Source organism: Sorex fumeus, unplaced genomic scaffold (genome assembly GCF_029834395.1).
Source record: "Sorex fumeus unplaced genomic scaffold, SorFum_2.1 ptg000063l, whole genome shotgun sequence".
NCBI classification, from domain to species: domain Eukaryota; kingdom Metazoa; phylum Chordata; class Mammalia; order Eulipotyphla; family Soricidae; genus Sorex; species Sorex fumeus.
In genome coordinates, this window is record NW_026606120.1 from 73,648,230 (window position 1) to 73,787,395 (window position 139,166).

Sequence of the window (139,166 nt, forward strand, 5' to 3'; positions counted from 1 at the left end):
AGATGCTTTTTATACCCAGTGAAATTCATCCTTTTGAGTGTGCCTTTCTGTGAATCCTGATACAGTTGTGCATCACACCAAGACACAGAGGGGCTCCATTACCTCCTCCAAATCTCTGGGCCCTCTGTCTACATGTCTGCCTCTCCCCCAACTCCAGAACTTTCTATATAGTCCCTCTCCTTCAAACGTCAGGAAAAGCTGTCTTCCACCACTGGCCTCTGAGTCTGGTTGTCTTTATCCAGCCCTTTTTTCTTTCCTTCCTACCTTCCTTCCCCCCTTCCTTCCTCCTCCTTCCTTCCTTCCTTCCTTCCTTCCTTCCTTCCTTCCTTCCTTCCTTCCTTCCTTCCTTCTTTCCTGGGCTTGCTCCTGATTCTGCCTTCAGGAGACACTCCCAGCAGTGTTCAAGAGACCATTTGGGGTAATAGGAGTAGGACCAGGTTGGTCATACACAAGGCAAGTACCCTCTCGGCTTGCTTCTTCCCCCCACCCCCCCTTACTTGCTTCTTATGGTTCTTGGGGCTATTCCTGCCTCTGCTCCAGAGTGAACCTTGTCAGTGCTCATAGGACCATGTGTAGGACCAGGGATTCGAACCGAGATCAACTGCATGCAGGGCAAGCGCCTTACCTCCTGTTCTATCTCTTTGGCTCCACACCAACCCATCTTTCAAGAGCCAACGTGAGGTTTCCAAAATATAAACCTGTTGGCTCTACACCCTCCCCCCTCTCCACTTAAGCCCAGTTAGACCCTGCAGGTTCTGGCCTCTGTCCATAGTTCCTGCCAGGCTGGACAGACAGGATGGATGGCTCTTCAACCTGGTTTATAGAACAAGGACCCGAGGGCTTGTCAATTCCATACATTCCTGAGTCTCAGCCCCAGAGACCGATATTCAGTTCCTAGAGGAGGGGTCTGGAAGGGTCCTGATCTTTGTTTCACACAAGCTTTAAAAGACTGGAAGGGGCTGGTCACTGCACACTGAGAAATTCGGCGGAGTCTGAAGCACTTGTCTTCCTCACTTCCCCACTCCTGCCCAGACTTAGCTGGGAAGCCTCCTTCTCCCTCCCATTCACCACTGGTCTCTCAGCAGACCTGCACCCTCCTGCAGAGGGCTTACCAACATCACCTGCCTCCACTCGGTCCCCTCCACTAATCCCAGCCTCCTCCCTGCCCCAAGCAACACTCTCAGCTCTATTGTCACTTCTATGGACAAGTCTCCCCAACTCCCTGGGTGTGAGTCATTCTCCTGGCATGCTGTCATCTGTCGCTTCTAATTATTTGTGTCATTCTTTGATTAACATCAGTCTCCCCAATGGGCGGCATGAGGCTAAGGGCGGGTCTGTTTTTGTTGTTCATAGTATCCGCAGGTACTAAGGATGAGGTTGGTATGAAATAAGTGCTGGAGAAATGTGGGTTGGAATGAACGAAGAAACGAATGAGTGAACTGTCTGCTCTGCTTTTGCAATCTGCTCTGTGGCCCCCGGGGTGGGGGTGGCCTTGCCCGTCTCTTCACCTCTTTGCTGGGGCTACTCCTGGTTTGGGGAAGAAAACTCAGTTTGGAGAGCGTAGAGGAAGGTGCCACTCCCCAATACTCCTGGAGAGTGATCTGATCTCTGACCTCTTATCACTCTACGGACTGTTTATTTACCCAACTGTCACGTTGGTATGGGCCTCCCAGGCCCTCTCCTCTGCTCACGTGTTTCCTAGCGCGGATGGAGAGAGGAAGCGCCGGTTCGAAGGGGAATACTCTGAGGTCCTCTCCCCCGCGCTCTAACCCTTTCTGTTTTCGGAGCAAGCGGGACCCGGACTTTGCTCAGCAGAGAGGTCGTACCCCGGCAGCCTCAGGGGGCCAGGGTGCGGCCGGGGTGGCCAGACCGAGGCTGGAGATCGAGGGGCAGTCGAGTCGCGGGACTGCCCTTTGGCTGGCTTCCCGTTTTCGAGAGTGCCCTTCGCCCCCGGGGGTGGGGCCCACGGACAGGCCCCTCAGCTCGGCCAATGAACGGACCCGGCCTGGGGAGGGGCAGGGGCTCGGGGGCGGGGCCACAGCCCCGGACGCCCCGCCCCCAGTCCGCTCGCTTCCAGCTCGCGTGGACTCGGGATCTTCGTTCTTCGAGGCTGTGCGGTGCAGGCGTGTTCCCCGCCTCTCCGCGGGCACCTGCTGCCAGGCTCGGACGGGCACAAACAGTCGCAGCCCTAGTGGAGTGTCAGGACTCCGGGCCCGCCTCCGGCGCGGCCTCCTCCCGGGCCCCGCCCAGGCCCCGCCCCCACCTGCCCAGGATAATTTTAGTTTCCTTGGGCCTGGAGCGGGGACGCACCGGGCTCACCCCCCCACCCCCCGGCTCCCCTTGCCTTCTGCGTCCAAAGTCGGGACTCCCTCCCACCCACCACCTGTAGAGAACCGGGAGTGGATCTGAAACCCAGCCCAGGTACCCGGGGCCCTTAGACAGAGCCCGACTTCGGAGCCGGTGTTCTGCGGCCCCCGCTGGGGTTTCTCCAGGTAAGGGGACCGAGATCGGTCCCAAACGACAACCTGCTCGCCCCCCCACGCGCGCCGGGGCCCAGGGCTGGGCCCGGCTTCGGGCCAGGAGCTGGCTGGCTGCCCAGGTGGGCGGACAGGAGACCGCCCGCCTCTCCCCTCCCCTTCCCCTCTCAGTGATGTCAGGCAGGGGCGGGGGCGGGAAGGAGGACAGGTAGTTAAGGGCTTGACGTCTCCTTCCCTAAACCGGTGACCCTAGGCAGGTGCACGGACTCCCAGGGTCCAGGTAAGGACCGAAACGGGCTCTTGGTCGGAGGGGCCTGGGCGCACCGGCTGCCCGGGTTCACCCCGGAGGAGCGGACCCCGCCGAGTCCCGGGCCCGACGCCCCTTGACTGTGCCCCGCGCCTCCCACCCGCCCTCCGCATCTCTGCCCTCCCGTCCCGCCAACCGCGCCGTGCCCCCCCAGGCCGAGCCCCTCCAGCTGATGGGGATGGGCCGGTCTCGGCTGTGGCCGCCGTTTCCCGCTGAAACTAGCCCCTCCCCGCGGCCCCACAAGGAGGAGCTAGGAGGGGTCCGAGGGCCGCCGCTCTGCCTCCTGATTTCAGCCCGACCCCGAACCGGCTTTTGGCTGGGTGGGGGGCACCCACCTCCAATTTGGAGGCGGGAGAACGAAGGGGCTTCTTGGCAGGGCTGTGTTTGGGGGGCGTGAGAAGGGGCGGGGAAGACCGGGAGCCCCTCCCGGCTTTGGCCAAATGGGATCTGGAGACTGCGTGCGTGCAGCGCGGGGTGGGGGGCTGCTGGCCAGGGAGGGGGGGGTGGGCTGCAGCGCGGGCTGGGGGGCTGGGGCGCGCGCGCGTGCGAGGCGGGGAGCCAGGGAAGGCGATTGGGGCCGCAGGCCGGGCGTGGAGGACGCACCTGTCCGCCGCTTGGCACCTCTCCCACCCCCCTGCCCCGCAGGAGTGCCCGCCCCCTCCCCCCTCCGCACGCCGGTCCTGGACTCTGCTCCCCCCGCTGCCCCAAGAGCCTCCCGGGCCGGGGCGGGGGGAGGTCCGCGAAGGCCAGAGGCCTGTAATGATTAACTTCGCAGACACTCGCGCATTCTTCCCAAATTAAACTTTAAAAGAGCTGACCCCCCTCTCCCACGGGGCGTTTGCTCGGCGCGAGGGCGGGGCGGGGCCTCGGGGTGCAGCCCTCCCCCGAGCGCCGGCCCGGCCCAGGGGTCCGCGCGCGCTCCCCCGGCCGATCCCTCGCGGACCCCGGCGGCGGCGCGGGGCGGAGGGAGCGGCCGCCGCGAGCGCCGGGAAGCCCCGACGGTGGCCGCGTTTCCCGGGCGCAGACGCCGCCCGCGCCTCCCCCGGGGCCGGCCAGGTGGGGCTGATCCAGGAAGTAAACACGGCGGCCGGGAAGGTGGGGCCGCGGGGCGCGCAGCCCGGCCTCGGCCCCGGCCCGGCTTGGTGCGGGGGCCCCGCCGCCCCCGGCCCGAACTTCTCTGGGGGCCCAGCGGGGAGGCTTTGAATCTCTTGGCTGGGGGCTGCCGGTGCCCACAGCGCGCGCCCACCCAGCTCCCCCGCACTCAGCTTTGGTCCCCCAAAGACACTGCCTTTCTGTGGCTTAGCATGTGAGCGCTCCCACCTCATCCAGTTCCTTCCCTGTCCCCTTCCTAACGCGGCCCTCAGTCTGCCCCCTTGCAGAAGGGCAGAGCCGGGTCCTGGGAGCCCCGGCGCACCCCGTGACTGGTCTCCCTGCAGGTGGTAGCCCTGTCCGGTCCCTGGAGCCAGGCCCCCCTCCCCTCCCTCATGCCTGGGCCAGGACTTGAATGTTACTGGGCCCACGTTTGAGGGTGTGCCATGGGGTGGGGTCTGCTACCCCGCTCTCTGGCTGGCCTGCCCCTCCCCCCAGGGCTCTTTGTCTTCTGCACCCTGAGCGGTGGGACCCGCCAGGCCAGACCCGCAGCAGCTTAAGGGGTTGAGGGGAGGTGGATGGGTCGCCGTGCTGCCGGGTTCCAGGCAGGCTGGGAAGTGTGGCCTGATTCTGTGGATAATCGAGGAGCGCCCCTGGGAACTGGCCTCCACTCTAGAGGGCTCGGTTGGGACCGGGCCTCTCCCCCGCTTCCTGGGTGAGGGGGCTCCTGGGCTGGTCCGGGGCCGGGTAGGGAGGAGGGATGATGTCAGAGGAGCCCCGGGGCCTGATCCTCCTTCTCCCCGGGCCTGTTTCCCGCCCTGCCTGCGCCAGCCAGCCATCGCAGTGGAGGGCGTGGAGTTGGGGGTGGGTCGAGGCCGGGTTGTTTGTGTTTCTCCTAAGCCAGGAAGTTGTGCAGATGAGTCAAGGTTGAATGGAGAGCCCTGGGCACCGCTGCCCTGCCCCGCCCTGATTTACCTGTCCCCCAATCCCTCATGCCCTCATTCAGGGGTCAGGAACCTTCTTCACCGCCAGGCTCCTGTGGGGGAGTGGAGGGTTGTGCCACTGCCCTCGCGGGCATCTTGACCCCATCTCTAGGTGCCCGTGCCACTTTGGGGGGACAGCCTTAGTTAGAAGCCGGCTAGACCTGGTCGGGTGGGACAGGTGCACTGTAAGGGGTGCCCTGAGACAATGTCTGGAGTGGCAGGATGGGAGGTGGGGGTGGGGAGAGCACACCGGTTGTGGGGGTGGCTCTTTCCCTTCCTCCCCCGCTTCCAGCCCATCCCCACCCCCTTGCCTGCCTCACTCAGCACTCACAGGCGTTGCCACAACAGGCGCGGGCGCCCGAGCTGGCAGCCTTGTGCTGGAAAAACCTGGGCCAAGCCCAGAGGAGCCCGTGCCCTGCCCCAAGCCTAGAGCTGGCCCCTAGCCCCGACTGACGGCTGGAGCCCCAGACACTCGAGGGGTCAGAGAGATTGTTGCCGCCACTCGCTCCGGGCTGGAGGACACCCTTCATTCCTCCCCTGGACAAGTTGGGGTGAAAGGAAGAGCACTGGACTCAGAGTCCACTCCCTTGTATGCTGGGGTGTGGTCCAGAGGCTTCCTTCTCAGCACTCAGGATCTCCCTGCTGCTCTCAGGGGCCCTAAGGAAACTCGGGGTGGGGGATGTTAAAATCTGGAGCTACTTTCACAGCAAAGTGAAATCAGGGGGCCTGGCCCCAGACGGGCCGGGGGCGGCTTCCTCAACCCCTCTTCTCCCTCAGATGTCATGGAGCTGGAGCTGTCGCCCCCACATCTCAGCAGCTCCCCAGAAGACCTGTGCCTGTCCCCTGGCACTCCTCCTGGGACCCCCCCACTTCCCGCCACCCCTCTGCCTGGGGAGGTGAGGCGGTCCCAGCCTCTGCCCATTCCGACCAGGTACCGTGGGGTGCCGGGGCTGAGCGGGGCGGAGGCATCAGTGTGGGTCAGACATGGCTGAAAATCAGACTCCCCTCCCGGCCCCAGGAAACTTCGAGAGGAGGAGCTGCGAGCCACATCTCTACCCTCCATCCCCAACCCCTTCCCGGAGCTCTGCAGCCCCCCTTCACAGACCCCCATTCTCGGGGGTTCCTCCAGCTCGAGGGGGCTTCTCCCCAGAGACACCGGCCGCCATGTAAGTCATCCCGGAGGAGGGGCTGTTTCGGCAGTGATGGGGGTGCCTGGCGATGGGCGGGCTTGATCCTTCTGCCGCGGAGCTGGGGGATGGGGGGAAGGGAAGCCCCCATCTCTTTGCCTCGTTGGGTCGTCAGCGTTTCTGGGGGTGCAGGTGGTGAAGGTGTACAGTGAAGATGGCGCCAGCCGGTCGGTGGAGGTGGCAGCGGGCGCCACGGCTCGCTACGTGTGTGAGATGCTGGTGCAGCGCGCCCACGCCCTCAGCGACGAGAACTGGGGGCTGGTGGAATGCCACCCCTACCTAGCCCTGGGTGAGCCTTGTCGGGGGCACGAGGCTGGCGGTTCCTTCTGGAGGCCCCTGTGACCTCTCCTGACCCTGGCTCTCTACCCTGGACCGTAGAGCGGGGGCTGGAGGACCACGAGTCCGTGGCGGAAGTGCAGGCTGCCTGGCCCATCGGCGGAGACAGTCGCTTCGTCTTCCGGAAGAACTTCGCCAAGTACGAACTGTTCAAGAGCAACGCAGTGAGTGTGTGCGAGGGGGCTGCAGCCTCGACACCCCGATCCCCACCCGGGGGCCCTCAGTCCCTCACCCCATCTTCTTCTTCTCCTAGCACTCCCTGTTCCCAGAGAAGATGGTCTCCAGCTGTCTTGATGCACACACAGACATGTCCCATGAGGACCTCATCCAGGTGAGGGGACCCCCGCCCCATCTTTCATGCCATTTTCACGATTTCCTAGAATCCCCAGTGCCTCCCCGCTGCGCGGTGGAAGGAGCCCGGGGCAGTCCTGGTGACTGCACAAGTTCTGCCCGAGCAGCAGTTTCTTCATCTACCCTCAAATGGGGACATGATGTACATATGGAACGCCTCCAGTTGTCAGGGTGGTGGTGGTGGTGCCTGCATGTGCGCATGCGTGCGTGTGTGTGGGTATTGCGTGTGTGCGTGCCTTTGTATGCATGTGTGTGTGTGCGTGCAGCCTCGCGTGTGTGTGTGTGTGTGCCTGTGTATGCATGTGCCTGTGTGTGTGCGAGTGTGCCTGCAGTCTAGTGTGTGTGCGTGCCTGCGTATACATGTGGCTGTGTATGCATGTGCCTGTGTGCATGCAGCCTTGTGTGTGTGTGCGTGCCTGTGTATGCGTGTATGCGTGTGCCTATGTGCGTGCAGGTGTGCATGCAGCCTGGTGTGTGTGCGTGCCTGCATATACGTGTGGCTGTGTATGCGTGTGCCTGTGTGCGTGCCTGCGTCTCTGTGCCTGCACATACGTGCATCTCTGTGCATGCGTGTGGGGGTGCGTGCAGTCTTATGTGTGTTGCGTGCCTGCCCGCCTTGGTCCTTACCCTCTCCCTGCTCTCTCCTGGCCCAGAACTTCCTGAATGCAGGCAGCTTCCCGGAGATCCAAGGCTTCCTGCAGCTGCGGGGGTCGGGACGCAAACTTTGGAAACGCTTCTTCTGCTTCCTGCGCCGATCAGGCCTCTATTACTCCACCAAGGGCACCTCCAAGGTGAGGTGATGAGGGTCACGGCCCCTTGGACACCCACCTTGCTGGTCCCAGTGCAGAGCAGTGGGGGGAGGCGGTGAGTCCTGGTTCAGCTTCTGTTTGTTGCGACCCAGGGCACCTGGCTGCCCTCTTTGGGCCTGAAACCTCCCCATTTGACTCTGAGGGTCAGTGAGGGGGTGCCGGGTCTGCCTGACCAAGTCCCGCTCCCTCGTGCCCAGGACCCAAGACACCTGCAGTATCTCGCTGACGTGAATGAGTCCAACGTGTATGTGGTGACGCAGGGCCGCAAGCTCTACGGGCTGCCTACTGACTTCGGCTTCTGCATCAAGGTGAAACTTGGGCCTGGCGCTTGACCCCGGAGCCCCTCTGAGACCTCGCACCCCCCTTGGGACCGGAGACAGCTGGTCCTGAGGGCTGTGTGGGACCAGCCGTGCCCTGCCCTCTCCCTGCAGCCCAACAAGCTTCGAAATGGTGTCAAGGGGCTTCACGTCTTCTGCAGCGAGGATGAGGCAAGCCGCACCTGCTGGCTGGCGGCCTTCCGCCTCTTCAAGGTAAGGCCCTGGCCAGGGACAGGTGTGCTGCATGATGGAAGGTTCTAGAAGTCTCTGGAATGCGAGAGTTTTCCTTAGCCTGGCTCTCCTAGGTCCTGAGGACTCTGGTGGGGGGTGGGCTCAGGTCTCGGGGTTCGGGGTCATAGTTCTGCTTGCCTGACCTCAGACCCTCTTTCCCTCCCGGCCCCCCAGTACGGGGTCCAGCTGTATAAGAACTATCAGCAGGCCCAGTCTCGACACCTGCGTCCGTCCTCTGTGGGTTCCCCACCCTTGGTAAGTGGTTCCTGGGCTGCGGCCGGAGTGGTCAGACAGCCAGGAGGGTGCCCTGGGTTTCATTCCCAGCACCCCCTGTGATGCCCTGAGCCAGGAGTAAGCCCGCACCCTGCTGGGTGTGGGCTGTGAATTGGGGAGGGGGGGCCTGGGGTGCTTGGGTCTGCCTCTGACCTGCGCTTCCTTTTCTGACTCCTACAGAGAAGTGTCTCTGATAACACCCTGGTGGCCATGGACTTTTCTGGGCGCGCTGGGCGTGTTATTGAGAACCCCAGGGAAGCACTGAGCGCAGCTGTGGAGGAGGCGCAGGCCTGGAGGGTGAGGGGCCCACGCCCGTGGGGGGTCTGTCGGGAAGCCTCTCCTGGGGGCTTCTGAGAGGAGGAGGAGGAGGAGGGCAGGGCGGGTAGTGCGGGCAGTGCGGATGTCCCCCGCTGCAGGCAGTCTCTCAGCTCCTCGTAGCCCTGCCCTGACCTCTGTGCCCCTCTGGGTCTGCAGAAAAAGACCAACCACCGCCTCAGCCTTCCCACCCCGTGTTCTGGCAGCAGCCTCAGTGCAGGTGCGGAGGTGCTGGGGAGGGGGTGCCTTTGGGGAAGGCGCCCGGGAAGTGGGCTTCTCTGGGCTGTGGGGGAGGTGGGGGTCCCCTCCCTGGCCTTACAGCCCCTCTCTACCCCCGCAGCCATCCACCGGACCCAGCCCTGGTTCCACGGGCGCATCTCGCGGGAGGAGAGCCAGCGGCTCATTGGGCAACAGGGCCTGGTGGATGGGTAAGGGGCCGGGCTGGGCGGTGGCCTCTGGGTCAGGGTGGCACCCACGTGCCTGTCCTCAGGTGACATCGCCCTGTCTCCTGGCAGCCTGTTCCTGGTGCGCGAGAGCCAGCGGAACCCCCAGGGCTTTGTCCTCTCTCTGTGTCACCTGCAGAAAGTCAAACATTATCTTATCCTGCCGGTGAGTGATCCCTCCCCTCCTCCCTCCCGCCCCGCTGTGGCCTCCCAGCTCCCCCGCTGCACTCTGGGGATTGGGAAGGCTTCTTCCTCCCAGCCCTGGGGCCTCGGTGCCCCCCTAAATGGCCTCCCCCATGGCCCTGCCGCAGAGTGAGGAGGAGGGCCGCCTGTCCTTCAGCATGGACGAAGGCCAGACCCGCTTCACTGACCTGCTGCAGCTCGTGGAGTTCCACCAGCTGAACCGCGGCATCCTGCCCTGCGTCCTGCGGCACTGCTGCACCCGCGTGGCACTCTGACGCTGGCCGCCGCCCTGGCCGCCTCCTCCACACAGGCTCCCGGGCAGTGATCTGGGGCAGGGCATTAGGGGACACAGGGGGGCACTCCAGGGGTCTGACGCCCACACTTTGTACAGACAGGGCCAGTTTGCTGTGTTTTATACTAGTGATAATAAAGACTATTTTTTGATACACCTTGGAGTCCTGTGTAGCCAGACTGGGCTAGCTGGAGGAAAGCGGGGAGCAAGAGAGGGACCCTAGACCCTGAGGGATGTGCCAGACAGACCAGGCCTTGTGGCAGCATTTTTATCTTTTTTGGGGGTCACTTTGCCCGGAGTCACGTCTGGCGACACTTGGCAGACCAGGCCAGAAGGTTCCATGCTTGGACCTAGTGGAGCTAGGGACAATGCTCAGGGGACCCCGGGGCGACACTCGGCGTGGGGGGTGTGTGTGTGTGCAGTGTTGGGGATCAAACATGCGTCCTTACACTCACCAGCCTTGCCCTGAACTCCTGGGCTGTCTTCCTGGGTCCCAGGCTGATGCTTCTATTTTCCTTCTTTTTAACTTAAAAAATACTGTTTTTTTACTCATAGTCCGATTTACAATACTGCTAATGATGGTTGCCCATGCATATAATTCCAACACTGCAACCCTCACCTGTGTACCCACTTCCCTCCCCCAAGGACCCAACATCCTTCCCTCTCTCTCAACCCCCATCCCCCAACAACTCTGTTGTGTGGATCTGTTCTCTTGCTGTGTTGCCTCTGGCTTTCTGTTGCTGCCTTTTGTGTGTCTTTGAGTCCCACAGCTGAGAGATCATTCTGTATCCATCACTCTCCCGACTGACTCCACTCAGCGTGATACCCTCTAGTTCCATCTACATAGTGGCAAGTGGTATGAGTTTGTTCTTTATTAGGCAGCATAGTATTCCACTGTGTATATATCCCACAACTTCTTGATCCATTTATCCATAGTTGGGCATTCGGGTTGTTTCCATATCTTGGCTCTTGTATCAAGTGCTGCAATGCACACAGGTGTGCGTGGATTCTTTCAATCAAACAAATGCTTTTGTTTTGGGGATAGATCAGGTTGATGTGTGTTGTTTTTCCTTTAGCCACACCTGGTGATGCTCAGGGGTGACTCCTGGCTCTGTACTCAGGAATCACTCCTGGTGGGCTCTGGTGACCAATTGGGGTGCAAAGGATCGAACTCAGGTCAGCCACATGCAAGGCAAGCACCCCACCTGCTGTTCTATCGCTCTACCCCCAAGGCTGATATTTCTTAGAGGTTTGGAGTCCTTGAGTCCCCAGCGAGTCTGGTCCTTTGGGTCCCAGAATGTTTGTAACATGAGAGGGTGCAAAGAGGCTGGCCTCTCCTCAAACCTGTGTAGTTCCCAATGTCCTGGGAGAATGCAGAGTCAGGTATCTGTTTTGTGTCTCACCCCAGGCTCAGGGTGAGCTCATTGGGGACCACTGAATGGTGGGTATCACCTTGGCCCAGACACATGCTTCAGGAGCTGCTGGAAGTACTAGCGGCCCACACTGTCTACCCTTTCCCAAAACCCAGGTTAGCTTCCTGTCCTTACACCCCTGCAATTGGAAGCCAGCTTAGTGGCCCCTCCAGCAACACCACTGGGAGTCCCATCCTGCCCCCTGAGCTATCTGGGCAAGGTACAAATATGCCCCCTCCCCCAGGCAGCCTCCCAAACCCAGGGTTGAACCTCTCCCCCCCCCACCCCCCAACCCCCTGCTGGGTTGGCTTTTTTTTTTTTTTTTTTGCAAACAAGTTGGAGTATTCTAGCACCCTCTTGAGGGAGAACTTTATCATTAGGGAACGGATGGGCCCCCCTGCTGCTTATCTCCAGATCACAGAGACACCACCCCCCTCCGTGGATACTCAACTGGTCATTGTGGCTGCCCAGCAAATCAATTCTGAATTCGATCCCTGTGATCCAATGGTGCGTTTATTGAAAATATAGAGGCTAGAGGGACATGACCAATGGTGACAGGCCACCAGAGGGCAGCTCAGGGGACCCTTGGGCCAGAGAAGCCAGTTTCTTCTGTACAAAAACCCGAAGGAAAAGAGGGGCAACTGAGGTTCAAGAAATTTAGACGTGGCTCCATTTGCTTCAAAGCCAAATTAGCTAACTACAAACAACTGTCCAAGCAATTGAGGGAAATTTGAACTCTGGTGATGTATTTGAGGTTATTAGGGAGTTATGGTGAACTTTTTTTTTTTCTTTTTGGGTCACACCCAGCGATGCTCAGGGGTTACTCCTGGCTCATGCACTCAGGAATTGCTCCTGGCGGTGCTCAGGGGACCATATGGGGTGCTGGGAATCGAACCTGTGTTGGCCGTGTTGGCTGTGTGCAAGGCCCTACCCGCTGTGCTATCGCTCCAGCCCCTATGGTGAACTTTTTAAGGCATGATAATGGTGGTTATGTTTTAGCTTTTGGTCTTTACTGGGCTAGAGATAAGGAGGGGGTCAGCCAGTAGCACTTGCGCCTTGCACTTGGGAACCCTGGGTTTCATCCTGGGCACCACAGAGAAAAGAAGTCTTTAGCTTTAGGGGATTCTTCTGGAAAGTGAAAACACTCATTTGAAAGAATGTTTCATCCTGTATTTACACAACTTGGTTCATAGTAGCCAAAATATGGAATTAAATGAAATCCCCATTACTGGTGGCTGGGGATGAGTAGAAGGGGAAGACGCTATGTAGGGTCAGGGTGATAGCACAGCGGATAGGCACACACACAACCTGGGTTCAATCCCTGGCACCCCATATGGTTCCCTGAGCTGGCCAGGAGTGATCCCTCAGTGCAGAGCTAGGAATAAACCCTGAGCCCTGCCGGGTGTGATCTGAAAAGCTGTGAAATAGATATTCAAATATATAAATGTATGTATCTTCTTTTTAAAAAGTAGGATTCATGCCGATTGGGACAAAATGGACAAAATTGAGGTGATTATGTTAAATGAAAATAAGTATGGGAGGGAACGACAGCTACGAGGTGGTTATGCTGAGAGGTGGAATGTAAATAACCAAAGTAAACGCACCAGCAAAATCCAACACGATAATCCCTTAACGCTGTGAAAACTCTGGCAGCTCCCAGGGGGAAGTGGGGGTGGTGGTGGGAGGAACACAGTGTCTGTTTGGCAGGAAGATGGCATCAGAACTTTGGTGATGGGCATGTTGAGTCTGTTTTCGTGGGGCTGGGGGAGGGTTGGGTCATACCCAGCCGGGCTCAGGGGCTATTCTTGGCTCTGCGTTCAGGGGTCACTCGTAGCATGCCCATATGAAGTATGGGGGAATTGAAATGGGGTTGGATACACGAAAAGCAAATGTCTTAACCCCTGTTCTATCTCTCTGCCCACCATGGTGAGTATTACATAAATATAAATTCTATAGTAGTGTCAGCCAGTGATTAGGAAAAAAATTATTCTGGTGAATTTATGGATGAAGAGATGAGATGACTGTATTAATTTAAAAATAATCATGGGGGGGGGGCCAGAGTGATAGCACAGCGGGTAGGGCATTTGCCTTGCACGCGGCCGACCTGGGTTCAATCCCTGGCATCCCATATGGTCCCCCAAGCACCGCCAGGAGTAATTCCTGAGTGCAGAGCCAGGAATAACCCCTGAGCATCGCTGGGTGTGATCCAAAAAGAAAAGAAAATTAAAAAAATAATCATGGGACTGGAAAGATAGTATACTGGATAACAATAATATAAAGTGACTGTGATTAAAGCTGGGTGAGTGGTATGTGGGGAATCATATTATTTTTTTACTTGTGCAGATGCTTTTTTTTCCTTTTTGGGTCACACCTGGTGATGTATAGGGGTTACTCCTGGCTTATGTACTCAGGAATTACTCCTGGCAGTGCTTGGAGGACCATATGGGATACTGGGATTTGAACCCGGGTCGGCCACGTGCAAGGCAAACGCTCTACCCGCTGTGCTATCCCCCCAGCCCCTGTGCATATGCTTAAGACACTATAATAACTTTTATGAAAAACTCTCCCCAGATATTTTAAAAATTATTATTTTATTATGGTACTATGATTTACAAAGTTTACAAAGTTGTTCAAAATATCCTAAGAGAGGGGTTTTGTTTAGGGGAGGGCATCACACCTGGTGGTGCTCAGGGCTTACTTCCAGCTCAGCACTCGGAGATCATTCCTCGAGGGGCTCAGGGGACTGCATGCGGTACTGGGGACCAAACCAGGGTCGACTGCATACAAGGCAAGTGCTTTTCCACTGTGCTCTGGCCCTAGACCCCTATACTAGAATGTTATGCATGTAATGTTCCAACACTGATCCTACCACCAGTGTCAATTTCCCTCCACCCGTGTCTCCGGGTTCCTTCTCACGTCCCTCTCCAAATCTTTTTTGTTTGCTTTATGGAGGGCCACACCCAGCAGTGCTCAGGGCTTACTCTTGGCTCTGCTCTCATGGATCACTCTTGGTGGGGCTGGGGAAACCTATGGGGTGCTGGGGGTTGAACCCGGGTTGGCCACTTGTAAGGCTATTGCCTGACCTGACCCTTCTGCTGTCCCCAGCCTCTCCCCTCCCCAGGGGTACAGGCAGCTGCTTCCCTTTGTAGGTGAGGATATGGGTAGTTCCTTGAGAAGTGCCCCAAACCACAGTGGAGACCCAGTGCCACTTGCCAACAAACCAGGATGAGTTTGAGGGATAATGGCAGGGGCAAATTCTGGGTTAGAGTCTTATTTGTTTCTTTCTTTTGTTTTTGGCCACACAGGATGATGCTTAGGGCTTATTCCTGGCTCAGGAATCACTCCTGGTGGTGCTCGGGGGACCAAATGGGATTCTAGGGATCAAACTGGGGTTGGCTGTGTACAAGCCAATGCCCTACCCACTGGAGTATTTTTCCGGTCCCTCAGTCATCAGTCTGAAAGAGATACTATTCTTATTTCACAGGGGAAACTGAAGCTCAGAGAGTGACCCCCGAGGTCCTAGATGGTGGTGAAGGATAGAATCAAGTCAGCCTGTCTCCCCTAGCCCCTCCCTTCTCAGTGCTGGCCAGTCTGAGGGGCCCCGAGGGATAGGGAGGCACCCGGCAGGACCTTGAGCTGGGCGCTGGGGGCAGCAGCTGGAGACTCGACTTATTGGGGTCGAGGCAGTGCTGAGGGTGGGGGGCTGATCAGAGAGGGACAGCAGGGGGCAGGGAGAGGGGACAGGCCCTGTGGACTGCGGGAGAGAGGAGGGACCGCGGCTGCTGTCTTTGCCGTTTCCAGAGATTTGGTTTGATCATCCACATTAGACATGCTTATTACATAACAGCTCCGAACCCAGAAAAAGACTGGGTTCTGAAACATTCCTCATCATCTCCAGGCTGCGGAGGAGCCAGGGATGGAGAGAGGGGGGCAGGGCGCATTCCCGGCTAAAGTAGCACACCTGAGACCCTTGCAGCAGGCTGGCTCCGGAGCAGGACAGGGGCCTGGGCGGGGTGCGGGGTGCGGGGTGCAGGATTCGGCTTCTTGCCTGCAAAGCACACAGGGTAGGGAGGGCTGGGGCAGCTTTCTGGAAGCTGGAGACAAGTGAGCCTAATTATCAGGGAGCCCATCCCCCTGCGTGTGTGTTTGGGGCAGGGGAATGGAAATAGACAGTGTACTGACCAGTTCAGTCCAGGTCCTCTCTGCGCCCCAGAAATCCTGCACCATGAAAGCCTAACAGCCTCCAGGATCAAGGATCTAGGGCACAACATGAGTCAGTGACCCTGCCTGACCTCTGTCCCCATGCCAGGCACCCAGATCAGGGAGGAGGGCAGGTGATGAAGAGAGAGATATCAGCCCTGTGAAGGAGCCTTACTTATCCCTAGTGTTTGCACAAGCAGTGTATGTGTGTGTGTGTGACACCTGTCTGTGCTCTGGGCTTAATCCTGGTTCTGTGCTCAGGGATCACCCCTGGCAGGGCCCAGGGGACCATATTAAGAGTGCTGGGCATCAAACCTAGGTTGGCCACATGCAAGGTAAGCGCTCTACTTCCTATACTATCTCTTGGGCTGGGGAGAGGGTTTAAAAAAGAACAAAACACAGAACCCTTTTATTGTTGTTATGATGACCAGAGGTCACTCATGCCTGGACACGTGGTAGTAGTGCTTGCTGGGTCACACAGTCTGTTGTGAGCTCACCTTTGTGTGTATCTGTGTGTGTGTGTGCGCGCGCACGTGTAAGATACACTTTGCTATGGTCCCAGGAATCCTGAACTGCAGTGATCACTCCTGCTCAGGGATCCAACTGGCGATCTCATGGAAGGTGGACGCTATTAGTCATTGAAGCTGGGGAAGGGCTTCTTTTTTTTTTTTTTTTTCCAGCCTTTTGGGTTACACCCAGGAAGGCTCAGGGGTTACTCCTGGCTCTGCACTCAGGGGACCTATGGGATGCCAGGGATCAAACCGGAGTAGGCCACGTTCAAGGCAAACGCCCTACTGGCTGTACTATTGCTCCCGCCTGGGGAAAGGGCTTCTTGACTGGGCAGATGCCTGTTTAGCTGGGACAGCGTGGTAAGGGGTTGGTTCTTTCTTGGACTGAATTAATCTGACAGTGGTCTGGGGTCGCTGAGGGAGAGTGGCAGCCCAAAGCCACTACTTTGAGACAACGGCGTGGGATCTGGGGAGTGGAGCTGGTTCCTGTGACACTGGAGTTAGCAGAAAGCTGTAGGCAGGGCCCAGTGGGGCACCGGCAGCCCCCAGAGTGGACCTGGTAGCAATGCGCGTTGCCCATCAGAGGCTGCCCCAACTTCCCACAGGCTTCCAGACGTGGCCCGCCGGTCATCGAAGGCCCGCTTCTCCCCAGCAAGTCACCCAGTCCTATTCATGGGAGGGAGGCGGCGCTGGGGTGCGCCGCCGGGCAGCGGGCTGAGGAGGACGTGCCCTAAAAGGCGTGTGGGATGGCCGCAGGATGCAGACAATGCGGGCCCCCACAGCACGCGCGGAATGCGGCGGGCATCGCCGGGTCGCTGCGCAAACGAGCCTGCGGCACGTGCGGACTCCGGGTTCGATGCAGACCCGTTCGCTCCACCAGGGGGCGCGCTCAGCGCAGCCGAGGGGCCCCGGGCGCGCCGCTCGCCTGGGGCCACCGCAACGAGTCCTCCGCCGCCGCGTGACGAGCAGAGAGGTCGCTTGTTCTTTGCTGCGGGCCGGAGGGCGGGGTTTTGCAGGGCAGAGCGTCGTGGCCCTGTGCGGGGTCCGCCCTCCCTCCCCCTACCCCCCAGCCTGCCGTCGGCGTCCGGCCCGGCTCAGCCACGCAGCGGCAGTGACACCCAGCGGCCGCGGAGGGAAGTGCAGGCGCCGGGAGCGCGGCGCGGAGGTTCCCCGCGGGAGGTTTCGGGCGGGCACCCCCGGCCGAGTGGGCAGCGCCGCTCACGCTGCCCCGCGGGGCACTTCCCCTTCCCCTCCCCCGCCTTCCTCCCGGGGAGATCCTGCAGCGCTGCAGTGTCCGGAAGGGCGGGGCGGCGCGTTGGGCCGTGACCCCCCGCAGTTTCACTTCTGGCCCCTGCCAGTGTGATGGGACAGTCCCCGCGCCGCGTCGCTGCTGCGGGAGGCCGGGGTGGGGGGACACGCGGGCGCGCCGGGGCCCGGCGCTCGGGAGGGCTTTTCATTCTCGGGGTGTCACGCGACCCACGCCTTCCTCCCCTTTCCACCCCCCCTTCCCCCCTCCCCCCGTCACCCCCCAATTCCACTGCACATCTCGTCTCTCCCGGGGTCGCAGCGGTGTGGGCGGCGGGAGGCGCGAGCTGTGAAGCCGCAGGCAGGGGCTGACGCTGCTGGGCGCCGAGCTGTTTCTCAGAAGTGCAGCTGCCCCACCCCTCACACCCCCTAGCTCCCACCTCACTCCCCACCGCACCCCTGTCCTGCTGCCCCCCAGCTCAGCCTGCAGCTTCCCTCTCCCAAGCACCCCCAATCCGGGAGGCTGGTGTCTGGGTTGGCCTGGAATGAAGGTACTTCTGGGGAGCCTCAGGCTGCAGAGGGGGAGAATCCCAGGCCAGGAGCACTCGGGAAGGGCGCAGGAAGGAGGGTCCAGAACCTTCTTTTCTGCTCCTTTCTAAAGTTAGAAGAAAAGGGGCTGGAGCAATAGCACAGCAGGTAGGGCGTTTAGCCTTGCATGCGGGTTTGCAGCATCCCATATGGTCCCCTGAGCACCGCCAGGGATAATTCCTGAGTATAGAACCAGGAGTAACCCCTGTGCATCGCCAGGTGTGACCCCCAAAAAGCAAAAATAAATAAATAAAGTTAGAAGAAAGGCCAAAGCCCTGGAAAGAGCTTTGGAGATGGTGTGTGTGTGTGTGTGTGGGGGGGGGGGTGGAGAACAAGGTGGGCAAGATCCAGAGATGGAGAATTGTTGGGGGTCCCCCTACAGGGCTGGGATTGGCACCAAGGAACCCGCCAGCTGGAATCGGACCTGGTGGTACTTGATTACAAACCAGACTTGGGCTGGATTCAGGACTCTCTCTCTCTCACGCACACACGAACACGTGTGCACTTAAGGGTCTATGGTCTAGGGAGGGAAATTGGGGTCTGGGAGAGGGGTGGGAAGGGATTCCAGTGGGGGTGGATGGGTGGGGCTGGTGGAATCTAGCCTGCCTGAGGAAGCCGGCAGCAGCCCCCACCCTGCCACCCCCACTTCCCATGAGCCGCAGCCGCCCCCAAGGCTGTGGCTAATTTGACTAGTCTGCTCTTCTGAGGGGGCCCCTGTGGTCCAGGGGGAGCAAGGTGATGGGAAAAGTGTTCTGGGGCTCCTTCCTCCTCAGTCCTGGGGGAGGAGCACCCCCTTCTTTCCACTGCGTGCACTCTCCTGGGCTCTGCTGGTGTTATTCTGGGGGGACCGTCTGTGCTGGGGGGGGGGGGGGGGAAGGGAGGCAGCTGCCTCCTTCTCAGGTCAAGACAGAGTTAAAAAACAAAACCACAGCAAATTCACACCCCGTGTCCTTCAGGGACTTTCCATGACACTTTCCTGCCCCCCTTCCCCCCAAGCCAGGGAGCACCTCCCCAGGGGCCCCCACCGCCCCAGGTGCGGGTCTTCTGGCTTTCATGCAAACAGCAGCGAGAATGCACAGGCCCTGGTGCCAGGCCAGCCCCAGCTGGCGGGACTAGGAGGTGGAGGAACGTCCTTCCTGCTGGCCCCTGGGTGCCCCCTGGGTGGCGGTTGTCCGCAGGTGGGGGTTGGGTCTCCAGGGCCTGTAAATGTCCCGGATGTGCCAAGGGGTGGATGTGGGGGGGAAGAGGGGTGCCTGTGTGTGCGCAGGCAGGACTCCCATCAGTTCCCGAGGATTCTGAAAGGGAAGACTTCCTTGGGAAGGTCACTCAGCCCCAGCCCTGGCCGCACTTGGCGGAGGCTGAGCCGGGCTCCACAGGCCCTGGGGTGTGTGCTGCAAGGTTGGCATGCAAAGGCCCAGTGCAGGCCCCTGCTTACTCTCTCTTTTTGCTGTGCCAGGGGGTTTTATTTATTTTTGCAGGAGGGGGGGAGGTGATGGCTGTGGCAGGGGTGCTGTCTCTCTGGCTCCTCCTTGGCAGATCTAAACTTGAGAGTTTCTTCCCCTAACCCGAGAAGGATCCAGCCTGGGCCGGACCCCCTCTCAAGAGTCCTTCCAGATTTCGTGAGAACAGGAACTCAAGACCAGGCCGGGAGAAAGCTTCGGCACAAGGAGCTGGAGTCACTTTCCTGGGTGTATCCCCTCCCCCACACCGGGAATGCAGCTGAGGGACCACAATCCCTTGAGATTGTGAATGTGGGTGCTGCTGAACCCCCGGAGATGAAAAGGTCAGACTTGGCTTATTTGCGAGGAGGATGTCTCAGAGCTGGGAGGCCGTTATTCTCCACGAGTTGATCCTATGTCTGTCCCCTCCTGTCCTTGCCTAGGGAAACATGGGGTAGGCATGTACATGTGTGTGCATGCGTGGGAGTGGGGGATGGGACCAGCAGTATCATACCCGGGGCAGATCCAGCAAGGCCCCCGGCGAGATGCTTCCTCTGGGGCATCCTGCCGTTCCTTTTGGCACTTGGACTTTAAGATCTAGCCAGAGAAGCTAAATTAAGAAAACATTCCTAGAGGCAGAACTCACCCTTCCATTTCCTGACAGCAAGTCCAAGTGATGGGCACGCACAGTGGCTAATTTTAAACACACCAGGGTCCTTTTCTCTCTCTTTTTTTAATTGTTCAGTGTAAACATCAAACATGATAAAGAAAAAACCTTACAAAAAAGTATCAGTGGGTGGTTTGGGAAATGAGCAAGCAGGCTCTGGTTCTGGGGCACAGGGTTCTGTGGGCAGCCAAGTCTCCCCAGTTTAGGGGAGTCACGTGCTTACTTCCCAGGGCTGGGCATTGGGCAAAACTCTCCAGAGGCCTGAGAGGGCTGGTCAGTGCTGGGCAGTCGGGGTGCTTCTGAGAAACCGGGCCGGGAGGGAGAGGGGAAGCACCTACTGTGTGAAAATGACACTCCTGGTGGGAAGGCCGCCCTGCACCCCAAACCACGTCCCTTCCCCGCCACCAGCGCCGTGCAGACCAGGGTCATCCACAGACCACACGGGTGCTGGCTTGGGCGACCAGAAATTAAAAATAAGTGCTGTTTTTTCCAGTAGCCCAAACGATCCCTCCTCAAAGCTCAACGACGGAACCCAGACCTGCGAGAAGCCACAGTCTGGGGGAACGGCTGTCTGCTTCTCAAACGCCCTGTGCGCCTCCTTGCAGCCCACAGCTGCGGGTTTCCGCGAACCCACACGGGCTGCAGGCCCACCCTGGAGGGCCCTGTCTGCTCAACCTGGACACATCCTTGCTGAAATGAGTCACTGGCAAGGGGATAGACGGCTGCCCTGCTTTCCTACAGTGCGGACAAGCTGGGTCCCAGCCTGCCAACACAGAAGCGAAGTTGCTCTGATCTTCAGACTAACAAAAGCAGCACCGCCCCCCACCCCCAGCCCCCTCATGTGTCCTGGACTTGGGACAAGGGGCGAGGGTGTATCAGTGGCGAGATGGATGGGGAGGGTCACTCCGGGAAATCCAGCAATTGAGGAATCAAGGGTAGAATGTTTGAAGAGGGTGGGGGTGGGGGGTGGTCAAGCTCTCCTACTCGGCCTAGGTGAGCCCCCAGCGGCCTTCTGCTTCTGCAGCAAAGTGGCGGGAAGGACACTTGGTGTTGGACAGCACCTGCCGTCAGGGCCAGGGGAGGACGCCTCAGGCCTGGGGGGCTCTAGAGCTGTTCCCCAAGTCCTTAAACTGAGACACAATATGCTGAGTGGAAAATGTGCAACTGTTCAACATAATTCTCAACAACCCTCCCCCCTGCCCCGCCCCATATTTTAAAAGTAACATTACCCCCCGCCCCCCAGACAAAATTACATACAACCTCACGACATCCTTGGAAAGTACATATTGTTCTGGCCTTAAAATATTTAGAGATCAAGACATTGATATTTCAGTTTCAAACCCTGACGGACTTCACTCTGACGGGAACAGCCCGTGGCTGTCCGATCAGCTTCCGGGAAACTTGTTTCCAGCTCCTTCACAGTGTGGGGGTCTCTGAGGCTCTCTGAGGGCAGGAATGGGGACGGGGGGCAGTGCCAGGAAGGATGTTGGCGGTAGCTGAAAGCGAAGGCCAACGGCTTGGAAGGCCGTGCTTGCCGGGATGCTACGTGCCATGCAGAATCCGTCTGTTCCTCAGTCTCAGTTAACGGGGTCCTTGCCCCCGAGGACCTGGGTCTGGTCCTTGGTTCAGGCCCACACAGCCCCCTGTGCAGGTGCTCCCAGGTGATTCTGCTTTTCTGAGCTCAGCCCACAGAATTACACTTTCTGCCTGAGCTTGAAAATAGCTCCTGATTCTCTCCGAGAAGTGATGTCACGGGATCTCTTCTGTTGCCTGTTGCTGTTTTCCAGGACAAATGTTCATTCCCCACCCCCCGCCCCCCACCAATCCCTCTTCACCTCCACTTTCTTTTTCCTTCTTGAGCTAATGGGTCCTAAACTCCAGGTGTCTGAGAGAATGTGGAGGTCTCCAAGGACTAGAAGCTTGGGAGTCCCAGACACCCCAAATCTCTAGGAGCAACCCTCTTGGTGGGGTACACTTTAAGACCACACCCTCCTAAGCCTCCTGTCAGGGTCTCACGGCCTGCCCTGATAGTTAGAGTCACTGCATTTTCCCTGAGAACATTCTAAATGGCTCATATAGAAAGGGCCGGGGAGTTGGGGAGAGAAAGAGCGTTGCTGGGGCTGAGACTGTGTGCAGAGCCGGGCTGATTCCCCACAAATGGTTCCCTGAGCATCACTGGGTACAGCACTGGAGGCTCCAGCACTGTCAGCGTGGCCTGAGGTCCCCCAGCGCTTTGGGGCCCCAGCAGCATTGTATCCTCAAGTCTTAGAACAGGACCAATGTCCCAGTTAGCTGGTGAGACCCCCAGATCTCCTGAGCATCGCTTGGGAGCATCCGCTAAAGAGTAACGTAGAGGCCACTGGAAAATTTTTATGTTGAGGTAAGATTTGCTAATAGGGTTTCAACTGAGCCAAATTTTGTTACAAAAAATTGAAAAATTTTATTATGTTATTCATGGGTCACACCCAGTCATGATGGGGGGTTGGTCCTGGCAGTGCTCAAGGGCTGGGGATCAAAGCAGGGGTTGCTACTCGCAAAGTAGACCAGCCATCTCCCCCGCTCCAATTTTTTGTGCTTTTAAGCATTTCTCTTTGCAAAAGAAATCTGAGGTCATTTTCCATCTGGGCCACTGAGTCTGGGCCCAGCAGAATGCTCAGTGCTGCATTTAAAAGGTGAGAAATCTTGTCACCGACAAAGTCAGAAGCTGAGTCAGGAACAGCTCAGAATAATGAATAACGAAGCATAAAATTAGCTGGCAGATCCGTGTCAAGGCAACTATCATTTTTGGAGAGAAAGTTAAGGCATCTAAAGATGGGTGGGTTATTCATTCTCTCACCCCAGTTCCCTCCGCCCCCGTTATGCAGTCACCCCCATTATTTAACCCCTGCCCCCGTCCCCCTTCACCTCCACTATGGGGAGGGGGGCGGAATATACACACCCCCATCTGATTCTCTGCCAGCAGAAACCTCTCCACTTCAAACAGCCAGGGGACATTTGCAGAGCCGACCTCATCCCAGTGATGTCGTGAGACTCCCAGGATTGTTCTAGGTGCTTGCCCAGCCCTGGTTGGTGACCTCCGAGTGGTGACAGGAAGTCTGTCTTGTAAGAGGGGATTTGAGTGGGGAAGCCGCTGTGCTGCTGAGGTGGCCAGAGCCTCCCTAGGGGGTCAGATGGGGCTCGGGGAGCCCCCACCCCTTCTCTATAGCAGCTCACTCAGTTTCTCCTTCACCTTCTGCCCTTACACTCAACACGGGGGTGGCCAGGGGCGTTTCTTCTTCCAAGGGGTGCCCCTAGGAGAAAGCAATGACCTGGGCCGAGGCGAGGACTGCAGACCACCTGGTTCAGCTGAAACGCTTAAGGACATGGGGTTCACACCCGCGTTTTCGCTCTGCTCCAGGTGAGCGTCAATCCAGACTAAGAACGCGATGAGGTAAGTGGGCTCCGAGCCGCCCCTCCACTTAGGAAACTGGACTCTGATGTTCTGAAATAAAATTTCAGAAGATGAGGCATTGCCTGGTGATTTCACTGGGCCTGGGACACACGGGGATCAAGCCTCCGGGACATCAGTAGTTGAGGACTGGGCTTATTCTCATAAGGGGTGAGACTTGATCTTTTGGACAAAGACTCCTTGGCTGGGAAAGCCAGCTCTGCGGGCTTGCCCTCCTACTCAGCTATCCCCTGAGGAGTGGATGGCACATGTGACCATTCAAGAACAGAATGTGCTGGTGGAGTGCGGGGGGATGGCACAGTGGGTAGGGCACTGGCCTGGCATATGGTCAACCTGGGTTCGATCCCTGGCACTGCAAATGGTCCCCTGAATCCTACCAGGGGTGATCCCTGAGCACAGATCCAGGAGTAAGTCCTGCGCACTGCTGGGTGTGGCCCCTCCCTGGCCTCCTCCTCCCCGCAAAAACAAAAAACAAAGAATCAAATGGGCTGATGGAGAACACTGCTGGGGCCCATCCCGGAGGGAATGGACCTAGGATTCTGAAAACAGTGATGCATAGCCAACGACAGGTTGACCTACCACTGTTCTTTCAGCTGAAACCTCAAACATGTTGGGACGGTTGCCATGGAATTTCACAAACTTTTGTTTCCTGAGACAGATGCCTTGTCACCAAGGAGGAAAGGCCATGTGTGCAGTCTGAGGCGGAACAGTTTCAATACTGGCAGCCCAGGAATGAGCTGGGTTGAGCTGAATGCACAGGCCCTTTTGAAGTTTCAAGGCAGATACACACGACACTCATCTACTTGGAATTTGGGGTCCTTGACTCCAGGAGAAGTGTTCATAAAGCTGAGTCTCAATTTGCAGAGAGGTTCCATGAAGTGATCCCCAGAAGCAGCATTGATGTTTTACCTAACATACGTTTTTAAAAAAAAAGAAAAAAGAAAAGAAGAAGAAGAAAAAGGCTTTGGCAAGTGGGTGCAGGTGCCAGTTTGTGTACACTTTAGGGTGAGATCAAAATACCTTCCTGTTTCTTGTTCCTCCCCACCATCCTCTTCACATTCACAACTCAGTGGTTAAAGGAAAATCTTACCCACCCTGCCCTTTTCACACCAAAGAAAGGTGAAACATTCATCTACACCCTCTCATGCTGGGTCCACGTGGACTCAGGGGTCCACAGCGGAGCTGTGGTGGCTGTCTTAGTGGACAGCTGGAAGGGACCTGACGAAAGGGCTCCAAGCACCGCTTGGGTCATGGCTGAGCAAGGTCTGAAGAGCGCCGTGGTTTTCCCCAAGTCACAGAGCAAAGCAGAGGTGAAGAGGAAATCAGCAGGCAGAGTCTGTGGCCCGTGTCGAGGTGCAGCGACCACAGTGCTGGCCCCATGCGGGGAGATATCCCCTCAGCTGTGTACGCCAGGTCGAGGGGACCTCCGGAAATCCTGGCGCAATAAGGCAGATCCATTTCAAAGTGGGGAGACCCAACTGGCCTGAGGGGTACTCCTTACCCCATCATGAAACTTACCTAACACTTAAGAGTGTCCAGTCCTAATTCTGTGAGGAGGGAGGAGGCTCAGCCTTACCTACAGATTTATAAACCTTTTGTTTTTGGGCCATCCTGGGCAGTGCTCAGGGCTTTCTCCTGGCTCTGAGCTTGAGGGATCACTTTTGGTGGGGCTCGAAGGAACCACATTGGGATGCTGGGGGTGGAATCAATGCCCCTCCCCCATCCCACTGCACTAGCTCTTGGGCGCCTCAGTCACACTTTTTATGTTCTTTGGTATTTGGAGGTTCAACACATCACTGGTGAGTCTGTTGGGGTCTGTGAGGGAAGAGTCCTTGAAGGGGACCAAGAGCAGGGTGGGCTGCACTGGTGTTGCTCATCACTTTGCTCTGGTCAGAGCCTGGCAGCAGAAGAGGACATCACTGGCCCTGGCAGACAATATTCTGGATTTCAGTTCCTAAAACCTTCGACCTTCTGCTGTGGGCTTTCTCCTAGGGAAGAGGGGTTGAACTCAAAGCAGCTTTCAAAGCAGTTTTGATGGAGCCAGGGGTGGGGGAGCCCTGGACTCCTGCCTCGGGGCTGTAAGGCTCTTGTGCTGACTCAGAGTGGGTTTGCTGGAGATGGAGAGCAAGGGATGGAGGCAGAAGGAACATCTGGTGACTTGGCTTTTCCCCTTTTTGCTTGTGTGACGAGAAATGGATCTGACGTGGGCATCTTCTCTCCAGTTATCTGAAAGTGGTGACTGTTTTTCTGGTGTTTACCCGTGTCGAATGCAGGGAGGGAAGTCTGTCCCATGAGTTCAGCTCTCCTCTCTGGACCTGGACCAAAAGCTGGGTGTTTGGTTGGGCTTCCGTATCTCAGAGAAACTCTCACGCAGAGCTGAACCCCAAACTCCCAGGAATGCCTGTTTCTATTGCAGCATGAGACACTGTTTCTATTGCAGCAGAGACTTCAGTGGCATCTAAATCTCATGAACGGAAGTCCCTCAGAGGCTGGGAACAAAGACATCACATGGCAATAACATGGTGTGTTGGCAAACAGAGACTGTGAGAACCTGACCCTGAGGGTGCTGTGGACTGACAGTGTGGAAATAGGGGTTTGGATGGAGCTTTTGTTTGGTGGTGCTTTTTTCACTGGGCTTCTTGGGTTTCTCACAAGCGGGCATGGAGGAGGGGGATCCGAGGTCCATTCACTTCATTGCGGCTCGGTGCTCCCCTCTGGTGATGTGAGAGGAGAACTCGTAGCGATCATGGCTCCGGTAGCCACAGATATTACACTCAAAGGGGTCACGGAAGCCGTGGCAGCCCATGTGGATGGTGAACATGACGCAATCCAGGAAGAGGACGCGGCAGTGGTCACAGCGGTACACATCCAGCACCTCGCCCTCTTTGTTGATCACTCTGATGGGGTCTCTGGGGCAGACGGGTGGGGGCTTGAGGAGTTCATAGGAGCGGGGGGCCTCCTTCAGCAGGGCCATGCCGTTGCGCGCCCTGGCTGGGACCATGGGGCTGTGCTGGTAGAGGGGGTGCGGGCGCTCTTCGTGGTTGCTGTCGGTGTCCGTGGAGTCGTGGCCACTGTGGTTGGGGGAGGGGCCTCGCTCGGAAGTCAGGCTCTTCTCTGTCAGGTGGATGTTCTTCTTCTCCAGCTCCTGGGGGGTGCCATTAGGCATCTCGGCCTGGGTGAGGGCCAGCGGGTACATGCTGCTGATAACGGGCACCATCTCAGGGGTGGCGGCAGGAGGGGTTTGGACGAGGGGGCGCAGGGCTTCGGCCCCCAGGTAGCTGATGGCGCTGTTGATGGCCTGGTCCATCATTCGTGTCTGGATGAGGTCACTCTCCTTCTCGTATGCGTAGCTGGAGTTGTAGTCAAAGCAGGGGCGCTTCTCACCTGCAACGACAGGGGAAGAGTCACAAAGGGACGGCACAAAGATGGAGGGTCCTGGAAGGGGGAGGAAGGAGCCTGGACAGGTGCCTGCACCCCCTCCACCCCGTACCTGTGCAGAAAATGCAAAGGCAAGTGAGCAGGCAAGACGGAGCAGGTGCCACGAGAGCCAGGGCACAGTGAGGGCAGTGCCCTGTTCCTGCGCTCCGGTGGCGAGACTGGGATGGGGGTGACAAGGAAGCCACGCTCTGCTCTCCGTCAACCCCTGCACCACGGCCAATCGCCAAACTCTTCCTTTCCTTGTTACCTTCTGCTCATAACACCACAGAGCTGGTGGAAAGTGGGGAGCACAGCCCCTGGTCTCAGCTGTTTTTTTCAATCCCTCTAGTAGGAAAAAACAGCTCCCACTCCACCCCCAACTCCAACTCCCGAGACACACCAGTCACCAGATCAACGGAGATTAAGTTCTAAAGTGACAAGTGGAGAATGTTCTAGAAAGGTTTCTTGATGAAAGATCATGATCTTTGATTCTTTCTTTCTTTCTTTCTTTCTTTCTTTCTTTCTTTCAGGTTTGCACACCTGGCAGTGCCCAGGGCTTACTCCTGGCTCTTTTCTCAGGGATCACTCCTGGCAGGGTCTAGGGGATCATATGGGGTGTGGGGGTAGATGAAGCCCAGGTCCACAGCATGCCAGATACAGTGAGCTACCCATTGTACTATTGCTCTAGTCCCAACCCAATAAATGTGTTTTTAAAAGAAATTTTGTACCACTGACACAAATGGAAATTCAGAATCACTTGCCACAGAGAAGGTACTAGGAAAAGATAATGAAACAAAGTGAGACATTAAGTTTGGTCAGATAGTACGGTGAGTATCTGGAGGACAAAGATTCTGTTTTCTGTGAAAAAATATTGTCAGTGCCAGGGAGGTAGCATAAAGAGGTAGAATGCATGCCTCACATACATGAGACCCTGTGTTCGATCCCCAGCACCCCATGGTCCCTGGAGCACTGCCTAGTGTGGCTCAGGTAACCTCTGAACACGACTGGTCCCAAATTCCTGCCCATCAGGTACTGGCTCGGGACAGATGGTGAGGCCCCCTGCCCAAAATAAAGGGTGTGAGAGATGACTGGTGTCAAATCCTAAAACCTTCTCCTTGGTATTTGGGAAACTGCAAATTTTTCTTTTTCTTTTTCTGGGGGGTTTGGACCATACTCAGTGATGCTCAGGGGTTATTCCTAGCTCTCTACTCAGGGATCACTCCTGGAGGTGCTCAGGAGACCATATGGGATGCTGGGGATTGAGCCTGAATCAGTCGTGTGCAGGCAAGTGCCCTACCTGCTGTACTATTATTCTGTCCCAGGAAATGAATTTTCTTTCTGTGTGGATCCAAGTTTCCAAATGACCCCTGGGCCTCCTGGCACTCTGCATCCCACATTTTGGAGATAGTAAAAGAGAAACCCTGATAGAATTGACTGATGGTCCTAAGAAGGCCCCGGAACAGGGCTGGGATTTGAAGCGTCAGTGTGAATACCCTTGATTAAGAGAGGCTTGAGGTGAAAATGGCGTTTTCTTTGCTGGTTTTGGGGGTAGTGTTGGGGTGCTACTCTCAGCACACTGCTGGGGATGGCTCCTGGTGATGGTCCTAAGGGTCCAAGGGGCTGAACCTAGGCCTCCCGCACACAGAGCATGTGCTCCGGTCCTTGGAATCCTTTCCCCAGGGCCCACAAAATGTTATTTTCAGAACATCGACCTTAAGGGAGGTGGGATGAGATCAGGAAGAAGTTAGAGCCGTAAAGATCAGCTTGAAGGTTGCTCTAATCAGATGGACCAACCCTGCAACCACCGTCCCAAATACCCAGGGGAAATCTAGGCCAACAACGCAGGTTCTATATCCCAACGTAACAAACCTCTGAGCCCTCGTGCCTGGAAGGGGGACAGTGTGGAGGCCTGTGGCCCACAGACACTCCCCTGAAGGGACGCAGACTCCCCCAGTGTTGATCTTTCCAGGGTGACCTGCTCTACTCAACCCCTCCAATCACAGAGACCCCAGGATACTATGTTGTTAGTTAGTTTTGGGGCCACACCTCGTGGTGCTCAGGGCTTAACTCCTGCTTCTGCACTCAGGGATCCTAGTGGGCCTGGGGCACAGATAGGATGCTGGGGATCAAACCTGGGTTGGCCGTGTGCAAGGTAAGAACCCCACCCCCTTGTACTAGCCCCATCCTATCACTCCAATTCCCAATTCTTTTTTTTTTGTTGTTGTTGTTGGTTTGTTTTTGGGGGGCTATACCCAGCAGTGCTAAGGGATTACTTCTGGCAGTGCTGGGAGGACCATCTGGGTCAGCCACTGGCAAAGGAGACACCCTACCCCAGCTGTATCATCACTCCAACCCCCCCACCCCCCACCAATTCTTTCCCTCTCTTCATCCAGAAAGTGTCTGGGGTGGGGCAGACCTATCCCAGACTCTGCTTTGATCCTCTCACCCTCACCCCCGTCTGCTTTCCTTGCTACAAGTTCAGTGGGTGGGGTGCCCCTGTTGTGGGGAGCTCAGGTTCCCAAGAGGGAAACAGGCAGAGCAAAGGAGGCCCTGGATGGGAGGGAGTGTGAGGCTGAGCCCTGCGGTCCCCAGACCACTGTCCAGAGGAATGCAGGGCTTCATGGCCGCCAGCAGACCCCCTGAGCCCCAGTTACGGTAACCCAAAGTGGTGCAGATATTATCAGTCACCTGTAGACACGATGACTCAGTGCGTATGAAACTCAGAAGGGCTGAGCACCAGTCATCGAAAAGCCAACAGCTCACGTTTCTCCAGGGCCCCACTCAGAAGAGGGGTTCGGCAAACCACAAGTGCGTAACTGCTCCCGGGGCGGCACGGGCCTGAGTCGGGCTTCGAGTCAGAACCGGCCCACAGGGCTGCAGCGGGGCCATCCCTGCCTGGATCTGCTCAGAGGGAGGCTGAGGGGGCTGGGAGCTGAGCCGCAGCACAGCCCAAGCTGCTACCGTTGGCCCGTGTCTATGTCTCTCTTGGTGCCTGCCAGGTGTGACGAAATCACAGCCAAGAGCTCAGGGGGGTCAGGCCTGACGGTGGACGTGAACCTCTGCTTTCAGGTCAAAAGAAAAGACCCGCCACCTTAGCCTGGCATTTCTTGTCTTTCTACTTCTCAGTCCTTACCACCGGGCCTGCCGCAGTATACTAAGAATAATTACACTTAAAATTAATCTTTTTTTTTTTTTTTTTTTTTTGGCGTTTTGGGGCCATATCCGGTGGTGCTCAGAGTTTATTCCTGGCTCTATGCTCAGGGATCATTCCCGGCAGTGCTCAGGGGGCTTTAGGTGGTAGTGGGGATCTAATGCTGCGTGGAGACTCTCCAGTTCTCCCCTCTGACCCCCGCCCCACAGTTACTGAGCCCCTGTGATCGGCCTGGTGCTATCCCATTACATTAACTTATCTCCTTACGTTAACTAAGATGAACTGTCATCTCTTGGTGAGATGAAACTCGCAAGGACAAGCAAACTGATGAACTTGCGTGGGACATGGGACACCCGCTTAGAGAGGAGGACAGGATGCAATCCCAGGGCCCCTCCAGCTCAGCATAGGTTTGACTACGAGTTGCAGTTCTCTGGCTGCTACTTCATCTGTGGTTGCACAATCCTACCTCTAGCCGGGCTTCAGAGGCTCTGCTGGGATGGATCTCAGACACAGAGAAAAGCAACGGTGCTTTGTTCTATTATATATTCAATAAAGAGCCATATACTAGACTTTTTTTTGGGGGGTGGGGGGCCTGGGCTACACCCAGTGGTGCCCAGGGCTCACTCCTTGCTCTGTGCTCAGGGATCCCTCTTGGTGGGGGATGGAACTGAGCGTCTGGGCACGTGCAAGGCGAGCACTTTGCCTGCTGTGCCATCTCTCCGATGATGCTGTAGAGTTCTTACAATGTCTAGAGTGTGTGTAGCACACAAAGGTGCTTCAGTAAGTGTCAGGCTGATTACGAGTCCACGCTTCACAGTGCTGTGAATATGACAGATTTATAATCCAGTAGGAGAAGCTGCACTGACACAATCTCACTCCACACCAGGTGGTGGAACCAAGTACAGAGACGCCAAGGCAGTGCAGAGAACAAAATGTGATCGCCTCTTCAAGAGGCCCCGCGTGGCACAGGGCGGGCATCTGTTCTTTTCTCTCCAGTCTCCTTGGAATGGGGTGGAGGTGGCAATGGCGGGGAACAGCGTTGGCGATGTCACAAAAAAGCCTCACACTTGCCTCGTGTGCAGAGAGAGCACTGAGCAGCGAGCACTCAGGAGGGAAGTGTGCCTGGCAAGCATGGAGGGAGCCCTGACACAGAAGGGGGTACGCCTTGTGGCTGCACAGAAGGGTCAGTGGGGTAAATGAGACTCTGTAAGAGGTAAGTAGGCATGGGGAAAGGCTCAGGGTGCCTGGAGGAGGCGGAGATGGATTTTATTCCTGGGGGAGAGAAGCGCCCAATTCTAACACGGACGGACATCCTGAGGGGTGAGAGGAATGATTCAGCTTTGCTGAATCCAGTCTCTTCTCCGCGTGGCAAAGAATCTGCTGCTTCCTAGAATTTCCCATGTGTGGGAAGGCTCACTTTTACTGCAAGCACATATGAATAAAAATTATAAAGGCGAGTAAGTAGGTCAACAGAAGGCCAGCGATGGCTTTGCTGGGACCTTCATCCATCCCAATGCAGAGAGGGACCCGCCCTCCTCCCAGTGTGGGGGTACCCTGGAGACACACCGGGTGCCAATGGCCCTGCAGGAGGAAAGAAGCTCCTTGCTGCAGAAAACAGGCCCCAAACGAACTCAGCCACCTCCCCCAACCCCCCCACCCTTCCGGGGCTCTTCTGCCACCTGTTGTCAATCAATCACTAGGTTCCACCCAGCCCAAAGCCCCCGGATGTGCTCAGAGGTGGGGGGAGGCCTCAGGGCGGGCCAAAATTTGCTCCCTGCCAGCCCTGGGCCTCCCCGCCCCCCACCAGCTCTCCCTGATGAAGCTGCTTCCTGATCTCCCCTCTCTGGGTCTCCAGGGCTTGGGGAGGTGGAGGCTGGAGGCCAGTGCTGGGGAATGAGAGGCAGAAAGCGCCTTTTTCCTTTTAGGATCAGGGTCTGACTGAAGCTTCCTGTGCGCTGTTCTCCAAAGTGATTTCTCCTTAGTTACCACACATGGAGAACTGAGGGGTGTGTGCTGAAGTGTTAAAACCTTACTAACATGTTTAACTCGGAGGCACATAATCTGTTTCTCATGTTCTTCTCAACATGAAAAGTTCCTTTAATAAGGTACAGAGAAAAAAATTTTTCTTAAGTAAGGAGATGCTATGGTAACCAGTTTGGTCTGAATAACACATCTGTTTTTGGAGAAAGAATGAAAATCAGAAAAAGAAATATGCAGAATGTAGTCATGTTCCTCCTCCCTCCAGGAGCGAAATCTGGCCTCTATTTTGAGCCAAGTATTTGGAGACGGTCTAGTTAGAAGCAGAGTCGAACAAGATTGTAACAGGAGCTAAAGGTGAGTCTTGAAAAGGCGTAGAAGCTCAAAGTGAGGTCTTTTTTGGGGGGAAAGATAGGAGAATTATTCTGCCAGGAATGGAGTGATAATACGGGGGTTCAGGTGCTTGCTTCCCTTGCACCCAGCTACCTAGTTCAATTCCTGTTATCCCATCTGGTCCCCCGAGCCCCAACAGGAGTGATCCCTGAGCACAGAGCCAGGAGTAAGTCCTGAGCACAGCTGATGGAACAAAACAGAAGAAACATTTTGATGATGTAACAATGCTGATTTTTTTTTCTTTTAGCTCTTCGGATCACACCTGGTGATGCTCGGGGGTTACTCCTGGCTCTCCACTCAGGAATTATTCCTGGTGGTGCTTGGGGGACCATATGGGATACTGGGGCTCAAACCTGGGTCAATCGTGTGCAATGCAAACGCCCATCCCACGGTGCTATTGCTCCAGTCCCAACAATCCTGATTTCTAATTTATTTGCCATCTTGCAGAAAGTGGCACCACATTTCTTAGAGAAACAGGGAAAGCTGCACTTTTCTCCTCCTTGGGCCATTGAGATTTCCCTCTGACTCTTTACCAGAGGCATGCTTTTTTGTTTATAAAGTGTTTAGGTTTCATCCAAGCCCTCCCGCCTCTCAAGTCATTTCCCAGGGGTGAGCTGAGTTGTCCCTTGCGAATCGAATCATCTTGGAGCCTGGCGGGAAAGGAGGCGGAGGCTCCAGCTGCCTCCCCTTCACCTTCCAGAGGTCAGGAAAGCCCAAGCTGGGCCTGGTGCTGCCAACTGTCAACAAGGATGAAAGGAGATGACTCACTGCTCCTTCACACATTACCCACTGCCATTTGCCTGGCAGTGAAAACGGTTCAGAAAATAGTGTGTTGGTGAGGAAACACAGGAAAGAGAGAGAGAGAGAGAGAGAGAGAGAGAGAGAGAGAGAGAGAGAGAGAGAAGATGATTAAGAGGAAAAACCATTAGCCCCCAGGTTTATACAGACACCTGCTGTTTCCCGATTCCAGAGCCCGTACAGTATCAAATGTCCCCTGTCACTGTACCTGCTGTCAGTGGCTCTGCCACAGAGGGTGGCAAACGGCTCCAGCAGGTGCCCTGATTTCAAAGCCAGGGGCTCTAACCTGACGGCTTGGGCTAGCAGCCAACGTTTGCAGAGGAGACCAGCGCTCAGGCACCAGCCTGTGGAATATTCCGGCTGCTTGGGTCATGGGGAAGCGCAAGAGCCCCTGGCCAACGAGGGCCTGGGACAAGTGGAAGCATCTTGAGTAAAATATGTTTGTTTTGCTTTGGGGGCCACACTTGGCGTGCTCAGGACTTACTTCTGGCTCTGTGCTCAGGAATTACTCCTGGCGGGCTTGGGGGACCATATGGAATGCGCGGGACTGAATCTGGGGTGGCTGCATGCAAAGCAAATGCCTTACACTATGTACTATTGCTCCTCCCCCCCCCTTTTTTTAAAAAAAAAATCAAATCACAGTGAGATACACAGTTACAAAGTTGTTCATGATGGGGTTTAGTCAAATAATATTCCAACACCTGTCTCTTCTTCTCTCTCTCTTCTCTCTCTCTCTCTCTCTCTCTCTCTCCTCTGTCTCTCTTTCCTTTTGGGCATTATGATTTGCAATACAGATACTGAAAGGTTATATAATGTGTATCCCTTTGCCTGCTTTCGGCACGCAGTTCTTGTCCAGAGTGATCATTCCTAACTATGACTGTCATGCTGGTCCCTGCTCTATTGTAACTGCCCTTGGTGCCCCGCCATCTCTGCCACACACACTTGTGGCAAGCTTCCAGCCACTGACCGGTCCTTCTGGCTCCTGTTTTTCCTGGACGTGGATATTGCCCCTTTGAGCAAACTATGGGAGTGTGAGATCCATGTGGCTGTCTTTGCACACCTCAGGCCCGAGGCATCTCCCTGAAATACACCAGAGGACTCCCAGCACCACCCAGCCTGGCTGAGAAGTGAGCGTGCTCGATGCAATGCCTCGGGGCTCAGGACCGCCACCTTCCCCTGGGTCGCCTCGTCAACCTGAGGGGCCTTCCCCATCACCTCATCACCTCTCCAGACTCCTCATTTCACTGATGAATAAACAGATACTAGAAAGGTTGTGTGCTTTGTCTAAACACAGTTAAGAAATGACTGTGTCTGAATTGGAACCCGGGTCTTCTTTGGGTCTCGAACTCAGGATTCTTCCTACTGCATTAAACCACAACAGGCTCAGAAAAATTTCCCCCCACGGTTTCGGGGCCTTGCGGTCCTGAAGTGGCTCCCTCTGCTGCAATGAAGAGTCACCCCGGCTGCTGGGTTTCCTGAGGCCAGCACAGAGAAGGGGATGCTGGTGGGGGTGGGGGCGGGCAGAGGGTGAGGCATGCCACCGACCCTGACCCAGCCACATCTCTGAGCCTGCAACCTGTTCAGCCTTTGCTGCTCCATCACACCTTGACTGCAGTCCCAAAGCCAAAGGACAATGTCGGCACTGGGTGTTCTGTTTGTTTGTTTGTTTGTTTGTTTGTTTTTATCAGGGGCTATGCCTGTCAGTGTTTGGGGACCTTTTGTGGTGGCAGGACTCTAAGAAGTGTTGTGTTGACTGGCTACAAGCTTAAACCTTTGAACTATCCTTCCGGCCTCAGTTTGGGGTTTTAAACTCCTGAAATTACCAAAGCAGACATTTCTTATATTGAGTAGGATCTCAGTTAAGAACAGTTGTTAAGAACCTGGTGCTTTCTCTCATATTTCAGTTTTTTCAGACCAAAACGCGCCGAGCAAAAGTAAATCAGTCTTCTTTCTCCCTTTCTTTTCCCCCTGCTCATCTCTGGAATGAAAACGTCCCCCGAGCTGAAGAGAGAATTCAGGGGGCTAGAGCACATGCTTTGAACGCTGGGGGCCTGGGTTTTATCCCCAGTGCTGCATGGGGATGCATGGTTCCCTGGACTATACGAGGAGTGGTCATTGAGCACTGAGCTGAGAGCAACCCGTGAGCACCACCAGGTGTGGCCACAAAACAAAGTCCCCTTTCCCATTAAACTATATTCACAGCACAAAACTACAATCCAAGATTGTGTAGTTCGGACAGAACCTCTTCACATAAGCAAGACTCAGAAGATTTTATATATACATTATATATAACATATGTGTGTGTGTATGTGTGTATACTCACACACACACCTTTTTTTCCCCTTGCTTTTCGGGTCACATCCAGCAATGCTCAGGGATTACTCCTGGCTCTGAACTCAGGAATTACTCCTGGTGGTGCTGGGGGGACCATATGGGATACTGGGAATCGAACCTGGGTCGGCCTCGTGCGAGGCAAACTCCCTACCCACTGTACTATCGCTCTGGCCCCCCACACACAACTTTTCAAGTTAATATTTTGAAGTCACAACTGGTTCACTGAGCTAAACTCCAAATGGAAATTATGAGATGTGTGCTCCTGAAAAAAGGGTGGGGAGAGAGCTTCTTCAAGCTGAGAGGCACCAGTTTTATGCAAAGTAATTTTTTCTTTCTTTTCTTTCATTTTTTTTTTTGGCAGTGCCAGGGATGGAACCCAGGGCTCCCATGTACTCTAGTCTCTCTGAGCCATCTCCCCAGTGTGAAACAAATTTTATTTATTCATTTATGTTGGGCTTGGGGTCATAACCGGCAGTGCTCAGGACTTACTCCTAGCTCTGTGCTTAGGGATCACTCTTAGTGGAGATCGTGGATTCACACAGGGTGCCAGAGATTAAACCTGGGTCAGCCATGTGCAAGCCAAGTGCCTTAGCTGTTGTGCTACCTGTCTGACCCATGAAATAATTTGATCTTAAAATTATTAAAGGGATACACAAAAATGTTTAGCTAATCAAAATATAGTAAGTATAAGCACCAAGTTAGGTAATTTTGAGGTAAAGGCATCCTCTTAAAACTCTATCTCTATAGTTCACATAAAATGCCTGCCTGTAAAAAAAGTTAGAGCAGAATAAAATGTATTAAGATTTAAATAAAAAGAAAAACAGAATAAAATGTATTCAGATTTAAATAAAAAGAAAAACAGGCTGGCAGCTCCATGAAAGCTATTGCAAAGAATAAACATAAAAGGAGAGAAAAAAATCAATGGCGGCAAGAAGGTTTTCTGGGGAAAAGACTGACAGTTTTCTAAAATATTACTGGTGGTGAAGGAGGTCTATTTTCATGTGGGAACTATTTTTGTTCAATATCACCGACTTTCAATTTAGAGCAAAACTGATAGAGACAATTCAGTTGCCGACTTCACAAATACAAATCTATTTTAAATATCCTGGTCACGTTTCTATAAACATCTGGGAGAGTTCAGCAAAATTTCTCTGCCATTCGGCAGCCCTAACACTTTAATGGACATCACTATTTCTGAGCCATCTTGTTCTGCTGTATTTTTGACAACGTGAAAACCAATGGCATAAAAATTAATTCCTCTCCAAGACAGATGATTAAATCAAACCTTGTTATTTGAGTCATTTTTCCCAAGCACTTTCTTTTGAAGTCAGATTATCAATCAAATTCAGAAAAAAAAATGGTAACACATTTGCGATCATGAAAAAAAGTCTGAGCATGCGAACGGAACCAACTTGTAAAATATAATTACCAAAGATCACAAAAATGCTATCTCGAACATCTTAGTGGTGCGAATTGCATAAGTTCTGCCATGCAACATATGTCATATTTCGAATAAAGAGGAAGAAACAGCACATCTAACACCAACTCCACTTGGGAAAATGGAAACCGAATATTCCCCTCTTCCATACTTAAGACATATTATATTCTATTTGCTCTGGTTACCAAAGTGAATCACAAGAAACAAAAGCGTACAGTGGAAAAGCCTTATTTTAACAGAGGTTAACCCAGCAGGGCGTGTGCAGTAAAGCCTCCTAGGTTATCTCCTTCAAATAATCTGCTAACAGCAGCAGGAAAAAGGGCTTGTATTCTTACCAATGAATTTTTGAGGCATTGAGCTTTTTCGCTTGGCCACATTGCTTGCTAATCTGTCCAGGACGAGAGCTCTTTCACTTCCCATCTCTGCTTTGATGTGTCTTGCCTCCGCACTTGCTGGTTTGGAAAATGGCAAAAAAGAGAGGAGGGAAAAGAACACGTTGGTAAATGGGAGAAGAGCAAACTGGTTGGAAGAAGAGCAGGATGCCGTTACTTGGCCGGCCGTTACCTGTTAGCGCTGCTGGGATTCCTGCCCTGGGTACCTGCTGTGGTCAGTGGAACCCGTACCAGGGCGCATTCAAATCTCACAGTCTTAGGCGGAGATGGGAAAGCCCGACCCATCCCCAACTAGAGCCTTCATTAGCAAGAGGAAGTATAAAATAAAACAGCCTGGACGTGGTTGGTTGCAAAAAAGATAGAGAGATGGAGATATTCTAACCCCCGCCAGCCTTCTTTCTTATTCTGAGTAACTTGTGTGACACCTGGAGCCTGCTATCACTCTTCTTAACAACTTTGAAAAAAAAAATTAAAAAAAGGCTGGTGCCCCAGATTTACTGTGTGCTTATGTTAATAGCACTTTTGAAAATAGACACTCTTACCCGGATAGCAAGAAATCAACTCTGTGATTTGTGTATTGAAATTCTGAGTTTTTTCCCCCCCCTTTCTGTCTTTTTTTCCTCCCTCTTCTTCCAATAAGTTCCTTTCTGTTTCTCTCTTCTACATGCTATTTCTCTGGGCTCTGCACGATCTGTTTCATATGCTGTTCACATTTAAAAATTCTCTCAGTTCAAATTTCCCTGAGCAACATTTCTGTCTTGAAATTAAAGAGCAATTTGCGTAATGCCTCTTCTAATGAAAAATGTGAATAAAAGCTGTTCAGGAATGTGGTCTATTTGTCAGTTCAGGAAGAGACTTTCCAGTGGCTTGGACTGGTGGCCCTCAGAGCTGCCTGGACGCTGGGATCATTGAGGAGCAGGTAAAGACCCCCTATGCTGGTGCCACCCCTCACCGCCCACCCGCACCCTCACCACTGGGTCAGATGAATTAAATGAGGATCTCTGGAAAAGGCCTCTGGGCCACAATTTTCTTTCAGAGGCATCACTCCTGGTTTGCTTGGTCTGACAGTCACCAGGGTTATACCCAGTGGTATTGGGAGGGGTCGGGGTGATGGAGGAGGGGTCTGCAGTGGTAGGCATGTCCAAGAGCAGTATTATTGGGGGGGCGGGCACATCCAGCAGCACTCACGGCTTACTCCTGGCTCTGCCCTGAGGAATCACTCCTGGTGGGACTTAAGGGACCATGCAGAGGGCCAGGGATAGAACCTGGATGGCCACGTGCCAAGGCAAGTACTCTGCCCACTGGACGATTGCTTCAGAATCATGTTTTTAAAGCTCTCTTGATGATTTTAAAATGCAGTCAGAGGGGTGAGGAGTGGCTGGAGATCATGCTTTGCCTGGGGTTTGAGCCCCAGTACCAGGAGAGACCCCAGAGCACCAAGCACAAGGCAGCCCTTGAGCACTGCAGGGTGTGGCCTAAAAACCAAAACTAAAAGAGGATCAAACAAGACGCAGACTGGGGGCCCAGAGCGAAAGTACAACGGGGAGGGCATTTGCCTTGCACGTAGCCAACCCGGGTTTAAAATCCTTGAAATCCCAGAGGGCCTCCAAGTACCACCAGATGTGATTCCTAAGTGCAGAACCCTGAGTAATGCCTGAACATTGCCAGGTGTGACCCTAAAAGCCAAAAAATAACTGCAGTCTGAAAGCTGAGGAGAAAGCGTATGTGTGACCCTGAGATTGAACGTTGGAACGACAGAGCCCACCTTCCCCAGCAAAGCCTGGTTCCCCCAGGTGCTGCCTCCCAGCACTGCTCCCACACACAAAAAAAAGTGGGCTGTAGTGAGAAGCACTAGAAAAACCCAGAAATAATGCCAACATCTAATCAACTAAAAAAATAAGGTGGATGAAATATGGTATAACTCACCTTGGGCCGGCAGGCAGTACCCAGTAAGTGTTCAGGCCAGCACTCAATACCTCTATTGTAAACCACAATACCCAAAAGGAGAGAGAGAGAGCAAAAGGGAATGTCCTGCCACAGAAGTGGGGTGAGGGGGGGGATGGGGTGGTGGTGGTGGGAGGGCTACTGGGATCATTGGTGGTGGAGAATGAGCACTGGTGGAGGGATGGGTACTCAATCATTGTATGACTGAAACATAAGCACGAAAATCTATAAGTCTGAGACTGTACCTCATGGTGATTCATTTAAAAATAAAAAAAATAATAATAAGAGTTCAGGCCAGAGTTCAGAGGGGACATGCGCTCGCCCAGTCCTCGAGCACCTGCTGCTCCCCTAAGTGAGGCATCAGCAAACTTTTCCTATGAAAGGGCTGACTGCAAAAACTTCAAACCTCTACGGGACACACAGAGTTTCTGCTGCATAGCCAGAGTTTCTGCTACATAGCCAACGGCCCCCACCCCTTAAAACACATAAACCACAGGCCAGAGAGACAGAACAGCAAGGATGGCAGCTGCCTGGCAGGCGGTTGACCCGATTTCCAGTCCCTGGCACCCCATCTGGTCCCCTGAGCACCACCAGGAGTGATCCCAGAGCACAAAGCCAGGAGCAACCTCGGAGCACTGCTGAACATGGCCCCCAAACAAAACAAGACAACCAAGTAAACTCCCCTGTTCATAAATAGGGTACTGTCTGTATTCAGCAACCCCCTCCACGACCCCCGGTCCTTGCTTCCTGCTGCCCTATGCAAGCATGGTGCTGAAACTACAAATATTTCCTTTCTGTTTTATCAACAGCATTTCAGGAGGAACAAACTCAAGTGAAGGACACATGCACTTCTAATGTCTCTGAAGAAGCAGAAACCAATATGAAATAACAAAAGACGTAGGTAGCTAAACAAATTTGTAAAAGAAGATGCCAAGTATGACAGCTACAACTACTTGAATTAAGACTTACTGTAAATCTACAGTAGTTGGGAGTAAAATATTAGTGTAAAGATATCACCGTCACAGAGTTGAGGTTCAATAATTATACCATCAATGGACATTATTTTAAAAATAGGCACCAAATATATTTAATAAGTTTCATATTTCAAAAGTGAAACTTGTTTTCCAGTAAATTATTCTGGAATAACACTAAAAAAAAAATAGAAGGCAAAAATCAGTAAGTTTTCAGAGTGAAAACTAAGGGTGTCTGTGACTTGATTCCCTGGTCTCTGGACATTCTGGGAGCAGGACAGGACAGCAGCTCGGTCAGGAGTGGCCAGTCTCTGCCAGGGGCCCTGCGAGTTGCATCGGAACAGGAGGGCCCAGAGTATAAAACACTTTCCACTGAATTATTGGCAGTTTCTTCAAGACTCCATGCCAGTTCTTACATAATAAATAATTCTGCTCAGGGCTTAAAAAAATTCAGGAATAAGATGACAACTGACTCCTCAAATAATTAACAACAGAAAGGCAAAGAGGATGATACTACTGACCAATATATTTCAAAACTCTGTGAACTTCTTGTCAAAAAATGTTTTTCCACCCTAACGAGATCAGACCCGGCCTCCAGTGGAAGCTGTTGGCACCAGGACTTGTGTTCCCAAGAAGAGGAGAGGTCAGGGGTCAGGAGGGGCCAGGGAAGGAGATGGGCAGCTTTGGGGCCGGCAGTCCAGCACCATGACCGGGACTGCCAGACACTTGTAAGGGACAGTCTCTTTGGTGACAGGGCACTGCTGCCAGCTGAATGTGTCCAGCTCCCCTGCGGGCCAGGTCTCCGGGCCCTCACAGGAAACTATCACAGAGATGATTTCCTCTCACACAAACCACTACCAGATGCGGCACAGAACCGGAGCCTCGGGAGCAGAGAAAAACAAGGGACTGGGATTTGCAAGAAGTTCCCGAGCCCGTGAGAGAGGGTCTGTCCCTGGGGGGCCTCAGACAGGCAGCTGGGTTTGGGTGTGACAAGCAAATTCATTTTGCTCCCAGCAATTTGGAGAGTGTGCAAATATCGCCTCCCTGTCATCGTGAGTGACAGCGCAAAAAACAGGGATGCTTCACTTTATCCCAACAGTACCACTAAGCCATGATTTTTCTTTTTCTTTTTTTGGCCAGGAGTGGGAGGGCAGTGGGGGTGGTTTGGGCCACACCTGGTGGTGGTAGTTCATAGGTTCTGGGCTCAGGGATCATTCCTGAAGTTCTCAAGGGACCATACAGAGTGTTATGGATTGAACCCAACACTCAGCTGTATGCAAAGCAAGCTCCTGACCCACTGTGCTCTGGCCTGTGTGCTCTGGTTCACTGTGCTCTGGCCTCTCTGCTTGGGGCTTTGGGCCCCAAGTGCCACTATTCTCGAATTTTCCAGCACATACTCCTCTGTGTGGTGTCCAACAGACCTCAAGGCCTGTCCATACCCTCACAGGACCCAGCCCCCATGTGGTGCTGCCCATCTACCTTAACCACCTGTCACTCCTCTCTCACCATCTCCATTTCGCCAAAGCAAGGGCTCATGGCTGACAAGCTAGCAGATCCTCAAAATCCTTTATCTAGAAGCAGGCCAATGTGGCGATCTGTTCACCAAAAGGGTATCCTTAGAGCATGTCCCCAAGTGGCACCCTTCCGAGAAAATGTCACTTCTTGTTTTGTTTTGGGGTCCAGCTTATTCCTGGGTCAGCGTGCAGGGATCGCTCCTAGTAGGGCTTCAGGGACCATATGGGTGCCAGGGATTGAACCTGGGTTGGCCATGTGCAAGGCAAGCACCCTATCTGCTGTGCTATTTCTCTGGCCCCAATATCACCTTACATCCTTACTCATCACGCTGATCTTGGATGTCATTTCTAGGCAACTCATTTTTTTTCTTTTCCTTTTTTTTTTTTTTTTTTTTTTTGCTTTTTGGGTCACACCTGGCAATGCACAGGGGTTACTACTGGCTCTGCACTCAAGAATTAACCCTGGCGGTGCTCAGGGGACCATATAGGATGCTGGGAATCGAACCTGTGTTGGCCGCATGCAATTGCTCCAGCCCTGAGGCAACTCTTACTGTGTAAATCATCTTACTGTGTAAATCAGTGACAAAAATGAACGCATTTGCTCTTTTTGGCTTTTTGGGTCACATCCGGCAATGCACAGGGGTTACTCCAGGCTCTGCATTCAGGAATGACTCCTGGCGGTGCATAGGGGACCATATGGGATCCCAGGTTGGCTGTGTGCAAGCCAAATGCCCTACCTGCTGTACTATGGCTCCAGCCCCTGAACCGTGTTTTCAATACCTGACCTTTATAAGGATACAAACTCCGAAATTTATGATAGACAGATCATTTGAAGTAAAGCTGGGAAATCTGCCCGTTTTTCACAACTCAAGTTAAATCAAAAGAAATTCTCTGAAACAAATCTGGAGGTGGGAGGTGTATGTGGGGGGTCCCATCCGCTGTACCCCCCCTCTGGATCATTCATGCAAACGACCAGCTTGAAGACACCAGCCCTCGCAGATGAAACGTCAAGTTCATCCTTCGTGAGGGACCATGCATTCTCGTGGGCGAGGGAGGCTCACGTTTCAGTGGCACTGGCTGTGCTCTCACTTCCTGCCCCAAATGCTCATCTCCCTACTGTTAATCGCCCCGACACAATTCCAAGGCCTGAGTACCTTTCATGACGCAGTCTATCACTGTTGTTACAATGTTTTTCTGGATGACAAGGGGGTGAGTTGGGGGTCCTAAGGTTGTACACTAAAAAGGGGGAGGGCATAAGGAAGACTATGGTCCCTGCTTCAAGTTTCAACCCAACTATTTACACAGTCTAGACTTGTTATCTTACTGCATCATGTCTCTGAAATTGAAGTGGAGGGAAACCAGTTTGGCAAGATAGGAAGGGAGCGAGATAATGGGCTTCGGTGACGAAACAGGAAATCCTTTCCTGGGTGGTGTTTGGCAGTTTCGTGATGCAAGGGTGGGTGTGGACGATCCGTGGCTGGAGCCCTTCACACGGAACCAGGTCCCCCGTCACGTCATTTGCCTTCCACATAACAGGCATACTAGTTTTTGTTAGCAAATGATGTTAGACATGTTAAAAAAAAAATAAGGGCTGGCGAGATAGGACAGTGGGTTAGCCACTTGGGTGACTCAGGTCCAATCCTGGGGCCCCACTTATGGTTCCCTGAGCTTTACCAGAATGACCCCTGAATGCAGAGCTAGGAGTAGGCCCTGGGCACCACCAGGTGTGGCCTGAAACCGAAGAGAAGAAAAAGGAAAAAGAAATAACAAAGCTAACATAAGGTTATGATTACAGAAACTTCCATCTCTGCCCAAGAATTAAGAGTTTGTCTGGTGTTTGATTCACTGTCTCCAGGATACAGTTTCCATCTCAAGGCGTTTGGCAGATTCAACCACGTGATTTGCTGTGCTTTGGTTTTTGTTCAAAATCCTTCATTAGGTTAAAGTGTTAAGGAGCTCAATGAAGAGGCATTACTTCCTGTGTGTGTAGCAGCTAATGAAGAGTGGAACAAAAGGGGTGTTAGCTGTGCAGTAAGAATTGTCTCACGAGATTGCTATCAAAAATGGCAGACTCTACCAAAAAACGTTACATGAACATGTTGTCGTTGGGGGCAGGAGTGACAGTAGAGGGGTTAAGTTTCTTGCCTTGCATGTGGCCAACCTTAGTTAAATCCCCACACCATATATGGTGAGCACTGTCAGGAGTGATCCCTGAGCACAGAGCAAGGAGTAAGCCCCCAGCACCACCAGGTGTGGCTCCAAAACAAAACAAAGCAAACATAAAATAAATTGAAAGTTATTGCCTTTTAAGGAAAATAGAATAAATACTACCTGATAATAGCATTGCTTCAAAATTATTTCTTTGTTTAGGGTTTTGGGGTTACACCTGACTGTGCTCAGGGATCACTCCTAGTGATGCTGGGAGGATCATATGAGGTACAAGGGGTCAAATGGGGTTAGTCACATGCAAGGAAAGCACCTTTACCCTTGTCCTATCTCTTAGGCTATAATGTTCTCCCTCCCTCCCTCCCTTCCTTTTTTTGGTTCTCAGGGATCAGTCCTAGTGGTACTTGGGGGGCCATATGTAGTGCTGGGGACAGAATCCAGATAGGCTGTGTGCAAGGCAAGCACCTTACCTGCTATACTATTTCTTTGACCTATGGTTTTTGTTGTTGTTGTTTTTTAACAGGCTCCACTCAGAGGAGCTTGAAGGGTCTAGATCTGTTCCTAAGAGGCGAGGCACAGTAGTATATCTTAATGGTTTGTGCCTGGGCTGGTGGGACTTGGGGGCCATGCACTGGGGGGGGGGCTCTGAATCCAGGGGTCCACACACACGAGGCTGTGCTCTACCACTTGAGCCATTTCTCATTTCCAAGAAAGTACTGACCTTTTTTTTCAGTGTTAGGATGGAATTCAGGGCCTCACACATGCAAGGTCAGTGCCCTAGAGCCACATTCCTGACTTGACAGTATTGAATTTTGGAGGTGGAGGTGTGGGGGCACAGCTGACAATACTCAGGGGTTACTCCTGGTTCTGCATTCAGGAATTACTCCTGGTGGTGCTTGGGGAACCCTATGAGATGCCAGGAATTGAACGAAGGTTGCAGAATGCCATGCAAGTGCCCTACCTACTGTACTATCTCTCTGACCTTAACAGCAATAATTTTCAAACAAGAAAAATCAGCTGAGAAAAAAAATTCACAAAAATACTTAAAACTTTTTCTCTGACCTGCTACTTGGTAAAAATATAACTTTATTCTGTAGCTTGCATGTGTGTATTAGCTTCACGGAAACAATGAAAATGAAGACAAAAGGTTTCTGAATCCAATATTCATAAATAAATATAATTATTCAATTACTTTTAAAGTCATGTTATTGCTAGAACTCACTGTCATACAAAAATATGTGCCGCTCCAACTATTCATAATTTGTGTGAAATGAGGCTAAATGAATGTCTATACCAGCTGTTAGTATCTTTCTGGAATAAAGATCAAGCTAATGAGAAAATGAAATTCATGTTCGCCTATGTTTATTCTAATTTCATATATATTCCATTGAGATGGCAGAAGCAGAATCTCCTTTTGTGTGTATGTGTGTTTGTGTGTGTGTGTGTGTGTGTTTTGGTCACACCTGGCAATGCTCTGCATTCAGTAATCACTACTGGCGGTGCTTGGGGACCATGCTGGATGCCAGGGATCAAACCCGAGTCAGCAGCATGCAAGGCAAAAGCCTTAACTGCTGTACTATCACTCTTGATGATCTCCCTCATAAACCCAGTATAGAAATGTAGACAGAACTAGCAACATCACCAGCGTCTCTATTAGACCTGGGTATTCCAGAAATAGGCGAGTGGGCAATGAGCTCCTCAGGGAAGGAGCTTCCTTTCACTTATCTCAACCAAGTACTCCAACACAGCCTGGGACACAAAGAATACAACGAAGAATAAAAGAAAATGATCATGGGGCTCGAGCAAAAGTACAGAGAGAGTAAAGGGTTTGCCTTGCAAGCAGCCAGCTGAAGTTCAATCCCTGGCACCCCATATGGTTCCCCCAAGCCCAACCAGGAGTGATCCCTGAGTGCAGAGGCAGGAGTAAGCCCTGGGCACCACCAGGTGTGGCCCCCCAAAAAATAGAGAAGGAAAGAAGGAAGGAGAAAGGAAGAAAGAAAGGAAGGAAAGAAGGAAGGAAGGAAGGAAGGAAGGAAGGAAGGAAGGAAGGAAGGAAGGAAGGAAGAAGGAAAACAGGCAGGAAAAAGGAAGGAAGGAAGGGAAGGAGGGAGGGAGGAACGGAATGATAGATCAGAAGTGATCAGAAAATGGCTGTTATTGTCCAATGTAACACTGGTTGGAGACAGGCCTCCAGCCCTCTTGGATCATGCTGGCTTCCAGTAAGTCCTACTTCTAGATGGGGCTGATTTGTAGGACAGTTTGGTGCTCACTCTAGGGAAGCTTCTATGGATAAGAATGAGGGGGTGAGTGATAGCACAGTGGGGAGGGGACTTGCCTTGCACACAGCCAACCTGCGGTTCAATTCCCAGTAACCCATATGATCCCTGAACACCACCGGGAGTGATTCCTGAATGCAGCGCTAGGAGTAACCCCTGAGTACTGCCGGGTGTGGCCCAAAAACCAAAGAAGACTTGATAAATAAGGGTTCCATCCATAGCTGCAGTGAGGGTCATCACTTAGAAAGCTGGTGACCAAGGGTCAAGGTATATACCAGGGGCTGGGGGGTAGGAGGACAGCTCCATGGCAGAGTCTGCCTTGTGGGCATGAGTTCCATACGGATACCACAACCAAGGGAGTGTTGAAACTACAACAGAGGGAAGGTGGGAAGAAGACATTGGGGATCCAGTACTGGATAGCTTAGAAGTCAGCACCCTGTCCAGATTGGGCCCTGATTTTATTTTAAATTATTTTTTTTATTTTTGGCTTTGGGGTCACACCCAGCAGTGCTAAGGGTTTACTTCCGGCATCACTCCTGATGAGACTCAAGAGACCATATATGGGGTGCTGGGGCTAGAACCTGGGGTGGCTGTGTGCCAGGCAAGAGCTTTATACTCTATACTATCGCTCAGGCCTCAAGTTTCAGTGATTTTTTTTTTTCATTTTGGGTCACACTCGGCGATGCACAGGGGTTACTCTTGGCTCATGCACTCAGGAATTACTCCTCGCGGTACTCGGGAGACCATATGGGATGCTGGGAATCGAACCCAGGTCGGCCTCATGCAAGGCAAATGCCCTCCCTGCTGTACTATCGCTCTAGCCCCTCCAGTGATTTTTAAGGAAGAAATCCCTGAGTGTATGGTTTGTCTCACTCTCCACACCTCTTAACGTGTGGAAGGAAGAGTCGGAGCTCCCTTGAGCCCTTCTGGTGTTCAAAGATCTGGTTCCTCTCAGGGATTTCTCCCAAGAAGAGGTTTATCTGTTGTGTGAAACGCAGAGCTGACCTGAGGCGACCTGGGTAACCTCAAGTGTGTCACTGGCGATGTCACAACCCCCAGTGTAGAGAGAGAACATCTCTCTTTAGAAATAGGGGGGAAATCCAACTCCTTGATGAAACCCTCAATGCCTTCAGGATAGAAAGCGGAAGCAGGGCGAACTAACAGAGTTCAGTTGGCTGGGTCCCGGCATCATGAAACAGGCTTTATCTGAAACCAGGTTTCCTCTCACTCACAACAGGCAGGTTCAGTTCAACTCCGCAAGATTTCCACTCCGCTCTTCCTGAGTCTCGCATGGCCTCTGTCCTATGGCTGGGACCTTTCTATGGCTGGGAAATACTCAAAGGCGGTGACTGCCGACTGAGACCAAACCCAGGAGGATGTGTCCCAGAACCCAGGGTCAAATGCCAGGCACCCCATGGTGCAGAGTCAGGCAGATGGTCCAGGGGTTGAGACAGAGGACAGCTGCAGAGATATGACACCAAATACTCAAGCTACTGAGCCTGAAAACAGAAAAGGGCCTAAAGCCACTGCTGAATTATGGACAGGCATTTCATGCATCTGGACACTGTGACGAGGTACTCCTTAAAACACTCGGTGGAAGAGGAACCGCCAAGCATGTGCACCCCAGTAGGCATCTGAGTAGACAGCCATAGGAATGGGGGGCCTCCTGCAAAGAAGATTCTGCTACCGTGAGTTGTCAGTGTGGTGGACAAGGTCTTGACAATTTTGACTACAGAACATTCATTCATTCATTCTCACTCACTCATTAATTCCCTTACCTGCTTATTCCCACTCAGGAGTGCGCCTGGCTAGAGCCTATCTTGACAGCTCAAAGTACAAGCACAGGCAGGACAGGCCTTCCTTCCTGGGGCACCTTCCACCCAACCCTGACCAGAACTGATCTTTTACCTAAGTATAAGTGAATGATGCTGAATGAACTGATATCACACAGGGGGCTGTTGATGTATTCATGACTCTGCCTCCACTTGGTGCTTCTCTACCACATGCCACGTCAGTTCAGTAGTAAATCATGTTGGCTCTGCTTTTTGAAGCGACAGACCACTTCTCAATACATCTCCTGCTACTGAGACACTATTTCTCTTCCTGAAGTTATTTTGCCATGGCATTCTCACCAGACTCCTCCAATCCTACCCCAAATATGATGTATTCAAGGCCGGAGTGATATAGAGCAGGTAGGGGGTTTGCCTTGCATGTGGCTGAACTAGGTGTGATTCCCAGCATCCTATATGGTCCCCAGAGTCCTGCCAAAAGTGATCCCTGATGGGGCTGGAGCAATAGCACAGCGAGTAGGGCATTTGCCTTGCACGTGGCAGACCTGGGTTCTATCCCTGGCATCCCTTATGGTTCCCCAAGCACTGCCAGGAGTAATTCCTGAGTGCAGAGCCAGGAGTAACCCCTGAGCATCGCCAGGTGTGACCCAAAAAGGAAAAAAAAAAAGTGATCCTTGAGTACAGAGCCAGGAGTAAGTCCTGAACACAGCCAGGTTGGTCCGTGCCCCCAAAACTATATGATCTATTCTCCACAGCAAGTACAGTGATTGTTTGCAAGTGAGCTGGCCAATCAGGTCACTTCTTTGTTCAAAACCCTCTGAACAGTTTTAGTTTTACTCAAAGTAAAAGCCAATCTTTACAATGCCCTCTGAGTCTGATAAGATCTGACTTCCCATACTCTGACTGGCCTCCTTCTCATTTCTCACTGTTACAGACACACACTACTTTAGGCTTCTTCAAATGCAAGCCTCAGGGCCTTTGCACCTTCTAGTCCTGGGCAGGTTCTGTTTTCCTGCCATTAAGTCAGTTAAAATGTCACTTAGAGGCTTTCCCTGCAGGACTCACCCATAGTTCCTGATTTGCTTTTCTATATCTTTTTCCCCCCTTCTCTTTCCTTCTCATTTTTTCCTTCCCTTTTTTGGGCCACTCCTGGCAATTCATGAGACCGTTTGGTTCTGGGGCCCGAATCTTGGGTTCCAACATGGAAAGTATGTGCTTCAATTCCTTGATCTCTCTTCTTAGCTGCTTGATTTTCTTAATAGAAAAATACTTCTAAAACACTGAATAAGTAACTTTGTATGTGGTCTGTCTTTCCCATTAAAAGAGAAACTATGGATGCCAGAGCCAAAGTACAGTGGGTGGGATGCTTGCCTTGCACACGGCTGACCTGGGCTCAATCCTGCCAGGAGTAATCCCTGAGCACAGAGCTGGGTGTGGCCCTCCAACAAAAACACACAAATAAAAGATAAACCACCCCATGCAGGCAGGCCTTCCTGTCTCATTGGTCACTATGGAGCTCTGCAGAAGCAGTGTATGCCATGTGTGTGTGCATGTGTGCACATGTGTCTGTGTGGGTATGGATGGGCGGGGTGCGGGGTGCAGGAGGAACTCACCCGTCTCCCCCAGGTCGTTCTGGAGGAGCGTCCGGCAGCGCTCCTTGTGCTCCTCAAGGGAACTCCTCTGCTTGTAACTCCTTCCGCAAAACTCACACTTATAGGGTTTCTCCACTGAAAGGACAAGAGGGGGCACTCAGGGACCTGCGGCGGGGACTGCAAAAATGGTGTCATGGGGCTCCTTGGCCATCATCCACTAGGAGGGGCGAGAGAAACCCGACGCTGCTACTTCTGTACCCATAAACTTTTAAGTTGAATACGCTGAAATCAGGGTGCAGTCCATGATGGACCACCATCTGGGCTGTTTGTCGAAGCACAGCCCTCCTCCCCCCATCCCTTTCCCTATGAAGGAATTCGGATGGAATGATTATTGTTCAGATCCTAGGCTTTTTCTTTAGGAAAAGAGATCAGCAGTTTTTCATCTTGGAGGAGGTTCGCGTGGTTAAGAACAACATGGGAGAGATGCCTGGTTCTGTGCCCTCCATCTGGCTGAAGGGAAGGAAGCCTGCTGTCTGTAGGAGGCGGCCACTCAGCACCACGTGGCCTCTGAGGGCAGCGGCACGGATGGGTAGATTTAGCTTCCCCTCACCAAGCAGAGATAGCCAAGTCTGGGCTGTATCGGGAAACAACAATGAGCCAAGTGAGAACAGCCTGAATAATAGAAGAGAATCCACTGCAAAATGACTTTCTCTCGGGCCAGAGAGAGGGCTCATGGGGACTGAGCTCAGGCTTCGCAAGCAGGAGGCCGGGGTTTGATCCCTAGCACCCCATGATCCCCCAGGTCTGCTGGGAGTGACTCCCCTCAGCCTCAAGTCTGAGTAGCATTTGAGCACGGCTGGGTGTGGCCCCCAAACCTAAATAAATAAACAAGTGCAGGTCCACTACAGTTAAAAATATTGAGTCTGGAATCTGTCTTTAAAAGGGTCTGGAGTGATAGAGGTAAAGTGTTTGCCTTGCTGACATGGCCCAGCTGACCAGGGTTCAATCCCCAGCATCCCATGTAGTCCCATATAATTGCCCAAACACCAAACACCACCAGGAGTAATTCATGAGTGCAGAGTCAGGAGTAAAATCAACCAACCAACCAACCAACCAACCAAACCAAAGACTATTGTTGTTAGTCTGGGGGGAAAAAAAAAACCAACAAAACAACCAAAAAGAACAATTCTAATTTTGGAGAATAAATTCAGTCTTCTTTTGTTTTTAGGTCACACTTGCTGGGGGGAGGGTTGGGTGGGGAGCCATGAGGTACCAGGGACTGAACCTGGGTCAGCTGCATGCATGGCAAAGGCTTCAAATTCAGTCTTTATTCATGACTTTGAACAATGATCTATAAAAGAAATCCTCTTGAGGCAGGGAGATAACTCAAGGGACTCCAGTAGCAGCTTCGCATGCCAAGGACCCAGGAACCATAGCTGACAGCCATGTCTCCATCCCACCCCACTTCTGCCACAGCTGGGTGTGGACAATCCTCCTGCCTCCCCCCACCAAAAAAAAAGAGAAACCCTTCTGCTATCTGCTGGTGGGTTTGAATGCAGCTGACCTAATTATTTTAAGGCTTGATGACTGGGGTCTGTTTTAGACTCAGGGTTGAGTTTTAGGCAAGACAGCAGCTATGGATTGACATCAAAACAACCTTTCATTTTTTTTAAATTCAAATTTTGTTAGATGACATCAACAAGAGGTCCCAAATCTGGGGCTGCAGCAATGGCAAAGCAGGTAGGGCATTTGCCTTGCACACGGCTGACCCAGGTTCGATACCCAGCATCCCATATGGTCCCCTGAGCACCACCAGGGGTAATTCCTGAGTGCAGAGCCAGGAGTGACTCCTGTGCATTGCTGGGTGTGACCCAAAAAGAAAAAAAAGGAAAAAAAGAAAAGAGGTCCCAAATCTGAAAATAAACTATCTTTTATTTCTAGCAAAAAAAATTTTGGGAATATATATACATACACATGTATATATACATGTATACAAATGTGTGTATATATACACATATATACATGTAATTAATACATATGTACATATATTTATAGTCTTGGTCATAGAAAGGGGTAAAAACACATCAAGGCATAGATTTTTGTGAATTATTTTTGATTATTCTTTTTTAAAAAATTCTGATTATCCTTTAGAGATTGAAGATTACATAGACTTATCCAGAAGAATGGTGGCTCAAAGAAATTTAACGCAGATTGGCTAAACCACCCCTATCCCTTAAACATAGCTCAATAAAGTCTCAGTCATTTCTTTTTACCCTGCTCAGTTTTTCATCCTTGACAAACTGCATCTTTGCCTGTCCAGACTTCTGCATGAAAAGTGTGTGTGTGTGTGTGTGTGTGTGTGTGTGTGTGTGTGTGTGTACAAAAATTAAGGAAGCATTTCTATGGGGCATGTGAGGCTCTGGAGGGGATGAGGATGGGAAGGCGATGATCACCCCCAGTGAGCCAGACGGAGAGCAATTAATGCCTTAATGGAAGGGTAATTAGCCCTAGAGGTCTCTGCTGTTGTAACCCTCCCAAGCAGGAATGACGGATGGAAACCTCCGTCCTTAACTCTTTCCAGTTTCTGTGGAAGAGCAGACACAGGGCTCCATGCTTGCACTCACCAGAATGTGTCCTCAGGTGACCCGTGAGTGCATCTCTTCTCTGGCAGGCGTAATTGCAGAGGTGACACTTGAAAGGCTTTTCCCCTGTGTGCAGTTTAATGTGGCGGAGGAGGTTACCTTTCTGAGTAAAAGATGCCCCACACTGATTACACTGGAATGGGCGTTCACCTTTAAAAAAAAAATAAAGGACAAAAAAATGAATTTTCTCATCACTCGGCAAGTGGAGAAGCAGGGACACGGATGAGACACCCGCCCATGGCAAAAGTACATCTTGTAGACAAGTGCGGTGGCACCGGGATCTGGCAGAAGCTGTGAAAGCAGCAGGCAGACTTGTCCCTGCCTACGGCTTCCTTCTCAGTGAGGAGAGCCCTGATGGAAAGCTGCTTTAGGGAGCCTCCTGTCTTTGATCAAAGAAACCACCGTCTACAAGCTGAAGAGACGGTACAGCGGGTAGGGTGTTTGCCTTGCACACGGCCAACCTGGATTCCATCCCAGGCATCCCATAGAGTCCCCTGAGCCCGCCAGGACTGGCTCCTGAGTGCAGAGCCAGGAGTAAGCTCTGAGCATCTCTGGGTGTAGCACAAAAAGAAGAAAAAGAAACAATCATCTCTTTATTTATTTCATTTTGGCTTTTGGGGTCACACCTGGTGATGCATGTGGGTTACTCCTGGCTCATGCACTCAGGAATTACTCCTGGAGGTGCTCAGGGGACGATATGGGATGCTGGGGATCAAACCTGGGTCAGCCGCGTGCAAGGCAAATGCCCTACCCGCTGTGCTATCACTCCAGCCCAACAATCATCTCTTTAGAAGAACTTGATTAGTACTTCTGAGATACTGAGTGAGAAAAGCTTTGAGCTCCTTTCGAATCTAACCTCATGGACAAAGTCTCAGACCCCAGCCTCTGTGAGTTGCTGTGGGCCTTCTGTTTAGATAGTCTGCATAGGGGAAAATCTGCAGATGAACTGACAGGACTAAGGGTATGAAGCATCTGGATGTGTTTCCATAGGCTGCCTGATTATTGTCTGTACATCCTTTTATTATTATTATTTTTTTGCTTTTGGGGTCACACCTGGCAATGCACATGGGTTACTCCTGGCTTTGCATTCAGGAATTACTCCTGGCGGTGCTTGGGGGACCATATGGAATGCTGGGAATTGAACCCAGGTCAGCCATGTGCAAGGCAAACACCCTACCCACTGTACTATCACTCCAGCCCTGTACATCCTTTTGTTACTGTTGTGGGGGACCCTAAAGGGTCACTTCCAGAGGAGCTGGGGGGCCTCTATGCAAGATAGGGATGGGGGATGGGCTCACACATGTGAGCCAGTATTGGCCACACCCCTTGTCCTGTCTGAAGATAAGTTCTTAAAAACTGGTCATAAAAATGAGCTCCTTTTCATCTGCCAAATTGAAACCCACACGCTAAGGTGACACTTTGTATACTTTCATTTGATTTGGGGGGTGGGAGATGGGCTTACTCCTGACTCTTTGCTCTGAGTTCATTCTTAGTAGTGCTCAGAGGACCTTATGGGGTGCCAGGGATCAAACTGGAGTGAGCTGGGTGCTTGACCAGCACTTTAACCTCTGCACCATCTCTCTGGCCCTGTGATCTACTTTGTAAAAAGTTATGCCAAAAGCAGAGAAAAGATGTTTAAGAAGCATCCCACACATTTCTATCCCTACTTAGGAAGCACTGGCTGACCCAGGGCACTGTGGTCCAAGGTCGTTTATTCACTGCATTTGCAGGATGTCTGCCAAAGGCCAAGGGAAGTAGGAATACAAAAAGGGGGAAAAAATCCTTGGGCAAATGGAAATGAAGAGCGAGCGATGATGGCAGAAATCTAGGAAAGAAATCAAAGTTGACCCAAATGGCAAGACTTTGCTTCTCACAGGGCTGTTTGGGGGGTGGAGAAAGGGAACTTTCTATTTACCCGTGTGGCTCCGCTTGTGCACCATGAGGACGTTGAAGCTGATGCAGGATAACCCACACACGTCACAATTCATCTTCCCACTGGCCGGCCTGCTGCCCTCATAGGCCACCATGTGCCTCTCCAGCTTAATGTTGTCATAGTCGTTATATTCTCTTGCATAGCTATAGGGAATTTCAGGCTCTTCTGCATTTCCCATGGGCTCTGGCTTTAAAACATTCTCGTCCCTTTCGCTGTATTCATCTTTCACTTTCATCGAATTGTCTGCCAGCAGGGGAAAAAAAAAAGCAAGGCATGAACAATGACTGCATTTGGTGCAATCAAAGAGCAGAGATCCACAATTGACAATGAAAGGTTGCAAGAAGTGAACAGAACCTTGACAAAGTGAGAAAACTCCCCACCACGATGCTCACTCCTGTTTGGAGTCGGGGCCCCGGGCAGGAAACACACACACACACACACACACACACACACACACGTAAACACGCACACATACACACACACACGTAGGCATTCAGAGCTCTTGCTGGCTAGGACTGAGCCAGGGGACCATACAAATCCACGTGGACCAGCTCTCACTCGTCTCTAGTACCTTATTTTCCTTTCTGTGGCTGCCGTTTAAAGAAAAGGTGCTGAGCTCTCAGGCATTCAGGAGAAAACACTGTCTCGATCCTTCAAATGTGTCCAATTTACAACATGAAGGTGGAGATTTAAATAATTTACCTGGTGTTTCTGATTTTTGGCCGAGATCTGTCCCTTCCCCTTGCATGTACCGAAGTTGCTATGACAAGTCTTATCTCCCTATCTCTTAGGGAACTGATAAACTGAATGGAGAGGAAGCTGGCAATGCTAGTGAAATGCTGTTGAGAAAGATAAAAGGAGAAGTAATTCTGTAACTGGCTCTTCTGAAGAATAGACACAGGTAAATGGAGCTCAGTCTAATCCAGGGGAAAGGGCATCAATGCCCTAAAGCTCAAGAGCCTAGAACTGTAGACACCCCTGAGAGGAAGGTCTCCCCCTGCACTGGCTGACCTGGTAGTGTCTGAGAAAGGGGTGCAACCCTCTCAAGCTGAGTCCCAAAGAGATGATCAGGGCCAGTTCATGTCCTGACACTAGCAAATGCTGAACACCTGCCAGATAAATATGATAAATATGTGGAACAGGCTGATAAACACTGGTTTCCATCTCCAAACACTGGGTCTTCGAAATGGGAATCTGTCCCTGTGCATAAAGAATCCATTACACAGCACCCTGAATTGTATTTACTTATTTTCTGTCGTGCTGGGGATGGAACACAGGTCTCCACAGAGAGGAGGTATCAAAGGGAATTTTAGGGCTAGAAAGGAATTGAAGAGAGCATCCAACCCTGCCCAATTTTGTTTTTCCAAGGACCTTGGGGATTCATCCAAAGCCACTCTACTCCTTAGCAGCAAAGTCTGGGTGTGAAACTTCCAGGCTCTCACACCCCAGACACAGAAACTAAGGCAGCTTCTTGCTAACGCAGGCCATGCTCTCTGCGCAGTGGGGAGAAGGGGTGTTTGCAGGAAGGGCGTTGGGTGGCGGTATAAAAAAAATCAAAACATACCCAGGAAAGGAGCCTTTGAAAAAAAGGATGTCCCTTGGGACCGGAGTGCTAGTGCAGAAGGTAGGGTATTTGCTTTGCACATGGCTGACCCGGGTTCTATCCCCGCAACCCAGATGGTTCCCAGAGCCCTCCAGGAATAATCCTGAGTGCAGAGTCAGGAGTATCCCTGAGTATCACTGGATGTGGTCCCCTCCTGCTACTCCGCCCCCCCCCCCCCAAAAAAAAAGCAATCCAAACCAAACCGATGTCCTTCAAGAAAGCCCTGGTAAGAGCAGCTCCGGCTGCCCCCGAGGAGGAAGTACAGTGCAGCTGTGTCTGCTGGGCCCTTCATCTCCAGTTTCCATTTTCACTTCTATCAAGATCACCTTTCATCTCTGTTAACTGCGTTTGCTTAACAGAGCAAGACAGAGGCCAGCCACAGACAGTGGAGCCGGGCTGCAGCCTGGGCTTCTCACCGCGGGCCATAGGTCACCACTCAGAGCGTTTTCACAAGAAGAGCTGGAGGCCAGGCAGCTGGGTCCTACTCTGCCCATCCTCCTCTGCACCTGGGTTCTGGAGGAGTCAGGACCCATTTCCTCCAGGGGAGGTGGGCTGGTCCCTGTTTTCTCTGTGCAGGGCTTCTCTGCTCCCAAAGAGAATGTATTGGCTTAAGTAATTTTTTTTTTTTTGCGGGGGCGCACGCCCGGCAGTACTCAGGGTTTACCCCTGGCTCTGCACTCAGGGATCACTCCTGGCAGGCTCCAGGAACCATATGTAGTGTCGGGGATTGAATCTGGATTGTCAAGTGCCTCACCAGCTGGACTACTTGCTCCAGCCCTGAAATTTTATTTTTACTTTCTGGAGAAGGCTGCACCTGAGGCTGCCGCCCTCCTCCCTTCCTCGCCGCTCCAGCTGTGGGTGCTATCCCACCAACGCCTGAGTGCTCTTCGCGGTGCATGTAGGCGTTGAAAAGAACCTCAACGGAAAACTCCAGCTGCTGAAACCCCAAGGCAGCATAGAGAAAGGGCCAGCACAAAAGGCTCCTGAGCATTTGGTTATAAAATGTTCATAGGAACAGACACAGGTCATTCTGCGGTCAGTCACCATGTACGGCTCCAGTGCTCAGCGCGCTGGGTATTCTGAAAATATGGGGCTGGAGGAGCAATCCCTTCCCTCACTTGGTTTTAGTTTGAATGGGCCTGGCCTAGAATATGACAGGACACCGGTCTGGCTCCACATCAAATCTTGGCTTTAGTTTTTCCAGGACGGAGCTGTGGAAGCAGGAAGAGAGTATTTGCGCCCCAAGACCCCAAGGGAAAGAATAGGAGTGGGATCAATTGGGCCATTGGGAAGTCTCCTGGATTAACAGAAGAGTACCTGGGAGACTCTAAGTCGGCCTTTGGAGTCTCACCAGTTTTAGATAAAAGATCTGCAGGTCTGTCTGTGAGATCACTGGGGCTCAGCAATTCCTGATAGCTGTGCCCTGTGAATTTGAACAGAGCTTAATATCAGAACACATGAGGGATCAAGGTGCCCTGAGAGTACTGGTTTAACACCCACTCTTCAAATGCAGCCCACCAGGCAAGACACTAGTCTGCTCTGATGAAGACACTCACTCCATTCCTCAGCTTGCAGATTTACTGGAGCAGAGAAAAGAAGGCGAAATACTCATCAGTGTGGCTCAAATCAAACTTGTCCTCTTTGAACAAAAATTTCCCTCTTTTCCTTTTTGTATTTGGGCCATGCTTGGTGGCCCAAATACAAAAGTAAGCACTTTCAGTAGTGCTTACTACTGGTTCTGTGCTCAGGGATCACCCCTGATAGTGCTTAGAGGTCCAAATGGGGTGCTAGAGATCAAAGTGGGGTGGGCTGCATGGAAGGCCTTAAGCTTTGTACTATCTCTCCAGCTCACAAACTAGCTTCCAATTTTCATTGACAAATGACATTTTTTTTTGCTTTTTGGGTCACACCCAGCAATGCACAGGGGTTACTCTTGGCTCTGCATTCAGGAATTACTCCTGGTGATGCTCAGGGGACCATATGGGATGCTGGGAATCGAACCCAGGTCGGCCGCGTGCAAGGCAAACACCCTACCTTCTGTGCTATTGCTCTAGCCCCCAACAAATGACATTCTTTATATTGATAAATGGCATCTTCTTTCTTTCCATTTTCAAGTCTTAAAAATATAATCCATTTCCTTTCAGTCCCTACTTTTCCTTTTCCTTTCTTTCTTTTTTTTTTTTTGTTTTTTTTTTTGTTTTTTAGTGTGTGCTGGGGATTGAATCTCCAGCCTCACATCAACAAGGCAAGACACCTACTGCTCAGTTGTATCTCTGGTCCCTAATCTCCACATTTAAACTGTCTCCAAGACCTATCGACTCTTTGTTCCCAGGCTAGATGCCAAGTCTTCACCTGCATTGCCTTAGCTCAGCTTCTCCTCCCTTCATCTCTCCTTAACATATTTTTTGAAAAAAAAAATTGCTACAAAAAGTAATGTATGTGGGGTCAGAGTGCTTTACAGCAGGTAGGGCATGGCTGAATCCCCAGCATCCCTATGGTCCCCAGAGCATCTCCAGAAGTATTTTCTGAGCCAGGGGATAACCCCTGAGCACTGCTGGGTGTGATCCCCAAAAGAAAAAAAATAACCAGATAACAAAAAAAAAGTAATCTATGTTTTTATTTATTTATTTATTTTGCTTTTCTGGGTCACACCCGGCGATGCTCAGGGGTTACTCCTGGCTCATGCACTCAGGAATTACTCCTGGCAGTGCTTGGGGGACCATATGGGATGCTGGGAATCGAACCCGGTTGGCCATGTTGGCTGTGTGCAAGGCAAACGCCCTACCCGCTGTGCTATCGCTCCAGCCCCTAATCTATGTTTTTAGTAAGTCACATACCTCTTCAAAACTTCTGTAAAATGCCCTATAATTTGACTTGCCTCTATGAGTCACTGAATCTGTTCCCTCAAAGATCTTCAAACATCCCCTTGATTCTCAATCTCAGGGCCTTCCAGACTCCTTTCCCCTCCACTTTCCAGCAGCCTCAACACTATTCACATTGTTTCTTAACACCCACTTCTTCAAGGACATTAACTCCTTTCCTTATCACACTTTTCTCCTCCCCTACCCTCCCTCTGCTTCTAAATGCTATCTTCCCCTCTCCTTTGCCTTCTCTGGCACAGGCTCCCAAAGGGCGACTTCGTCCCCGCTAGTGGCCTAAAATACCTTTCCCCACCGTTCTCAGAGTTGAAATCCTATATACTTTTGTTTGTTTTGTTTGGGGGCCACACATGGCTATGCTCTGGGCTTACTCCTGGCTCTGCACTTAGGTATTATTCCTAGAGGGGCCAGCAAGATCATTTGGGGTACCGGGGATCGAACATGGGACTGCCACATGCAAGACAAGCATCCTACCCACTGAGCTATCTCCCTGGCCCCCCATACATCTTTTAGAGACAAAGCAGTGTATCAACCCCCCTTTGCCTGCCCAGTCCTACAAACCACCCCTGATCTCCCCAGCTGCAAAATAACCTGGAGTTACTTTCTTTGTGTTTATTACACACTCACTTCGTCTCTTACAAGGGCAGGTAAGTTATCTGAGAGCAGCCGCCTATAGTTTTTAAAAAATAATGTGGAGGGGCCAGAGCGATAGCACAGCGGGTAGGGCGTTTGCCTTGCACACGGCTGACCTGGGTTCGATCCCCTGTATCCCATATGGTCCCCCAAGCACTGCCAGGACTAATTCCTGAGTGCAGAGCCAGGAGTAACCCTTGAGCATTGCTGGGTGTGACCCAAAAAGCAAATAATATTAATAATAATAATAATAATAATAATAATAATAATAATGTTAGGTGGGGTTTGGTGGTGCTCAGGGCCGCTCCAGGCTCAGAGCTTGAGAGCCTCAGTTGTGCATAGGGGAACCCTATGTAGTATCAGGGATCAACCTGGGGCCTCGGGCATGCAAATCAAGTGTTCCAGCCTGTTGGGTCACCCCACTGGCAGTGTTCAGAGGACCTTAAATGGTGCATGCAGGACAAGCACCTTCACCTCTATAGTGTCTCTCTGGCCTCCTTTATTGACCTTTTTTTGGCTTTAGGCCATACCAAGCTGTGCTCAGGGCTTACCTCTGGCTCTGCACCCAGGGATCAACTCCTGGCAGTGCTTGGGGGACCATATGGGGTGCTGAGCACAGAACCTAGATCAACTATGTGCAAGGCAAGCACCTCACCCTGCAGTCCTAAGCTATTTAAAGATTTTTTTTAATTCCCTCTTCCTTCCTCCTTTCTGCTGTTGTTGTAACACTCCACTACAGAGGGAGTAGTGTCACCCCACACCTGGCTGCAGGGAGTCAGAGACTGGACACTCCTGGAGCGAGGGGCTCAAAGAGCAAAGCTGCATGTGGAGGGCACTCTCCCAGGGTCAAACCTGCAGTTTCCCATAGCTTGCAAGGCAGAAACTTTGGGCACTGACTGTGCCTGCCTACTCGATGGTTCTTGGGCTCACCAGAGTCTGAGAAGGGGTCGGGAAAGAGCTCAGGCCTTGCATATGGAAGACCCGAGTTTGGTCCCTCACAGCCCCGTTGGGTGTGACCCCAGTGGCTCCCAGCACTGTGGGGTCTGAGGAAAGCAGCTTCGCTGGGCCCCAACACTGAGTCATTTGGCCAGGCCAGCTGAGTGTCAGGCCACAGCCCCTCCCAGAGAGTCCGAGAGGCACGGTAGTGATGTGTCCCATCAGTTCTCCAAGCCGCTTCTCTAATCTTCCCCACGCCTGAATGTCCTTCCCCGTGTCACTGCTCATTTAAACTCTCCAGATGCGGTTTAAAGGTCGTTTCTTTCGTGCAGCTTTCTTGATTGATGTTACAGTAGGAAAAAAAAATAGTCCGTTTCTGTGTTCTTTCACAAGCCTACTTCATTTTGCTTTATTTTTAGCATGATGACATTAAACACCAGAGAATCACCTTTAGCAGTTATTGTAGTCACATAATGTTTCATGTAAAAAATATATATATCTATATCTATCTCAAAATCAAATAATACTGTCCCATTGATTCACATTAAATATTCAGAGGTTTTTTGGAGGGGGTTGGGGGAGGTTCCTCCCAAGTGATGCTCAAGGGGTCCAGGGGCACTCCGATAGTTATTGCTTACCCAGGCTGGCATGCCATGGGTAAGCCAGAACCGTGCCCAGTGGTCCTCAAGGGGCCATGTGGCGCTGCAGATAAAACTTGGGTCCTACATGCCCACCCCTACAACTTCATTCTTCCCTCTTTTTCTTGAGAGGGGAATTGTCTATACTCAGCAGTACTCTGGGCTTACTCCTGGCTCTATGCTCAAAAATTATCCCTGGCAGGCTTAGGGTACCTTATGATGCCAGGGATGGAACCTGGGTTGGCGGCATGCAAGACAAGTGCCCTACCTGCTAGACTATCTCTTTGGCCCCATAAGAAGAAAATCTTGGAGAACTTCCACACAGTCTCCTGAAGTCTTTTAAGAAGTGAATAGGGGGGCCGTGCACGCTGTCACCCCGGGTTTGATCCCTGGTATCCCTGGTATCCTGAGCACTGCAGGAGTGGTTCTGAGTGCAGAGGCAGGAGTAACCCCTGAGCGTTGCTGGGTGTTCCCTGAGCACCGCCAGGAGGCGACTCCCAAGTGCTGCTGGAAGTACTCCCAAACCAAACAAAGTGAATCAAGTTTTCATAATATAAATAACCACCCATTTTAATTTGATAAATTCCGAGCTCTTATGATATGTGTCAGATTTCTTAGACACACAACTTAAATTGCCACTTTACAAAGTACGAGGCATCTTTGCCAGCACTAACCATATTTCCTCGCTAAAGCCAGGTGGTGAGCCCATGGATGCTTGCTTTGTTATTATTCTTTCAACTATACATGTAATTATATTTGCCTTTTGTTCTATGTATGACATATTTCATAATGAAAAAAAAAGTGGTAGAGGCTTCCGGAGTAAATTTTTTTATAATTGAACTTGCGGAGAAAAGAACAGACCAAACCACAAATTGATGATAAAGGTAATTGCTAAACATTCCCAGAGGGAAGGAAAAGATGGCTAAATTGAATCTAAGCCATAGCAAATGAGATTAAGCTGAACTTCTTTCTGCAGGAGCGACTCTGGGGTGCAATTGCTCCCATCTTGTCCTGGGTTCTAGAGGCCTCTGAGGGAGCCGACACACTCTGACACGCACACACCCCCCAGAGAGAATTTTGTCGGCTGAGGAGAACAAAGGCTTGGCTCACTGGGGCTGCTGCACTTGGTTTCATTTCCTGGGGTGATGGTTATCACATGAAAGGCTCACGCTCCCGAGTAGACATTTTTGGTTTCACCTGAGACACTGCAAAAACAATGGGTCTTGGAAAGGCTCCAAGAGCTGAAGCCTGCAGGGGCAATAACAGCCTCAGCCAACTGTGCCTCAGTTTGTTTTTACAGGCCTATAAAATGCTCAGTTGGAGAGAAGAATCAAAGATGGGCCAGTGAACAGGCCCCTCGGAGGTCTTGGAGTGCACGCAAGGAAGAATTTCCCTGTTGTGCCAAGTGGGTTCTGCACTTCTGCCCTGCATGCTGGGCTCTCGGAGTCCAACTGGAAGAAGAATAAAGTGTGGAGTCAGCCCCTCCAGCCGGTCGGAGACAGCGTGAGGAAGGACAAAATGAGAGAGAGAGAGAGAGAGAGAGAGAGAGAGAGAGAGAGAGAGAAAGAGAGGCGACACAAAAGAGTGAGGTTGTTTAAATGTTTTACAAGGACTGGGGGTCATAACCATGAAATCCTCAGCACAGGCAAAAGTCAACTGGATAACAAAGAAGCTTAATCATCTTAATGTGGCATTTTAACGCCGCCGCTGATTTGCTATGCCAATTCGGAGATAATGAGCCCCTAATGCTACAGATGTTCAACCAGGCTACAAGAAAGGGGGGCACGTTCTTCTAGCATGCTATTTCCTAACTATCCAATTAAACAAATTGTGAAAGCATCTAAATAGTTTACCAGGTTTTGACAGCTGTTAATAGGATTTAGAAGCTTCAAGCACTAAAGAGCAAAATGGGAGATATATGAATTGTAGGTAGTTCGTCTACAGAGTTCTACGCTATCACCCAATTGTAGCACAAATAGATTAACAAGGACAGTTTTCCTTATGTAATGTTTGAACTTCTTTCCCACAATAACTTCTGTGTATCAAGAAATAAGGAATAAGAGCACTGAAATTATGGACAGACCGTTTTAATGTTCTGATTTACATTTATATGGAGAAATTGAGCGAGGAAGAAAAAAATAATGATATGAAAAAATAAGGTGACGTTTTAGTACTTGCTAACCAGTAATTATAAAGTTGCAAAGAAAACTAAACTTCTGGTCACTTATGAAATCCATTATGTTTTCTTTTTGCTCTTCTCTGAATTTTAAAATGGTGAGCAAGGCATTTGCCTTGCAGGCTGCGGGCCCAGGTTTGATCCCCGGCATCCCATATGGCCCCCTCAGTCTCAACTGGAGTAAGCCCTGAGTCCTGCTCAGTGTAGCCCCAAAAAAGCAAAACAAAAACATTTTAAATGATGGACATTGGGTAATTATAACCAATTTTATAAAAATTAATGGAAAAGGTAAATCAGGCTAAGAGATAAAATACTGATATCTCGGACTGGGGAAACAGCTCAAAGGCTGGAGCTTGTGTTTGACACCACATGTCCCTCAGCATCACCAGCTGTGGCCCTGCTCACCCCGTGCATGGATGGGTCACATCTCCACACGAGCGTGGAATCAACAGGTTTAACTGGGAGAGAATCTCCAAGAAAGGCTTCTGGGCCCCTTGCATGCTGCTTGAGAGACTCCTCAAACTACAGATACCTCAATGACAGGAAAGAGATGGCGATTAGGATACTGTTTGGTTTGTGTTCTTATGAAAACCTATCTCATTAGATGTTTAAATTTTCCCTTTGAGAGTCTCAACTGGTCATTTGTGCAAGTTATATCTCTTCAAACTCAAGAGCATGATCAAGAAAACATAATCAAGTTTCAGGTGCAAAAAAATTTCTCCTCCATTTTCCCAGTGATACCAATCTTTGTCTTCTTACCTGATGATCAGATAGTTCATTCATTGCCATAATATATAATATATTCCCCCCCATCTTTTGCACATACTCAGTTGTGACTCTTGGCGGGGGTCACACACACTTCTTTGTGGAGCCTGGAGATGGCACACTTGTGGCTCGGGGGTGACAGATGGCAGTGCCATTGGCTTACACTCAGCTTGGGGCAGTGCCGGGGGTCAAACTTGCAGCCTCATACTGGAGGGCCTGTGCTGTGCCAAGGAACCATCCCTAGGCCCTTAGTAACATTTTGTTTAATAATATCAGTGTAATTCTTTGCCCAGTCGAATGGGAAGATCTGTCACCTTCAACAATAGGAATACACATTAGTCTCGGTAAATTCCCAGAGGCACAGATTGTGGGCTAAGTGTTTTCTCCCCTATTTAATTGTTGTGGAGGCTACACCCCCAGGGGTGTTCAGGTGCTGGAGTCACTCTCAGTAGTGCTCAGACCCATGGCTGCCCTGGGGACCATGTGATGCCTGTGCTTTGCAGAGAATCTTGGACTACCACATGAGTCCCATTTCAGTGTCCAGGGCAGAGATATCTGTTTTATAATTTTTTTTTTTTTTTTGCGGGGAGGATAACCACATGGTGGTACTCAGGGGACTATGTGGTGCCAGTGACTGCATGCCCTGCATGCAATGGATTCCATCCCTGTAAGCCTTCCAGACTGGCACTTCTTCACTTCTTTACAATTCTTTACCTAGAGTCCTTGTGAAGATTAAAGGATATGATTGTGAATTGGGTTTTGTTTGTTTGTTTGGAACACACCCAGCAGTGTTTAGGGGAGACTCCTGGCTCACTGCTCAGGGGTTGCTCCCAAAGATGCTCAGGGACCATGTGGTTTTGGGGACCCAACCTGGAGCTGCAGCATGCCTGGCATGTGCCCCGGCCCAGCCAGCTACCTCCTCAGCCCTATGTAAACTGCCATTTTTCTTTTTCTCTTTCTTTGGGGACATGGCCAGCAGTGGTCAGGGCTCTATACCCAGAGATCACTCTTGTGAGTATTTTGAGGACTATATATGGTGTCAAGGATCGAACCCAAGATGGTTGGATGCAAGGCAAGCACCTTTCCTGCTGTAATATCAGTCCGGCCCCAAAGTAATATCTTTTTTGGGGAGGGGTCACACCCAGCGATGCTGAAGGGTTACTCTTGGCTCTGTACTCAGGAATCTCTCCTGGCAGTCCTTGGGGGACCATATGGGATGCTGGGGATTGTACCCAGGTCATCTGCGTGCAAGGCAAACGCCTTACCCACTGTGCTATTGCTCCAGTCCAAAGTTACATCTTTATTTCCCACAGAGACCAAGAGTATCCCCCTGGCCAGAGCTGGCCTTCAATAACTGGGTCCTCTGGACTTCTCGGACACTTCCACTATGTTAATGAATATGTTAATGGGTGAATGAATAAACAACTGAATCAACTGAATGCCAAGAGGTGGCCAGGCAGAGAGCAGTCACTTGGCCAGTCACTTGGCCATACCACTCCCCACGCTGCCTACAACACTCTGAAGCTGTGCTGTGGTGTAGAGATCTCAGGATCTGCCAGAAAAAAGCCCAGGTCCCACCAAGACCCGGCTCCAGTTGACTTCTTTGGCCACTGTGGGTGTCCTGGCTTTAGTCTTCCTGTTCCAGCCCCAGCTTCCTGAGCTGAGCCTCCTTCACACCTTGTCCCTTTCTAAGCTCATCTCTCTCTGCTGTTCATCCCTCTTTCTCTGCCGCGGAGGCGTGACTGGTCACCAGAGGCTCTTTCTTGAGTGACTCCCAAATCTTTATTTCTTCCCAGGTATCCTTGTGAGCCCAACATATATACTAACTACTTCTTGAATTACTTTCTTTCTTAAAAAAAATGGGGTGGGGCTGGAGCAATAGCACAGCGGGTAGAGTGTTTGCCTTGCATGCAGCTGACCTAGGTTCAATTCCCAGCATCCCACATGGTCCCCTGAGCACTGCCAGGAGAGTAATTCCTGAGTGTATGAACCAGGAGTAACTCCTGTGTATCGCTGGGTGTGACCCAAAAAGCAAAAAAAAAAAAAATGGGGGGGGAGGTTGTACCAGTGGTATGGGCGGTGCTTGGGGGCCATTCCCAGACGCTATGCTGGGGATCCTGAGGTGCTGAGGGTTGAACCAGGGCCTCCAGCATTGCTCCCCAGTCCTTGGAGTCATCTCTCTGGTCCCTTTCTTGTCATATTCTCCCACCTTGTTTGGGGGGCCACACCAGGCAGTGCTCAGGGCTTAATCCTGGATCTTCGCTCAAGGATCACTCCTGGAAGTGCTCAAGGGGTCACATGTGGTACCAGAGATTGACCCGGGTTGGCTGTGAGCAGTGCAAGTGTCTTAATCTCTACTAATATCTCCCTGGCTCCTCTTCTTGGGTTTTTTATACTTATTTCACATTCAACCAGATGCAAACTAGCTCACTGTTTCTCTGCTTTAGCTTGATTTCCACATCAGCATCCCCTGTATTGTTCCGGTCCCCCTCCGCCCAGCGGCTGCTTTATGTCCATGTCTGTCATTCTCCTTGATCCTGAATGCTCAGCCCTGTCCCTCCATGCACTGCAGGCCAGGCGTGCTCACCAAATGGGGAGGAGGGAGGCAGAAAGGAGGCAAGGAGCGAACAATCATTCTATCTTTTGCTTCAAGTACAAAATGAAGGTTGAAGGTGTTTATTTATTTATTTTGTTTTAAAGCTTGCAGACTGTAATTTTGTCTAAGGATACCCGATTAGGCCAGAGCAGAGGAAAACAATAAATCGCATTTCCAGCTCCAAGTATGCCAACTAGACCCAAAGGGTATAAAGGATTCTCAAAAGAGAAGGAAATGAATATATGGAAGGGGACAGAATGAGAAGATGCTTGTTCTTTTTACCATCAAATTAATTAAAACAAAAAAATGAACGAAATAATCTAACATCCACCATCTGCTACATCTTTATCTGACTTTTCTTCCTCTCTGCCTCCTCTTTTCCTCTCCCTGGGTTTTCAGATGATGGAATCAGAGCCCTAAGAAACACAGAAGGAGGTCAGCACTGACTTGTCTAAGGTAACTGTGTCACGAACAAGCTACCTTGTCACTGGAATGCAACTGCCCCTGGGGGGAGAGGATTAACAATTGCTGTGCAGCTGCCTGGGAACACATTTCAGGGCTGCAGGCACCGAGGATGCAGTGGAGCTCTGCCCAAGACTGAGGAGCGAAAACTGGCAGCACAACACCAGAATGGTTCCCAGCCAACAGACTGGAGCCCTCTTCCTATTCCAGTGGGCCACATGCGATGATGGCCAAAAGAAACATTTCTACGAACAGTATTCAAGCCGCATTCAAATGGGCACTGGCGACTGTGAGGAAGAGACAAGAGGCGATGTCAGTCTTCTCCTGCCTGGGAAACAGATTTGGATTTTTGCTTGCTTGCTTTCAAATGTCCTGTGAAATACCAAGAGCTTGGGAGAAAGGCCAATGGGAGGTTCAAATTGTGCTGACCCGCTGTGCCATCTCTGCACGTCATTCACGTTCCGGGGAATTTCCCATATGTGCAGTGATGATTATCATATCTAGGCATATCAGGGTTGTGACTAAATGGGGTAGAAGAATAAATATACAGGCCATCATACATAGAAGTGAACAAGATAGTTTCATGATCTCAAATTAGGAAAAACACTCCTGGCTCTGCACTCAGGGACCACTCCTGACAAGGCTCAGGAGACCATATGTAGTGCTGGAGATTGACATAGATCAGTCACATCAAGGCACATACCCTACACACTGTATTGTCTCTCCAGTCCCCAAAGATGTTTATTAAAGATGGTTGGTGTTTTTTTTTCTTTAGGCACCAATAAAACTAATAATACAGATACTATATTGAGCGGAGAGTTTAGCCTTTTCACTTACCAGCATGAGAAGCATCTTGGGCTAGAGATAGTACTGGAATGAAGGGTCATGCCTTGCATGTGGCCTGGCCTGGTTTACTCTCTGGCACTACATGGTCCCCTGAGTATCAACGGTTGCAGCCCCGAGACCCATGAGCACTGCCATAGTGGCCAGGTAATCACCATGGACCCTTGCACTAAACCCGAAAAGACAGGATGGACAAGATCACTGGGAGGGGCCCCCAGGCCTCTTGAATTCTGCTTCAGAGGCCCCCTGCCAATAAGTGAAAAATAAAGAAGCATGTTGATTAGTGTAGCTTTTGAGTTACAATTAGTCATGTACAGCAAATGCCCTTTTTATTCATTTAACATGAGATGACTATCACTGTCACTGTCCTCCCATTGTTCATCGATTTGCTCGAGCGGGCCCAGTCTCCATTGGAGACTTTGTTGTTACTGTGTTTGGCATATCGAATACGTCACGGGGAGCTTGCCAGGCTCTGCCGTGTGGGCGAGATACTCTCGGTAGCTTGCCGGGCTCTCCAAGAGGGGCGGAGGAAACGAACTCGGGTCGGCCATGTTGGCTGCATGCAAGGCAAACCCCCTACCGCTGTGCTATCATCACTCCAGCCCCATGAGATGACTAGAGATCATTAATTTAACATGAGTACTCAGGGATCACTCCTGGCAGTCTTGGGAGATCTTATGGGGTGCCTGGCACAGAATAGGGTCAGCTGCATGCAGGACAAGTCTCCTACCCACTGTATTATCACTTCTGCTCCTTACCTGTTACTTTTTCTGGGAGCACCATAATCAGCCTGGGGGACCATGTGGTGCTGGGGACTGAAGCCTGGTACTTGCTCACAGAGCCTGTGCTCTGGCCCTTTGAACCCAGAACCTCACACATGTGAAGCAAGTGCTCCACTGTAAGTCACATCCCTGCTCCACATCTGACAGAAGAAAATAGGGGCAATCAATCAACTATCAAAAAAAAAAAAAGATAAATGAGAATCGGCATTTTAAAATATTGCATTAAATGGTTTTAATTTTCTTAGCTACATAGATCAAAATCATACAGTAATCACTAACTGGCCCTTACTGATTTATTTTCGGATCATTCTATTTGTCAGTTCTTAAAATTTTGTTGGAATAAGCAATATAAAGTAAATTTGTTATGTGCCAAAGAGTGTAGGTTAGGATGAGGAGGGAAACTGGGGATACTGGTGGAAGGAAGGTCACACTGGTGGTATTGGAACATAAACAACTGTATAAAGAACAACTTTGTAAATCACGGCGTTTTTAAATAAAAATCAATAAAACAAACAAAAAAATCAGCCTCCTTGTACGCTCCAATATATAACCATTTTTCAATCAATCAGAAAATTTCTAAGTAATGTAGACTTTTGATCTCTTTCTTAATGGTTCTAAAATACATATAGCTTTGGCTTCAAATTATATTACCTCTTTGTAATGTTTTGTGCTTTTATGTCTTGTTACATGCTTTATGCTTCACTTTCTATTCTGTTCATAGTTTATGGTGCCATACTAAGCTATGATTATTATTTTACCCCCCCCTTCCCCGTTTTATTGTGATATAATTGAGAAGCAGCCCTGGAGTATAGGTTGCTCAGCATAATGACTTATCTTCCAGTGTATTATGAAATGATACTATGGCTTTAGCTAACATCATCTCAAGAGATAAAACATATATACTGCATACATTTTATTTGTTTACATAAAATAAACATCTTATTAAATATGTACTTTTAAAATACATATGTATTTTTTGGATGAGAATTCTTGTAATCTACACTCAACAACTTTTCTATACATTTACTGATCACACGGCAGTGTTACCTCTACCAACATGGGCTGGGGAAATAACTCAAAGGGCTGGAGCACATAATTGCATGTGGGAAACCCAAATTCAATCCCTGGCATGCATAGTCCCCTGAGCACTACGGGGAGTGACCTCCAAGCACTGATGGATATGGCTTCCCCAACAACAACAAAAACTGCAGCCATCCTATTGTCCTTTGCCTCCCTAAGGCTGTAAATTTTCTAAGTGACCAGTGAGTTATCCCCAGTCTCACAGAGGGCCTGGGGATGTTCTCTGAGGAGGGGTCACTCAGACATGAGTTTAGTTCCCTGGTACGAGAAGAAAAGGAAGAATGAACTGTTCTTCCTTTGTATAGTGTATGTGTGTGTGTGTGTGTGAGATAGAGAGAGAAAGAGAGAGATAGAGACAGAGACAGAGACAGAAACAGAGAGTCTAGAACCAGACCATCAAGAAGATGAATAGATAAGAAACAGTTCATTTAAAAAATGCCAGAGTGCTGGGGCTGGAGTGATAGCAACAGTGGGTATGGATATGGCTGATGGGTAGGGCATTTGCCTTGCACGCGGCCGACCTGGGTTCGATTCCCAGCATCCCATATGGTCCCCCGAGCACTGCCAGGAGTTAATTCCTGGGTGCATGAGCCAGGAGTAACCCCTATGCAATGCCGGGTGTGACCCAAAGAGAAAAAAAAATGCCAGAGTAGCCGAAGCTGTAATACAGTGGGTAGGACAGTTGCAATACACAAAGCTTACCAGGATTCGATCCCCAGCACCTCATAAGATTCCCCAAGCACTGCCAAGAGTGATCCCTGAGCACAGAGCCAGAAGTAAGCCCTGAGCACACCATGTGTAGCCCAAACAAACAAAAAAAGTAAGGGAAAAAAAAAGTCAAAAACAGTTCTGGGCTCCAAAGCAATGAGGAGATGTAATAAAGACACTTAAGATGTGTCCAAATTCTGGTGGATGAAAAGTCTGCCTCCAGCCTATAGTGACTAAGAGAGGCTAATGAAGAGCTTTTTGGATTTCCTCTAGGGCTGTTGTGAACTTCTTTAAGGGGTAATGCCGGGGAACAAAGGCGTGACTGGGATTTCTGCTTCTGGAGACGCAGGTGTAGCACAGGCTGGTTCTAACAAACCTGGTCCACGTTTTTAATGCCACCAGACTGACTAATATCATGACAAACCTGCCACAATCCCATTGTTACTTTGTTCAGTGGGCATAATTAGCAAATCTATTATGGGTAAGGTCATGAATTATTTTTAATTATTAAACTGTGGGTCTCCATATGTTCCTGTTTAGACAGCTTCACCCTGGGCAGAATTTAGTTTTCGAGACTTGTCATGCCTGCAACCTCAAATCTAGAGCCAATAGCTGTCGGTTAGAAGGAAGAATTCAACCAGGCGGCTGAGGGAGAAAACATCTGGACGGAGCAGTCAGAATGAGAAAGGTCACATGTTAAATCCAGATAATCTTGTTTATTGGTGTTTGAAGGTTAGACACCAAGGGCGGGATTACCCAGCCCTCCTGCAGGCCTGGCTCCGACATCTTCATTCATCTGCTCTGTGTGTGTGTGTGTGTGTGTGTGTGTGTGTGTTGACATGTGACAATCCAAAGCTTCAAGTAACTGTGTTGTCGGTCCCCTCCCAGGGTCACCTCCCTCATTTGGACCCCAAAGTCTCTGTCAGTCTCTCACTAGACTGCTGGGAGAAAACAAGTCATAGACTTGTCAGGAGCAGATGACATCTATCCTTTACATGATTCTCCTAAAGTTCCCCACAGAACTGTCTACATCTCTGCAACCTTCTCCGTCAAAATGAAAAAAGGAAGGTTGCTTGAATCAGAAAGGAATACAATTAAAAGACTGCCTGGGACATGTTTCAGATTAGACATAAAGAAAGGGGGCCCACTCCATTACCACTGGTGCTTAGAGAATAGTCAATGCCCAGTGCTCAGGGGTTACTCCAAGCTCAGTGCTCAGCGGTTACTCCCTATAGTGCTCGGGGAACTGTGAAGTCTGGGGTCTGGACCCTGGCCTCCTGCATGCAAAGCATGTACTCCAGCCCACAGAGCTTTCTCTCTGGGCCTGGAAAGCATCTTTTTATGATTATTATTATTTTATATTTCTTTTTGGTTTGGGGGCCATACCGAGTGGTGATCAGGACTTACTCCTGGCTCTGTGCTTAGGGATCACTCATGGCCGGGCTCTCAAGAATATACAGGGTGCTGGGGTTCAAACCTGGATGAGTTGCATGCTAGGCAAGTGCCCTACCTGCTGTACTAGCTCCCTAGTCCCAGAATGCATCTCTTTATGAGATGGCAGGAGTATATTCATGGAAGTTTAGTTGAAGAAATCATCTAACTGAGCTTGGTCCAGTTTCTTTTTTCTTTTTCTTTCTTTATTTTTTTAATTGGTGTTTTAAGGTTAGTCACCAACGGCGGTGTTGAACAATAATTTTGAATCATCAAGCTTTCATGTAAGCTACACTTACATAGCTTTCATGTAAGTTTCAGTCATACAATGATCGAACACCCATCTCTCCACTAGTGTACATTTTCCACCACCAGTAACCCCAGTATCCCTCCCCCCACACACACACATCCCATCCTACCCCCTGCCTCTAAAGTAAAGTAAAGGCCCTCCTGTTGATCATCGATTTGCTCGAGCGGGCCCAGTAACGTCTCCATTGGAGACTTTGTTGTTACTGTGTCTGGCATATCAAATACTCTCGGTAGCTTGCCGGGCTCTCCGAGAGGGGCGGAGGAATCGAACTCGGGTCGGCCATGTTGGCTGCGTGCAAGGCAGACGCCCTACCCGCTGTGCTATCGCTCCAGCCCCTGCCTCTATGGCAGACAATTTCCTTCTTACTCCCTCTCTACTTTGGGCTTATGGTTTGCAATAGATACTGAGAGGCCATCATGTTTGGTCTTTTATCTACTTTCAGCACACATCTCCCTTCCCGAGTGATCCCTCCAACCATCATTGACTTAGTGATCCCTTCTCTATCCCAACTGCTTTCTTTCCCTGATCATAAGGCAGGCTTCCAAATGTGGAGCAATCTTCCTAGCCCTATCTCTACTGTCCTTGGGTGTTAGTCTTATATTATGATATTTTATATTCCACAAATGAGTGTAGTAATTCTATTTGTCCCTCTCTTCCTGACTCATTTTACTTAGCATGATACTCTTCCTGTTGGTCCATTCTTAAAGTAAAGGGGCAGAGGTAAGATTTGGGATGGGGCAGAGATGGGCCTTTCTTTTATCAAGTGGACAAGGATGTTTTGATGGGCGGGAGGGAAAGAAGAGTCATGACTGCAGCAGCCTTAATTTCAGGAGAAAGAACACAGAAACAGAAGCTTTGGAGTAATCCTCTAAACACGACCCATGCCATTGTTGGCAAATCTCCTGATCCCAATTTGAAATGCATTGCTAAGAAAAGCTAGGGGCTGGAGATATAGTATGGTGGGGAGGGTGCTTGCCGTGCACGTTGGGTTCAATCCCCAGCCTCCCATATGGTCCCCTAATCATAACCAAGAGTGACCTCTGAGCACAGCTGGTGGTGGCTTTCCCAAAACAAAAGAGTGCAAAGGCATTGACCAATTAACAATGTTCCATGAATATTTGAACAACAGGCAATGAACGGACAGGCAGATGAATACAAAAGCATAAGAAAAATGCAAGGGCCAGAGAACTAGCAAAATGGACGAAGCGTGTGGTTAGCATGTGGGAGGCCTGGGTTCCACGCCTGGTGCACCATTCTCCAAGCACCACCAGGAGTTATTTCTGAGCACATCTGAATGTGGCTCAAACCCTGCTCCCCCCCCCCAAAAAAAAAGAAAAATGGATACTTACAAATGGATAAATTTGAGCCTTATCATGCATCTTAAATTTAGACATGAAAGAAACATAAAAATAAAACAGTGCCCATGCCATGCCATAGCCTCTTTGGAGGACAGTAAGCTTGTGACTACTGCCACACATTGTAGGTTAATATGTGGAAATAAGAGGATGGGGGTAGCCCCATCTGTCTGTGCCTGAAAGAAGTTAAAATTCTGCATTTGATAGGAAATAACTGCCTCATGATTATCTGAGACTTTTAAAGTTTCATGCATTGTTTCTCAACCCATTGTGACCCCCTTTGAACCTCGTTCCCTTCCTGTGCCTCAGCCACCTACTAGACCACTTACCTAGCCTCATTCCAATCTGCCCCACGTACGTGATTTTCACCTGTCGACTTTTGTAATATTCTGCCCCAGCCGAGAGGGGCTGGTTTCATGCATAGTCAGTTGTATCCAGTATCAACTTCACTAGGGTTGCTTTTTTTCTTTTATGTAGTAGTAACACACACACACACACACACACACACACACTCACACATGCACACCCACACTTCTCTATTTCATTAACTTTACCAAGAGATGGGGTTGGAGCAATAGCACAGCGGGTAGGGCATTTGCCTTGCACGCGGCCAACCTGGGTTTGATTCCTCCGTCCCTCTTGGAAATCCCAGCAAGCTACTGAGAGTATCCCACCCGGATGGCAGAGCCGGGCAAGCTCCCTGTATTCGATATGCCAAAAACAGTAACAAGTCTCACAATGGAGACGTTACTGGTGCCCGCTCAAGCAAATCAATGAACAATGGGATGATAGTGCAATGCTACCAAGAGAGGTGGGACTCTCCTATTTCAATGAAAACATATCTAGATTCCACCTTGAATGCTCTGGAGAGACCTCAAGCCTTCTCATCTCCCAACACTATCTCCTTCATGAAAATTTTATTGGGGGGTGGGGGGTGCAGGGAGGGGTTGACAATTTATGAAAAACGATGACCTAGTGAGCCAGGAGGAGCTTGTTCATTCCTCAGTCTGGTGATGTGCTGGGAAATACTTAAAAACCAACTTGGACCAGGGGAGCGGCTCACGGACACTAGGCCATGTGACCAAGCACAGTCAGTGGGCTCACAAGATTCCTGCAAATGTAACCAGTGATGAGTGCTGACTTGACTCTGCTTAGCCCGCAACAGGGCGCTCGCCCCATGGCATCAGAGAACTGTCACCACGCATGACGCCAACCTGGGTTTGAGCCGCTGAACTTCCTGGGAAAAAAAGGGAATGAAGAGACTGCGGGGGCCCCAGATGCTTCATACACACTGACCAACTGGACAGAAAAGTACATGTTGTTTCCTTCATTGTGCTCCCCACCCCCCAACTTGCTCTCTAGCTCCTAGGGGGGCGGGGAGACAAGAAGAATGATTTTTTTTTTTGTAGTGAACTTTCTAAGAAAGGGCTTATCTCTGAGGCAAGCACCGCCCTAGGCAAACGTCATTCCAGCATACACTCCTCTTCCCAATAAAAACCCAAGGAGATGAGGGGAACATCTAAGAGGACCACAAAAGACAGCAGCTGATCCTCCTGTCTGTCAGCCACTAAAACTGACCGCTCCTCCTCATCGGGGTCAAAGGTCTACCTGTAGGTTTTCTCTCAGTCCACTGCACTGGCCAGAGTGGCTTTTGTTACGAGATAGAACCTGTGGTGTCTGGGCTTGTACCCGTCTGACAACGCCCTCAGAGCCATGCGATCTCTCTGCCCAGGGTGAGGGCTACAGAAATCCCCTGTGAGGGAACTTATGCAGTAGAGTGACGCTGATTTTGTAAGATAACCCCTGCATCCCACAAGCGACTGGTCGATCTGGGCTTGAGAGATGTAATAATTTGATAAAAACCAGCAGTTCTGTTTGAAGCACACACTTGCGTGCACTTTGGGAACCTCAACGGTTGCCCTGGGGAGCTGACTTCATCTCCCCTGCACTCTCCAGCCATTGAGCCTCCTTCACACATCAGAACGAAGCAGTCATTAGCATCCATAAACCACAAAGGCGGCTTGGTTTTTGTGTGTGCAGTGGGTGTGTGTGTGTGTCTGTGTGTTTTCCCCTTGTTAGAGGCATCAAAGTAAGTTCACAGTTCTGATGAGCACATGCAAAGAAAGGGTGCACCTCAAAAGAATGAAGACTGACATGGGAGGCTACCCAAGACGGCCCCTCTCTAGCTCCAGAGGAGGCCATGAGGACAGATGATTTTTTTAATTTTTTGTACCGAACTTCCTAACTAAGGGGCTTATCTCTGAGGCAAGTATCTCCACAGCTGCGCAAACATAAGGCCTTTCAAAAAAGGTTCGTATTTTCCAGGGATTTGGGAGCTCAGAAATCATGAAAGAAATTCACTCACTGATCACCACTGTTCAAAGAAATGATAAGAAATCTCTTTCACCATGAGTATCAGGTATTGCTCGGCTATAAAGACTTGGTAGGCTAGGGCCAGAGAGGTAGTACAGCAGGTACTACCTTGCAAGTGGCCTGGAACCCTAGTTCAATTCCCGGCACTCCATATGGTCCCCCAACCCTGTCAGGAGTGATCCCTGAGCACAGAGCTAGGGTAAGCTCTGAGCAGTGCCAGATGCAGCCCCTCAAAAAAAAGATTTTGGAGGTAAAGGATATATCCCCCAGACTCACACCTGTCAGGATGCCTCAAAAGGGGCTTCATTTAGAAATCAGGTCTTTGGGGTTTTGTTTGTTTTTGGGTTTTGGACCATACCTGGTGGTGCTCAGGGCTTACTCCTGACTCTGTGCTCAGGGATCACTCATAATGGGACTCAGGGGCCAAAAGGAGTGTTGGGGATGAAAGCAGGGTCAGCCATATGTAATGCAAACTACTGGACTCCTTAACTAATCCTAGAAATCGGGTCTTTGTAAATGCCATTAGGAGTCACACTGACAAACAAAGAGATAGTACAGGGGTTAAGACACTTTCCTTCTGTGCAGCTGACCATGGTTTGACCCTGGCATCCCATAAGGTCTCCTGGGGTCCCTGTAGAGACCAGACACATGGGAAGACTCAGCGATACACTTGCATTATGAAGGCCAGAAGCAGACTCAAACTAGAGACCAGGAAACTGCTTCCCTGGGGACTTCAGCCTCAGGGAGTGGGTATAATGAAGCCCCAATTTGGGGATTTCCAGTCTCCAGTAGAGAACTGAATGCAGGACACTGGCTGCCCCTTCTACTTCCCTAATTATTCCCTGAGGAAGAGGCACACTCCGGGCATACACACGTCAAATCAGAAACTCAGAACAGACTTTCGTGAGGCCAAGCCTTCCCTTCCCTGCATGGACAAGGACAAGACAGACAGAGATCCTAGTTCAGAGAAAGAAGAATCAAAACAAAAAACTGAGCAGTTTGGCCCACACTTTCTGCTGTTCACTGAAAGTATTTTATTTTTTTATTGTTTGTTTGTTTGGGGGCCACACCCACCAATGCTCAGGGGTTACTCCTGGCTTTGCAATCAGAACTTACTCCTAGCAGTGCTTGGGGGACTATATGGGATACAGGGGATCGAACCTGGGTTGGCCGTGTGCAAGGCAAGTGCTCTACCCACTGTACTATATCTCTGGCTCCTATCTACTTTTTTAATATGTTTGGTTTGGGAGCCATAGCCAGCAGTGCTCATGGGCTATTGCCAGCTTTGTACTTGGGAGCTGCTCCTGGCAGTGGTGCTCACGGGACCAGATGTAGTTCTGGGAATTGACTCCAGGCCTCCTGCTTAAAATACAGGCTCTTGGCCCACTAAGCTCTCTCTCTGGCCCATCAAATGCGGTCCTGGTGTCCCCAAGCACCGCACTGCCAGGCCCATACCAACTAGATGTGTCTCCTATTAAAGACAAAAATGAAGGAGTTGGTGGAGTAGGAATAGTGGCTGGAGGACTCAGGAGAAAGTACCCTGCATGGATGGATGGCTGTGCTGTGCACCCGCTTTCCACTGGATCTCCAGTTCACTAGATTCACATTTTTTCAGGGAGAAGAGAAGAAATGAGTCAATGCCTACACATCATTCAATCCACAGATGCTTTTTTACTCAAGATCAGATACTTCTTTTGGTTTGGTTTTGTTGTTTGGAGGCTCCACCTGACAGTGCTCAGAGGCTACTCTTAGGGGTTGCTCCCCAGAGGTATTCAGGGACCAAACTCAGGCCTTCTACTTTCAAAGCACCCACACTTTAAGCCTCTGGGCCATTTCCCTGGTCTTCGTGACTAGTTTATGTTAATTTTCGGGGTGTAACCAACAGAGTCAAAAGTAATTTTTTCTGACTTAAAAAAATAAACAGTGTTTATCACTGCCCATTGCTTTGAAAATATATGGGGGCCAGGGAGATTGTTCAGGGGACTGGAGTACATGTGTGAGGCCCTAAGTCCTCTGATGTAGCCTCCTCACCTTAGGGAGGCCCCTAGGGGTCCTAAGCACTGTGGGCCAGTATCCCTGAAGTCACCACTGGACCTAAGTAGCTTCTGATGGCAAGGCTCTAACATCGAACGGCCTGGCACCTTTCACCAAGTATCAGTGGGAGTGATTTCCAGGCCCCCAGAGGATTCCCTGGGGAGTTCCCTACAGAAGTTATAGGATCTCTGTTCCTTTCCAGAACCAAAACATATCTTAACTCATCACACAAAAAATGTACCCATTAGGTCAGGAGGCAGCAAAGGATGGGTTTTCAGCCAGCCCCGACTCGGGGCTGTTTTCTTCTGTTTGTAAACCACCCTATGTGGTCCGAGGATTAAATGTGGGTCTCCAGCATGCAGAGCATGTGCTCTCATCCTCTGAGTCATCATTCTGTCCCCCCATTGACTATTTTTATAAATAAAAGTTATAGCTGATCCTCATTTTAGATGTAGATTTTTGGCTTTAAGGAGTGATAGCACAGCGGTAGGGCGTTTGCCTTGCACGCAGCCAACATGGCCGACCCGAGTTCGATTCCTCCGCCCCTCTCGGAGAGCCCGGCAAGCTACCGAGAGTATCTCGCCCGCACGGCAGAGCCTGGCAAGCTCCCCGTGACGTATTCAATATGCCAGACACAGTAACAACAAAGTCTCCAATGGAGACGTTACTGGGCCCGCTTGAGCAAATCGATGATCAACAGGAGGGCCTTTACTTTACTTTTACTTAAGATGCTGTGAAAAAATTCACGTTCAGGGAGTCCTGAAGATAGTACAAGGGTTAAGGGTGCATCCTTACTCGGGGTTCACGGAACCTTCGGCCTCCCAAGCGTCACTGTGTGTAGCCCTCGAGAATCTTGAACATGAACATCAAATGATATGACCCTGAAGGTCCCTGAGAACCAGCCCTGGTGGTCTCCTGGCACCATGGGGCCTGAGCAAGCACCTCATTCTTGGGCTGTAGTAATGAAATTACTAGCACAGAGGGGCAAGTACCCCTAGGGTCACCTGAGCACCAAGAGGAAAGTCCCACCAAAAAAAGATATGAAAAGGGGCTGAAGAGACAGTACATGGTTAAGTATAGGGCACTTGTCTTGCATACTGCCAACCTGGGTTCCATCTCCAGCATCCCATGTGGTCCCCCAAAGCCCTCCAATAATGGTCCCTGAGCATAGAGGCAGGACTAAGCCCTCAGCACTGCTGAGAGTGTCCCTCCCCCCAAAAATTCCTAACGAAACGCATAAAAAAAAAACAGGGCCAGAGACATAGTACAGAGGTTAAAGCACTTACCTGGCATGCAGTCAATCCCAGTTTGATCCCTGGCACCATATATGATCCCCTGAACCCCTCCAGAGCCCTCCAGGAGAGATTCCTGAGAGCAGAACCAGGGGTAAGCCCTGAGAACCTCAGTTGTGACATGAAAACCAAAAACGATAATAAAACAAAATAAAAACACATTCTACTGAAAACAAACTTTGAATTTTGATTTTTCTCAGACTAGCAATGCCCAGCAGGTGCTGCTGGACCCAGATAGCTACAGAACCATGAGGAGAAATCAATGATTCTTGGCAGACTTTCTCATGTGTGGTTCACCCCATGATTCCCACAGTCACATGGTCTCATAAGCATCACTGGGAGTGACTTACAAGCACCACCAGGTGTGGTCCAAACCCTGCCCTCCCCCCAAACTAAACATGATTACAATCATTCTGAATTAAGAGCATTCCAAGACAAGTCTTAGTTTATAAAAAAAAATTCAGAGGACATTAAAATGAAATGTTGCCACAGAATATAAACAGACTATGGCTCTTCTCAAGCTGGTTACAAAGTCATTTACAAAGACTAGGGAGGTGGTTCAGTGGTAGTGCACATGCTTCACACGTGCAAGGCCCCCAGTTCCATTCCTTGGAACCACAAAATAGGAAAAAAAATTTAATTAATTATGATTCTTTTAGTATTGCTAAAACTCCGTAAGTACCTTTAAAAACATACTACTAATCCTAGACCTTTTTCTAGTTCTTATTTAATGTTTTCTTCTTTGCATATTTCAGAAGAACTCTATTATGCAGGTGGTATGTCTTTTCTAGCGGGCAGGTCTACTTTTCAATTATCTTATATAATCACCAGACATCATTTGCACACAGTGATCATATCTTTTTAAAAAGCGGGCACCTGCTAATCTCGGCCAAAGTTCTCTGACCCAGATTAAGTGCCAAGATGAATGCCACAGTCATCTGGAACTTAATCATGAAATAATGGATTAAATACTAAAGTAAGCCTATTTGTTTTTCTGAGTCAGGCGTCTCTCTCTCTCTCTCTCTCTCTCTCTCTCTCTCTCTCTCTCTCTCTCTCTCTCTCTCTCTCTCTCTCTCCATAATATTTAGAATGATTGATCGTATCTTCTAATCTCTTCCAAGAACTGTACGACTAGTGTCAGGCCCCTTACAACTGAAAAAGATACACAGAGAACCCATCAATCCGCTGACAAGGCGCTACTTTGGGTGAAGTGACAGAAGGAAGCAACCACAGTGGAAAGGGCGGACCACAGAGAGATCCTATCTCTGCTCCTGGGAAGTGCTTCCAGAGTGCGGCAAATGTGTAGAGGCCTAAAATCTACAGCATAGGTTCCTATTGCATTGCAAGGTACTCACAAACAAACAAAAAAATGGTGACAGGTCCCAAATGGAGATGACCAGTCCACTCAGAGAGAAAACCTAACCCAGCTGTGGTTTGTAGTCTCTGCCAACCTTCCCCAGGGATGGAGTCCTAACAAATGAGCATGGGACTTTCTGTTTTGGGGCCACACCCAGCACTGCTCAGGACTTATTCCTAGCCAGGCTCAGGGACCATTTGAGTGTCGGGAATTGAGTCAGGATAGGTCAAGGCAAGTGCCCTGCCCACTATACTATCACTTCGCCCTAAACGTGGGCCTTTGTGGTCAGCGCCAACGAGCATATTTTCTTCCATTTCTCAAGATGAGATCTTTTTCTAGTCCCCAAAGGTAGATCTCCCAAGTCTGAAATAATTCCTTCTCCCCTTGTCCTTCCCTTTCTGCGCTTTCATTTTATGCTGCTTTTGGGAAACATTTGTCTACTTGCTAGATGGGAAGTTAACAAGTCGTAGCTAATCGTGTAATAAAGCCAATTACATCTTCAAAGATAACTCAGTTGAGTTTTTGCTATTTAACATGATGTTTGCTACATAACATTTCTATACGATTTGTTTTAAATCCCTGTTGTTGAATGAATCTTATTTGGTTTCTTCAGACCCCCCCCCCCAGCCCTCCCTGCCCCCCATCCCGACCCCCATGACCTGGAAGCATAAAACTCAAGAGTCTACTTCTGAACCCAGAGCAAACTCTAACCTCAAAGGTCGATTCCGGACCAAAAGTGGAGGGATCATCAATGCACACATCAGCTGGCAGGCGTTCCCCGCCAGACCCAAGAGCCCCAATGCAGAACAGCAGGAGCCCAGCTAGCACTGACTCCTGAGCCTGTCTCCATGGATGTCACCTCAAGAAGCTGCTTGAACTTGATAGAACATCACATGCCTTTCCTCAGCACAAATGACCACATCCTGTGCCAGGCAGTATTTTTCAGTCTCTGTGGTTAAAAACTGGTACAAGGTAACGTATAGTTAGGCAGAGCTGGAATGCTACTTGAAGCTGTGATTTGAATCTCAGAAGTTTTAGATCTAGAAGTCAATTTCTTGACCCCTTAAGAATCTAAAGCAGGGGGCAGGGAGATAGCTCAATTAACTGAGTGCATGCTTTGCATGCACAGGGTCCAGATTCAATCCCCAGCATGCACTGCTAGGAGTGAGTCCTGAGCAGAGTCAGGAGTAGCCCCTCAGTACCACTGGGTGATATCTCCAAAATGAAACAAATGGGCTTTCGTGCTTGTGGGATAACTCGATGTTTTATTAAAATTAGATAGTCTGGTGCCAAAGAGATAGTATAGAAGGTAAGGTGCTTGCTTTCGCATGTGGCTGACCCTGGTTCAAATCCCAGAACTGCATATGGTTCCTTGAGCCTTGCTAGGAGTAATCCTTGAGTACAGAGTCAGGAGAACGTTCTAAGTATAACTGAGAGCTGAGTGTGGCCCCTCAAACCACTCTCCCCTTACACACACAAACACACACACACACACACACACACACACACACACACGCAGCCCAAGACACTAAATTAAATAATTTAGTTGCTTACTCAATAAGTATTTATTGCATCCCACTATGGGCCAAGAACTGTTCTAGGTACTGCAAACACCAAGCAGTGAAAAAGAAAGTCTAACTAATAAAGGGTGTAGAAGAGAGACAATGAAAGGAAAAATACTCCAAAATTATCTCTGGTAATTTCGTCTAAGTGCCATGCAGAGAATTAAAATAGGGTACTGTGTTAAAATAGTGACTGGTGTTAAGGAAAAGTTTCTCTAGAAAAATGACATCTAAAATGAGATCTGAGTGACATTAGGCAATATTGATCAGATTTATCCACATAAATATTAGCATAAAACGTGTGCAATGTTAACACAAACATCCTGTTCAAATTTCGCAAAAATGTCTGCTAGCATTTTTCAGTGCTAACAGAGACTATCTTTGGCTATACCAGGACAGAGGGGTTTTCTTCCCCCTTTTTTCTTTCCACTTCTGTAACGTTTCCAAATTGTGGTAAACCATTAAAAAAATATTTAGGGTATAACGAGATAGCTCAACGGATTAGTGAACGTGTTCTACATGCCAGAGGTTTAAATGGCCCTGCCTTGTCCCACAAGCACTGCTGGGAGCAATCTCTGGGCACAGAGCCAGGAGTAGACCCTAAGCACTGCTGGGTGTGGCCAAAAAAACCCCAAACAAACAGAGGCCAGAGAGACAGTACAGTGGGTAGGATGCTTGCCCTGCATGCAACTGACCTGGGTCAAATCCCTGGCAATCCCTACAGTCCCCTAAGGCCTGAGCACAGAGCCAGGAGTTAGCCTGAGCAATGCCGCAGTGTCCCAAACAACTGCACTGTAGCACTGTCCTCCCATTATTCATCGATTTGCTCAAGCAGGCACCAGTAACGTCTTCATTGTGAGACTTGTGGTTACTGTGTTTGGCATATCGAATACGCCACGGGGAGCTTGCCAGGCTCTCTGAGAGGGACAGAGGAATCGAACCCAGGTCGGCCATCTGCAAGGCAAACGCCCTACCCCCTGTGCTATAGCTAACCCATCCCAAACCACAAAAAAGAAAAATTTCATGAAGTTAGTATAACTTGAAAACTGAACAAGCCCCACTAATTCTTAAACTTGGTGATCTTCTGTAGCAAATCTTTAAACATAAATATTTGTAAAATGCACAAAACTGGGTTACTCCCACCTGACTTAGAGAAGCAAGTTTTCCTTGGAGATATGCTATTTCATCATTATTAAGCCCCAAGCATGTCTGTAAGTATCAGTTTTGCATACTCACTCACCTCCCATGACTTCATCCTCATTGGCTGGCCCTTCTGCACCATCCACATTTTCTGTTTCATGAGGTTTAGTTAAATCATAGTCATTTGAAACCACTGGACCTTCTAGGAGATAAAAGAAAAAAATAATAATTTTAACCGAGCAGTCATCGTCAAAGGATTTTGAGTACAATGTATTAAGTAGACTCCCATCTCAGCTTCAGACAATCCGTGGGTGTCAGACCCTGCCCTCTTCACATCTAACTTAGCAAGCACCAAATGGGAAAAATCTTAAGGTTGAGACCTCAGCCCAGGGTTTATGCAACTTTCCATAAGCCCACACTTTCCTGAGTATTTCTTCCACCTGAGTGGAAATACACTCAAGCTCCATCTAGCCAGAAATCCTCTTTCCTTTGGTATGAATCACAACATTCAGTCGGCTACTCCTGCTATTTATGACCAAGTATTAATATACAGTGATGAGAAGCACAGAGCCTGAAAATACTGGCAAAACCCAGTTTGGAAAAGATGTTTTCCTGAGAGAAACTCTGCAAGGTTCTGGATACCATCCTATTTCCCATTCTGTTGCCATTTTTGGGCCAGAGACACAGCTCACATGCTTTGCGTGTGGGAGGCCTGGGTTCAATCCTTGGTACAACATGGTCCCTAGAGCACCCCTGAGAACAGTTGGGAGCAGCCCCTGAGCAATGTTGTGTGTAGCCCTCGAAGCAAAAAAAAAAAAAAAGAAGTTTTAAATGAAAAAAAAAAAACTCAAATGAAAGAAGTCACTTAATGGGAAAGTACCTGCCTTGCATACATGAAATCCAGGTTCAATTACCAGCAATGCAAAAAAAAATATATATATATAACATATATATATATATTATGCTAAGTGTGATTCTGTGAAAAACACAATGGCCTCCAAGTATCTTTATTTCTTGGAACATTTACTAAATGCTGACTAGTTTACAGAGATGAAAAGTCATCATTTCTCTCTTCAAGGAGCTTATACTTCGCAGATACAGAGCAAACACACCCACAACCCTAAAACAAGGCTGACACAGGACTGAGAGACATAAGTGTGGCCCATTTCCTAGGTGAAAGAGCAAAGACATAATCACAGCACACCCAGATAAATAGCAAATGTGATGAAAATCAAGTCTGTTGGAGATAAACTTTGAACAATAAATAATGAAGACATGAAAAGTACCTCAGCAGGGCTGGAGCTATAGAATAGTGGATAGGGTGTTTGCCTTGCATGCGGCCAACCTGGGTTCGATCCCTGGCATCCTATATGGTCCCCAGAGCACCACCAGGAGTAATTCCTGAATGCAGAGCCAGGAATAATCCCTGAGCACTTCTGGGTGTCACCCAAAAAGCCAAGGAAAAAAGAAAAAGAGAAAAAAAAGAAAAGTACTTCAATTGGAACAGTGTGGGTGGGATTATTTCACAATTTAGCTGGCAGCTTCAAAAAATGTTAATAAATGAGTAGCACTGGAGGGTCACCCACTTCCTGTCCAACTTTTCCCAATAGTCAATGAAATATTTTAATGAACCCCTGTCATGTACAGTGACAGCAGGGGACACTGGGCTCACGCAGAAGTTACTAGAAACTCCGCAGAGGTCTTTCTTTCCACTGCAGTGCAAGCAAGACACTTACAGGAAAACAGGAGTGAGAGGGAAACATACTGCATAACATGTGTGACTAAGAGGTCCTAAAAATGTGGTCAACCCGAACTCATGTTCTGATTTATAAGCAGGTCATGTTTCTTTTGCACCTCATAACACACAATCTGAACTTTCTGATACTGCTCTAAATGGTGCACTTTTCCTTAGCCTTAAAGACCTGACTTAAAGGACTCATCTGAGAACTTCCTAGGAAGCACTGGCATTAAAGACATAGTAAAGGGGCTAAGGTGCTTCTCTTGCACATAGCTGACCCTGATTCAATTCCCAGCACCACAAATGATCCTCAATCACCTCTAGAGATAATTCCTGAGCCACATCTGGCTGTGCTCTGGGCTTACTTCTGGCTCTGTGCTCAGGACTTACGCCTGATTTTGTGCTCAGGGCTTATGCCTGGTTTTGTGCTCAGGGATCACTCCTGGCAGGGTTCAGGGGACTATATAGGGTGCTGGGGATCAAACCTGGGCTGGCTGTGTGCAAGGCATGCACCCTACCTACTGTACTATTGCTCTACTTTCCCGGTCATGGCTATTTTTAACCTGGGCCCAGACATAGGAATGGTGTCTGCAACTGTCAAGGATAACAAAAATATAGAAAAAAATTCAATAGAGACTAAATACCTTTAACCTCTTTAAATATATTCATTATCTCGTCCTGTATAGGAAAAATTTGCTGATCACTGTTCTAAAGTTGTTCAAATAGAAGTGACTTTACAACAAACCCTCTATTAAAACCAGTCAGTCACAAGATAAAGGAAAAAAGGTTTTGTTTGTTTTGGGGTCACACCCAGTGATGCTCAGAGGCTACTCCTGGCTCTGCATTCAGGAATTACTCCTGGTGGTGCCTGGGATCCAAATGGGATGCTGGGGATCAAACCCTAGTTGGCTGTGTGCAAGGCAAATGCTCTACCCAGTGTATTATTATCACTGACCCCCTGAAGAAAAATATTTTAAAAGCAAACAAAAAATCAGCATTAGGTAGGGTGTGGTCTGGCCTCATAATGGCAAGAATTTATATAACCCAAATGAGTAATTTCTGCACCAGGAAGAGACAGCTATGTTTGATTTTTGTTTTGTTTAGTGTTGGAGCCACACCTGGTGATGCTCAAGGGCTCCTTCAGGCTCTGTGCTCAGGGGTCACTCCCAGCAGTGTTCAGGGGACCATGTGGTGCCAGGGATTGGACCCTGGTCTCCCGCATGCAAGCCATGAGCTCCAGCCCTTTGCACACTCTCCGCAGCCTGTCAGGCACATTTTTAAAAACTCATTTCCACACTATCTTTCACTGCCAGTGAAAGAATAGTCCATTCTTTGGTAATTTTAGTCAAGGTCTATTTCTGACATTACCTGTGGGCGCAGGCGGCTCCTGAGTGCTTTTCAGTTCCACACTTGGCTTTATATCTGGAAAGGAAAAGAATAGAAATATTAGCTACTTATAGTAAACTCTTTCCCATTTGAGTGTTGCAAATTAAATAAGGCCCCTATTTTGGAAGTCCTAGCAGCAGGTCCCTCCTTTAGAGGGGGCCTGTTCTCTCCTCACTCGAAGTGACTCAAAGGAATGAACAAATTAGCGAGGCAAGCATCATATTTTAAAAAAATTAAGTGGGGCCCAGAGCAATGGTATAGTGGGTAGGATGCACTTGCCTTGCACACGGCCAACCCGGATTCAATCCCAGCATCCGAGATGGTCCCCTGAGCCCACCAGGAGCGATCCCTGAGCAAAGCCAAGAGTCAAGCCCCTGAACACCAGTGGGTGTGGCCCCCTCCGATTTTTTTAAAAGTGATTATGATGGAAAGCGGAGGGTGAATGGGGTACTTTTAGCACTCTGACGTGCTTCTCCCCCAAATAATTACTGCTACAAGGATGAAAAGAATCAACCCTTGGGGGGGGCACAGTCATCAGGGTTGCATTCAGCTGGCCTTGCATGCTGCTGGCCCCGGTTTGATCCCTGAAACTACGTATGGTTTTCTGAGCCCTGCCAGGATTGATCCCTGAGTGCAGAGCCAGGAGTAATCCCTGAGCACTGCTCAGCAGGACCCCAAACAAAGAAACAAACAAACAAACAAAGTCAGCTCTTGAGTGGAGAACCTGGTGGACCTGCTGGAAATGGCTCATCATCAATATCGGGCAGATGGAAAGCTAGTGCCAGCTGATGACAGCAAGGGCTGCACCACAACTGCGACATTCCCGTCATGTGTGCACTCTGAGAAGGGACAGGAACCAGGGAAACCATCAGCCTTGATGGTGTCAAGGTCAAGGCCAAAGTGAAGAGAGACTAACACCCTCTTCCAGGCTGCAAGAGGGAGGAGACAGGATACATTGGTGTGAAGTGTGGATCTGGGCCAAAACCTCCTGCAGGTAAGGCTACTACAGAAATTACTGGAGAAATCCAAATGGGATATGAAGATTTAACGGTACTAATGTATCCATGCTAATTTCATAGTAGATTTTGTTTATATGCTTTGCGGCCACTCCCGGCAGTATTCCAGAAGACCACAAGGTACTGGGGACCGAACCTGTGGCTCTCGCAATGCAAAGCATGCACTGGAGCCCTTTGGGGCATCTCCCAGACCCGCGTGATGTTCTTTATGGATACACAGAATGCAGAAATAAACACTCAATAGTGAAGGGTAATTGGACACGAAGTCAGTAGCTATGCTCAGGGGTTACTCCTGGCTCATGCACTCAGGAATTACTACTGGCGGTGCTCAGGGGACCGTATGGGGTGCTGGGAATTGAACCCAGGTTGGCCGCATGCAAGGCAAATGCCCTACCCACTGTGCAATCGCTCCAGCCCCCTATGCTCAAATTTTCCAGAAAAAAAAAAAACATTTTTGTGCTATTTTGCAACTTCTCTGTAAGTCTGATAGTATTTAAAAAAAATTCTTTTTAACTAACTGTGAAACTTAGAACTGCACACTCAAGGGATTTTTAGCAGAAAAAAAGAGAGAGAAAAACTAGTTCAAAAGTTTCACATGAGTAACCTTCATGTGAAAACATTTTTGAGTTACTACAAAGCAAGACAGTTTCTGATTTGGTGACCTAAAAGAAGGTCCTGATCCCCTGGGCTTTTTAAACTCTCTGACAATGACATTTAAACAGTTCTCAGGACTTTTTCAAGTGGCCTTGTGTGCTGTAAAATAACACCAAAAGTAACCATGTTCCTGAAAGAAAACGGAGATTCCGACAGTGTTCATGACTGGAAGGAGACATTAGGACCATCCATCAGCTACACAGGTGCTCTTCTTAGGCACTAAACACATGCTTCAAACACAGGATAATTTAGATTGAAGTATATTACTCCCTGGGCTTAAAGAAAACTTCGTAACACACAACACCCAGGGCAGGGGAGCAAGCTCAGGGATTAGGGGCATGTGCCTTGCATGCTTGGTTGGACACCTGAGTTCTATTGACAGCACCTCCCAGGGAAGGGATGGAGGGAGAGAGAAAGGGAGAGAGAGAGGAAGGGAGGAAGGAAGGAAAGAAGGAATGGAGGGAGTGAGGGAGAGAGCGAGGGAGGAAGGGAAAAAGGAAGGAAGGAAGAGAGTGAGGATGGGAATGAGGGAGAGAGGGAAAGTAGGAGGAAGAGAGGAAGGAAGGAAGGAAGGAAGGAAGGAAGGAAGGAAGGAAGGAAGGAAGGAAGGAAGGAAGGGATTCCTCCAAGAGTTTTGCCAGAAGACCACTGAGCACTGCTCATGAAGCACCCTCAAAACAAAGAAGCATGACACAGGGTAGTGGACTGATGGTGAAGGTTTTCCAACTGAAGATTGGAAACTTCTTTACTATTTCTAAGTGCATTACTAAACATGTTTTTAACAAACCATTTTATAACCTCTTCAATTAATTTTAATTAATTTTTGTTTTGGGGTCACAGTCAGTGATGCTCAGGGGTTACTCCTGACTCTGCACTCAGGAATCTCTCCTGGCGGTGTTCCAAAACTATATGGGGTTCCAGGAATCGAACCCGGGTCAGCCACAAGCACAGCAAGCGTCTTACCTGCTGCTTAGCTCTCTGCCCCCATTCTGTAACCTCTTTACTCTTCACTCCAGAAAAACTCTCACAGAATTTCTATTTGAGGGGTCTTTTTGATGTGTTGATAAGTATTAGCTTTAAAATAGCTTCCTGGGAGAGTACAACGGGTAGGGCACTTGCCTTACACATGGCAGACCCAGTTTCAGATCCCAGCAACCCCATATGATCCCCTGAATTCCACCAGAAATGACCCTTGAGTGCAATGCCAGCAGTAAGCCCTGAGCACCTCAGGGCATGCTCCCACCAAAAAAAATATTAAAAATATTTTCTTAGAACTGGGAGATGGCTCAAATAGTAGAGCTCATGCGTGCAAGGCCCCAGTTTGATTCCCAAAGTCACATGCTCCCCTGAGCATCCTGGGTGTTTTCCTAAAGTTTCCAAACCCATCAGGTCCTGGTCTGCATGCTAGGCCCCAGCATCTGTGTGTGTGGTCCCCATACCACATACAATTTTCCCCAAACAGTGGTCTAGAACACTAAGACGAGGCTGTCTCAAGTGCTTCTAACATAGACATAGCCCCTGGACTGCCCTTTCTGAGTATCGGTGCAAAAGGTGAAAGAATTCTAAAGCAGGTTCATTTTGTTTGGGGGTTCTGTGCTACCACTGACAATAATCCGGGGATACTCCCAGCTGGGTGCTCCCAGGTCACTCCTGAAGGTGCTCAAGGATAGCCACATGTCCTGAATGGGCACAGTCCAGTCCACTGAGTGCTCTCTACATCAAAGGAAGCTAGTTTTGTTGAACAAATACTTTTTTTTTTTTTGCTCTTTGGGTCACACCCGGCAATGCACAGGGGTTACTCCTGGCTCGTGCACTCAGGAATTATTCCTGGCAGTGCTCGGGGGACCATACAGAATGCTGCGAATCAAATCCGGGTCGGCCGCGTGTAAGGCAAACGCCCTACCCGCTGTGCTATCATTCCAACCCCCAGAACAAATACCTTTTCTCCTTTTCTCCCTTCTTTTCCTCCCTCCTTCCTTCCTCCTCCCTTCCCTTCTCCATTCCTTCTTACCTTCCTCTTCCCCATTTTCCTTGTTAGATTATTTGGTCACACTTAGCCATGCTGGTGTGGTGGCTCCCTGCAGTGCTCAGGGAAGCAGGGATTATGAGGTGCTGGGAATCAGCTGGGACTCCTCCAGGGAAAGCCTGCACTCAGCCCCCATAAACCATCTCTTTGGGTCTCCCCTGCTGTTACTTTTTTTCTCTTTGATTTGTCTCCATAAAATTCCTTCGTTGTCACCATACAACATACATTTATTCTTCCCCTTCTGCCCTCCACCCTCCAACACACACACTTACAGGCAGGAATGTGAATTCCATGAGAACATGGGTGCTTTCTGTATTTACGTGGTTATTTTTATTTTATCTTCAGCTCTGTATCTCATGACAGACAATTAATAAACATTTGCTGAATGAACGTAAGAAATTTTTCTCAGCGCCAGAGCAATAGTACAGCAGGCAGGGCATTTGCCTTGCATGCAGCCAACCCAGGTTCAGTCCTCAGCATCCCATGTGATCCCCCAAGTCCCTCTAGGAGTGATCCCTAGCACAGAGATAGGAGAAAGCCCTAAGTATCACTGATTGTGGCCCCAAAACAAAAAGAAATATTATTTTTTTTCTCTCTGTTATTGATATTTACGAACACTTTAGACCAGGGTTCTGCAACCTGCTACTTATCACCTTTGTGATAAGGCCTGTAGACTAAGAACAATTTTTGCTTTTAAAAGGGTTGAAAAAAATCAGAAGACTACTATTGCATGCCAGGCGAGATTTATAAGAAATCTAAATTGCAGTGTCCATAAATAAAGTTTTATTGGACCATAGCCAAAGCCATTTATTTACATGTTGTCTAGGATTGTTTCCAAACAACAAGCAGTGGGTGGAGTAGTGGTATTAAGAATACGCAAATCACAAAGCCTAAACATTATTTGGTTCCTTACAAAAACATGTTTGCCAAGCTCCGCTGTGAATCTACCACTATATTAATATTAACTTAGTGTTAATTGATACTGTCCAACACAGTATTTTGGATCAAATTCAAACCAACTGAAATCCTACATTTTGTTTCTCTATTATACCAGAGACACATTTCAAGTACTGACAGAATATTTCCAACTAAGAAAAGTTCTACTGAACAGTCACTGTCACTGTCACTGTCACTGTACTCCTGTTGTTCATCGATTTGCTTGAGCGAGTCCAGTAACGTCTCCATTGTGACACTTGTTACTGTGTTTGGCATACCGAATACATCACGGTAGCTTGCCAGGCTTTGCCGTGTGGGCGAGATATTCTCAGTAACTCGCTGGGCTCTCCAAGAGGGGCGGAGGAATCTGTTCTGAATTTTAGAATTATCTTAGAATTATCTTACCATTGCTTGGGGATACCACTGCAACACTTTTGCTTTACTTTTGGAGGGGAGATTGCAACCACTGGTGCTCAGGATTTAGTCTGGCGTTATGCTCAGGGATCACTCCTAGAGAGGCTTGGGGGACATATAGGATGCTGGGGTTTGAATCCAGGTTGGCTGCATGCAAGACAAGTGTCCTACCCAATGTAATATTTCTCTGGCCCCCCCTGTAAAACTTTCAACTTAAATTAAAAATGAAAACTCTGGTACAGGGGCCAGAGAGATAGTACAGGGTTAATGCACTTACTTTGCATGCATAGGACACTAGTTTGATCCTTAGCACCGCATATGCAACTACCAGGAGTAATCTTTGAACAAAAGCAAGCCAAGAGCTAGTCCTGAGTACTGTCAGGTATGGCCCCCAAATCCAAATACAAACAAGCAAATATCTCTGAACAACTCTGGCTGAGGATATAGTTCAGCAACAGAGCACCTGACTTGCACGGGTGAAGCCCTGGATTTGATCCTCAGCACCACACACACACACACACACACACACACACACACACACACACAAGTACCACCAGAAAACCCAAGACTGGCTAGAGAGATAGTAATTCCTGAGTGTAGAGCCAGGAATAACTCCTGAGCACTGCTGTGTGTAATCTCCCCTCAAAAAAAAAAAAAGCAAAAGTGTTGCAGTGGTCTCCCAAGCAATGGTAAGATATTCTAAAATTCAGAGCAGTGCTGTTCAGTAGAACTTTTCTTAGTGATGGAAATATTCTGTCAGTACTTGAAACGTGTCTGGTATAGAGAAACAAAATGTATAAATAAATACAATAAAACAACTCTGGAATAAGGGGAAAGAAGAGCTGAAGGGCCCGAAGAGCTGGAGCCCTTTGCGTGCAGGAGCCCCACATCTGATTCTCAGCACTGTGTGGTCTCCTGAGCACTATAGGAATCATGCCTACCCCACACCCACCTCTGCCAAGCACTGAGTTAGGAGGAAGTTCTCAAGTACTATTGGGTATGGCCCCAAATAATCACTCTGGAAGAAGAAAAAAGAAATCAAACCATGTCTAAAAATTAAATATCAACCAAGCAAATGAAAGATTTTAATATTAGGGGCCAGAGATGTGGCTGAAGTTACAGGGCTCATGCTTGTTTATGTGAGGCCCATCCCTGGGACTGCCTGCACCGCTACCCCCACCCTAGAACTCCTGGGCATGACGCTGGTGGCATTGCAAGAAGTGGCAATGACAGTAATAATTTTTTTAAAATATATTAGACAGTAATAAGGTAAAGGTAAAGGTAAAGGCCCTCCCGTTGTTTGTCGATTTGTTCGAGCGGGCCCAGTAACATCTCCATTGGAGACTTTGTTGTTACTGTGTCTGGCATATCGAATACGTCCCGGGGAGCTTGCCAGGCTCTGCCATGTGGGTGAGATACTCTCGGTAGCTTGCTGGGCTCTCGGAGAGGGGCGGAGGAATAGAACTCGGGTCGGCCATGTTGTCTGCGTGCAAGACAAACGCCCTACCGCTGTGCTATCACTCCAGCCCTTGTACACTACCAACCTAGATGAGTGGGTATTTCCTGAAAAATCCACCAGGATTGATCCCTCAGCACAGAAACAGGAATAAGCCTAAGCACTATTGGGTGATCCAAACCTTCAACCCAAATTTCACTATTTAGAATATTTGTTAAGATATCAAGGTTTGATATTACAGTGGATAGGGTACCTGCCGTGCACAAAGCCAACCATGGTTCCAGGAGGGACCCCTGAGTCAACCCTGAGTACGCTGGGCTGGGTGTGGGCCCAACAAACAAGCAAACAAAAGATAGCAAGAGTTTTCTCAGAGATGCTAGCCTTATGTATTACAAAAGGAAAACGGGTAGATTACAAATGCATGGCAGGAACCCAGTCAACTAAGATTTCATCCAAGTTCACATGTGAATATTTTTATTTCCTAGCTCTATTATAAATTATCTATGGACAAAATCAAATATTTACATTAGCAACACAATTTGTAATCTATTTTAAACAACATAGTCATAAAGCTACCTTCATTTTGATAACATTATGCAATTATTCAATTAAGATTACCAGTCAATGGGTAGCCCAGGGCTCAGGGTAAGGGTCAGAAAGATAGTTCAGCAAATTAGGCATTTGTCTTGCATACAGCTGACCAGGTTTGATGGCTCAATATGGTTTCTTGAGCTCTCCCGGGAGTGATCCAGGAGCACAGGGCCAGGAAAAAGCCCTCTGAGCACTGTTGGGGTGTGGCCAAAAAAATAAATAATTTTTTGGGGGGGTCACACCCGGTGATGCACAGGGGTTACTCTTGGCTCTGCAATCAGGAATTACTCCTGGCGGTGCTCAGGGGACCATATGGGATGCTGGGAATCGAACCCAGGTCGGCCACGTGCAAGGCAAACGCCCTACCCACTGTGCTATTGCTCCAGCCCCAAATCAACAGATTTTTATAAAAGGAAGTGTTGCCATCTTTGACAACATGGACAGATTGAGAGGCTTCTACTAAAAGAAATGTCATAATGATAAAGGCCACTTCTGCAGAATTTCACTTGCATATGGAACAAGATAAACCAAATGAGGTCCAGTGAGATGGTCTGGGGGTTAAGGCACAAGCTTTGCAGGCAGATGGTGCCGGTCCCGTCCCTGGCACCACACGGTCTCTCAAGCACAGGTGGATGCAGACCTGGAGGGCCCTGAGCACTGCTAGGGCGGCCTGAGTTATCCCAACTCCGCAGAGTCCCAGCAGCACCACATATTCATCACCCTCACTCATCATTAGCCCAGCTGGTCAAGAATCTCCTGGAGTGGCCCCCCCAGACCCCTTGAGGACCACTTGAGAGACCTCTTCCCCCCTCCACCCACCCTCCAAAAAAGAGGAAAAAATAAAACTCAAAGGTAAATTTTAGATTCAGAAACTAGACTGGTGGTTGCCAGAGGGGAAGGTTATTGTGGGTGGGTGACACGGGGAAAGGAGGTGAATGATGGACAAGTTTTGGTAGGGAGCATGATGCAGAGTACCCAGATGCTGAATACTCCTGAAACATGATATCATGAAACAATGTCACCACAAATATGATTTTTTTTAAAAAATAGAGGAAATTCTAACAACACATTATCCTTCATATAAGAGATGAAATTTCCGTAGGACATGCAGGTGCGAATGCTGAGCTGGCCCCATGGCCAGTGTCAGTCACAACACTCCTCCTGATCTGTCGCAGCGACTGACACCTCATCCCCAGCCCTCTTTCTACAAAGAGATTCTCTCCTCTGTATTGTCCTCTTATAGAAGGCTTGGAAATTGAGTCTCCAACGAGGAAAACATATGCTCTCAATTGCCAGGTGAACACTTGGGACTAGAAATGTGGCAGCAAGGCGTTAAGTTCCTATTTCCAGAAGATGAGTGAGTTCCCTGTTCTCTTCAGCACTGCCCCTCCACACCCTGATTCCTCTCCCCAGAGATGAAACTGGGAATGGAAACGGCCCTCAAACCAGTGGAACTGGGGTATTGGAATTAAAGTGGCTGCCTTACCTGGCTCACCAATCTTCCCTCTGCCCTCTGGTTCCTCACTTTCCTCCAGTCTCCCCCAATTTGGTTCATGCAGCCTCTGCTTAGAAACTTCCTACAGTACAGAAGCTCTCCCTTCAAAAGAAGGTCCCTCCTTAAGTATAATCCTGGAGTCAGATTTCCTGAAATACCTATTTCAGGTCCCAGATCAGCATTCTGGAAACACAGGACATGTTATTACTCAGTTGAGCTTTCTGGGAACACAGGACATATTATTAGTCAGAAGCCACACTCAGTTCTCTAAACCTGGGGACAGTTTTCTCTGATGGTCTCCATAAACATGACACCAGGCACTCAGGCCAGCAGTGCAAATGGGATTTCATAGTCTCTATCTCTGGAAGATATACAGGTTCAAGGGCATGTATGAATTTTCCCAATTATGACAAAATTCAAGATACAAAGCCAAAATTATATAAAAATTGCATCATGGTCTAAGAGCACAATATCAGCAGCACCTGAGGAAGAGAAGTAGAATTCATACTTTAAGTTTTAATCAAACTTCTAGAATAATCAATCAAATTTCTAGAGAAAAATAAAAATAGTTTCAGAGCCTCAGAGCAGGCAATTGAACATTCTTCAAAAGGACTTAGGTATATTTAATCCCCAAAGAAAAAAATGTCATAAAAAAGCCTTTGTTTTGCTGAAAGCAGACTATAGACCAAACATGATTGCCACTCATTGCCTCTTTTGCAAACCACAAAACCCAATAGGAGAGAGAGAACAAAAGGGAATGCCCTGCCACAGAGGCAGGGTAGGATGGGAGGGATGGGGGGTGGGAGGGATACTGGGATCCGTGGCGGTGGGAAATGGGCACTGGTGGAGGGATTGGTATTTGATCATTGCATAATTGAAACCCAAGCACAAAAATTTGTAAGTCTACAAGTGTACCTCATGGTGTCTCACTAATAAAAATTTTTTAAAAAATAGTCTTTGTTAAAATTAATAATTATATTTATAAAATGATTATAATACAATAAATAAGGAAGTCAAAGACTGGGAGACATATTTTCAATACACATCTAACAAAGTAGATATTTCTGAAATATGTTTTTTATTTTACTTTTGGGTCACATCCATCATATTCAGGGGTTACTCCTGTCTCTACACTCAGTAATTACTCCTGGAGGACTCAGGGGACCATATAGGGTGATAGGGATCAAACCCTGGGTCAGCTGCATGCAAGGTAAACTTGCTACCTGTTATACTATGGCTTTGGTCCCTGAAATACATTGTAATATTTTAAAGTTCAATAAGAAAAAAAATGAACAGGGCCAGAAAGATAGCACTGGCCTTGCACCCTGTGAACCCAGGTTTAATCCTCGGAACCACATATGTTCCTCTAAGCACAGCCAGGAGTAACTCCTGAACAGAGATAGAGTACCACCAGATATGACCCAATCCCCACAAGAAAGAAAATACATAAGCAATCCAATACATGCACACACACACACACACACACACACACACACACACACACAAAAACTTGGCCAGAGCAATAGTACAGTGGATGGGCACTTGCCTTGCACATGGCTAATTGGTGTTTGATTGCCAGCACCCCATATGGTTCCTTGAACACCTCCAGGAGTGAGTCCTGAGTGCAGAGCCAGAAGTAACCCCTGAGCATCACACCACCAGGTATGGCCCAAAATTAATTAAGATATATATATATATATATATATATATAGAGAGAGAGAGAGAGAGAGAGAGAGAGATAGGCACTTCAAGAAAGAGGATAAGGATATAGCAAATAAACAAGATACCCAATGGCATTCTCATCAGATAAGCCCAAATTAAGTCCACAATGAAATCTATACATCAGAATAGCTAAAAATATCAAACACTGACAAGAGCAAGTGTTGGCAAAGTGTTGAACAACTGAAGCACTTAAACACTACTGGTGGAAAACTTTTGGAAATTACGTGTCAAAGTGATGAACAATAAATTTACACCTACATATATAATATGCACAAGATAAATCAACATATGTCCACTGAAAGACAGAAGAATGCTCATGATACACGGGCCAGGGAGAGAACTCAAGGGACTAGAGCACATGCCTGGCACACATAAGGCCTGCAGTTTGATCCACAAAACCAGCAATTCATGGCCTCCCAATACAACTGGACCTAAAGATCACCACACTACCCAGCCTGCACCACCAGGCAAGAATCCCAGAAGTGGCCCTTGGAACTCCTGAGCATAGCCTGGAAGTGTCCCCCGATAATAGGTAAAAAGAATACTCTTAATGTAAACAAAAAGTAGAAACACACAAAGTACAGCAACAGTAGAAAAGCCAAATAGTGATATATTAATACTACTCACCAATAAAAGATAATGAACTACTAGTAAATGTAACAATATGGATGAATCGCAAAAGTAAGTTGAGGGGCCAAAGAGATAGTACAGTGAATAAGGTGCTTGCCTTGCACACAGCCAACCTGGGTTGGATCACTGGCATCCCATATGGTCCCCCAAGCCCACCAGGAGTGATCCCTTAGTGCAGAGCCAGGAGTAATCCCTGAGCACCACTGGTGGTAGCTCAAAAATAAACAAAAAGATAAGTTGAGCAAAAGAAGCCAGTCACACAACAGCTTAGTTCTATTGATACAGAAATCAAGAACAAGAAAACTATAATAAAAGTGTTAGTTGTTTAACTTAGAGCAAAGGAAATGGTAGTTTAATTTAAGAGCAAAGGAAGTGATCTACCACTAATGAGAAAAGGGGAAAAGTGAATGTTCCTGGGATGATACAAATATTCCGTATCTTGACATGGAAGGTATGTACAGAAGTAAAAGTTAAGTTATATGTAATATGTAATTTAATATGTAAAACACATTATTATATGTTATTTCTCAATGAAAAAACATTTATTGACACACATTCTAGAACACCTACCAAATCTTAGAAATGCAATTAGAAGGGCCAGAGAGATAGTACTGTGGGTACTTTCTTGGCGCTTTCCTTGTATGTGGTCAGCCTGGGTTTGTTCTCCAGCATCCCATATGGTCCCCCAAGCCTACTAGGTGTAATCCCTGAGTATCTCTGGGTGTGGCCAAAAAAACAAACCAAAAAATGTAATTAGAGCAGTATCTTCTCAGTTTTGAAAGAAGTTTATATTTCAAGGATTTCTTATGATTCTTGTAGAGTTTTTATATTTATATCAACCATCTACTGGATGGGTACCTTAGGCTTAAAAGTTCTCAAGGTAAGTAACTTATTTGCATATCATAAGCCAACTAAATGTGGAAACATCTACAGGGATAGCTATTTCTGATTGTCTAAGTGTCCCCAAAAATTTAGATTCAAGATCTATTTTAATATAGGGGGGATATTTGTGTCACACCCAGAGGTTCTCAGGGGTCCCTCCTGGCAGTGCTCAGGGAACCATATGCAGTATCAGTGGTCAAACCTGGGTTTGCTGCATACAAGGCAAGCGCCTTAACCTCTAAACTATCTCTCTGGCCTCTCAATCAATATTTTTTGTATGAAGGATGAATGAATAAAGGTTTCCAACTTTGAAATTATAGAGTGGGGTTTTTTTGTTGTTTGTGGGGACACACCCAGAAATGTTTAGAGCTTACTCCTGGCTGTGTGCAGGAATCACTCCTGGAGTTGCTCTGGGAACCAAATATAATGCCAGGAATCAAACATGGGTCAACTATGGGCAAGGCAAGCATCCTACCTGTTGTACTATCTCTCTGGACCCATTATATGATATTTTAGATACTGCATTACTGGTAAACCAGAATGAAAGGTCAAAGCGGGGCTGGAGCAATAGCACAGCGGGTAGGGTGTTTGCCTTGCCATGGCCAACCCAGGTTCAATTCCCAGCAACCCATATGGTCCCCCAAGCACCACCAGGAGTAATTCCTGAGTGCAGAGCCAGGAATAACCCCTGAGCATTGCTGGGTGTGACCCAAAAAGCAAAAAAAAAAAAAAAAAAGGTCATAAAGCTTTCATTTAACTTTGGTTTATTTTGGTTTGGGGGCAACACCCAGCGGTACTCTGGGCTTACTCCTAGCTCTGTGCTCAGGGATCACGCCTGGTGGGCTCAGGAACCATATGGGGTGCTGGTGGGGTGCTGGTGATCAAACTTGGGTTGGTTATGTGTAAGGCCAACGTCCTACCTGCTGTAATATCAGTCTGGCCCCGCCCCTCTGTTAACTATCTCTTAAGATACACACTTAAAGCAGTCTAACTCTCTATAAAGATGATCTACCACTAGCACAATATGTGCCCTGGGGGTAATGATTGATTTCACCCACATTTTTCAAACTGTAGGTAATGTTTATAGAACTTTAACGTGTACACGAATTCCTTAGGCACCTTTTTAAAAATATAGCTGCTGATTCAGCAAGTCTGGTCTGGGATCCTGCAGGGAGCATACTTAGACTAGCCAGGGTTTGACTCTGAAAGATCTTCATAAAAGTTTCATGAATAAAATCAGGGACTGGAGAGATAGTACAGAGGGAAGGGCACTTGCTTTGCACATGCCTGACCAGGGTTCAATCCCCAGCATCTCTACTAAAGCATTGCCAAGAGAAATTCCTGAGTGCAGAGCCAGGAGTTACCCCTGAGTATCACCAGTGTAAGCAAAAAAACGAAACAAAAAAGAATAAAACATTTTGTGAACTAGATTGGACTTGGGCTGGAGTGATAGCACAGCAGCAGGGAATTTGCCTTGCGTGCAGCCGGCCTGGCTGAGCCGGGTTCAATTCCTCTGCCCCTCTCGGAGAGCCCGGCAAGCTACCGAGAGTATTTTGCCCGCATGGCAAAGCCTGGCAAGCTACCCGTGACGTATTCAACATGCCAAACACTGTAACAACAAGTCTCACAATGGAGATGTTACTGGGCCCACTCGAGCAAATCGATGAACAACGGGACGACAGTGCAGACAGTGCAGTGCAGATTGGACTCTACTTTGTGTCGAGTAAAATACAGGGCAATTTTTGTACTTGTTCCTATTTTAGGCCGTGGTTGGTCTCGCGTATAGTAAGCTTAGGGTGGTTTTGAACTTTATTAAGACCAAGTATGCCTCCCTCCCAGTTCTAGAAAAAAAAAATTTTTATCCTTGTGAAGTAACACATAAGGTCTTAAAAATAAAGCCCTACTTGTAATATAAAGGTGAAACAATTAGTGTAATATTACTAAAGGTGATAATTAAATCATTCATATTTTACTATGTAACACACAAGCACAATTATTATAGAAAATAATTAGATGAATTCATAAAAGCACCACTTAGTTCTGAATTCATGAATGCAGAACTAAAAGTGCGGGTTGCAGAATGTAGCAATAATAGCAAGAATCTTGACTCTGAACTAAACAATAAATCCCTGTCTATCATCTTCACTTAAGTTAAATAGCAACTGCAGGGCCCCCGAATGTAGCTCTGTGGTAGAGCAGCTGCTCTGCAGGCAGAAGACCATGAGTTCCACCCCTGGTTCAGCCTCACATGCCGTTAGTGATCCCCAATGTCACAAAAGAGTGTGCTTTCTGCAACACCACAACTAAAAATGTGCAACCCCCCGTTAGCACCACAACCAAGCACGTGTAATCCATGATCACTGTAAGAACAAAGGGGAATGAAGGAGGGAAATGCATAAGAAACACCAATCAGAACCAGTCTTACTCATCATATTCCTAAAATATTAATATTTTGAAAGGGTTGGTCACAGTAGGTTTACTTTGAGGTTAGAGCATCAATTTGTACTGATCATCTTCACTACATTCAAATTTGGTATATGATACATTTGAAATTCAAATGAACTCTAAATCAAGTTAGCTTCTGACACCCATTCGTAGAACTGTTCACACTTAAAGTAGCATATATTCAGGTATTAATGAGTATTTAGCAAGTGATTTCTGACCTATAGAGATCAAGGACGACAAATGGCAAAATGATCAAGTATTAAATACTATAAAAATTAGTTACTTCCAGGGGCTGGCGAGATTATCCTACAGTTGGTAGGGTGCTTGCCTTGCACAAAGTCAATCTGGGTTCAATCCCTGGCATCCCATATGGTCCCCCAAATATCACCACGGGTAATTCCGGAGTACAGAGCCAGGAGTAACCCCTGAATATCACTGAATGTGGTCCCCAAAACAACAAAAATTTTTAATTACTTCCAGGTTTCAGACTAGTACTAATTGTATATTTACTCCAATTGTACATCCTAACAATTAAAAAAGTTCAAATGTTGGTTAGCATGATATATTTCTTATATCCACAAAGTCTATATGGCTACAATTCCAGGAAATACTCTGACAAGCTAATGGTATCTCACATAAATATCACTTCACAAATGAATTGGTAGTACTGTGAGAGCTCTAACTGAAATGCATTACTCTAAACTTTTTTTTTTTTTTGCTTTTTGGGTCACAGCCGGCGATGCTCAGGGGTTACTCCTGGCTTTGCACTCAGGAATTACTCCTGGCGGTGTTGAGGGGACCATATGGGATGCTGAGATTCAAACCCAGGTCGGCTGCGTGCAAGGCAAACGCCCTACCTGCTGTGCTATCGCTCCAGTCCTGCATTACTCTCAACTTTAAAAATCAAAGTATTTGTGTTGAGGAATAGTTTATTGTGGAAATTGAAAAGCTTCAATAAATAAGAATGCAATGAAACATTTAAATAAATCTGAACTTAGAAGGTATGATATTATTTGGCCAAAGTGAAGCCAATATTAAACTAGAAAAAGATGGCACCATTAATCTTGGTAGATTCAGCTAATATCACAAACTCTTCTACCTAACCTTTAATAGCACCTCTGTCGAATTAGTCAGCAGTTAACTAGTTAATTAGGGATTAACTAGTGCAATGCTTGACATCCCATATGGTCCTCCAAGGACCACCAGAAGTAATTCCTGAGCTATTTTTTGTTTGGGGACCACACCCAGTGGTGCTCAGGGGCTACTCCTATTAACTAGTTTCAATATGACGACTGTCCCTCTTTTTTTTTTTAACCATTAAAAATGGAACAAATAAACAAAAGGCAGGCAATGTAGCTCAGCAGTAGGGCACTTGCTCTACATGTATGAATCTCAGGATTCAATCCCCAACACCAAAAAATAAATAAATAAAACATTTTAAAATCACCAGATACACAAGCAGTTCACATATTAATATACTAAATAAACATAATGGCAGTTCTACAGTGTACCCAGGACTGCTCTATCAGGCACATTCTCTGCTGCCCAAGTAACAATCTGTGGGGTATACTTCTTTGTCTTTGACTCTCCTCACATTTTTCTGAATATAACTTTTTACTTCAAAACTTCCAAGTAAAGGGGCTGGAGTGATAGTACAGTGAGTAGGTCATTTGCTTTGCACGTGACCGAACCGGGTTCAATTCTCATCATCCCATATAGTCCCCCAAGCACCACCAGGAGTAATTCCTGAGTGCAGCAACCCCTGTGCATCACCAAGTGTGACCCAAAAGGCAAAAAAAAAAAACCCTCCAAGTACATAATACTTAGATAATCAAGAGTTAACTACGAAAATTAAAGCTTTGAATTTCATCAGAAATGTTATAAAAAAAATATAGAAATATTTCCTTTTTCTCTTACCTCAAAGAAAATTCTTTTAAACCCATAAATAACCTGATGTGTCAAAAACTGCATTTCTAAGAATACTCACTCATTAAAAACAATTTGTGATATACTGCCAAGTTGATTGATATTTTTTAAAAGTCAGGAGATAAACTATTTTTGGATTACTGACAATGAGTACTGTTTCATAAACAATTTTTTTCTGTTTCATATCTATTATTAAACACCTAGTTTATCCTTTGGGAGCCGGAGAGACAGTATGGGGGTTAAGGTGTGAGCCTTGAAGTGGCCTAACCCAGTTCAATCCCTGGCACCACATATGGTAAGATCCACTGGTAAGATCTACCAGTGCACAAGGAGTAAGCCCTAAGCACCTCTGAGTGTGACCCAAAAAACAAAACAAATGAACAAAAGAAGTTTAATTTTGGATGCAAAAGGAATATTTCAATTTACATGGAAAAGATGATTTTAGAATTCCTGGGGATAAAGTTTATATGGTAATAATAATAACTGTATACAAATAACTTCATACAATATCAATAAAATATATTGTAATTATTGTTTTATTATTTATATTTTAAGTTATTAAAAAAGTCTTTGGATTACCCTTATGATTGCTGATTATAATAATATACCAGTTAGTGAAAATTTTTCCCTGGTTGGTGGGCTCAGGGATCCCTCCTGGTGGGACTCAGCTCAGAGGGGCCAAATGAAGAACTGAAGATCTAATCTGGGTCAGCTATGTGCAAAACAAGGGCCTTACCCACTGCACAACTCTCTGGTCCCAGAGAACTGTATTTTTAAGACTAGAGAGTAGTATTCACTGTATGTTCCCTATGTTCCTTAGGGTTTCATTACAATAATTAATGAATTCTTAGCCCAAAATTAAACCCACATTTATTGAGCACTTATTGCTACAGACAGGTTTCTGTCTCAATCACTGCTCAGAGCTAATTAATATTAAATTTCTGAAAAAAGAACTCTCAATAATCTTTTAGTCCCAAATAAGTATCATTATATGCATGTGTATGAATAGCAAGCTAATAATAATAATAATATATCTTTGAAGTATACTGGAAAAGCCTATGCCTATTCACTAATTTGTTTTTATAGTGCTGGGATCAACCCTCAGGTCTCACACATTTGAGGCACTAATTCTATGACTGATCTATAAAACCAATCTAGCTTTAAGTTAATTTATGGCAGCACCTATATTTTACTAATAAAGAAGGTAAACTTCTGCTTGTGTTTGATGCCTGTATTTTGTTTCATTTTGGTTTTGGGCTACACCCAATGGTGTTCAGGGGCTATTCCCGGCCTTGTTGTTGTTGGGTGGGGGTGTGATGTCAAACCTAACAATTCTGGGTGGAGGGTTCAGTGCCAAGAATGACACTGGGGTTCCCTCTTGTAAAGCAAGCACTCAGCCTATTGAGCCATTGCTCAAGTCCTTGATCCACAGTATAATGGGATAATTATGATCCTAAATCTGTTGGCATGAAGCTAATAGGTAAGATTTGGTTTTATAAAGGTTTGGGTGTTGGAACATTGTGATTGAAATCTAATCAAGAACAACTCTGTACCAGTGTATTCAATAAAAAGGGAGGGGGGCAGATTTGGTTTTAAGGGCCCAGTGAGGTAGTACAGCAGGTAAGGAGTTTGCTTAGCATGCAGTCAGTGCAGGTTCAATCCCCCACACTTCTTATGGGACTCTGAACTTCACCATGTACAATCATTGCAGAACCAGGATTAAGCCCTGAGCAACACTGGATTTGGCCCCAAAACAATACCAAAAAAATAGTTAAGTGATATGCCTAGCTTTAAGGCAAAAAATAGCACAAAAAGACCTCAAATGTAACATTTTTATTTCCTAAGTTTTGTTTTTGTTTTACCATTTAAGTATTTTTAAACATTTTTAGGACCAGAGGGATAGTGCAGGGAGTTAGGACACTTCCCTTGTATGTAGCATATCTGGGTTCAATCTCTGGCACCAACCCAGATGGTCCCCTGAGCCCACCAGAAGTAATCTCTGAGCACAGAATCAGGTGTGGCCCCAAAAAACAACCCCCCCAAAAAAGACACTTAAAATATTCTATCAAAGAATAGCTAGCATGAGTCTTTCACTCACAAATTTGTATTAATGAGATAAAAAAGTATCAGATGAGGGCCAGAAGATAGCTCAAGGGCTGAATCCCTGATCCTACATGGTTCCCTGAGGACTGTGAGATGTGACCCAAATTTTCTAAAAGAGTATCACAACAAACATGATAAAAATTACTTGTCGCTATTTTCTGAATTGAACGCAACAAACTCTGTGGAAATTCTATGAACCAGGAACTGTTCTTGCATGGAGCATACAAAAATAAAACACTCTGCTCTTAAGAAGCGTAATGACCAGTGGGAGAATAAGTGCCTAAATCCATCAATAATTTCAATAAAACTGGAATAAGTTTGCAGAAAAAGCAAAGGTTCATAGCCTAGGGAAGGAGGTGAGGGACTGGGCAGTCAGGGTAATCACCCAAAAAAGCAGGAAAAGATCCTCCAAAGTCATCAGCCTTTATGCTGGTGATGCCTGAGCAGCTCTGAAAGAAAAGAGAACCAGGTAAAGAACAGAAAACTCTGAGCTAAGGCATGGAAGCTAAGACATTCAACCACAGCTGAATGAAAGGATATATGAACCGAGGCTTTTACAAACTGAACTAGGTTCCATTAAGACTCCTAGGATTCCAGTGGCTTTTGGTCCTTTAAGTTTTTCTCACTTTATCCTTTCTACTCATAACAAAGGACCAGTAAATTCTACCACCTGGAACTCTGTGAGTCTCAAACATGGAATTCACAGGAGACCAAGAAATGAACAATGGCTACTGCAAAAAAAAAAAAAAATGAAGTGAGAAGCTGACGCTGACATCAAGGATGCATGGGAATGTTTCATGTAGGGGTTTACATTCTACATCCCCAATGAAAATATGCCAACTATTAGCATGTAGTCAGAACAGTGGTCCAAGGAGACTGCAAGAGAGTTGTTTCAGGCTGGAGAGATAGTACAGCAGGTAAGGCGCTTGCCTTGCATGCCATCAACCGAGGCTCAATCCTTGGCATCCCATATGGTAACCCAAACACTGCAAGGAGTGATTCCTGAGTGCAGAGCCAGGAGTAACTCCTGAGCATGACCAGAAGTAGTCTCCCCTCAAAAAAATTGTCTATGAAAATATGAATGGATAAAAAATGTTTACAAGCTAAAGGAAAGACCAATGATACTGCCTTTCATTTCATATTAAGCTGTAAAAATACTACTTTGAAAGGATTTTTGTAGCCCAAGTTCATAATAGTATTATTCTAAAATATAAAATAGTCAGATGCTCATTGAGAGATGTCTGGATAAAGAAGCTTGGTATACACTCAGCAGAATATTACTCGGCCATTCAAAAGAGGAAAGCATGCCTTTGGAAACAAAATGGATGGAACTTGAAGAGATTATGCTAAGCAAGGAAGTGAAAGACAATTACTACATGGTTTCACTCATGTGTAAAATGTGAACAATTAAAACAAATGAACTGGCAAAAAAACAAAAACAGCAAAAATAATTCCCAGATTTGGTAAAAATCATGGTAGTTACCAGAAGGTATGATGAGGGTGGGTGGGAGAAAAGAGGAGAAGGGTCCTTTGGTGGTAGGCTAGTGGAATTCTGCTAGTGAGAATGGCGAGTATTACACACATTTGGAGAGGTGAAGCGAACTCACAAGAGCCCACAATATTCTAAGCCACTGACGGGTCAATAAAACAGTAAAAATAAACCAGCATTTGGGTCACTGATTTGTGATCCACAAATCAGCGGAAAATAAAAGTATTCCATCAAGTATCCTATTTTCTTACACTGCCAAGAAAGGAAATATTTTACACTCTAGATCAAATATCTATTCTAACTTGACACCAAAATATTAGAATAATATTGAAATATTTCTACATATCAAGCATATAGAACAGATCACTCTTAGGTAGCTCTAATGAACTAGATATTTTACTCCGGCAAGTATTGTCTTCAAAAACCTGATGTTTAATATAGTTTATGTCACATCATTATTTTTTTTAAAGAACTTAAGTGAAGTTTTCTCAAAAATACACCATTTTCACATTTCTCTATACACCATTTAATTCTATGGGCCTATAAATTTGATCTAGTAATCTAGTTATCTAAACTCACAACTCATCACTAGTCTGTTACATCTCTTACCGTCAGTACGTTATGAGCTAAATTCTACATATTTTTATTCCTTATTCAAAGTCTTCATCAAGGCATTAATTTCCTAAATTATGCTATTCAGTTAATAATATCTTTGTTAAAACAAAGAATTATACTAATTCTAACATTTCCAGAAAAATATTACTGTTTCCATAGATTTATAAGATTCTGCACATTATTCTTGAGATGTGATACAGACAAAGTCAGGAAAAGATAACTGAAGTACTGATTTAATTCACAAATTCAGAAATTAATTTAAAATTTAAAGTCTAAGAAATTTAAATCATTTAAAAAGTAAAGCATTAGAACTTTTTAAAATTTATTTGTTCAGCATGTACAGCAACTTGATTTTTTCCCTTTCCTGTGTTAAACAACACTTCAAAAATAATTTTAAATATTCAGTTTTTTGCTGCTTTTTAAACCCTAGTGATTTAAGAAAGTAAAAGCATAATTTTTCATAAGAGAAAATGTTTGCATCATTATTCAGAACTATCCTTTTTAAAATTTCTATATATACACTAAGTGCATACTTGCAAGACTTTTCATTAGGTATTGTACTCCAAGGGAGAAAATTTCTGATTGGGGCAAGGAAAATAAACTGAGGGCCGGAGAGATAGTGCAGGGATTAAGGAGATTGCTTTTGCACATGACCGAGCCCTGTTTGATTTCCCATACCGCATATGGCTCCCTGAGCACAGTCAGAATCCCTGAGCACCGCCGGGTGTGGTACCTCCACACACACACACACACACACACACACACACACACACACAAATTAAAAGCACACCTATATACAAAATGAGGGTTTATATCACAACTCTGCCCTCAAATTTTACTATGGAACAAAACTTTACCATCTATATGTATATCCTGAATCCCAAAGTATTTCATCGACTTTAATAACTGCGTATAGTCCAGACCCAACGATGCCAAAGACGAGAGTTCATTGGCAATAAGAGATCCTTCCATTGTTATGAAGAAAATGTGCTTGGTCTACCAAAATAATGCTTGAGTTAGGTGTCAGTGTTGCAGATTAATGGAACGATTCCGTTTCTCACGAACTGTTACCAGCTCTCCCGACTTGACAGGCATCTGCGATTTTCAACATTTTAGAAACACTTGTTGAAAACAACAACAGTTGTGAGCAATTCTTGCTCTGGTCAGGAAGTACATATTGAAAACAGTTTTGAGAGGGATAGTTTCATGAGTCTCAAAATCAATTCAAATGAAACTCTCCATGTGGGCCTGCCCTTTTGCTGTGGCGAAAGAACCACCATTGGGAGATCGAGTTCTAAGGGCCCACGCAAGCGGGCCAAAATACTTCTTACAAAATATCTTCCCAAAGTACCTTTCCTAGGTGACAGCATTTACCCTCGGAAGAAAAAAAGGAGCCAAAGAAAACCCAAAAGAATTAGTTATTCCAGCCTAGGTTCAGCCAGTTGGGCTCGCCCAGTAACTCCTCTTCCTCTGCAGACTTAAAAGTATACCCCTCGTGTCTGACACCCTATTCCCCAGAAATAAAACTGCAGAGAAGGTAGCACTTTCCAAAGTTGGCCGCGGGTGCGGGGCTGCAAACGAGAGCTGAAACCCGACGCGCTCTCTCGTGCCTCCTGTTTACTTTTGAGAAAAGAAATAGAAGCAAAACCGAGATACAGGAGGCAGCTCGGTGCCCAGCGCGAGCCAGTCGAGCTTTACAAAGAGCCCCCCTACCCCCCACCCCCCCGAGGCAAAAGCAAAAAGAAAACGACGCGGGCCCGAGGCTCACCCACCTTCCATGTCTCCGCCGGCTGCGCTGGAGCCGCCTCTCTGCTGCCCCGACGCTCCACGTGCTCCAGCCGTGGGCCCGCGCGGCGCGCAGCAGGCGGGAGATTCCCGGCGCGGGGACTCCCCGGGATCTGTCCGCGCGTCGGCGCAGAGCGAACGCGACAGGAGCCGGAGACCCGCCGCTGCGCGGGCTTACAGCGGCACTGGCTGGCGGCCGCTTTGAAGCACGCCCGGGGTTCCGCGCCTCCAGCCCCCCTTCTGAATGTCAAACCTGAAAACCCTATAGGATGGAAATGGCGCATCAGTCGATTGTTTCCCAGGGTCTATTTTTGAGAGGATAGTGAGCCAGAGTAGTACAGCGCGGAAGGAGGGGGTGGGAGGGAGATCGGAATTGCTTTCTTACAAACTCAAGTTCAAAGAAGCCTGATCTTTAACTGAGCCAGATCTGGAACATTTGGTCTAGACTGGAGGATGATAGCCAAGAATACCGTCAATGGGAACTCATTTAATTTCGAAGTGTTGCGTCTGCTGGCTCTCCCCCGCACCCTCTTCCCCCCAAAAAAGTTCTTGGTCTAAGTTTTTAAGAAGTTCTCCCACCGCTTAAAAGGTATTTGGACATTTTATTTTTCAGCTCAACTTTGGCAATTTTTGGAAGCTCTTTTCTCACTTTTGTATTTCCTTCTGGAAACTGCGTGGTTTATTTGCCAGCGTCCACCACGAACTCTGTTTATACGTGTTTATTTCCCACTAGCCTGCCTTCTTCCAAATAGGAGCTGGGACATCCGGAGAAATTGCATATATAATGTAAACAAAGTAAATAAAGAAAAAAAAGAGTTCAGTAGAATATAGTAAATATAGCAGATACTACCATACAAAGATCCAACCGTCAAAAGCTTTCCATCATCTTTCCAGCTTTTGGAGGTGAAATACACATTTGCCTGAAGGGAGAGGAAAAGGGAATTGACCACACAATCAATTTTCAAAAGCAACACTTGGGGGGATGAGGAGCGGGTTTCAGGAGACTTTGTTCAGGTGAGTATCTATAAAGAACTGTTTGTTTTGCTGAATGATAGAGGAATGCATGTCAAAAAAAGCTACTGAAAATCTGGTTAGAAAATATAGTGAGGGGCTGGAGAGATAGCACAGCAGATAAAGGACTTGTCCTGCACCTAGCCAACCAGATTTCAATCCCAAGCATTCTATATGGTTCCTGAGCCCCACCAGAAATTATTCTTGAGCACAAACCCTTGAGTAATCCTTGAGCATGACCCAATGTGGTCCCAATACACACATAAAGACTCGAAAGAAAAAGTATAGGGTACAAATTCATTTCTGACTTAAAGGCTAGAAGGTATGTCACAAAACACAACCAAAGAAACCCATTCTTGGGAGTTAAAGCATATAAGTTGCAATTTTGTGAGTTTTAGTTTATTTTAAATAGTGACTTGGTATGGGAAGTCAGCTATATATATTTTTTAACCTATTTGTATATTTAGACAGATATACGTATCTACACATAATGCATATTATATATACATTTATACATATAGAATACATTTTATCTGTGTATCATGTATATGAAGCGTGCATAACTTTTAAATGAGACAAAGCCTTGTGCTGGCTTTGTTTGAAAATCATAGCACTAGGGAAGCATCTCTAAAACAGGTGTGGGTTGGAGTTCTATAGGATATTATCAATTTCAGAGCGTAATACTCTACACTCTAGGTCTAATTTTAGTATTGAAAGGGGAAATTTGTTGTTTGTTTCTAAAATCAAAAATAGTACATCAAAAGTAGAAGAAGAGGAACTGTAAAATTTAACAGGGATGGCTTAGGATGAATATTTGATTATTAAAAATTGTTACAAACTCTTGTAAAGTAAAATCTTCTGTTTTCTTCTGCTCTACTGTTCTCTATGCTTAACAGTAGAATGTGCATTTACTATTTTGTGAATAATTAGTTTAGACTGGAGTATTTCATACTCCACAATAGTGATACTGAAGAAAATAGATGAAAAATAGATGGGTGAAGTAATTTAGTAACTACTCCCCACCCTTAAAGCAGTGGAAATTAAATTCCCACCCATTATGTATGAAATTCACATGACTGCCCTTAAAAGACTACCATTAAAAAAAAAAACAGAAAAAAAGGGTTACTTTTATAATGGGAAAACATGGCCAACACTATCAGGTAGAAAGGCAAACTGCTAGTAAATACTCTTGAAATGATGTGATGAGAGTGTCACCTTACCTCTGTCAGCTTCCACCCCAAACCCACAACTCCTGCCTCAATGAGTAAAAAACATCAAATTCCAAGAGAGAGAGACATTCTGCAGTTCTAAACTTTTTAGGTCAAGTAAAGGTCATCAAAACTGTGACTGGGGTTGGAGAGATAATATAGGGGATAAGGCACTTGCCTCGCACGCCATTAACCCGGATTCAATCTGGCACCCCACATAAACCCCTAAGCACTGCTGGGAGTGACCTCTGAGTGTAGAACCAGGAATAAACCCTGAACACTGTTGGGTGTGGCCCAACTGGTCCCTCTGTTACCCCCCCAAAAAAATGGTCGCTTCCCATCAGTCATTAAAAATAGGACCATCTGAGAAATTGTCCCAATTAAGAGGAACTAAAATAGAAATGGCAACATAAATGTGGGATCTTGAATGGGATTATGGCGCAGGAGAGAAAAAAAGAACCGGATCTTGGATGGGATTATGGCACAGAAGAGAGAGAGAAAAAAAAGAACCTAGGCTAAAACTAGAAAAATCTAAACTATGTGCTTTGCTTTATAGTAATAAACCAATATTGGTTCATTAATACTAAGAAATTTACCATAGTCATAATAGGATGGTCAACAATTGGGAAACTAGGTAGAAGTACATTGAGAACTCTCTTTGCAATTTTTTTCCTATAAATATTTAGGTGTTCTAAAGTAAAATTTATTTATTTTTAGTTTGGGGACCACATCCAGCAATGACCAGGGGTTACTACTGGCTCTGCACTCAAGGATCACCCCTGGCCTGGCTTGGGGGACCATATGGGATGCCCAGGATTGAATGTGGGGTGGCCTCATAAAAGGCAAGCTCCCTACCCACTGTACTATTGCTCTGGCCCTAAAGTAAAGCTTATTTTAAAAGAACGAATAATGTTTACTTTCAACAAATTACTGCTTTATTTTGGTCAGTCTCTTCTCATAGTATTTAATGTTTATCACATAAAACTTACAAATTGATCCCGATAAAGATCAATCTCATAACCGGGAAGCTAATAAAACCCTGACTTCTACTAAAACTGGGTAACAAAAATCTTTCCAGGGAATTGAAGAGAATGCCTGAATCTGTCTTCACCATCACCATCATCCTGAGAAAGAACCAGTAAACTATGCACATAGACCCTGTAACTGACACAGGTGGATCTTACTCACTGAATCACACTGTGAGCCTTGGGCTGTGTAGATATAAATAACAATGACTAAAAATGAAATCACTGACAAAGGTTTCTCCTAGGCCATCTGAGAAAGTCCAATCACTGACTCGGCTCACAGGAAATAAAACTGAAAACTCTTGATCTCACCCAAAATAATCATTTTGCACCATGTCTGCAAGTTGGGCTCATCCCACTCAAAACCAGTCTGGTGATGGGGCAAAGCAACAGGACAGCGGGGGCGGGGAGCTTGTTTAACAGAGGACTCACCGGGGTTCAATCCCCAATACCATATGTGATCCCCTGCGCCCAATACTACATATGATCCTCAGTGACTCCTGAGCACAGGAGTAAGCACTGAGCACAGTCGGATGCTCTCTCCGGACCTACCCAAACAAAAATCACAACCAAGGTTTCTCTCACTGAGAAACACAGCACATAGGACCTATTGGTGGACGCGAAGAAGCCCAGGAAATCAAGGCCTTGGTCTCCTGGGGAGCATCTGCTGTTGCTCCATCATCCCCACCGGAAAAGCAGGCTGAGGGGGGCATGGGGTTCTACCTTCCAGTTGGCACCCCTCCCCCTTTTATAAAAGAAACGTTCTTTCACAGCCCTGGAAATCTTTGCCTGGTGAATGCCAGTGAGGGGCGGGCCTCTCAGCATCACCTGACACGTGAAGACAAAAATAATGAGACGTGCCTCTTGAACGTGGAGGTCTGGCGCGTCCTTGTTTCCTACCCATGGATAGAATGCAATGGGTGAAAGTTGGCACCACGCACTTCATCGTTCCTGAGAAGAAAGACCTAGAACATTCCTACGTGGGGGCTCTCTGTAACATCTGAGGGGGAGACGTTCACAAACTTCTCTCTCCCTCAGGTCTTAATGTAATCAACTTCCTCTCTGCCCAACCCTGCTATTTGTCCCATCTAGCATCTCCCTAGGTTCTAGATTACAAAAGTACATTTTCCACATCTCTCCTTCCTTCAGGAAAAGAGGCGCGGGGAAAATGGCGCCGGCCGGGAGGTGCGAGGCTCCCGCACGACGCTGCCCAGCACGTGGGGGCAGGGGGCGGGGCTAGATCTCCAGCCCCGCCCACCACACGCGCGATTGGTGCCAGAGTGCGCCTGCGCTCTCGGGCGCATCCACTGGCAACCGGTAGAGCTGCCGACCCCCTCCCACCCTCCCGGTGGTTTGCTCCACTTGGTGGGGAGATGGGGAGGCGTTGGGCTGGGGCTGAGGTTGGAAGGCTCCCACCCTGCGACGCTAGCCCATGAGCCGTGATGCGAGCAGCGTGGGTGCTCCTTGCCGCGGTGCTCTGGTACCTCACAGGAGGTGGGGCCCCTCCCTCCCGGCCCTCCACGTTTCTCCCAGCGTGACCCGCCCTGCCATCGCTTCTTCGGTTCTTCGCCCAGCCCTGCCCCACTCTGAGCCCCGGCTCCTCTTCACCCTAAAACAGCAGTGGTTTCTTTCCTCCGCAGTTTCGTGGCCACGTTTTTCCGAGCGCACTAAGAAAGGCTTCATTTATGGCAAGGTCACAGAGCCAGGTAATAAGCACCTAAGGGCGCTCCACACGTCGCTAAGGTCCGGTGCAGTGCAGGGAGAGGGAGCGATGGTGATCCACCACCCTCCACGCGCTCTGCACTTCCCCAAGGTTGCACGATTTGTGTCCTTGCAGCAGCCCGGCTTCACCTTATTTCCAGCTATTTACCCAGACACGCTGCTTCTAAAGAACAAGGATGCTACCACATTATTTTATTCCTTGCTAGGTGCTTCTAATGCTTTGCAAGCTATGCGACCTGGTTTTGGTTAGGTTTGGATTGGGGGGTTTGGAGACCACACTCAGCAGGTGCTCAGGGATGGACTGTTCCTGGCTTAGTGCTCAGGGTCGTCGTTGGTGGCGCTCCAGGGACCATGCCTTTTGGGGGCCGGGGAGGCAGGAACCAAACCCCAGTCTCTTACATGTAGAGCTTGAGCTGTCCCTCTGGCCAGTGAGAGACCCTCACAGGAATGATTTGCAGAACTTGCCCCACTGGTTGGAACAGGGTCATTCCTTAGTAACTGGTATAAATAACTTTAAGGCTCAACCTAAATGTCTATTCTCTGTCTCAGAACTTTTTCACGATGCCCAAGAAAAGTAGTACAGCTAAATTTTGATAACTTGGGGTTCGAGAGATAGTAGTACAGCAGGTAAGGCACTTGTTTTTGCAGTGGCTGACTGGGGTTCAATCCTGGGTAATGCATATGGTCCTCCAAGCCAGGAAGCCCAGCCCTGGCAGGAGTAATCCCTGAGCATGAGAGCTGCTGGGTGTGCCCCCCAAAACCTAGCAAGGAATAAATTTAAATAATTTTGGGCTAGTGTGTCGCATTTGTTAGGTTTGGAATCTTCATGTCTGGAACCCCCTTCCCACCTCCCTTGGACCATTGTTGGGTCTTTTTGTTTTGTTTTGTCTTTCGGGGTCACACCCCAGGATGCTCAGGGGTTACTCATGGCTCTGCATTCTGGTGCTCAGCGGTTGGGGGACCATCTGGGATGACAGGGATTGTACCTGGTTGATCACATGCAAGACAGTCACCTTACCCACTGTACTATTGCCCAGGCTTCCTTGGCACGTTGTTCAGATGTGTTCATATCCTGGCATACTGTAGACTTGTACCCAACAACACATGAGTGAATAGGATCTAGAACAATTGGTCATTGTAAGTGTGGCCCACATAGGCTTCATTTGTGTTTTTAACAGAAGGTATACTGATATACCTTATGTTTTTTTAAAGATAGGTATATTTATATATAAATTAATCTTTTTGTATTTACGTATAAATTAAGGTATATTTATATATCTTAAGTTTTCCTGAGACGTGACAATGGTTATTCTTAAAATAGCTTTGCAAATAAGCTCAAGTCCTTTTCTGATCTTTAAATGGATTTCATTAAGGAACCTTCATCCTCTGTTGTTGAGAATGTTCCCATTATGGGAAGCAAGGTGGAGATCTATCAAAAAAAATAGGACTAGAACTATCATACAATCCAGAAATTACCACTTCTTGGAATCTATCTGCAAGACAAAAGCATTCATTTGAAAGGGTCTATACATACTTATGTTTATTGATGCACTTAATACAATAGCCAAGATATCAAAACAACCCAAATGCCCAACTACTATGAATGGATCAAGAAGTTATGGGATTGGGCCAGAGATTGGGCCTTGCACAAAGCTGACCTGAATTTAATCCCTGACATCTTATATGGTCCCTGAGCCCCGCCAGGAGTGATCCCTGAGTGCAGAGCCATGAGTAAGCCCTGGGCACTGCCAGGTGTGGCCCAAAAACAAACCAAAAAAAAAAAAAAGAAGAAGAAGAAGTTGTGGAATATATACACAGTGGAACACTATCCAGCTCTAAGAACAAAATTATGCAATTTGCAGCAATATGGATGGAACTAGAGGATATACTGAGTGAAGTCAGAAGGAAAGGGGTAGATACTGAATGATCTCTCTCATATGTGAGATTTGAAGATACACAGCAAGGTAGCAACAAAGGGCCAAAGGTGACATAATGGGAGAACTGATCCACACAACTGAGTTTGGGTGGGGGGGCGTTGAAAGGGAGGTGTCTTGAGTCTATGGGAGATGGGTGATGACGGGTATGATGTTGGAATGATGTACATTAGAAACTACTATTAATAGTATTGTAAACCATAAGCTCTCACATAAATGGATTCCACTAATTCTTCTAAAATACTATACTTTAGTGAGTTCTGACCAAACATTAAAACAAACTTCTCAGTGCATCACATACATTTTGATAAAAACAATTACTACAGTGTGGGGTAGGGTAGGTGTCGCTTAATCAAAGCCCAGTTCTTACATGTATGAGGCCCTGGTGAGTAGGAGACTCTGGGTTTGGTTCCCTCCCACAAAGAAAATTCAAAATTGTATCATAGAAATAAATGGGATTAAGGTGTCTGTCTTGCAGGGACGCTGGTTTATCCCGAGCTCTGCCTGTAGTCCCCTGAGAACCACCAGGAGTAAACCCTAAGCACAGAGAAAGTCATGAGCACTGTGTGCTGTGTCCCAAAAGCAAAACAAAAAAAGGTGGAGGGAAGCCTTATTAAGAAGAGCAAAAATAACTTTAGCATGCTAAATGTTTTGATGATTTGTTACACTTTACAATACCAAAGTCCAAATGAATTAATCAGAATCTTGGGGGCAAAATGGTAGGGAAAGTATTTCTTTAACTTTATGTAGTCATATTTCATTTTGTTTCAGTAAAAATATATGTAAAATTACATCACAATAGCCCAATCCTTGTCTGTATGGATATTCAACGTGCTAAAAGAGAAACAGTGGACCCCACCTACTTATGGATTGGGCCTAATGAAAAAGCATTATCAGGTAATTAACTTTTTAGAGTTGTGAACATTTTAGAAATATATTCTCACTGAAATGAACAAATTGAATCTGGATTTTTTTTTTTTGCTTTTTTGGGTCACACCCAGAGATGCACAGGGGTTACTCCTGGCTCATGCACTCAGGAATTACTCCTGGCGGTGCTCGAGGGACCATATAGGATGCTGGGAATCAAAGCCGGGTCCGCCACATGTAAGGCAAATGCCCTACCCGCTGTGCCATCGCTCCAGCCCCTGAATCTGGATTTTAACTGAAGATTCAATTCATTTGCACAAATTATGTTACTAACAGCAGATTACATACACAAATCATGTTATATCTTGATTTCTGCCTCATTTTCTCCTAATGCTAAAATGGAACAGTAATTTTTATACTCAACTTCCTAGTACTGTAGTGGACCAAGTTTTTCTATAATCTAAAATTATCTTCAGTTCTGTCTTATGTGAAGGAATTGAATAATAATACAGGGCACTATAATCTCATTGGAATAAATTGGCACAAACCAATCAAAATTAAGTGCCAAGAAATGAATTAGAACCAAGACATATACGAAATTTACTTATCTCTTATGGTTTACTGTAGAGTAATATGACAAAATTAAGATTTCTTGGTAATTGAATCCATTAATTATATTTTTCTGTAGCCCTGTTTTTTGAATAATGTTTGAATTATCATATGTCAGATAACCAAGTGATTTACTCTTTCTGTTTAGGAAGTAATCTAGTAAACATAACTAAAACGGGAAAGCTTATGGTGAAAGAATTCCGGGAGTCTCTGTCTGGACTTTACTCCTGTACTCTTTCCTATAAGACAGTTAGAGCAGAAACCCAGGAAGAAAAGATGTTAAAGCAAAGATACGACTTTATGATCTTTGGTAAGAGCATAGGCACATTTTAACATACATTTTAGCTTGCAAAAGAATTAGTGGTATGGTTTCTTCATCTAGTGAAAGAGTCTGTTATAAATGATCATTATGAAATGTAGTATTTGGGGTCTATTTGACCAAGCGAATTCAAACTGGCATCAAGATAGTGTGTCCTGAATAGCCTCCCACTTCCCATTATCTAGGTATGCAAGCTCAGTGCACTTTATCCCACTTTGCTCAGTATTGTAAAATTGATTTAATTTTTTAAATTAAGTTGCATTTAATTCTTCAAATGCAAATCAGTGATCCTTTGCACTGGACTGTGTTTACAGTGATGGCACTTTTTGCAGATTAACACACTCCTCTCACTAAATTTTTTTTCTTTTTTTTCTTGATAAATGTATTGAGGGGAAAAATACTAACTTATTCCTTTAGTCATTCCCTGGAGACCATTTCTCCTATTGAACTGAGTGGATAATAGATCAGCTAAAGATAAACTTTGAAAGAGTGTGGGGCCTTCCAAGCAATGGTCAGGGACTTGGGAGACCACCCCCCAGTGAGACTCGGCCAGAAAGGGCCTGGCCATGTGGTTACTGCTCATCTGCAACCCCCCCCCTCGGGCACCCTGACAGTGCTCGGAGCCACTAGTGCTACACTTGGTGGCATGCAGAGGGCCCATGTGGTGCCAGAGAGTGAACTCACCATGCTTTCTACTCATTTGAGTTATGACTCCTGCCCATGTTTTGGGGAGCCACACCATGTGGTTCTAAGATGCTACTCCCAGCTCTGTGCTCTGGGATTGCTGTTGGTGGAATTGGGGAGGGGGGGAAGGGTCATGTGATACCAGGTATCAGACACATGGAAGTCAAATGTCTTAGCCCCTGTACTATCCCTCTTATCCTGTGTGTATTTATTGGTTGCCACCAGGGTGGGTCAGACCCAGGCTGCCTGAAGAGGGCGTTGGGAGAATGGGGGTGAGGGTAGGAGGGTGCTGTGATGCTGGGACTCAGACGCACGAGTCTTGTGTTTTTCCACTTAAACTATCTCCCTGACCCAGAATGCTATCTTTATTTTGTGAGAACAAACTGATAAGAAGTATTTTATTGGATAAGCTTCTATGCTGATTTGCAAGAAAGATGGGATTGCGGAGGAGGGGTGTGGGCACCACACCCAGCAGCACTCAGGACTTCAGGACTTACTCCTGGTTCTGTGCTCAGAGATCACTCCTGGTATGGCTCAGAGGATTGTATGTGGTGCCGGGGATCAAACACAGGTTAGCCACTAGCAAGGCAAGCACCGTAACCCCTGTACTGGCCCCAGGAGTGATGAGATTTAAAAAAAAAATAAATTTATTCTGATGGCGGAGGGGCCTCGTCTTATTTTTCTGGAGCAAGTGCTCAGGGGCTACGCCTTGCTTGGTGCTTGGGGTTGCTCTGACAGTGCTTGGGGGCCAAACTGTGTGGTCAGTACCAGGCTGGAACACAATCCTCCTACATGTAAAGTATGTGCTCAGCCTATCAGGCTAGATTGAAGGTATTTAATATTGCATGCTAGTTGAAAATGTATTGATCGAGATTAATGTTAGGCCCACTTGTTTTTATTCTCACTTTTCAAAGCCTATCGGGAACCTGATTATTCTTATCAGATGGCTGTACGTTTTACCACAAAGTCTTGTGTAGGAAGATACAATAACCTGCTCTTTAGAGTACTGAAGAAAATCTTGGATAATTTGATCTCTGATTTGTCATGCCATGTCATAGAACCATCATATAAATGCCATAATGTTAAAATTCCAAAACATGGACTTGTACATGAGCTATTTATAGCTTTTCAAGGTAAAAAAAAAAACTTAGCAATTTCTTTCATGTTATGAGATAAACTTTGGACCATGATAGAATATAAAATTAGTCGCTGTATTAATATAAGATTCCTACAAATAGGCCTTAACTATTTGTTAAATACGGAAGTAGATTGTAAGTAAAAGTAGCTGGGGCATGGTTGAAAAGTTAACACAATTATTTGCCTTTAAATATGATATGTTGCTGCTTATCTCTCAGGAGTCAGTATCGTTTTATAAATATGACCTTTAGCTGTGCAGCTAAAGCTTAACTTATACGGCCTTAGAGACTTTTAAATTGTGTTTTTGAGAACTTAAAAGAGAGGAGCCAAACCAACTTTGGTTCTGTTCATTTAAAAGTCATGTAGTTGCTCCCATTAGCCCCCAGATGGAGTGAAATGATAACGTATAAATTATTCAGCGTATATGTTGTGTCCCTTCCTTTAGTACAAGATTTAAATAGCCAAAGCACACGTTCACACACACTGAATTCAGCATTCGGAGTTTTATTAGAGCGTCTGAAACTTTTTGGCATTTTTTTGAAGATACCATTTTCCCCCTCTCCAGTTAACCCTTTTGCGCCCGGGTGGAAAGGCACCTGCAATGACTCTCGTGACTGTGGAGATACCACAAACCGCAATATCCTCCGGGTGAGCATTTCATTTTTTTTTCCTTTCTTTTTAAACGTGTTTTATCATTTTTTTAAATTGGGGTGTTATAGTTTCAGTGATAGTAGAGTCATTATTTTATCGTTGCAGAGCACGACAAAAATCCATCCAGCTGTGACTCCACATCCCTCAGCCCCTGCCCCCAGCCCCTCAGTCCCAGGTGCTCACATCTCTATCCCTCGTGTCTTGAGATTTGGTTCCGTTGGGAACTGTCTAATCCCTTACTCTGTTTCTTTACATTGTGCATATAAGCGAGATCACCTGATATTTATCTTTTGCTTTCTGACTCACTTCACTTAGCATGACACCAGGGAACATTTCAAAGTAAAAATAGTTTGAGGGACGAGAGTGATAGTGCAGCCAGTAGGGTGCTTGCCTTGCACACAGCCAACCTGGGTTCAATCCCCCTCAGCCCATATGGTCCCCTGAGCCCTCCAGGAGCAATTTCTAAGCACAGAGCCAGGAATAATCCCTGAGCATTGCTGGGTGTCCCCCCAAAACAAAAAAGGTAAAGGTAAAGGCCCTCCCGTTGATCGTCGATTTGCTCGAGCGGGCCCAGTAACGTCTCCATTGGAGACTTTGTTGTTACTGTGTCTGGCATATCGAATACTCTCGGTAGCTTGCCGGGCTCTCCGAGAGGGGCGGAGGAATCGAACTCGGGTCAGCCATGTTGGCTGCGTGCAAGGCAGATGCCCTACCCACTGTGCTATCACTCCAGCCATTCAAAAGGATCAAATACAAATCTTGTGTGCATGAGGTCCTGAGTTCGATCCTAAGTGCCTCCATTGTAGCCCAAGTGATCTCCATGCATCAGTTAGTCTCACTCAGCTGGTGGGGTGAGGGGCTATAAATGATATATACATGGAAGTTATTTGAATCTTATGTTAACTATTTTTTAAATATTTCATTATTTGAATATTACCTAAACTATTTTGTAAATGTTTCATTCTATCAACTTAAAATTCTACTTCTTCAAAAATCTATTACTCCTTATTGCAAATAGTTTTCAATAATAAAGATGCTTAAATCAAAGTTGATTTAAATAATCCTTTTTATAAAGATAAACCATATAAAGTATCGTTGACATTTGGTTACAGTTTTCCAAATTAAAAGAGTTTGAAAGAGTCCTGGCTACTTTGAGGTGTTTTGGAATCTTAGTATCTGGAACTAAGCTGGATCCCCTACTTATTATGTACTTGTCTGTGTTAACATTATATATTTGTCCTTGTGGGGAAGATAGAGTCTTGGTCTTTTTCCTCCCAATGGTAACTAAGCTGAAGTTTGAAGAATAACTTTAGAATCATGGGATTCTAAGCTAAAAGAGCAGTTTTTGGAAATGTAGCTCTATTGGTCATAATGGTTGCTCTTTTTTTCAACCATCTTCAGAAGCTAAACATCTTCCTTTACTAGTATGGTCCAGTTCCCAGGCCTATATGTATCCTCATACTGGGGCTGGATCCATTTTATTTATCACTAAATTCTGTGCTCCAAAATGAAAATTTCTGGAGCTGGAGCAATAGCACAGTGGGTAGAGCGTTTGCCTTGCACGCGGCCAACTCGGGTTCGATTCCCAGCATCCCATATGGTCCCCTGAGCACTGCCAGGGGTGATTCCTGAGTGCAGAGCCAGGAGTAACCCCTGTGCATCGCTGGGTGTGACCCAAAAAGCAAAAAAAAAAATGAAAATTTCTATGCTGTTTTATATGATTGATGAGAGGAAAGTCTTGATTTTGGTTTTGCTTAGCTCTCTGAATTTTAATGTAACAAACTCCCAGGGGCTGGAGTGATAGTACAGCAGGTAGGGTACGTGCCTTGTACTCACCTGATACAGGTTTAATCCCTGGCATCCTCATATGGTCCCCCAAGCCACACCAAGAGTGGTCCCTGAGCACAGAGCCAGAAGTAAGCCTTGAGCACCACTGGATGTGGCTCTAGCCCCACCCCCACCCCTTACCCGCCAAAAAAGGTAATGAACTCCCAGTATATGTCTATATGGAATAGATCTGCTGCAAGTAATTCAAAACAGGCATGTTTTCCATCCGTTTTTTATTTCTCTTAGCTGTTGTCCTAGTGAGTTGGCATTAATTGATAAGGTTTGAGAATTAACACATCACATTTTAGGAATTCACCTACATGTAAAGTATGGTGCACTATCTTTGCTCTGATACATGAGGAGAAATTTGGTTTTTAGTTTAATGACTATACTTCTCTCTGGTATTTTGAAATCTTAGGCAAGAGATCGGATACAAGAATTTTTCCGGAACCAAGCAGATATTTACGCCCATAATTTCAATAAAACTCTACCGGCTATGCATTTTGTGGCCCACAGTTTTCAAGTAGTCCGTTTGGATAGCTGTCGGCCAGGCTTTGGGAAAAATGAAGGTCTGCATAGTAACTGCGCTAGCTGTTGTGGTAATTATAAAATTTAATACCTGAATATTTCAGTTATATAGTGAGAATAATAGAATAATTCACTTAGTGTAATTAATTAGAGCTTTACCCATTATTTTCTTACCAAAAGAACTGTAGGTAAGAGTGGGAAAGATAGTACAGGAGATAAAGCTCTTGGCTTGCATGCAACTTACCCTGGTTTGAATTCCTGGCACCACATATGGTCCCCCAAGTACCACCAGGAATGATCCCTCAACATGGAGACAGAACCATGCCTTCAGCACTGGCTTAAAACACAAACAAAATATTGTGATATAGCTAAAGGAAAGTGAAAAATTAAAAGCTGGATTTTTTTTTTGGGGGGGTCACACCCGGCAGTGCTCAAGGGTTTCTCCTGGCTCTACACTTAGGAATCACTCCTGGTGGTGCTTGGGGGATCATATGGGATGCTGGGGATTGAACCCCGGGTCGGCCACATGCAAAACAAATGCCCTATCCTCTGTACTATCGCTCCAGCCCCAAAAGCTGGATGTTTTTCATGTCTCTTTGTTCTTCTAAATATATTCCTTTATAGTATTGAGGATCAAACCCAAGTCTTCACACATGTATATTTATATAATTGTTTCAATATATTGGAGATTTCTCAGTGGACTCAGTTGGTCCTGACCCTGGGTGGTCCCTCAAGTAATGCCAGAAAGCAACCTCCAAGCACAGTCAGGAATAATTCCCAGAGCACCTCTGGATATTGCTCTAAATAACCAACACACCAAAACCCTGAAAATAACCTACTCTGTGTGTTTTCCTCTGCAGTGGTTTGTAGTCCTGGGACTTTTAGTCCTGATGTTGACGTGACTTGCCAGACCTGTGTTTCCATTCACGTCTATGGAGCTAAATCTTGTGGATAGACTTCAAACACAAACCACCCCAGAGGTGAATGATTGTTGCTTGCTTGTGGAAGTGGGGGACATAATATGATTTGTTCACACATCACAGCTTCATAGAGAGTTTCATCAAGGAAGATCAGTAGATCAAATCATTGGAAAATAGACAGCCTCAAAAAGATAGTTGACATGACGTTTCCAAGAAGACATTTAATTCAACACCTCCAGCATATAAAGGGAAGTATTAGTGAATGATTTTCAGTGAATATGTTTAGATTTTTACGCACTGAATCTGTTGCTTTGTACCTGAAACTATATTAAGGTCAAAAGATTAACAAGATATAATAAAATAAAAACTTTGTACTTTTCATATATTAATTTGTTTGAAATCACTCTTGTATGATATAAAGGCATATAGATTAGCTTTATAATTAGAACCCAGAAAAGTTATTTATTCTGGTCCCTTTAGCTTATTTTTTAAATAATAGGCTAGATTTATAGAATTGAACAGATATTTATAGCTTGGTATAGTCACTCTCCTCTGCCCTAATTTCCTTTCCAATCAACATCTTCCATTAGCGTGATACTTTTGTTCCTGTTAATATTGATACATTATTGCTATCCATAATTCATAGTAGTTCACATTACGGTTCATTCTTTGGGTTCTTTAGTTCTGTGGGTTTTGACAAATACAGAATGACAAGTGCACGGAATACTCAGAGTCCTCTGTGCTGTCCCTGTCCATCTCTCACCCCACAACCCTTCAGAATGGATCTTTTTACTCTCTCTCTCTCTCTCTCTCTCTCTCTCTCTCTCTCTATCTATCTATCTCTATCTCTATCTTTGATCTTACTGTTCTAAATTAGGCATGGAATTATACCGAATGTAGACTTTCCAGTGTGTCTTCTTTTACTTAGCAGTATGCACTTGAGATTCTCCCATGTCTTTCTGTGATGATAGTTCCATTTTTCATTGCTGAATAATTACACCATTCTATGAGGACACTGGCTGCTTCTATTTGGGGTCATATTAATAAAGCTGCTATAAAGATCTGTGTACAGGTTTTTGTGTGGACAAGTTTCCAACTCAGCTGAGTAAAGTCCGAGGAACCCTTTTGCTGATTTATAAAATAAGTTTAGTTTTATAAGAAACTGCCAACCCATCTCCCAAATTTGTTCATTACCAAATTTGTATCCCCACCAGCAATAAATATCTTCTTGTTGTTCCTCATCCTCACCAGTTTTTTTGTTTTGTTTTGTCTTGGGAATTTTTGGTGAGGGTGGCCACACCCAGTAGTGCTCAGGACCTACTTACTCCTGTCTCTATGCTCGGGTCATTCCTAGCAGCCACGGGGGACCATACGGGTGTGATTGAACTCAGATTGCCGCCTGCAAGGCAAGAGTACTACCCACTGTACTATCTAGCCCCCCTCAACAGCTTTTAGTATCATCATTTGGAAGGGGAGATTTTGACCGCACTAGGAGGTAAGTAGTAATTTTTCACTGCTTTTTAATTTTATTTTGGTTTTCTTTTGAGGCCGCATTGCTCCTGGATTACTCCTGGCTCTCACTTAGGAGAGTTTTAATATATTGTAATATATTGAAATATACACTCTCACTTTCACTCCTGGTAGTGCTCAGGGGACCATATGGGATGCTGGGAATTGAACCCAGGTTACCCGTATGCAAGACAAGCACCCACCTGTTGTACTATCACCCCAGCCCTCTCATTGTTTTTTTAATCTGAAACTTCCTAATGGTATCTGATATCGAGCATCTCTTCACATGTATTTGTCTTCTCCATTTATACTTTGCTGAGATGTCTGGACAAAATCTTTAGTCCATTTTCACTTGATTATTTATCTCTCTGGTTTTCTTTTTCCTCCTCCCTTTTTTGTCACTGAGATGATTGGAGTTATGGCGCCTCCCGGGGTCTCCCACCTGCTTATTGTGCTCACACATTCAGCTGGCGGTTGCACACTTTTACTTGTGCTTGCACACATGCTCGGTGAGGGTCACCTTTTTTCATCGTGGGGCTCACTGGCATTCTAGTCAGTACTCTCGGGGGTTGCACTCTGAGCCATCGTGCTTACATATCTCGTGAGGAACTGGGCATGTTATGGTGCTCGGACACACCTGACTCGGTTGCAGCCCTGAGGACAACCCTGGAGTCCCCAGACAGCAGGGCTAGAGGAACCACGCCTGGCACATGGACAGCCCCAAGGACTGAAGCCTCAGCCTCACACCCACAAGGCAGGTGTCCCTGCTGGCCCCAGGCCCCTTATTTCCTTCTTGAGTCTATTTTAATAACAGGCTTCTTGTTAGAGATGTGTTTTGTAGCTGTTATTCTTCCCATTCTTTCTTGTCTCGTTTTTCAACTGTCTTTCACAGAACTGCAGTTTTCATTTTAATAAAGTCTGCCTTATTAATATTTCTTCTTGGGTCATGCTTTTAGTGTCATACATAAAAATTCAGATATGGCCGTTGAAAGTCTCTTTTATTGTCTACTAGAAAATATCCATTATGCTTTTGTTTTTAGTGAAGTAAATGAGTTTTTGTTGTGTTTTTTTTTTAAGGAAATTTACTTAGAGGAACATGAAGAAAGAGAACAAGAAAGATGTATGTCCAAGAGAGAACCTGGGCTTCTCCGGAGGGAAAAATGCTGAGAGTACACATCTCAGCTTGAGACACGAGCCAATCTCCAGAGAGGAGAATGAGCTACATTATGTTTTATATTTAGATCTAAGATGAATTAATTTTTGAAATGTTGTGTCTAGATTCACTGTCTTGAAAAGGAAGATGCCATTGTTCTTGTGTACTTTTGTTGAAAAGAGTACCCTTCAGGGGGCTGGCATGGTAGTACAGTGGGTAGGACATTTGCCTTGCACATGACTTACCCAGGTTTGAGCCCCAGAGTCCTATATGGTAGCCTGAGCACCACCAGGAGTAATTCCTGAGTGTAGAGCCAGGAGTAAGCCCTGAGCACCACTGGGTGTAGCACAAAAAGGAAAAAAAAAAAAAAAACTTCCCTTCGTCCTTTGTCAATGATTAGCTGACTGTTTGCACACTGTATATTTGATTGGGTTTATGTCTGGATTCCAGGTTCAATCCATGCATTTTTTAGTCAATAACACACTCTGTCAATTACTGTCTAGGAAGTTTTAGCTTTGGTTAGTGTCGGTCTTCTGACTCTTTGCCTCAGCATTGTGTTAGTCATCCTGAAGAGCTGTTGATAACCACAAAATAACTTGTTGGGAATTTGGCTGAAATTTCACTAAGCCAGTAGGTCAGATTGAGTAGAATTAACATCTTAACTGTACTGAAGCTTCCTAACTAGGAACATGGAATTCTCTTTCATTTAGTAATTTGATTTATTGGATGCAGTTTTATTATTTTCTTCATATAGATCCTTTATATGTTTTTAGACTTATGTCTAAATACTTAATTTTTGGTACATATGTAAGCAGTACTGTATTTTTTAATTTCAAATCCAGTTACTCACTGCTGTATTTTAAAAGTCACCTGACTTTTGTATATTCTTGTCCCCTAATTTCAGGAAAATTTTTGTTTATTCTTTATTCTACATAAACAATCATGTTATTTATGAACAAAAACATTTTTACTTTCTTCCTATTTTGTCTATTTTTTTTATTTCCTTCTTTTACACCATTAGCTAGAACTATGGTGTTTAGTAGGAATTATGAAAAAGGACACTCTTGCTTTGCTCCTGACTTTAGACAGAAAGCCCAATTTCTCACCATTAAGATGTTAGCTATAGATTTTTGTTGTTTTTTTGAGCCACACCCTGGTGCTGTGGTGCTTGGGGGGCCCTGTAATTCCAAGAATTGAACCCAGGACCTCATACATGCAAAGCAAGTGTTTTACCATTGAGCAACATCCCTGCCCCCTTTTAATTTTGACTTATTCATTTCTTTAGGTTTGGGGACACCACCTGGTGGTGCTAGGGGACTTCTCTCAGATGGTGCTTTCTCAGAGGTGCTCTGGGGACCACGTGCCAGGAACCAAACCTGGACCTCCCACACGCAAAGAATGATTTGCAGGCTTTCAGTTTGCTGAACTCTTGCTCCATTTTCCAAGTCCCATTTTTAACAGATACTTTTTGTCAAGTTTGTAAGTTCTCAGTTTCTAGTTGGCTGAGCATTTTATTATGAATTAGTATTGGATTTTGCCTAAGGCTTTTTCTAATTTCATATGGCTTTTCTTCTTTAGTCTGTTGATATGATGGATTACAAGTTCATCGATTCTCTGATGTTGAACCATCTTGCATATTCAGAAAAAAATGACTCCGGTCATGGTGTATAATAATTTTATACAATGTTGAATTTGATTTGCTAATATTCTAATCCTAGATTTAGAATATTTACATTTTTATTTGGAGACATAGTTCTATAGTTTCCCTGTCTTACATCATTACCTGTTTTTTCTTTAATTAGTATAGTATAGTTATGGCCTCATATTTGAGTTAGGAATTTTTCCCTTTGCTTCCGTGATGGGGGAGCAGAAGGATCGGAGGAGAGATTGTAAAAAAAGTTGGAGAGATAGTATAGCAGGTAAGGTGCTTGTACTCAGCCAGCTTGGGTTCGACCCCAGCACCACACATGGTCCCTCCCCTGAACTCTGCCAGAAATGATCCTTGAACACAAAGCCAGGAGTAAACTCTGAGCACTGCTGGGTGTGGTTAAAAAATATTAAAGGATTATCCCGAGGTAAACAAATGCGCTACTCTTTTGATGTACAATAGAAAGGCATTTTGAAATAGCAGAATTTATAAAAATACATGTGAAACAGAATATGAATGTCTTTTAAAATTTTTGGCTTTGGGTTGTTTGGGAGTTTTTTACAACTTTTTAAAAGATTTCTCCCAATTGGGGGCTGGAAAAGATAGTAGAGTTGATAAGCGTTTGCCTTGCATGTGGCCGATCAGAGTTCTATCCCCAGCGTCCCATAGGGTTCCCACCAGGAATAATTCCTGAGTGTAGAGCCAGGACTAATCCATGAGCATCACTAGGCATGGCCCCCAAACAAACAAAATATTTCCCCTCCTTCCCTTCCCTTTGTTGCTGCTGTCAAGATGACAGAGATCGGAGCTGGAGTGATAGCACAGCGAGTAGAGCATTTGCCTTGCACGTGGCCGACCCAGGTTCAATTCCCAGCATCCCATATGGTCCCTGGAGCACTTCCAGGAGTAATTCCTGAGTGCATGAGCCAGGAGTAACCCCTGTGCATTGCCAGGTGTGACCCAAAAAGGAAAAAAAAAAAAAGATAACAGAGGTCGCAGGGATCTCTATCTCCTCTCTCTCTCTCTCTCTCTCTCTCTCTCTCTCTCTCTCTCTCTCTCCCTCCCCCTCCCCCTCTCGTCTCTCTCCTCTCATACATACACAATTTAGTTGTGGTGTTTGCTGGGGCATCACATTCATTTATTTGTGCTCACACACACATGATTGTAGTACCCGCAGGCAGTCGCAGAGGTGTTGGGTGGGGGTGGGGGTGGCGGAGGGCCGGGGCCTCACCATCCCTTCTTCATGCTTGTTCATCTTTAGTTGCAGTGCTCACAACCTTCCTGGCTCTGGGTACCAGAGATGGCACATTCTGCTGCAGTGCCAGGAGGTCCAAACATCACACTTGGCACATGTGGCAACACCAGGGATCAAATTCATTACCTCATACTTGCAAAAAAGGAGTCATTTAGCTACTGAGCCATGCCCACAGCCAGAATGTGATCATTTTTAATAATAGAATTCTAAAGGAAAACTCTGCCCCTTTAATAATCTGGTGAGGGTGAGGGGCTGCTGCAGAGATAGTACAGAAGGTAAGGTACCAGCTTTGTATGAGGCAACCCAGATTTGATCCCTGGTCCCTTGAACAAAGAACCAGGAGTGATTCCTGAGCACAGAGCCCCCTGAGCACTTCCCACCCCAAAAACACCCTGCCCAAACATACAGAAGTATTCACTAAAACCAAAAAACTTTGGTGACAAGGACCAGTGTCCTGTGTTCCATGGATCCTGGCTTGTACTTTTCTTTCTGTATTGCATTTGCAAAGATGTGTTTAAAATCAATCCCTCGGGAGCTGGAGTGATAGCACAGCGGGTAGGGCGTTTGCCTTGCACGCAGTCGACCCGGGTTTGATTCCCAGCATCCCATATGGTCCCCTGAGCACCGCCAGGAGTAATTCCTGAGTTCATGGGCCAGGAGTAACCACTGTGCATCACCGGGTGTGACCCAAAACAAAGAATAAATAAATAAATAAATAAATAATCAATAAAATCAATCCCTCTGCTGCATCTGCCTTTCTGTCATTATGGATTTATATCTCATCCATCGTCTTACTGACATTCAGTGATGTTCAAGAGGGAGAGGAAATTAATACAGTTGATCTCTAATTATGATCCACAAGCTCCCCAAGGCTGACTGGGGGACCTTATCATGTGGGAAATAGATATCATCAGGGGATAGCCAGTGGCTTGCTTTAAAGATGTTGTTTTCGGGGCCAGAGTGATAGTACAGCAGATAGGGCGTTTGCCTTGCACACGGCCAACCCAGGTTCAATCCCATATGGTCCCCCAAGCACCACCAGGAATGACTCCTGAGTGTAGAGCCTGGAGTAACCCCTGAGCATTGCCAGGTGAGACTCCCAAAAAAAAAAATAAAAAAGATGCTTTTCTCACAGCCAACAACACTGAAAACAAGACGTCCAAAGACCAAACTTAAAGATGTTCCTGTCAAGATGGTAGGCTGGGGGGGGGGAATGGGGGGTGGGGGATGGGGAGAGGGGACACACAGGAACCCTGGTGGAGGGGAAAAGACACGGTGTGGTGGGATTGGTGCTGGAACCATATGTCTGAAACACAGCCATGAATATCTGTAAATCATGGTTCTTTAAAAAAATTTAAGATGCTGTTCTGTTCTGCAGATTGTGAGGCTTGAGGGGGCGGGAGATGGGAGGAAGCTGAACGGAGAAGGGACCAGCCGAGGCTGGTGGGATGGACGAATGAAAAGCCAATGTCATTAGGCAGACACAGCGCACTTCCCACTCAGCTGCAGCAGGACGGAGCAGCAAGGCAGAGGACACCCAAGGTCTGTAAATCTGAGTCCCAGACCCCAGCCCCGGGAGGCTCTGCCCAGCTTGGCTCCAGATGATGCTCCACCTGGGAAGAAAGCTCCAAGTTCAAAGCTAGACACCCGCGAGTAGAGCAGAAGTGACAGACACTTGGTCACACTGTTCCATCCAAGCTTAAGGCAGCTCAGTCACCCTTTAGGGGCCTGTCCCGCAGGGCCTGGGGATACCACAGCTGGTGCCCAAGAGATCGTCCAGTGGGTAAGGCACTTGCTGTGCATTCTATGGACTTGATCTCTAGCACCTCATATGGTCCCCAGAGCACTGCCTGAGCCCTGCATGGTATGGCCCAACCCCTCACTCCCCCCCCACCCCCCAAAGAAAGGAATGTCCCAACCTCCATCTGGGACACACAATAGGTCCCTCCCAGATTTCCTTGGGACAGTGTTTTCCAGTGACAATGTTTGCGAATTGTCACCAACTGGTAGCAAGGTGCAAACTGACAGAACTATGATGTCTGGAACTCTGGCAGCCCCAGTTACTGTGACCCGGCCTGCAGCGCAGGCTCTCACCTTTTTCTTCTGCTGGGACAAGGTCCCTGCCTCTAGGACCTCAGCCACAAGCTGCCGCTCCTTAGACAGCTCTGGAGGGGGGTGGGGGGCACACAAAAGAGGGTAGGTTGGCCAGCAGGAGGGAAGAACAGGGCTGCACACTCCATCAGAGCAGGGCTGGAAGCTGCAGGCAGCCCTGGGCGGGAGCCTTACTACTACCAGCTCCACTCCTGCTGCTAGCCGGCAGGAGATCAGCGTGCCCGGGGGTCCAGGGAGATGACTATCTGGGAGGTGAATGTTCTTCACAGAATGTAAAGGGCACCGTGTCCCCTGCATTTCCAAGTTCTGGTTCCCCACTGTCCCCTTCTTACCTATCAGTGACTCCAGAAAGTCCAGTATCATTTCTCTGCGCTCTGTTAGCAAGATCCCAGCATGGTTATATAGGTGCTTATGAGATTAGCCTCTGGAGCCGCCATCTGTAGTTTGTTGGAGTACAAGACCTTAGACACCTGGGCCAGGAGGAGGTGGGGGGAAGGGATAAACTCCTGAAGAAGGGCCTAACTGCCACTGCCTACACACACACACACACACACACACACACACACACACACACACACGTAGACCCTGCTCCATCCTGGGCCTCTTACTCTTTGCTCCAGAGCTTGCAGCTGCTCATCGTCATGGAGACACCGAGAGAGGCAGCTCAGCACATCCTTTTGTTCATACTCGTCAGATCTACAGGCTTTTCACCATGTCCTGCACCTTCTCCTTTACATTTCTGAAATCCTCCAAACTTGAGTCACACCTTGTCGAGGCAAGTAGTAAGAGCCAGAGATGTGGTTCAGCAGTAAAGTACTTGCCTTGTGTGTGTGTAAGGCCCTGGGTTCAATCCCCAGAACCTCCAGCCCCTACCTCCTGCTCTGTGTGTGTGCACACATACACACACACACACACACACAGACCTTGAGCCACCCAGCCCACACTATTCCCAAATCCCCTGAGATGTGCCTCTTGGTCTGCCATTCAATGGAGGCCATTTTTTTATCTCCCCATCTTCCAGTCTTGTCCTATTAAAATGAAGCATCCCCTCCCCAAATATCCACCACTATTGCCTCCTGATGACCCTATTTTTCCACCTCCCAGCTCATGCTCCAGATCTTTCTCCACTTCCAGAAATCAAAACAGATTTCATGCTTGCCATTCAAAGTGCAGACCTTAGGGCCGGAAAGAGAGAATAGCAGCCAAGATGCTCACCTTGCATGCTGCTGATTCTGGTTCAATCCCTGGTGCCACATATGTCAATCAATTCTGATTCTGGACTCTATTCCAGCCCTTTGGAAGCACAGGTCCCCCAAGCCATGGGAGGGATCGCTCCTCACCACAGAGCCAAGAAGAACTTCTGAGTACTACCAGTGTGGCCCCAGAACAAACAAAATTTTTAAAAAGTGCAGAGTTTTAAGCCAGAGACAGAAGAGAGCAAACTAACAATGCATGATTTACATGTGGAGGCCTGGGATCAATCCTCTGTGCCATACGATTCCCTGAGCACCCTAAGGAACAACACCTGAGCTCAGAGCCGGGAATAATCCTCAGGCATCACCAGGGTGCCACCAAAATAAAAATAAAGTGCAGGGACTGGAGTGATATCACAGCAGGTAGGGCATTTGCCTTGCACGCGGCCAGCCCAGGTTCGATTCCCAGCATCCCATATGGTCCCCCGAACACCACCAGGAGTAATTCCTGAGTGCAGAGCCAGGAGTAACCCCTGTGCATTGCCAGGTGTGACCCAAAAAGGAAAAAAATAATAACAAAGTGCAACCCAGAGAGACAGCACAGCACGTCGGGCACTACCCTTGCAAGTAGCTAACCCAACTTTGATTCCTGGCACCCTATAGGGTTCCTGAGTGGAGGGTCAGGAGTAAACCCTGAGCACAGCAAGGTATGGCCCAAACACTGAATAAATAAATAAGACACACGAAGAATAGTGTGAAGTTAGAGTAGCAATCCTCAACCTTGAGTGCTCATGAGGTCAATTGAGGAGTGATTTAAAATCCAGACAAGTGACCAGAGAGACCACTTAGCAGGCTGCATGTATGCATGGCATGTGGGAGGCCTGGATCCTACCGTAGAACCAGCAGCATCTCATCAACATGGCCATGTATGTCCCCAAAAGACAGAACTAAACATAATAAAACAGCCCTCGTTGTTCACGCCAGGAACCCCCATCCCTGTCAGCTTGCACACAGGACAGTGTTCACACAGTGAGTCTTACGTCTGCAGCCCACTGCCCACAGCCTGCAGGAACAGGTCTGGATGACTCCAGAGAAACTCTTCATGGACCCTCAGTCGATCACTCAGCTAATTTGGGTCAGAGCAGGGACTGGATTTAATCCTCTATTCCGGCCCTTTAGGAACACAGATTTCCACACATCAGCAAGCCAGACCTTGCCAGAAATGGACCTGCAGTGTCCACAAATTCCAGGGTTTATTGAATGAGATCTCTACACACCCAGACCCCTCTCTGTCTCTGTATGTCTCTGTGTCTCTGTCTCTGTCTCTCTTGTCTCTGTCTGTCTCTCTCTATATAGATAGATAGATAGATATAGATAGGTATAGATATAGATATGTCTATCTCTCTCTCTCTCTCTCTCTCTCTCTCTCTCTTCTCTCTTTTCTCTCTCTCTGCCTTCCCAAGACCACTGGGCAATAGAGCCCTTCTGGGACCCAGGAAAAGGCTGCTGTTCCACCAGAGACCACATTGGGAATCATGAATCTTGTTGACTAATGCATTCATTTCAAATCAGGTAATGGTAGCACAGGAAGTTGTGGAGCTGCAAACCTAGGACTTACCCTAAGACCATCTCACTCCCTTTCCAGTGCTCCTTCACAGCATTGTCAAGTGAGATTTGGGTGATTCAACAGAACTTCCAGACCAGTAAGCACAGGCGCCAGTGCAGACCCGCACAGAGCAAGCCAAAGCTGTGAGGCCCAGTGTCAGAGACCAGCACGTAACCCACCGGTTTCTCCCCATTTCCTCCTACTTTCCATGGGCCCTGGGTGGGTCACAATACATTCTCAGTGTAAAAAACCGTACAAGGGATATGGTGCCACCAGCAGGTCAATCTGTACCTGTGAGGTGAGTACATCAGCAGCCTGATGGCATCTTCAAACTTCCAGATACTCCAAAATTGCTGCTGTGCATTTGGCCAGACCCCAAAATCTTGGGGCAAAGTTTAACAAGAAAGCAAACGGCCAGAAGTTAGGTATGGGAGACACACCCACAAACCACCTCCAGTTCAGCTATATAATTGGAGGCATGGCCTCTCTGGTTCCTGATCGAACTGCTTAGTGGCCATGATCCCAGAGACTCAGAAACAAATCTTGGAACCCAACAGCTTTTGGCAGAAGTGCGTCCGGTCCCTGCAGTAGGTTACTGGCGCCAGGCCACCCCAGGGGGGAAAGGGTGCTGTCCCTCCGCCTGCTCCCCCTTGTCAATTTGGTGGCCGCCATCCTCCAGAGGTCACTGGACAGTCAGGTTTAGGCCCTCAGTGACGAGACACGTGGGGCCTCACGGGATGGGGGTGGAGCTGGCCCTTTCCTCCCTGTGCCAACAAGACCCCAAGTCACTACCCACAAACGGCCTCCCTGTCTCCTAATCAAGCTGCTTAACGGCCCTCATCCCAGAGACTCAGGAACAAATCTCGGAACCCAGCAGGTTTTGGCAGAAATCTCTCCAGATTTAATTGTTAAAATTTCGGAATTTCAAAATCAGGCAGCCACTACTGCAGCCACGCAACATCATATGTTATTCATAACCAACAATAGAAAACAAATTGTCTCTACTGTTGCCTTTTCAGCAGATCTGAGTGTTGGGGTAAAAACCCCAATAATAATGGTGGGTCTGGTGTCAAAATATTGAATGTAATCAAAGTAGAGAGAGAGTAATGTGGAAATTATCTGCCCCACAGGTAGGGGGAGGGTGTGGGATGGGAGTATACTGGGGTTTTTGGTGGTGGAGAATGGGCACTGGTGAAGGTATGGGGGTTTCATTGTATGACCGAGACTTAAACCCAAACACTTTGTAACTGCTCTCACGGCGATTCAATAAATAAAATTATAAAAAATGAAAAAAAAAGTAAGGTGGACTTCATGCCCAATTCAATCAGCCTAATTAGTGGCTGTAAATAGCAGTACTCCTACATTAAAAATTTAAAAAATTAAAAATAAATAAAAAACCCTACAGCTCCACGTGATTGATTATTGATTATTGATTATCCTCTCTTAACAAAAAGTATCCTGAGCCACAGAGAGAGAGGGAACAGAAGGACAGTGCCTGCCTTGCATGTGGAAGATCCCATCAGATCCCTGGCACTGCACAAGGGTCCCTGAGCACCTCCAGGTATGACCCGTGAGTCCCAACCAAAAGAACTAAATTGGGTATCCTTGTCTGTTTTCAAATGTTGAACAGAAGACCTAGAAGTTTACTCACCTTTTGGAAAAGAATTTTTTTGGTCCAAGAAGATATCTAAATCACACAGCACAGAGAGAGAAACAGTTATCAAAAGTGAGTTTTCTCTAAGTTCTTCTTTCTAGTCCCTCCCCAGCCCCACACCCTGCCACCAACCCTAGAGTTATTACTGGAAGTGAACACACCTAGAAAAGCATGGTGTCCAGAGGGAGATCCCGGGTCGCTGGCAGTCCTCACTCAAAATTTCCCCCACCTCTAAGCTCACCAGAGTCCCCCCTGGCTGACACCCCTCTTGTATGTTCAGAGCTCCCCCTGCCCCCAAACCCACTTTGCTTACTCATCACATCCTTCTCAGGGAAGAAGAGCTTTTCCAGTCAACAGGCCAGGACCTGATTGGGGGTGACGGTCACTTTGCTCTGGTACTAGGGAAAAGAAGGTCACAGGGATTGATCCATGGGTGCCCTGCAGCTGCTCTTCCCTGCCTGCTCAAACCATCCTGGGAAGTAGACATTTTATTCCCATTTTACAGATGAAAGAACTGAGGTTCAGTTGAGCCAGTTTCAACTGAGCCAGTTTCAGCTGAGCCAGCTGAAAACAGTAAGAGCCAAAATGGAACCCACACCAGACCTTAAAACTCTGGCGGTTTCCACCACCCATTCAGCAAACTCCTGGCACTGCCAAGAGTGATTCCTGAGCGCCAGAAGTAACCCCTGAGCACCACCAGGTGTGACCCCAAAACAAATAAACAAAAAATATACTTATATGTATATAAAAATATATACATTATATATGTGTATGTGTATATGTATCTCCATAAAATGTTTACTGGGACTTGTTCATCCCAGATACTGCGTCTCCTGCCTGAGAAGGCTCTACCCACTTAACAGTGCTCTGTGGGAAGTACTAGAAGCAAATGGCAAAGGGTATCACTCAAGGCAAAGATAGGAGCTTAGTGATCACCCACATCTTTCCTTAGGCAAGAAGAGAAGTTGTAAGGAGGCCAAGGAGGAAGCTGGAGAGATGATACACCAGACATACCCAACCCAGGCTCAGTTCCTGGCACTGCACGTGGTCCCCCAAGTACCACAAGGAGTGATCTCTAGTTCAGAGCCAGGAATTCTTGAGCAACACAGGGTGTTCCCCCCACCAAAAATAAATAAATAAATAAAGGGGGAGTGGCCAAGGAACAGAGGGACCACTGGGGGATGACCACGAAGGAAGAACTGAGAATCCTAGGATCTGGGCTGCCCACCCCCCAACAGTACAGCTGCCATCCCCCGATAATTCAGTGCCAAGGCCCCTCCACGCCCTCACCTTGCTCTTCCATTTAATACCTAAAAAATTCATCTCACTCCAAAATTTATTTTGCCAGTTATTCTTCAGGGTTGCCAGCTCCATGTTCTCCAGCGTTTCTGCTCCACATACAGATGTTTTCCTTTTGCAGAGTTTTTGAAACAAAAGGGGTAGTTCTGTCTTCAGCCTCCTGGAAGGGTGGTGAGATGAGCAGTCAGATCTCAGAGGGCCCCTCCCCACCACCCTTTTCCCTCTCCATCAGCTGTTCCATGTTGAGATTGTGCTCGGAAGGCTGTGGAGCCCAGTAATCCAGCACCCCATCCTACATTCGCCACATTAGGGGGTGAGGAGTGCAACTAGCATTTGTGTGAGCTCCGTGAGACAGTTCTCACATCGCTGCCTGTAACCCTCCTTCTGCATGGCCCAGGAGAATGGCGCCATCTTTCACGAGAGGGAACTGAGGCTTGGAGACAGCCAGTGAGTGTGGAGCCGTGAGCATGAGCCTTTCCCACCCTGAGGGCGCCCTCGCCTGGGCCTGGTCGCATTTCTACCCTGGGACTTCAGCAAGCGTTCCTGACTCCATGGGGCGTCCACGTGCCAATGGGAAACAGACTGGAAGAGCTGCTGGTGAGGGGCTGGAGCAATAGCACAGTGGGTAGGGCGTTTGCCTTGCACACAGCTGACCCAAGTTCAATTCCCAGCATCCCTTATGGTCCCCTGTGCACTGCCAGGAATAACCCCTGTGCATCTCCAGGTGTGATCAAAAAAAAAAAAAAGAGCTGCTGGTGATTGCAACCCACAGACCCTCAGAGAAGATCTTCCTCCTTTCTTCCTTGTACCTTCCTCTACCTCTCCAGTATGACTTCCCCTCTGCAGCCCCTGTACCTCCTTCCCCCCTTCCCGCACACCAATTCTAGACACACACACACACACACACACACACACACACACACACACACACACCGCAGACTCACCCTACATACACCGGCACTCTGGAAAAAGGCTATGTGCCCTCAGGAAACTCTGAAGGCCCTTCCTCAGTAACTCTGTTGAGGGTCAGATAGTTCAAAGGGGCAACACACGTCTACTCTGAGCCTTTCCATTTCAATCAAAAGAAAAAATCTGGGAGATGGCACAGAGATATTTTGGAGGACTGAGCAAGGCTTTGCACGCAGGAGGCCCAGGTTTGGCCCCAGGCATCATATGGTCATTGAGAACCAACAGAAAAGGCCCCTGAGCACAGAGTCAGGAGCAGTTCCTAAGCACTGCTGGGTGTGGCTGAAGAACTCAGGCATCCATCCCAGAGGAAGATTACCCCAGGAATGCTGGAACCTGCCCTTGAGGGACTCCCCACTGTCCAGTAACTCCAGCAAGATAAGGAAGCACAACTGTTCAGCAGGGCAGTTAATGTCCCTGCGAGCTCTTAGCTGCCCCAGACTCTTAACTGACGTCAGCAGGAGATGCACATGTGACACACTCTAGGTGTACATCTAGAGAAACATCTCCATAGTTTTCTGGGTGCTTTGCTCTTAGAGAACTATGCTGACCTACTGTGCACTATACTTAGGAAGGGAGCCCTGAGTTCCTTCCCCAGCATTGCAAGGTCCCTTGAGCACTGTACCAGGTATGGCTTCAATACCAGAAAAAAAAAAAAAAACCAACCCTTCTTGGAGTCTAAACACAGGGATACGGGAAGGGGTCAGAGGCTGAAGATCAGTTCACCCCAAATGCCCTGATTTTCCCCAGTGGGCTCCTCCTTCTCGCCAACCCCACCACTGGTCACCTCCAGGCTCACTTGCAGTTAAAGGAATTCAGAAGTGTCTGGGGCATGCTGTTTTGTCGTATGCTAAGCTCTATTTTCTGCTCCTGGCACATATCCCCTCCAATTATTATTTCTTTCACTTGGACTTCTCCTGACACCTCTGAGTCTTCCTCCATCTCGACTTGGAATTGCTCCCTTGGACTTGGAAAGGGAAGGGTTAAGGTTGAGGTAAACCCAAAAGATCTCTCCAGAAACTCCTCCCTGGGCCAGTGCTTCCCCGGGCCCCTCTGAGGCAGCGCTGAGTAGGCTCACTGGGTTGGCAGCCTCAGAAGAGCCACTTCTCCTTTCTGTGAGAATCTTAGCAGTCCCTGCTTCCAGTGCGTTTAGGAGCTGGTGGAGACATGACAGGCTGTAAACTGCCTGACATCCAGCCTGTATGTGTGACAACATGGCAGGACCTGCTCGCTTCTTGAGCTAGAAGTGTGTGTGCTGTACCAGAGAGAAGAGACTTGGGCAGAGAGAAAATGGCACGTGGAGAGGGAGGATAAAGTCCTCAGTCAGGGTACAAAGGCAGTATCTGTAGTGACAAGGGGCTGGGAGGTGATGCGTGTAGAGGTGGAGGGTTTTCCTCACATGTTTGACCCAGGTTTGATCTCCAAAACCACCAATAAATAAATAGGGAGAAGGCATGTTGTGAGTAGGAGCCTTTGATGAGAAAATGCCTCACCCCTAGCACCACTGAGGTAGGGCTCCTACAATAGGAAGGAAGGGAAGGAGGGGAAGGGAAGGGAAGGGAAGGGAAGGGAAGGGAAGGGAAGGGAAGGGAAGGGAAGGGAAGGGAAGGGAAGGGAAGGGAAGGGAAGGGAAGGGAAGGGAGATGGACTAGAAGGAGGGAAGGAAGAAGGAAGGGAAGGAGGGAAGAAGGAAAGGAGGGAGGAAGGGAAGGAGGGAGGAAGGGAAGGAGGGAGGAAGGGAGGGAGGGAGGAAGGGAGGGAGGGAGGAGGAAAGAAGGAAGGAAGGAAGGAAGGAAGGAAGGAAGGAAGGAAGGAAGGAAGGAAGGAAGGAAGGGAGGGAGGGAGGGAGGGAGGGAGGGAGGGAGGAAGGAAGGAAGGAAGGAAGGAAGGAAGGAAGGAAAGGAGGGAGGGAGGAAGGGAGAGAGGGAGGAAGGAAGGAAGGAAGGAAGGAAGGAAGGAAGGAAGGAAAGGAGGGAGGGAGGGAGGGAGGGAGGGAGGGAGGGAGGGAGGGAGGGAGGGAGGGAAGAAGGAAGGGAAGGAGGGAAGAAGAAAAAAATCCACTTGAAAAGGGAGCAAACCCAGGGGCCCAGGGAGAGAGCTCAGGGGCACAAGCCTTACATGTCCAAGGACTGAGTTTGCTTTTTGGGTCACACCCGGCAATGCACAGGGGTTACACCTGGCTCATGCACTCAGGAATTACTCCTGGCAATGCTCAGGGGACCATATAGGATGCTGG

The 139,166-nt window shown here is 47.8% G+C and overlaps 3 protein-coding genes across 7 annotated transcripts; 2 read left to right on the top strand and 1 right to left on the bottom strand.

Moving 5' to 3' along the window:
• The first annotated feature begins 2,317 nt into the window (after nucleotides 1–2,317).
• GRB7 (growth factor receptor bound protein 7) lies at nucleotides 2,318–9,695 on the top strand. Of its 3 annotated transcripts, none has more exons than XM_056127935.1 (15): nucleotides 2,318–2,492; nucleotides 5,634–5,787; nucleotides 5,875–6,022; nucleotides 6,176–6,332; nucleotides 6,422–6,543; nucleotides 6,633–6,710; nucleotides 7,384–7,521; nucleotides 7,737–7,847; nucleotides 7,971–8,069; nucleotides 8,262–8,342; nucleotides 8,541–8,657; nucleotides 8,835–8,895; nucleotides 9,016–9,103; nucleotides 9,191–9,284; nucleotides 9,430–9,695. In XM_056127935.1, the coding sequence occupies exons 2-15, from the start codon at nucleotides 5,639–5,641 to the stop codon at nucleotides 9,574–9,576; spliced, it is 1,590 nt and encodes a 529-aa protein (XP_055983910.1). In that variant the 5' UTR covers nucleotides 2,318–2,492; nucleotides 5,634–5,638; the 3' UTR covers nucleotides 9,577–9,695. The 3 variants fall into 3 exon arrangements, with proteins under 3 accessions (XP_055983910.1, XP_055983909.1, XP_055983911.1); XM_056127934.1 differs by lacking the exon at nucleotides 2,318–2,492 and adding an exon at nucleotides 2,683–2,757; XM_056127936.1 differs by lacking the exon at nucleotides 2,318–2,492 and adding an exon at nucleotides 3,150–3,242.
• Nucleotides 9,696–25,782: 16,087 nt separating this feature from the next.
• On the bottom strand, nucleotides 25,783–108,178 carry IKZF3 (IKAROS family zinc finger 3). Of its 3 annotated transcripts, XM_056127937.1 has the most exons (8): nucleotides 108,081–108,178; nucleotides 85,891–85,944; nucleotides 82,885–82,986; nucleotides 53,812–54,072; nucleotides 51,879–52,046; nucleotides 49,276–49,389; nucleotides 36,945–37,061; nucleotides 25,783–26,485 (listed from the first exon to the last, which is right to left on the bottom strand). In XM_056127937.1, the coding sequence occupies exons 1-8, from the start codon at nucleotides 108,085–108,087 to the stop codon at nucleotides 25,788–25,790; spliced, it is 1,521 nt and encodes a 506-aa protein (XP_055983912.1). In that variant the 5' UTR covers nucleotides 108,088–108,178; the 3' UTR covers nucleotides 25,783–25,787. The 3 variants fall into 3 exon arrangements, with proteins under 3 accessions (XP_055983912.1, XP_055983913.1, XP_055983914.1); XM_056127938.1 differs by lacking the exon at nucleotides 49,276–49,389; XM_056127939.1 differs by lacking the exons at nucleotides 49,276–49,389; nucleotides 51,879–52,046; nucleotides 53,812–54,072; ... (1 more) ...; nucleotides 85,891–85,944; nucleotides 108,081–108,178 and adding an exon at nucleotides 37,174–37,368.
• A 4,601-nt stretch (nucleotides 108,179–112,779) lies between these two features.
• ZPBP2 (zona pellucida binding protein 2) lies at nucleotides 112,780–122,570 on the top strand. The gene is made up of 8 exons (XM_056128146.1): nucleotides 112,780–112,831; nucleotides 112,978–113,043; nucleotides 115,765–115,890; nucleotides 116,618–116,779; nucleotides 118,387–118,605; nucleotides 119,175–119,257; nucleotides 121,506–121,686; nucleotides 122,476–122,570. Exons 1-8 carry the CDS (start codon nucleotides 112,780–112,782, stop codon nucleotides 122,568–122,570), a joined length of 984 nt encoding a protein of 327 aa, XP_055984121.1.
• Nucleotides 122,571–139,166: the final 16,596 nt, after the last annotated feature.

What these genes read in the sequence shown, in the direction of transcription:
- GRB7 (XM_056127935.1), top strand. Translation starts at nt 5,639, where the DNA reads ATGGAGCTGGAGCTGTCGCCCCCACATCTCAGCAGCTCCCCAGAAGAC. An exon ending in CCACCCCTACCTAGCCCTGG is followed by an intron (nt 6,333 to 6,421) that starts GTGAGCCTTGTC and finishes CCTGGACCGTAG; the next exon opens with AGCGGGGGCTGGAGGACCAC. An exon ending in CTGTGGGTTCCCCACCCTTG is followed by an intron (nt 8,343 to 8,540) that starts GTAAGTGGTTCC and finishes TGACTCCTACAG; the next exon opens with AGAAGTGTCTCTGATAACAC.
- IKZF3 (XM_056127937.1), bottom strand. An exon ending in GCACAAGCGGAGCCACACGG is followed by an intron (nt 52,047 to 53,811) that starts GTAAATAGAAAG and finishes TTTTTTTTAAAG; the next exon opens with GTGAACGCCCATTCCAGTGT. An exon ending in TCACCTGAGGACACATTCTG is followed by an intron (nt 49,390 to 51,878) that starts GTGAGTGCAAGC and finishes TTGTCCTTTCAG; the next exon opens with TGGAGAAACCCTATAAGTGT.
- ZPBP2 (XM_056128146.1), top strand. Translation starts at nt 112,780, where the DNA reads ATGCGAGCAGCGTGGGTGCTCCTTGCCGCGGTGCTCTGGTACCTCACA. An exon ending in GCTCTGGTACCTCACAGGAG is followed by an intron (nt 112,832 to 112,977) that starts GTGGGGCCCCTC and finishes TTTCCTCCGCAG; the next exon opens with TTTCGTGGCCACGTTTTTCC. An exon ending in ATACGACTTTATGATCTTTG is followed by an intron (nt 116,780 to 118,386) that starts GTAAGAGCATAG and finishes CACTTTTCAAAG; the next exon opens with CCTATCGGGAACCTGATTAT.